The 130,591-nt window shown below is 37.5% G+C and overlaps 5 protein-coding genes across 8 annotated transcripts; 3 read left to right on the forward strand and 2 right to left on the reverse strand.

Annotated features, from left to right (window-relative positions):
* The first annotated feature begins 41,013 nt into the window (after window positions 1-41,013).
* On the forward strand, window positions 41,014-44,730 carry LOC149081543 (uncharacterized). Its single transcript, XM_089238479.1, has 4 exons — window positions 41,014-41,214; window positions 41,868-41,984; window positions 42,095-42,507; window positions 43,398-44,730. Exons 2-4 carry the CDS (start codon window positions 41,900-41,902, stop codon window positions 43,860-43,862), a joined length of 963 nt encoding a protein of 320 aa, XP_089094605.1. The 5' UTR covers window positions 41,014-41,214; window positions 41,868-41,899; the 3' UTR covers window positions 43,863-44,730.
* Window positions 44,731-46,254: 1,524 nt separating this feature from the next.
* On the reverse strand, window positions 46,255-63,546 carry LOC149081544 (uncharacterized). 2 transcript variants are annotated; one of them, XM_089238481.1, is made up of 7 exons: window positions 63,294-63,546; window positions 63,062-63,115; window positions 59,992-60,100; window positions 58,558-58,615; window positions 58,275-58,346; window positions 57,865-58,075; window positions 46,255-53,343 (listed from the first exon to the last, which is right to left on the reverse strand). In XM_089238481.1, the coding sequence occupies exons 1-7, from the start codon at window positions 63,317-63,319 to the stop codon at window positions 53,301-53,303; spliced, it is 573 nt and encodes a 190-aa protein (XP_089094607.1). In that variant the 5' UTR covers window positions 63,320-63,546; the 3' UTR covers window positions 46,255-53,300. The 2 variants fall into 2 exon arrangements, with proteins under 2 accessions (XP_089094607.1, XP_089094606.1); XM_089238480.1 differs by having other exon boundaries at window positions 46,255-53,346.
* Window positions 63,547-63,767: 221 nt separating this feature from the next.
* Mlc-c (Myosin light chain cytoplasmic) lies at window positions 63,768-72,719 on the forward strand. The gene is made up of 6 exons (XM_089238482.1): window positions 63,768-64,571; window positions 64,695-64,722; window positions 65,875-66,015; window positions 66,832-66,996; window positions 68,837-68,914; window positions 72,345-72,719. Exons 1-6 carry the CDS (start codon window positions 64,569-64,571, stop codon window positions 72,371-72,373), a joined length of 444 nt encoding a protein of 147 aa, XP_089094608.1. The 5' UTR covers window positions 63,768-64,568; the 3' UTR covers window positions 72,374-72,719.
* Window positions 72,720-75,443: 2,724 nt separating this feature from the next.
* On the reverse strand, window positions 75,444-102,819 carry LOC149081546 (transmembrane and coiled-coil domains protein 2-like). 3 transcript variants are annotated; one of them, XM_089238483.1, is made up of 13 exons: window positions 102,736-102,819; window positions 95,898-96,144; window positions 91,496-91,691; window positions 89,355-89,565; window positions 86,496-86,540; window positions 85,942-86,007; window positions 85,620-85,702; window positions 81,771-81,834; window positions 81,335-81,593; window positions 79,216-79,281; window positions 77,889-78,044; window positions 77,601-77,785; window positions 75,444-75,994 (listed from the first exon to the last, which is right to left on the reverse strand). In XM_089238483.1, the coding sequence occupies exons 2-13, from the start codon at window positions 96,132-96,134 to the stop codon at window positions 75,871-75,873; spliced, it is 1,692 nt and encodes a 563-aa protein (XP_089094609.1). In that variant the 5' UTR covers window positions 96,135-96,144; window positions 102,736-102,819; the 3' UTR covers window positions 75,444-75,870. The 3 variants fall into 3 exon arrangements, with proteins under 3 accessions (XP_089094609.1, XP_089094611.1, XP_089094612.1); XM_089238485.1 differs by lacking the exon at window positions 85,942-86,007; XM_089238486.1 differs by lacking the exons at window positions 85,942-86,007; window positions 86,496-86,540.
* Window positions 102,820-102,841: 22 nt separating this feature from the next.
* On the forward strand, window positions 102,842-114,921 carry LOC149081547 (tyrosyl-DNA phosphodiesterase 2-like). The gene is made up of 7 exons (XM_089238487.1): window positions 102,842-103,222; window positions 105,372-105,463; window positions 105,587-105,844; window positions 107,091-107,301; window positions 108,640-108,810; window positions 111,257-111,540; window positions 114,744-114,921. Coding segments are annotated over exons 1-7 (1,152 nt in total). The 5' UTR covers window positions 102,842-103,087; the 3' UTR covers window positions 114,745-114,921.
* The last annotated feature ends 15,670 nt before the right edge of the window (window positions 114,922-130,591 follow it).

The following is a 130,591-nucleotide window of genomic DNA, read 5'->3' on the forward strand; positions in this document are numbered from 1 at the left end:
CTTTTATAGTGTAATCCCAGCCTAAGAGACGAATAGATAAGAACCAATGTCGAGTGTTCATAGCGACGGACTGGCGTCGCGAGGTCCCGGGTTCGAACCCCACCGTCGCCACAGCGGTAGTCGACTGAAGTTGGTTTTCTGTGGTTCCCAACTTCAAGGCGCGAATGTGAGCCGATCTCTCCTTTAAAGTGTCTCACCACAGCGAACAACAGACCTACAAACAGTGAAAATGTAATTCAATCATAACGCATCACTCACTTCACTTCTGAATTATAGATGGCAGCACTGAAAAATCAACAACTCAGACTGTTAGGTACACACACACAGTTACACACTTCCGCCACAACTCGCTAGGTAGTAAATCGCCCTTAGATGGTGATAGACCTGATTTGTGCTCGGTTTGAAAGAAAAAAAAGATAAGAACCAAGGGTGCAGGCCCCCCCCCCCTGGTTCTTACCCCTAGAGACAGAAGGCCTCCACATGGGCTGCCAAGTTCATCTGAAACGTCATTAAGACTTGCTAGGAAGTTTGCCGCATTTTGAACCTATTTCGTTTCTTCTTATTTTGATGTAGAATTTTCCGCGTTGGCTCTCAAATACCACACGGTGATTGGATGTGGGGCATAGAAATCGCCCTGAATATTCTGAGGGTAAATGGACTACTATCTCTATCTAAAATGGACTACTTCTATCTCTAGGAGGTGCTGGCAGGGATCGATTGCCCCTAACGCTTTCAGAAAGACGGGTCGTTTGCAGGGCCGTCTTAAGAGCATCATGGGGGCCCCCGGGCCAAATGACTTTTCTGAGGCCCTATCAGGCAAATTCTCGAAAATCTGAACAATATCTCATTTTTGTGAGGTCCCTTTTCCTTTTGAGACTCCCGGGCCGTGCCCGGGTGGGCCCATGACTTAAGACGGCACTGGTCGCGTTTGCTCTCTTCCCAATTTTTAAGAACATTTGAAGCATTCATTTATTCTGAGAGCAATCGACCTCTTGAGAGGGGGTAAAACGTTGGAAGTTCCAACTTTTAGATTTTAAGGGCAATCGGCCGAGTCCCAGGAAGAATATGGCGGCCATGTCACCTGCATTTTCCTGTGATTCATCCTCGGTAGACACAGAAGCAGTGAATCAAGATCGTTGAATACAATACATTATGGCTATTAGATTTTGATGGAAACTTGTCGAAATTATATCGTGGGCCACAGGTGGAATTGGCGCACCGATGCCATGATGTAAGGGCAAGGCCGGTTCCTCATAAGTTCAAGCCCCGGGCAAATACGAATTTTTAGAGCTCCTTGTACACAGGGTGTACTGTAAGTGCTAATGCGGCCTTTATCTAATCAACCGTCCTCCGTAGAGGTATAGTTCCAATTTAAAACATTCTGAAAAAGCGTTGAAAAACAACTATGTACCAGTTTTGAGATTGAAAATGACGTGTATCACAAAACGAAAAATGTAAATGTTTGTACGGTCCACCTGTCCTGTATCTTCTAATTAGAAAGTTTTTGCCCTATCTCTCCTGAGGCCAACACACACAAAAAAAAAATTTCCATGTTTTATGAGTACGATATTCGCTGAAAATATTCGAATTGAAAAAACAGAGAAAAGTTGGGAATAGACAGCATAGATGAGGGAAAAGAGCGTAGTTTTTGCTGTTCTTTCATAACTTTCACTTGGTTTTTTAATTCGAATATCTCGGCGAATATTGCTCTTAGAAACATGGAATTTTTTTCTGTTAAGCCTCAGAAGAGAGACGGGGGAAACAACTTTCTAACTGGAAGTTAGAGGACACGGGGGACCGCATAAATGCAGTCAAACCTCGTTAATGAGTCACCCTTGGGAGAGCAAAAATATGACTTAGTAAGTGGAGTGACTCGCTGAACGGAGTAAGCCATAGCTTTGCGAATTCCTTCCTGAGGACAATTGGGACTTCCAAAAAGTAACCCTGTAAGCGGACGAGTGACGCACTAACGAGGTTTGACTGTACTTGGATTTCTAATTTGTCACACGCGGTATTTTCACTCTCAAAACTGGTACAGGGTAGTTTTAAAACGTCTTTTGAGTTATTTTTTTAAATTGAAATCATACCTGCACGACGAGTGGTTGATGAGATAAAAGCCGCATTGACACTTACAAGACAAGTATGTTGTTGTCGAGGCAGAAGAGAGTACGCGTGGGGGCATGTAGGCTGCACCTAAAATACAAAAGTCAGCTAATTTTGGGGACTCGGGCCTCGCTTGCCCGAGTTAAAAGGGTCTGTCACATCCTCCATGGAAACCTTTGGTAAATTACCATTGGAAAACACTACGCTTCGCATGTTCTCGGAAGAATGTGCATGGCATCCCAAATTAGTGTTGAAAAATGTCGTGATTTCGGTGAGCTACGTTTCAAATAAGTGCTCCTCTAATTTTGTGAATGAATGACTCTGAGCTATAGTGCGGTGGCACCTAGTGCTGTTGAATGAATTTGAGCCCCATCACAATGAAATGCATGGCTTAAGGAGGTTGCTGCCGGCGTGAAAAATGAGATGTGATCTCAGTACTCACCAGCCACAGATACTTGGAGACAGAGTTAAGTGCATGTGTGTTTCTAGAGTCGCTGTTTTACTCATTCACATACTTGCACAAGGGTGTGCCACTCATGTGCTTGGAAACTCCGTTGGTGTGTCACTCTTTTGCTTCCTCGCGGGCTTTCAAACTCTCTAGTCGTCACTCTTTTGCTCACTCACTGGCTTAGTCGGAGTCGGATTTAACAGCGCGCGCCGGGGCCCCGAAAAACCCAAACTTCACGCTTTTTCTAATTTAAGGGGCCCCAATATTTTCTTCTGCTCTCGGGGCGGACCGACTTTAATCCGCCACTGGCCTAGTTTTTTGCTGTCTGGGCAGAGGTGGTGAGGGTCATGCAAATTTTGACGCACTTCTTGCATTCTACTAATTTTTTTTTTTGGCCACTCATTCCTCAAATTTTCCACCCCTCTGAACTTGCCGCCCTGGGCCGTAGCCCACTAGCACCCCCCCCCCGTACATACACCACTGCTTGGAGATGCACCTGAATAGCATTTGCTAACACCTACTGAAACCTGATAACGAAATCCCGTGCGCTTCTCGTGGTAAATCGCACCGTGCTTCGACCGTGCGTGACTAAATCTAAATCCAATTCACGGGGGTTCCGATATAGGTCGGACAAATCTACTTAGAGCCGGGGATTCGCGATGTATGGGTTACAACTCTAACTTGATTCGTATGAGAGCTACCCACGACCCAAACTTTATTCGCATGGAGTTTTCCGAGAAGTGTCACACAAATCCCCTTACAGCCAGGGATTCTTGAGCTATTGGTTACGACCCAAATTTGGTTCGCAAGAGCTTCCGAAACAGTTCGTACAAATATACTTACAGTCATTGATTCTTGAGCTACCCACGACCCAAACTTTATTCGCAGGGAGTTTTCCGAGAAGTGTCACAGAAATCCCCTTACATTACAGCCAGGAAATCTTGGGCAATGCGTCATGGCCAAATTTTGATGCTATGAGCTTCCGAGAAGGGTCATATGAATCCATTTATAGCCAGGGATTCTTGAGTTATGGGTCACGACCAAAACTTGATGCGTTGGAGTTTCCGGGATAAGTCGCACAAATTCCCATACAGTCCTGTTATAATTCTTTTTTCTTTTCTTTTTTTTTTGCGTCATTTATTTCACTAATTTCGAAAAACAAACAGTCCCATGGGTCACACGAAGCTGAACTTGTTGTTGATTTTGGATAGCTGCTGAAATTTTTTGAGAGGTTCCCGATCTAAAAAGGATATGCATTCAATCATTCCAATGGTGGAAATGCCGTCAGGACGACGCATTTGATAAACGTAGGGAGGAACATCATCATTTTATGAATCATTGGGCTGCTCACTAATGAGCGAGTATTCTTTTTGCTTGATCAAACAAAGATAAATATATTCGTTCATTAAATCCGTCAATGTGTAATGTAGAAATTATTTTATCGAATCGGGTGATGTTTGAAAAAAAAAAAAAAATCTGAAAACGAGTGTTTATTTAGGTGACATCACGACAGAAAATAAGGGGCCCATTTAAGTATTACGTAAGGAGATTTTTAGACATTTTTGACCCCCCTCCCCCCGTCAGCAAAAGTCAGAAAAACACTGACCCCCCCCCCCCCGTCAGCAGCTTAGAATATTTCATATCTTCAAAAAGGATGGTTGATGACGTAAGCAACCTTCAAACCTCCCCCCCTCCCCTGTCATCAAAAGTCAGCAAATTTAAACCCCCCTCGTTGCTGACGTAATACTTGAATGACCCCTAAACAAATAATCAACAATCGGATTATGTCTTGGAAATTTTGTGCATAACCCAAATATTGATACCACACTGACCAGTCCGTTTACGAAAAACAAATAAACTCGACGCGTACACGCCGACGATTGACGTCACTTATCCAGGCTCAACAGGACGTCGCAAAAATAGCCACTAGTCTAAAAATAAAATAAGAAATAGTAGAGAGATGGGTGCAGAGCGAATATTAATACAGGTGGTTCGTTTCCAATGTTAGGAACGCAATGGACAGGATTACGCAAGTCACGCTCGGAATCGAGCGGAGAAAATGAAGAAACGCCTCGAGCCATGGCTGCCATAATAATTAATACTCAACGAGGAAAAATAAAGCGCTTGTTATTGACGTCACGTGAGAAAGCGATAACGTAATCGTCAATTAGCTCTCAATACTATCTCATTATCTAGTTTGGATAGTTTATTAGTTTCACTAATCGATTCAAGGTGCCGTTCTATAAATAAATTCATAAATTTTCAGCACAAAAGACATTTTTTTGTGGAAGGATTAAATCAAGAATGAGACAACCATAAGTATTCTTTATGGGCATTGTGTAATGTTTTATCACGTGTATATATTGTTTATTTTTCTCAGCCGCCTCGTTGGGCATTTTGCCTATTGTGGCGTTGTATTTGTATTTGTATAAAATTATTCGAAATCAGGTTTTATGAAGACGTGTCGAACTTTTTGTTCCTGTGGCAATTAACTGAGAAAACCAAATGAACGACACCGTATGGCAAATTATGGAAATTTCAGCTGCACAAACCAGTGAGATCTGATGCTATCGGTCTTGAGTTATAGCCGCTGCCCTGGGCTCTTCCGCTACCCGAAAAGGGCGATGCAGTTCCACAGTGACCACAATATGTTTTTTAGTATTTTTCCATTTTATTCCCAAAGTCAACTTTTGAGAATGATACCGATTTCTATCAAGTTGGTTAAAATCACTGATATGATACAAAATCTGTATTGAAAGAAAATCACAAATTTCACAACCGAAGTGAATAATTTCGAAAAATTTGAGGATGATACATAATTACGTACCGGAGAGCCGTCTATAGGTTATCGTTGCACGAGAGTTATTAATTGCGATGTTTTTTTTTCAAAGTTATAACCAGGGCCCAAATGCTATGACATTTAAATTTTTTTGAATTTTTTTGCATTTTTCAATAATTTTCCCGTTTTAAGGCTTTTTTTTGAATTTTTAGGACTTTTTTTTTGTAACTTTTCACTTTCGAATTTTTTTTTTTTTTAAGTGCATTACTTTTATCACTTAACTTGAATCTTCCTTTATAGATGGCAAACAAAGTTCATATAGAATCAATTCTAGGTAAATTTTGCATTCATTAAAAATTCCAAGACTGACCCGCACTTAACCAATTAAAAGTGAATTCAAAAGAAATTCATATCCTATATGGGATATTTAGAGAGAGGAATTTTCATTATATAAAAGGGGAATATGTATGGTATATATAGCGCTTGCGTGTACTTTAGGGGGAATTCTGAAATCTGCAAATTCGTGTTGAATAATTTGACCCGTAAAAATTGCCGCGTGCAGTAAGATTTCTTGAGCGTTGTTTTATCTTGGGAATATTTAAAGAACTGATGAAGTACATATAAGATCAGTCTTCAGCATTCTGGTATCCATCCTCCGGTCCTTGCTGAAAGTGTGGAGCTTATTGATTCCAACGATATAGTCAGTGTGCTAAAAATAGGCTAGGCAAATTTGCTACCATGAAATTTGAAGAAAAAAAAGTCTGAAATTGAAGAGAGAGATTTACACGGTGAATAGATCAGATCATCAGATCTACAAAGATTTTTAACAACTGGCTGTTGCGAAGATGAATTTTTGGGAAAAAAAAAATTCCGCTGCTTTTTTGCTGGGAATCGAACCCACGTCCTTTCACTTGTTGGGGGGGGGGATCAGACCCCCCCCCCCTAAAATAGCATTGGTTGATGTTGAGAGAAGTTTATCAAGGCCACACGTGGAGCCCAGTGCAGTTACTTGAAATATGATAATGCTAGCTGTTACCCGCGGCCTCACTCACGTGGATTTGGTAATCTGAAAATTACTCCCCATATAATACATTTGAAGGCTTCATGACGCCCCTCCCCCCTCCTCTTCCCTTGAGGGATGAATTTTCAAAATCTCTTAGTGGGTAATAATTAATTATAACATACTGAATAATAATATATTGGTAAGATATAATACTGACTAAATTTCATATTTACAGCTTCAATGATTTCGGCTCTGCGAGAATTGCTCCGTATAATCTTTGAACCCCCCCCCCCTCCCATTAGGGGTTGAATTTTGAAAAATCCCCCCCCCCCCCATGTAGTCTTTACGTCATGAAATAAGACCACTGACCAAATTCCATGTTCATAACTTCAGTGGTTTCGGCCACGACCACCTAGATAACCTAGGTTATATAGGAGGTCGTGTTTCGGCTCGGCGATGATAAATCCGTGAATCGGTCAGGACATGTTATTTTAAGATCCGGTAATGTAATCATTAGTATTTTGTGTAGGGTATACGGCAATAGTTCTCTCACACTTTGGTCACTCGCGGCTCCTTTGCCCTATTCATTTGCGGCTACTTTAGCAGATATTGTGCGATCATTAAAGAACCAAAGTATAAATAAACACATACTCATCAATGTTTCCAATTCGTCAAGACGCGTCCTGCCAAAGGTTGGTGACGTCCCTAAGAGCCGCAACACCCACTTTGGGAAACACTGGTTTACGGGAACCTAACCACTGACGTTTCGTCCCCGGTACATTTCAGACCGATTCGCCTCGACGGCGGGGCCAAGTGAGTGGGTGAGTGACCGATAGAGTGCGGGCATGAAAGACTTGCTCACCAGCTCATTCACTTAGGGTGGTATTCACCGACAGGGTTTAAGATACAGTCGCAATTTTTGGATAGGAGATCGACACGGATTGGTCACAAACGTGAATTTAACCAGTCCGTGTCCTATCGTTTATAGTTTAAACCCTGTCGGTTAATACAGTAAGAACCCTCTTAACGGACACCCCCTCAGATGCGGTCACCCATCTTTTTACGGCCAAATAATAATTTCCCCATTTATAATAAAAGTTTGCATTTCAAACCCCCCCCCCCTCTTTTACGGTGTTCCGCCAGTGACCGCAAAAGAAAGGTTTTACCGTATCACCCAGTCACTTATACTTAGTCGGCTGAAGTTGGTTTCCTGTGGTTCCCAACTTCGAGGCGCAAATGCGAGCCGATCTCCCCATTAAAAAGTCTCGTCACAGAGAGCAACGGGCCTACAACGATTAATTACTCAATCATTATCCTTCCCTCATAGTTAGAAAAACTGGTGGCAGATGGCAGCATTACACATAACAAGCATTACACAGAAACATACTTCACGTCATGTTTTACTGCACGTACACGCACATTCCAACATGTACCAATTCGTTAGAGGTTCCGCAGAGGAATATGGACGAGGTGAATGTGTGGTTTAGTAGTCACTTATACTGTAACTAATGCCTAACTCACCCACTCATTTGGCCCCGTACCCTTCTTCCACTCATTGGGTGAAATAAATATCGGGGCGAGAAATGTGCTAAGGGCTAAACGCCTGAGGAAATATATCGAGTATGAAACGTCCGGGAAAAAAATGTGCTATGAGCGAAACGTTCGGGAGCGAAATGTCGGTGGCGAAACGTTGGGGGCCGAATGTCGAGGGCGAAACGTCCGGGAACGAATTGTGCTAGGAACAAAACGTCAGGGGAACGAAATGCGCTACGGGTGAAACGTCCTGGGGACGAAATATCGGCGGCGAAACTCGCTTCTAGCACATTTCGTTTCTTGACAAAGTCCGGGAACGAAATGTAGGAGCCGAAACGTTCTGGGGACGAAATGTTGGAGGCGAAACATTAGGAGCCAAATGTCGACGAAACGTCAGGGGAACGAAACGCGCTAGGGGTGAAGCGTCCTGGGGACGAAATGTCGGAGCCGAAACGTCTGGGGAACGAAACGCGCTAGGGGTGAAGCGTCCTGGGGACGAAATGTCGGAGCCGAAACGTCTGGGGACGAAATGCCAAGGGGAGAATCTTCCTGAAGGCGAAACATAGTCTAATGTCGAGGACGAAACATAGTCTAATGTCGAGGACGAAACAGTCTAATGTCGAGGACGAAACGTCCGAGAACTAAATGTGCTGAAGCGAAATCATCCGGGAACATAAAACGGGCGAAATGTCCTGGGATCGAAATGTTGGAGGTGAATTTTAAGGCGAGTTTTCCTAGGAGTAGGCTTTTTGCGCCGCGTGAACCGAACTAGATTATTTTGCGTCGGCAGAAACGTGATACGCTACGCGTTTGTGATTTCCTAGCGTGCGCATCAGCTCAGGGCGGCTATATATATACATAGTCTACGTCCCTGGCATCAGCTACTCTGTCGTCTGCATGCTCCGGTTGGAAGGGAAGGGAAAGAAAACACGAGAAAAATATGAAGGGGAGATCGCGGTGAAACGCGCGGCGCAAGACACGTTTGACTCCTCCAGATGCAGCCGGCCAATAACGCTTGACGTAAAGCGCTGTCGTGAGCAGTATTGCGCTCTGCAGGAAAACACACACACGCACAGTCACACTTTTTTTCTTTCAAACCGAGCACAACTCAGGTCTATCACCATCAATGGACGATTTACTACCTAGTGAGTTGTGCAGGAAGTGTATAAGTATATACTAACAGTCTGAGTGTGTATGTAATGTTGTGTTTGATTTTTCAGTGCCGCCATCTATATTTCAGAAGTGAAGTGAGTGATATGTTATGATTGAATTTCATTTGTACTGTTTGTAGAGGTCTGTTGCTTTCCGTGGAGAGAATTTTTTTTAAAAGATTTCTCTCTCTCTCTCACACACACACACACACATAAACAGTCATACGGCTTTTCTGATTGGTGAGTGGACGGCGTGTCGCGCTGGGCGATTCACGCACAGAAAACTTGCTCCTAGGAAAACCCGGCTTTACGGATCCGTGCAACATAAAATGATCAGAATAATCAGAAATCGGGTCGATCCACTCGCATAGATATAACCCTGACCAGTCCTTTGATGAGAGATAACTCTATTCACACACCGAGGATTGACGTCACAATTCAAACGTCATAAGACGTCGCTCACACTCACAAGAATAGCTCTGCATACAGGGTATTTAATAGAAGTTCTTTTTCGAGGTTATGGACGGCTTTTGTACAAGCAAAGGATTTCCCAAGGCGTGCTTAAAATTAAGAACGTACTCGGAGGAGGAGGAGAATACGCGCAGAAAAGCGCCTCGAGCGACGTCTGCTGCTGCTAATCATTAATATTCAGTGGATGCCATTGACGTCACGTGAGAATAAAACGAGAACGCACTGGTCAATGGCGTTTAATACCATCGTAATTGTTTTAAGGGTGGGAAGGGTTTGAGGTGTTTCCCAACGAGGTGTCGCAAGTGCTGTTGGGTAATCACCGAAATTCTTCAGATAAGAAAAGGGGATTCATTCATTTTTCTCGGGACGATTGGATCGAAGATGTCTGGAACCAGTTCTTATAAAGACACGAGAATACGCTGGGAACGTTCCCTGTGTTATAGGGACATTTATAATCAGGAGAATTTTGTGGTGACACTTTCGATTCACAAGGTCATCGTCAGATTCTTCGTTTATGTGAAAGATAATCACTGTTCAATGGCGCCGAATTTGCAATGTGATTCTGAATTCGCGTCATAAATTTTAAGGGGTGACGGAGCTCGCGTTGCCATATTTGTTTCTAGAAATGCATTTTAGTGTGAGCGACACGTTTAGGCTGTGGAAATGCTATTGGGTAATTAAATTAACGGCAAAAACAAACTTCTTCATTTACAGAATTCATTAAAATTTCGATTCGCGATGCGTTTTCTTTCCCCCATATGGGGCGTTGTTTAGCATGATGTATTTAAAAATATGCGAATACCCACAAGTCCATAATGTGTGAAACCTTAGTAAGAAAAACACGTATTTATATAGCAAGACATAATGAATAATGAACAAAAAATTATATAATGAAATACACAAGGAATGCTGGGAGAATTGGAAGTGAAGCACGTGGTTTCGATTTTGAACGAAGAAATAAAAACTAGCGGCGAAATTCATCTATTTTTGTCACGTTTCTTCCAATGTAATGGAGCGATAGGAGAGGGATTGAACTCATATTTCTGCAGTAATTTGAATAAAATTTAGGCAATACGCGGAGTAGATTTAGGACATATATTTAGAGATTATGTACTAGCGCTATCTATTACGTAAATTTGATTCAACAAATTTGTGTACCTTTGCTTTTTTTGTCGAAAATTCACCCTTAAACAAGTGAAAATACAAAAAAAATTTATGATAATAGTTTCAAATGAAATGTCAATTTTAAAGCGTTCGAATATTAAGGTATATTAATATATACATACAAAGTTAATTGTAAGTTTTTAACATAGGTAAATTTGAGTGTTTCGTATTTCCTCCAGCGACTTGGTGGGGGTGGCACAATTCCATAATGTACTTAGGTTTTAACATGGGATACGCTCATTGGTGAAAATCACAATTACGTCATTAAAGATCGGGGGAAATTCCAGCTCCGAACCTATCTCGTGACGTAGTAACCGAAGATCCGAACATTACCGATTCGGAGCTACTGCTGTTACGTTTGGCAACTTATCGCCAAACACCAGGATTCACATTAACGATATCGCTTTTATTTCGTCATGACTGCTCGCGCGATAATATTACAAGCATCTAAAATTTTATAGTAATATAACATAATTATCATAATAATAATGATATAATTTCATAACAATATAATGACACGCAAAAAAACATGTTTCCGATCACTTTATTTACAAATACCCCTGTAGGCCGAACGAATTCTATAGAATATTAAAAGAAAAATTCCTAGAATTGAACAAAATCCAGAATCATCGAAGCAAAGAATTTGAGAATTAGTGAGAAAAATAATTCATAAATGAATGAGAGAAATAATATTTCATAATTTCTCTAATACAAATTATTTTCTCACAAATAATTAAATAATAGCTGCATAATTTTTGACTGAAATAATTTCAAGAGAAATTGGGAAAGAAACAATTTTTCTCTCAGAACTACCGAAATAAATAATTACTAAATCATTCAAAGGGATTTCAGATTGGAATTGATCAGAATTAGTTAAATTAATCAGTCATCAATCAGGAACTTTTCCACCCTACTGCAGGGCAGATAATCGTCCTGGGTTCCCCCCTTCCGGGTTCCTTGGGGGAAGGCAGGCGTGGATCCAGGACGATGTGTCGGGAGAGGTGAGTTATATGTAAGTTCTTTGAATCTCATCCTGTTTTTTTACGGGACCTATAAATTTTCCTATATTATTCGTCTCTTGGAGGGCCGATTGTTCCTACCTCCCCCCCCCCCCCCACTCCACTCCACTGAATCCGCGCCTCAGCAAAGAAGCAGACATCTTCAGCTGTGCATGGAATGAAGGCAGTTACGCCAGGTTTCACCGAACGCCAGGTTTATATTGGCACACCAGAATGGATATCCAACTGTCATGAAAAAAAACCCAAAAAAACATTCTACAATAAATCTGGACGATAGTGTCCGCTGCCCTGAGAAAATATTGTAAGGGTATCCCCAGGCACTTAAATGTTGGGAGGGGGATTGTCGGGGCAGACATCAGTTATCTGTCCGGGGCCGCAACTAGATACTCATTCAGCCGAGCAAGCATGCATTGTGCCTAGTGTAATTTTGAATTATTTCAAAACACGAATTTAGCGCCCCCGCTGATTCAACGTCCGGGCCACTGGATCCACCTGCATCCTTCTCTTGGCTTGGGGAAGGGTGGGGGGGGGTTAGATTCTGCGAAAACTCTAGGAAAGAGGGTTCGACGTCTGGATTTTAGAGGTCTGGAGCAAAATTTCAAGCTGTTTGCTCGGTTAATGTTATCACAAAACGTTACGTCAAACGTTAATAAAACGTCACAATAAGCAAAAGTCAAAATGTAATCAAAGTAGTTTTATACCGTTTTACGGCCCCTAAAAATTTGAGGTCACATCCTTCGTAGCTGCCTATGTCCGGCCCTTCTTATTGTGTAGGTGCGTGCATTGGATCGACACGTATTTTACGGGACAGACAAATTTTGTTGGAGGCTTCAAAAGAAACGATAGGATAATCATTGAGCACGCCAAGTCGAGCCCTGTCAACACCATCTATATCAGAAGACCTCCGCACGAACCTCGTGACGTCACTGAAGAAGGTCGAAGGTCATCTCACCTATTGCCATTTTATATATAGGCCTACTACAAAGAAAAAGGTATAGACGGCGCATGCTTCGGCCTGCTGTATCCAATGGCTCTAGGTAATTTGACCGTCTTCAGCGATGTCACGAGCTTTGCACGGAGGCCTTCTGCTATAGATGATGTTGGTGCTGTCCAAGTGAGAAAAACACATATTTAGCAAGACATACACAGTTGACACAGTTTAAACTACGATCGCAGGGGTTAAAGGATTAGCGATCGACACGGATTGGTTGAAATCCTCAATATAACCAATCCGTTTCGATCTTCAATCCTTTCATTTACGATTGCAGTTTAAACTGTGTTGGTGATTACGGCTGAATTATATAATAAAATACCCAAGGAATGCTGGGAGAATTGGAAGTGGAGCACGTGGTTTCGATTTTGAACTGAAAAATAAAAACTAGCGGCGAAATTCATCTATTTTTGTTACGTTTCTTCCAATGTAATAGAGCGATAGGGCTTGAACTCATATTTCTCCATTAATTTTAATAAAATTTAGGCAATACGCGGAGTAGATTTAGGACATATATTTAGAGATTATGTACTAGCGCCATCTATATATATATTACGTAAATTTGATTCAACAAATTAGAGTGTATCTTTGCTTTTTTTTGTCAAAAACTTGCCTTACACAAGAGAAAATGCAATAAAATTTTATAATAATAGTTTCAAATGAGCTGTCAATTTTAAAGCGTTCGAATATCAAGGTATATTAATATATAAATATACAAAGTTAAATGCGAATCGGACTGCATAATCGATTCTAAAATTGCATGAGCGGGCCACATTTGACCCTCGGAGCTTTTTCTCGGAGTGGCCCACCTATCATTTTCAATGAAAAAGAAACAATTCTAGAGTTAATGAATGTGTGAGATAATTTCGGAATAAATAATTCTAGAATATTGAAAGAAATATTCCTAGAATTGAACAAAATCCAGAATTTTCGAAGCAAAGAATTTGAGAAATAGTGAGAAAAATAATTCATAAATCAATACTGTATGAGGGAAATAATTTCATAATTTCTAATACAAAATTATTTTCTCACAATTAATGAAATAATAGCTGCATAATTTTTGAAAGAAATAATTTCAAGAGAAATTGGGAAAGAAACAATTTCTCAGAACTACCGAAATAAATAATTTACTAAATCTCATTCAAAGGGATTTCAGATTGGAATTGATCAGAATCAGTTAAATTGATCAGTCATCAATCAGGAAATTTTCTAGAATTGGTGAAAAAATTGTTTCAAAAACTCATTGAAATTGATAATTAATAAAATAAGAGATAAAGAATAATTTATGGAAAAAAATATGTCCTCAATATTATTTTTGCCCCTGTTCTACTTCAGAAATAGAATAATTGAAGCGGGCCAAGCGCCTTCTATTAAGATGTGGTTATACATTACATGTGGGAAGTCCTTGTAAATCTCGATTCCACCTTACAATTATGTGAATTCCTCAGTATTAGTTGGTGAACCGCGGGCTCCGTGGGACTGGCTCGAGGTTGAAGATTCCCTGACCCAGGATCATCTTTTCAAATAAGAACGTTGAATATTGATGTAATTATGATCCGTTGGCATTCATAGAGTAAACCAGTGCAGTCTTAACTCATAGGTCTATTAACTCAGACCAATAACACGATACGGACATAACATGAAAATTCAAGCATTTCCATCTTTACTTCAGAAAATGGAAGACAGATGGCAGCATGAACACGAAACAAGCACAACTCTACAACATATACATACGTTAGGGCCACACATTCACTCAGAACACACATTCCGGCATGTGCCGATTCGTTAGAAATTCCGAAGAGGAATGTGTACGAGATGCGTGTACGGTTAAGTAGTAGTGATCTTAACTCATAAGTTAACCCCGGAGCCCCGTGAAGGGTTCATGCAAATTAATAGGCAGGCATTTAACCAGTTAGGGGCCTCAGAAAAATGACTTTGCCCAAGATGCTCTTGAAGCGGCCCTTTTAGAAACCACAGTGAAAGCGGGCTCTAGTGTGGTATAACCACTGTTCAAGAATTATTTGGAGGTTATGCATTAACTGTTATGCAAGTTTGATAGAATATTTTGATATTGTTTTTCGAAATTATAAATTTGTCCTCAACTTTGTGTTATACGGTGACTGGACGCGGGTCGCTCGTCGCATGCTTTAGCGCCAATTGTATCGGGTATTAATAGGATCACAATTTCCCGTATTTTTTTTCAATGAAATATGGTCACCCAAAGTATGAGAATCTGAACCCAAGAGAATATTACTAATATCACTTACAGTAATTGAATAAATTGTTTCAATTAAAAAATTAAATTTACAAGTCTGCCTGTGCGGACCACCAGTACCCAGTGGCGTATTCACAGGTTGCCTTAGCCAACACCATATATAGCAGGAGGCCTTCGCGCCAAGCTCGTGACGTCACTGAAGAAGGGAATCTCACCTATAAAATCATTCGATACAGCAGGCCAACGCATGCGCCATCTTTACCCCTTTGATAGTATATCCAATGGCTATAGGTAAGATGACCTTCTCCGGTGACGTCAGCTTCGCGCGGAGGCCTTCTGCTATAGATGGTGTTGACTTAGTGGGCTATAGCTGAGGGAGGCAAGTTCAAATGGGCAGCAAATTTGAGGAATGAGTGGCCAAGAAAGTTAGTAGAATGGGAAAAGGGCGGCAAAATTTGTATGACCCTCAATAAACCCACCTCTGCCCAGACAGCAAGGGACTAAGTCGTTGAGTGACCAAAAGAGTGACCTAGTAAGTTTGCAAACACGTGAGTGACCAAAATAGTGTACAAGCACGTGAGCGAGCAAAAGAGTGAGTCAGAGCGTGAGCAAGCAAGTGAATGGCTGAACGATACACATACAGAGCGCAAGCGAACATATGAATCACCAAACGAATGGCCTACATAGCTTGAGCCAGTCTGCGAATGATCAAACGAATGACCTACAGAGCGTGAGCAAGCATGTGAATGACCAGACGAATGACTTTACAGCGAGAAGGACCAGTCAGTGAGTGACCTTAAAGCAGAAGTCTTCAACATTTTTCTAGTCGCGAGCAGTGCCTTTATCGATCACCAAAAGAAGAACACCACCCTTACGGAAAATTTGACATACGAATGCATGAAATCAGGATGATTTCAATCTTCGAATGAAATTTGTACAAGGTGTTTAATTGGAACGTTCATCAAGTGCTCTCGAGCCCCAAGTTGGCCACGAGCACTCTGGATGCTTCAGGGGGTGCTCGCGAGCAACGGGTTGAAGACGCCTGCTTTAGAGCTTGTGCGATTATGGGATATATCGCAGGGTGGCAAGTTTGAGGAAAGAGTAGTCAAGAAAATTAAACTAGACTGGGAGAAGGGCGACAAAATTCGTGCAGCCCTCAGGCGGAAAAACCATAAATGGGCCTCCGCCAGTACCATCGTCGCAGCCCATAGGTTGAAAAACGCTGCTCTAGTCACACTCTATAGTCATTTTCATATCCCAAAATATTTTGGTTCTCTCGAACGGAAATTACCCTTTCATTTCATAATAATCCGAACTATAAGGACTATAAGCTTCGGCAGAAAAATTAACGATTTCTCCGAAAAGCCGATGAACACGTCACAAAAGTGAGGTTTTTTTCCCTAAAACACCGGAAACAGTTTTTTTCCTTTTTCTTATACAATCTTAACTTTGTTTTATGGGGTGTATCGTTACGAACAAGAAACAAAGCAAAACAAAATGGCTTCCAAAACAGGTAAAAAAAATAAAAATAACAAGCGACAACGAGATACGCTTGAATTATCATTATTATCATCACCATTATGTCGACGAGAGACAGAGAGTATGAGAGCCATTTTCTTTTCACTCCAGATGACAGCACGCTTCGTTCGATCTCGGATGTATTTGAGATAATTAGCGATCAAGGCCGACGCGATGTCCCTAAAGAAAGATGAAGAAAAACTGCCATTTTCAGTTAATCGTTTATGTACATTCGTGGTATTTTTTGTTTCAACAACAAGAAAGAGTATTTCCTTTATTGTTTCGATGTTTGTTGTGTTGCTTCCTTGTCAAAGACTTTCCCAGAAAGGAAAGCTTTTGATTCACGTTTTCATACACGGTCGAAATATGCAGTATGAAAATGCCTTTATATACGTCCGAAATTTGCAATCTTATGCTGAGAACAAAGTTGCATAAAATTCGGCCCATTCGAGATTTTTATTTGAATTTTCTTTGCGAGAAAATCTATTTAGTGAACTTTGATCGGCGTTGTTCATGCCAGTGTCGGAGAAATGATTTAGGTTTTGATACGGATTTCGAAGTTACCAAGTTTTCATGCCATGTTAGAATAACCAATTCAGCTTTTATGTGAACCTCGAAGAAATTACCAAGCTTTCATGCCATGAAAATTGCTTTCTCGGGTTCGGAGACCGTCGTCCGTTTCAGTTAGTTCTCAACGTTTCCCCAACACTAAATGTTGGCATCATCAGGAGAATTGATAAACTGGATCAAAGTCAAGTTTTCCGGAGTCTCAGGTTGTATTTACGTACATGAGTGGCTTGGCATACACCAGCGTTTCTCAATCTTTCAGTATTTGCGACCCAATTTTCAATCATAATTTTTTTCATCGCGCCCACCCCCCCCCCCCCCCCCATGAAATTTTTGGAACTTTCATATGGAATATTACATTCAAATAATTTGCTGAAAATTACTTTTATCAACTTATTTTAAACGAAAATAAAACAATCTTTCCCCTGAGAATGTCACGAAAATACTGAACAATATGGGATGTATTCTAATTATTAAATACATTGTGCAGTACTGATAAAGTCCTATTTAAAGTGTATTATATCAGTGTAAATGCGAATTTTATTTTTTATTTTCTTATAATGCATTTTGTTTTGCTTTCCTTTCAGAGTAAAATAATCATTTTTTTAAATAATACATATTTCTTTCGATATGCTAGCGCCCCCCTTTCAGCACTATCGCGCCCCCCCCCCCCCCAGGTTGAGAATCGCTGGCATACACTATTGTTTTGCGATTGGTCAGTTGATTCTATGGCTGGTAGCGTTGGGGAACGTTGAGAACAAACTCAAACGGACGACGGTCTTCGAACCCGAAAAAGCAATTTTCATCAAATGATGGCCGCGAAAACCTTATCAACTACTTTCATGCCATGTTAGAATAAACAATTCAGATTTCATGTAGCTCTTGAAGACTAATGCGGCTCTCGTAGACTAATTCAGATTTCATGTAGTTCTTGAAGAAGTTACCAAGCTTTTATGCGGCTCGCGTAGACTAATTCTGCTTTTACGTGGCCCTCGAAAAAGTGGTTAAGCTCTCGTGCGGATTTCGGAGGAATGATTTAGTTTTTATATTATCCTCAAAGAAGTTATTCTTTTTTCATACTGCCCACAGAAAAATTGTTCAGCTTGTATACCACCCTCTAAGAAGATTATCGTCCATTCCACCGCAATTGTAACATTTACTGCATAAAGCTTTCAAAGTCTACTGGCGTTCATTCATTCATGCATTAAGCTTTCATACTGACGTCCAAAACATTGTTCAGCTTTTACACCACCGTCGAAGAAATATTTTGTTCAGCTTTTATACCTTCAAATAAATTGTTCAGCTTTTCACTTCCGTCGAACAACTTATTCAGCTTCCATACCACCCTTGGAGAAGTTGATTAGCTTTCCTACTGCCGAAGAAGTTATCCATCTTTCGTGTGAATTTCAAAAAATTCATTGAGTTAGTTAGTGACTCATGAATAATTAACCTTTTATGCTATCCACAAAAAAAATATTTTACTTTTCGGGTGGCTCATGAAAGTCAGTTGCTGTGTTCAACTATTCAGCTTTCATAAAACCTTTAAAGAAGGTAATCAGCTTCCATACCACCCTCGACAAAATATATCGGATTCCATAAATTTACTTAGCTTTCAGATATACTTCCTCCAAAGAACTTACTCAGTTTTCATACTGGTCTCGAAAAAGGTGTTCAGCTTTCATACCGCTCGCGAAGAAGATACTCAGCTCACATACCACCATCGAAGAATTTATTCGGCTTTCTTACCGAAGAAGTTGATCAGCTTTTCTATTGCCCTCGGAAAAGATATTTGGCTTTCAGGCTGCCATCGAAGAAGTTATTCAGCTCTCGTGTGGCTTTCGAAAAACTAATTAAGTTTTATATAACTCATGAGCAATCAAGCTTTTATGCCACCCTCCAAAATAAATAAATAAATATAAATTAAATAAATATATATTTATTTATATTTTCTTTTCATGAAGCTGTTCAGCTTTCATATTACCTTCTAATGCTTTCTTTTGCTGCCTTCGAAGAATTTTTTCAGGTTCCATACCGTCCTCGAAGAAAGTATTCAGCTTTCATACTACCGGCAAATAATTTACTAAACTTTAAAACCACCCTCGAAGAAGCTGATCAGCTTTCCTACTGCATTCGAAAAATTTATTCAGCTTTTATAACACCCTCAGAGAATCTAATCAGCTTTCATACTATTTTGTGAAGAGCTTTAATAAATTTTCATACTGCCCTCGCGCGAATGTTTTAGCTTTCATGCTACCTTCGGGAAAAGGCTTTCATAATGTATAATGCCCTTCATAGGCGTACGCAAAATTTTCTCGGGGTGGGGGGGGGGGTCAGATTTTTTTCCTTTCTGGAGTGGGGGGGTTACGTTTTTCCCCGTAAAATAAAACTATAATCTGTTCAGATTTTGTATGGTTCCTAGGTGTAACTGTAAATTGAATGTTTGGTAAATATTTGTTAAAACATTTTTTTAATAATAGTTTGAGCAATCATGTTTTATAGATTGTTGTTCTGGATGACAGATGGCGCCAGTAAATACGAAACACTCATAACTCTGACAATATAAATAGATCAGGACCACACTTATACATATATAATTGCCCAGTGCAGCAAAATTTAGAGGGCGGAAAAATTTAGGTGAGAACACACAAAACACCGTTGCAAAATTATCAAATTTTAAAGTGGTGGAGGCGGCAAGACAACATAAAAATCCTATTTCCGGCCCTAGTCAGAACACACATTCCGGTATGTACCAATTCATTAGAAATTACGCAGAGGAATGTGTATAAAGTGCATGTAGGGTTAAGTAGTCAATTATTCTGGAAAAACGAAGACTAACGAGGTCCAAGGGGACTCAAAACGGAATCCTTCTTCCGAAATTACCAATGAGTTACGTGAACACGTCTCAGAGGGATGATGGGAAGTTTTTTAACCAATGAAGTCCCAATGTTCAGTTCAGGTGATCTTGCATCATTCGCCAATATAAAACTCGTGTCGGTTGTGATAACATGTGTAGTATAATAGTACGCTATAATGGAGTCGATAAGTCTGAGGTTTTCAGTTATCTCTGTTATCGGAATCATTTTTGCCTTTCCTCTGCATATTATTCCTTCGTTGTAACAGTGATAACAAACTCACGAATCTCGAGATAAGTATATATATATATATATATATATACATATATATATAAAAGATAACACATAATAACATAACGGTTCACCTTATCGCGCTCGAAAAATTGTAAAGAAACGATCATAACTAATCGGAACGTGACTGAACGTTTTCCGTATTGCTTGTTTCAGGCGCGTGTAATCAAGGCCGTTAAAACAGCCCCATGGGCCCTTGGGTAAAGTGATGTTCTGGGGGGCACCCTATTCCGCTGGACTTATCTGTCAACGGATTTTCATACGTACTCTCAGGCAGGACCGCAACTAGGGTGGAGCAGGTGGATCTCGTGCCCCGGGCGCTGGACCAAAAGGGGGCGCAAATTTCATTCTCAAACCTTACTTTCACCATTACAAGGGGGGCGCCAAAATGCGCACTTGCCCTGGGTGACCAAGCATCTAGTTGCGGCCCTTCTCTCAGGGCCTGGTTTTGAATTGAAGATGACCTGCGTGGAATAGGCATCACTCCCCCCCCCCCCTCAGTGCTTCAGTGACTAGGGTCAATAATGCTTCTGATGGGGTCAATGAGCGAACATATATCGTATAAAAAGATGGTATGGGAGAAAACTGCTGTAGTTATATAAGGGCCGTTCAAGTATTAAGTAAACATTTTTAGCCATTTTTGACCCCCTCCCCCCACTTGTCAGCAGAAGTCAGCAAAACGCTGACCCCCCTCCCCCCTTGTCAGCAAAATTTTGTCATCAGCTCTGCCCCTCTGAATCCTAACTCATATTTTCATAAAGGGTGGTTGATGACGTAACCATTATCCAAACCCCCCTCCCCCCCTTGTCATCAAAAGTCAGCAAATCGGAAACCCCCCCTCCCCCCATCGATGATGACGTAATACTTGAATGACCCCTAAGGGAGGCTGCTGTCTCCACTCAGCGCTTCCCGCTACTAATGCGTGTTATAAGGAATTAGAAAAGTGTTTCTCTGATGTATTGGTTAGCGCACTTGCCCGGTATTCAAGGAGAGCCGGGTTCGATTCCCGCGGGAGACAAATCACTTTTCTTTCCAAATATTAGTTTCGGCATAACATTCAGGGCATAAATTCAATTTCTCCGTATATCTCGTATAAGTTCATGGCCCAAAAAATTATCGGCCACATAATAGAAACCGGGTCCAGCTTAGGAAATTCTCAGTCCTACAGTTTGATCCTACTCTGGAAAATCAAAGTAAAATGAACTGAAAATGTAAAGAAATAAAAATAATTGAAATTAAATAATTATTAATTAAATTATTTAAATGAAATAATTGAAAATGTAAAGTAGACTAGAGTTCCCCCGCCATTTATCTAAATCAGGTTTTCTTAACCTATCGGTCAATACAAATCCTCTTATAGCCAGAGGTTCTTGTGGTCACGACCCAAACTTGGTGAGCAAGAGTTTGCGACATGAATCGTATTAGTCCACTTACAGCTAGAGCAGCGGTTCCCAACCGGGGGTACGCGTAAAAAAAATGGTAATGGCGGCCATCCATCTAAAAAAAAAGGGCAAAATGATTGAAAAACATTAAAAAGAATTTTTAAAAGTAGGTAGAGGTTTTTACTAATATTGTCAGTTGTAATATATTGACGACTTCCCTATCAATAAAATCCTCTATAACAGAGGGGTTGCGTTCGCTGGAAGGTCCGGCCTTCCCTTGTCCCGCCCAACCTATGATCCAGATTCACGCACTCCTTTCTCTCGGCTCACTTTTCTCCGGCGTTTTAGATTTTGATTGTTGACACATTCCGGGCTGTGCATAAAAGCGAAGAATTAATTCGTGTTGTACTTAACTTTTGTTGTGGGCGTTTGTCTCGAGGCGTGTGCGTGTTATTCCCACAATTTTCTACGTCAACTTTTCTACCAAATACCTACTTACCACGTGATTTGCGCTATGAATCAGCGGCTAAAAACTAGATCTTTGCGGAAGCGGACTGAAACACCAAAATGAAATACCGTGCACCTGTAAACGTGAAAACATGTTTTGAATCTTCGAAAAGTGATTCTGCCAAAGTTACCGAAACCTCCTACTACATAAGCTATCGTATTGCGAGACGAGGAAAAATCACACTATTGGTGAAAATATGTTGTCGGATGCATGTCTGGAGAGGAAAGTGCCCTTATAATGAGTTTAATACCTCGGCCAAATAATACGGTGTCTCGAATCATACAGGACATGTCAGACGATGTTGAGAGTACAGTCATAAGCCACGTCAAAGGTTGTGAATTTTTTTTCTGTGCAAGTCGACGAAAGTACCGACTTTTGCGCAATATTCTGTGCTACTTGTAAGTACTTGAAAGAGAATTCGAAGTAAATCTTTTTATTTTTCACCCATTGAAGGGGGCTCGTACGACTGCTAGACTTATTAGAAGAAATTAATCATTATTTCCTTGAAAAAAGAATTTAATGGTAAAAATGCATTGGGCTCACAACAGATGGAGGGAAATCCCCGAAAGGTTGCTACTCAGGCCGTCGTGGCAGAAGTCGCTCACAAAATGAAATGGACTCGCTACTATATTCACAGACAGATCCCTGCATAGAAATCGTTGTCTCCAAATTTGCGAAACGTTCTTGATGAAGCGGTCAAGATTGCAACTTTGTCAAGGTGAAGTCTACCAAATACAGGTTGTTTAAATTGTTGTGTAAAGACATGGACATCCTGCACAACTCTTTGCTTTTGCACACCGAAGTTAGGTGGTTGTCCCGGGGTAAAGTCCTGACGTGGCTGCTTGAACTTCGGCAAGAGGTGGCCTTTTTTTTAGGAAGTGTTTGAAACACTTCACGATTTCTTGTCACAAGCTGGGCTAAATTTAACAGTTGGCCACTTGGAAGGATTAAAATCCTCGTTTGAAAAATATTTTTCAGAGCCAGAAATGGGTGATCGGTGGACATCTAATCCTTTCAAAGTATTTTGAACCGGCTTTATTGGCGATTCCAGAAAGGAAGAAATTGCTAGAGCTCGCATCAGATATCCCTCTGAAGATCCTCTTCAATGACGGACTGGTGAAACTAGTCAGTTTTTGCGCTTGCCGCGGTGATGAATACGTTGAACTTTCTAGAAAAGCCCTAATGTTTTTGTTGCCCTTTGTTAGCACGGAGCTTGTTGAACGGGCGTTTTCTTCGTATATTTACATAAAAAATAAATATAGAAGCAAATTGAACGCATCTCCGGATTTGAGTTTGTATTAATCCTCTTTTGAGCTTAATTTTTCAAAACTTTGTAATTCAATTTCAGTCCCAAACATCACTTTAATTTCTTTCCCAATCTTTGTGTTAAGTTGTTTGCTTACTTAAGTAATGAAAAAATAGACCATTTAATTTAATTCAACATGCACCTTTTTGGAAGTTTTTTGAAAACTGTAATGGGTGAAACAGATTGGAGGGGGGAGTCTGGAGGATTCGGGGTTGGGGGGTACGTGGAAAGGAACCGAGCCAGCTGGGGGTACGCGGACTGAAAAAGGTTGAGAACAACTGAGCTAGAGAATCTTGAGCAATGTGTCACGACCCAAAGTTGATTCACCGAGGCTTCTTAGATCGGTCATTCTAAGTCATCAACAGCCAGGTTGAATTGGGCTTTGAATACCGCGATCAAAACTTGATCTACAGGGTCGTACGAATCCACTTACATCCAGGGATTTTTGAGCTATGGGTCACGACCAAAACTTGATTCGCAGAACATCCGAAATGGGTCGTACAGATTCACTTATATTCCTGTTATAAATGCATTTATTGCGTCACTCATTTCACTAATTTTGAAAAACAAACACCCCCATGGGTTGCGAAGATGATCTTGCTGTTGACTTTGGGTCACGACTGAAAAAGCTTAAGGACCCCTGATCTCGAAATAATCGATGTAAGGTTCAATATCTTATTCCGGTGTTTCCCAACCTGGGGCCATATGGTCCCCTCGCTGTCCCAAAATTCTCAAGGGAGAGCACGGGTGAAAATCGAGTTAGAGGGGAGCCATGACAGGCTACAAAGGGGGCCCAAAAAGCGTTGTGGAAAAAAAATCAGAGATGTTAAAAGAATAAAACTTTAATTGAACCAGGCTAGAAAAAAGATTGCCCGCAGAGCCAGAGATGTCTCAACACACGCGTTCACCCGGGCACAGCCTGTAGCCTCGAGTGCGTAGGAAGACCTCACGATTATGATATTTGATATTGTTTTTTTCGAGAATACGTATGCAAATTTGTATAAAGGTATTCCCAGCCAGGTAGGGGACCCTCCTTGACGCTTCTGAAATGGCTCTGCGTAGAGCCATGGTCATCTTAATACATGGTCCCATCGAGGCATGGCCCTGAGCCCAATGTCAATAGGGGTTCCCACACTGAATGCGTAAGCTGTTGCTGCCATCTAAAGTAAGAGATACCCTGAGAACAAATTTTTTGTCCGAGGGCCCATGGTATTGTGAGTCGGCACGATGAAGAACTCCCCCACGGAAAACCCTCACTGAATCAGGGATGTACCCATGGCCCCCACAACGGTAGGGTTGATAGGGCTCCAGCCCTGGAGGACCAGATCAATTAATATTTTTTTGTTTTCTTCGTGTTATGAATTCTTCTAGAAGTATACTGAGAAATTGAATTTTCTGGATGTTATGCCGAAACTAATATTTGGAAAAAAAAGTGATTCGTCTCCTCTCTCTCCCCCCGGGAATCGAACCTGGATCCCCTTGCATACCGGGCATGTACGCTAACACCAGAGACACACTTTTCAATACCTTATAGTTTCGGCATATAACATCCAAAAAATTTCATTTTCTCAGTATATTTTTGGCCGAAAAAATGCCATCTCTTATAGAAGTGCTGTGAGAAACCGGGTTTGGGGCCTGCTAAAGATTCCAGCCTAAGAGCCCTGCTCCAGGATGTGGGGTAGAGGGAGTGGAGGTTGCATGGGTCTACCTTACTCATAAAATTTTTCTGCAATATTAATTCTCTCAAAAACATAAACTCAATAAGAAGGTCTTCGCTCCTTGATGGAGGGGGTGGGCCTCGGATAAGAGAAGGGGCCACCAGAAAACAATATAGACAAAAGAAAGGCCATGGGTGAAAAAAATGTTGAGCACTGTCCTATATACAACCATGGTGATATCACGTAAACGGAAAAAAAAAATACTTTCCTTCCTCGGAAATGTTCGATGCACTCCGGAAATAAAAGAGTTTGAAGAGGTGCGTGAGGATTTATGTAAGTGTGGTGCTGCCATCTGTCTTTCAAATGAAAAGCGAGTGAATGTTATGAGGGAAAAGTCAGAATGGGATGTTGCGGGTCTGAATCTTTGTCAACGGGATAGCTAGGGCTGACGTTCGCGACTCCAAATCGACAAACTTCGGCCTGATAATGTCGTGCAGGTTGTTTGATGTCCATGATTTGTGTTCTTGGAAAAACTCGCGGACCGGCGGAAATAATTTTGCGGGACGGCAAAAAAATGGATAAAGGGGAAAAATAATTTGTGAGCCCGTAAAAAAGAAATAAAGGAGTGAAAACATTTTCGGGATCTCTCAAAAAAATAAATAAATGGAAGAGAAAAATAATTTACTGGCAGGATAAAAACAGATAAGATGGGGAAATGAATAACAATAAATAAATAAATGGAAGAAAAATAATTAGCGGACTGTTCCTGTTTTTTGTTCAAACCGAGCACAACTCAGGTCTATCGCCATCTATGGGCAATTTACTACCTAGGGATTAATTTGCGGACTGGCAAAAAAAGAAGAGAATAAATAGGAGAAATACCGTATTATATAATGTATTATATAATGTATAAATAAATGTGTATGTTTATAAATTTGAAAGCTTGTCATTTATCAATCGCAACGATCCTGATGCTAATTAAAATCTTAATAAATTAGCTAATTAGTTATTCCAATTCGTAAAAATTAGTAAAATTGCGAATTTTCTGATGTTTATAAATTTGAAAGCTTGTCGTTTATCAAACACAACGATCCTGATGCTAATTAAAATCTTAATTAATTAGCTAATTAGTTATTCCAATTCCTTAAATTTAGTAAAATTGCGAATTTTCTGATATTTATAAATTTGAAAGCTTGTCATTTATCAATCGCAACGATCCTGATGCTAATTAAAATCTTAATTAATTAACTAATTAGTTATTCCAATTCGTAAAAATTAGTAAAATTGCGAATTTTCAGACATTTATAAATTTGAAAGCTTGTCGTTTATCAATCGCAACGATCCTGATGCTAATTAAAATCTTAATAAATTAGCTAATTAGTTATTCCAATTCGTAAAAATTAGTAAAATTGCGAATTTTCTCATGTTTATAAATTTGAAAGCTTGTCGTTTATCAATCGCAACGATCCTGATGCTAATTAAAATCTTAATTAATTAACTAATTAGTTATTCCAATTCGTAAAAATTAGTAAAATTGCGAATTTTCTGATGTTTATAAATTTGAAAGCTTGTCGTTTATCAATCACAACGATCCTGATGCTAATTAAAATCTTAATTAATTAGCTAATTAGTTATTCCAATTCCTTAAATTTAGTAAAATTGCGAATTTTCTGATGTTTATAAATTTGAAAGCTTGTCATTTATCAATCGCAACGATCCTGATGCTAATTAAAATCTTAATTAATTAGCTAATTAGTTATTCCAATTCCTTAAATTTAGTAAAATTGCGAATTTTCTGATGTTTATAAATTTGAAAGCTTGTCGTTTATCAATCGCAACGATCCTGATGCTAATTAAAATCTTAATTAATTAACTAATTAGTTATTCCAATTCGTAAAAATTAGTAAAATTGCGAATTTTCTGATGTTTATAAATTTGAAAGCTTGTCGTTTATCAATCACAACGATCCTGATGCTAATTAAAATCTTAATTAATTAGCTAATTAGTTATTCCAATTCCTTAAATTTAGTAAAATTGCGAATTTTCTGATGTTTATAAATTTGAAAGCTTGTCATTTATCAATCGCAACGATCCTGATGCTAATTAAAATCTTAATTAATTAGCTAATTAGTTATTCCAATTCCTTAAATTTAGTAAAATTGCGAATTTTCTGATGTTTATAAATTTGAAAGCTTGTCGTTTATCAATCACAACGATCCTGATGCTAATTAAAATCTTAATTAATTAGCTAATTAGTTATTCCAATTCCTTAAATTTAGTAAAATTGCGAATTTTCTGATATTTATAAATTTGAAAGCTTGTCATTTATCAATCGCAACTATCCTGATGCTAATTAAAATCTTAATAAATTAACTAATTAGTTATTCCAATTCGTAAAAATTAGTAAAATTGCGAATTTTCAGACATTTATAAATTTGAAAGCTTGTCATTTATCAATCGCAACGATCCTGATGCTAATTAAAATCTTAATTAATTAGCTAATTAGTTATTCCAATTCTTTAAATTTAGTAAAATTGCGAATTTTCTGATGTTTATAAATTTGAAAGCTTGTCATTTATCAATCGCAACGATCCTGATGCTAATTAAAATCTTAATTAATTAGCTAATTAGTTATTCCAATTCCTTAAATTTAGTAAAATTGCGAATTTTCTGATGTTTATAAATTTGAAAGCTTGTCGTTTATCAATCACAACGATCCTGATGCTAATTAAAATCTTAATTAATTAGCTAATTAGTTATTCCAATTCCTTAAATTTAGTAAAATTGCGAATTTTCTGATATTTATAAATTTGAAAGCTTGTCATTTATCAATCGCAACTATCCTGATGCTAATTAAAATCTTAATAAATTAACTAATTAGTTATTCCAATTCGTAAAAATTAGTAAAATTGCGAATTTTCAGACATTTATAAATTTGAAAGCTTGTCATTTATCAATCACAACGATCCTGATGCTAATTAAAATCTTAATAAATTAGCTAATTAGTTATTCCAATTCGTAAAAATTAGTAAAATTGCGAATTTTCTCATGTTTATAAATTTGAAAGCTTGTCGTTTATCAATCACAACGATCCTGATGCTAATTAAAATCTTAATTAATTAACTAATTAGTTATTCCAATTCGTACAAATTAGTAAAATTGCGAATTTTCTGATATTTATAAATTTGAAAGCTTGTCATTTATCAATCGCAACGATCTTGATGCTAATTAAAATCTTAATTAACTAATTAGTTATTCCAATTCGTAACAATTAGTAAAATTTCGAATTTTCTGACATTTATAAATTTGAAAGCTTGTCATTTATCAATCGCAACGATCTTGATGCTAATTAAAATCTTAATAAATTAGCTAATTAGTTATTCCAATTCGTAAAAATTAGTAAAATTGCGAATTTTCTGATTTCTCCCCTTTCCGATTTTTTAAATTTGAAAAACAAGTTTTTTTTTCGTCAAAGATATTTTTTAAGAAAAAGAAATATGTATGTTACTGATAAAGAACGAAGTGTGGCCAATTCGCGACGGAACCGTCCCTTTCACGGAGTGGCCGGAGAACCCTGGCCAAAGCTCGATGTGCTCATGAAAGACATCCCGGTTGGAGATAAAACCATTTTTTTTAATCACCAACGCGTGATGTATGTCTATATACACTGCTGGCCACCGTAAATGCAACACCCTGAAGGAAGCATGCAAATCATATGAAATTTACAACATGCATTAGCGGAGGTGAGATATGCAAATGATTAGAATTTCAGCGCAGACGCACATCACGCGCGCCTGTGGTGCCACTTCAAAGCGCTATTTAAGGCTTGTAGATTTCGACGATTTGAAGTACGGCAATTGTGTTTTTCTTGTGGTTTTTTCAAAAAAACGATCAATTATGCCTCGTAGAAAACAGCGATCATCTTTTGATCAAGTATCCGAGTTCGACAGAGGAAGGATAGTGGCCTACCGAGATTGTGGATTATCTTTCAGGGAAATCGGTAGTCGTGTTGGACGAAACCAAACAACTGTGATGCGGATATGTGATCGTTGGATGCAGGAGGGTACGACGGACCGACGTGTTCGATCGCATCCACCTCAGTGCACCACTTCACGTGATGACAGGCGTATTGTGCGTATGGCAGTGACGGATCGCTAAGCCACATCACGAACCATAGCACAGCACATTCAGTCTGTACCGCATCATCCAGTGTCTGCGCGTACCATTCGACGCCGTTTACAGCAGAGTGGTCTGTCCGCAAGACGTCCATTGTTTCGTCTACCCTTGACGCAGAACCACAGACGTCTCCGCCGCCAATGGTGCGATGAAAGAAGGATGTGGACGGCACAATGGAATGAAATTGTCTTTACTGACGAGTCACGCTTCTGTCTGCAACACCACGATGGTCGGATTCGAGTCTGGAGACACCGTGGAGAGAGGATGCTGAACAGCTGCGTTATGCACCGCCACACTGGTCCTGCTCCGGGTATTATGGTATGGGGCGGTATTGGATATCACTCTCGCACTCCTCTAGTACGCATTGCCGGTACTTTAAAAAGCCAGCGCTACATCTCCGAGGTGTTGGAGCCAGTTGTCCTTCCTTACCTTCAGGGCTTGCCCACAGCCATATTTCAACAGGATAATGCGCGACCACACGTGGCACGCATTGTCCAAAGGTTCTTCGTCAATCGCCAGATTGAATTGCTTCCCTGGCCAGCTCGCTCTCCGGATCTTTCGCCGATAGAAAACATGTGGTCCATGCTTGCTCAACGATTGACCCAGATTTCATCCCCAGCTGCCACACCAGATCAACTTTGGCAACGCGTGGAAGCTGCTTGGTCTGCTGTACCCCAAGAACACATCCAAAGTCTCTTTGAATCAATGCCGAGGCGTGTGGCAGCGGTGATCTCCAACAATGGCGGCTACTCTGGCTACTGATTTTGGCATTAACCACACTTCACAGAAGTCTATAAATTTAATCATTTGATGCTTGGTCAACATGTTATCTACAAAATAAATATTGTTGCGATATCTCTTGTCTTTCTTGGTGTTGCAATTTGGGTGGCCAGCAGTGTAGTAGCTGTATTGGATTAGCTTCATGTGACGAGAGGAAAAGCTGTAAAAATAATTATATGAACAGTTTTTCTGTCAAATTTTGGAGAGAGAAAAATGATTACCGCATCGTGACTATGATGGGTTGCCATAACTAACGGGGACATAATTATCACGAAAATATACGGTGACTTGACGATGATTCCGAATCATGTCTTTTGTTATCGGACTTTGGTCAAGGATCACCGGCCACTTCGTGAACTGGCCGAAATTCGGATATTGACTGGGTCAATATCTAACGGAATTGGACGATTCGCGAAGTGGTCGGGGCCCGTCACGAATCGGCCAATTTTGGGCTTTGGTAGTAACATATGTATATATATATTTTATTCATACGTCATAGAGGGCGCGGTAGCCCAGGTCGATAAGATACTCCCCTAAAGTACCAAAGGATGTTTACAGGTGTCACGAGTTCGATACCCGTTCGTCCTTGTCAGAAAACTTTCCTGGCACAGGGGTACAACAGAAACGGCAACATGACCGCAGAAAAAAATTGCTACCGCAGGGTCTCCCCCACTGAGGGGTTCGCATACCAACCTCCCGATGAATAAAAAACAATCCTGCCATTCGGAATCGGCAATAACTTGTAGGTCCCGGTCTAATTAGCCCTCGTGTGCAGAAAATGACTTTTGAAGACCGGACACACCCCGCTTCCCATCTCATAGAGATATCGAAGCATTCCCGAAGGATGGGTGTATCCGGAAAATGACCGTGGTGCGACAAAAATGATCACAGAAACCATTAAATTCATAACTCTCATCAGATGAATCACGATCAGGCTACATCAACTAATCACTACCATCATCAAAGTCACTCTCGTTGTAAATTGCAAGGAATTGAGTATGTAATTGTTAGTATCTAAAACATTACACACAAAAATTAAATATCAGCAGAATTTTCACGGGTAAGGAGGGAGGTTCAAAAATTTTTTTTCTTCTGAAAAATAACACTATAATCTCGGCTTGGGGTAGGGGATGGGTATAACCCCCCCCCCCTTGCGTACGCCAATGAATATCAATAATTCAATATATACTTTTTTTACTTTAGCATTATTGCATTAACAATTTACAGGGGGCTGGACAAAATAATATGAGCACCTGTGAAATGAGACAAAATCTTTATTAGTTAATAGGCTGTTGGCCCTCCTTTAGCATTAATTACATCTTGTATCCGTCGTTGGATGGGGGATACGTAGCCACTCCTCCTGCTAAAAGGTCACTAATTCAGATTTTTACTACCTAGTGAGTTGTGACGGAAGTGTAACTGTGTGTGTACCAACTCACTAGGTAGTAAATCGCCCATAGATGGTGATTGACCTGAGTTGTGCTCGGTTTGAAAGAAAGAAAGCAAGTTCACAGGGGGCCAATTTCATTTGTAGAGTGAAATAAGGGCGGTGAAATTTGTGTAATTCCTTCTCTGCCCCGACATCAAGGGACTAGGTCAGTGAATGATCAAAAGAATGACCTAGAACAACTTGCTGTGAACTTGCTGCCCTGGGCTAAAGCCCGCTAAACCCCCCCCCCCATAAATACGCCACTAGACATGAGGGAAAAAATGGGGTTTAAAAGTGGCCCACAGGGGTTTAAGGAAAATTCACCGACAACAGTTCCACACGAGTCAGTGAGCGAGGAATGACCGAGTGAGTGACAGGGTTAGTGTTGGTACAAGGTTTGTTCACAGTGAGCGAGTGACCTAGAGATAGAGTAAGTGAAATAGTGAGTGAGTGTGATGATCAGGAACCTAATGGTAGACAGAGGTATCTAGTGAGTGAACGAGTGAGCTAGTGAATGACCTAATCAGTAAGAGAACGACAAGGTGATTGAGTGCGTATGAAAGAATGAGCGACCTTGCATGTGAGTGGCGTAGTGAGCGATTGATATAATGAGCAACCTAGGATGGAATGAGCTACCTAGTGACTGACCAAGTGATCTTGTGTGTTGGTCAGCGAGAGCGAGCTAGCTCTATGGTGACTGGCCGATTTCGCTCATTCACTGTTCACTTAATCATGCATTCGATCATTCACTTATGTCGAACTGATGTCGGTGAGTTGCTGGTGGTGAATTTCCCGGTCACGCCCACCGTTGGGGGGGGGGGGGGAGAAAGATTAAGAAACACAGACGACATTCCAATATTTGTGGGATTCGCTATCCATCAACTCCCGTTGAAATGTAAGTTCCACTCGAAATGTCTTGATCGCATCCAACCGGGACATTTTCTTAGAAATACGGGACATCTGAAAACGCACTACTGACCTTCTATAAACCAAATAAAAAGCTGTAAGAAAACGATCGCCCGTGAACCTTTACACACGCACGGCAATTATCCTGCGCATAGTATTGATTTGTTTATTTGTTGCTCGAAGGTTTAGCTTTTTCCGCCATAATTGCCAAATGGAGGAAAGAAAACAAAAAGGGCAATGACTTCCTTCGTTTCGCATTTTACAACGAATCCACACGGGACTGACTCCACATAAAAAGAAAGTAAGAGTTGTCCATGAACCGTTCTGTGTTTTCCCAAATTGCGAAACACTTCAGTGTTGTGTTGTGTTGTGCGGTGCTCACCCTTTCTCTGCCATTCTTCAATAAATGTAAAGGTTAATATACGATGGGAAAAAGAAAGGGAAGGCACCTGTCGAGTCTCAATGTCAAAGCTCGACGTTTCTACTAGTAAAAAAAGATGGTGTCCTTGTCCTCGAATCCATTGGCTACAGAGACCGTTCATTAAGGTGGTTTCTCAAGAAAAAAAAAACGGGACGGGGAACCTTGTAAAGGTTCATCGACTCACGGAAAAATTGTAGTTTTTAGTGTTATTATTATCGTTGCTGTTATTAAGGTGTAGGTATCCGTGAGGGGCTCCCGTTTGGGAGGACGTCAAGGGTTTTTGGGAAGAAGAGATGATTTATTTAATTGTGAAAAGTGAGGGCCGTTCTTTTGTATCTTCGTATCTGGGTCAATCGGATGTCGGTGAACGGGTTGCAAAAGGGGCTTTTGGCCTTTGGGTCGTGTGAGAGCGACTTTCGAATTTGTAGATTACTCTAGAGCATTGTTTCCCAATCTTTTTTCGCACATTGCTTGCTCTCTTTGGGCAATATTTTCTACTCGCGTGCACACTCCCCCCCCCCCACCCCCATCCCAGAGCAGAGGTTCTTAACCCGTCATGTTCCAACGGACCCCCTCTTGCTAATGAAATGGGCATCACGCGCTCTTTATCGAATAATATTGGGTATATAATAATGTAAAGACAATGTTTAATTGTTTCGGACCATCTAAAGACTCTTTTATGACCACCAGAGGCTCCGTGGACCATTGATTAAGAATCAATATCCAAGAGCGAGACCTTTCCCTGCATATTTAATCGATTATTTCAATAAATCCAGCCAAAACTTTTGCAAATAAGGTCGATTCCGAACACTGGTCTTTGTTCCATCGAGTCTTGTGAAGGTTCATTTCAGCATTATGGGCCCCTGGGTAAAGTGTTGTTCTGGGGCCCCCATATTTGGCTGGAAGAACATCTTATGTATTTATTCTGGAGAAAATCCCTGTTCTAGATCTAACCATGCAGGTTCCCATGGACATGAAGCTTTCGTTGACCATGCTCGGATGGCCTTGGTTCCAGCGACAGTTCTGTCAACTGCTTATATCTCTTCGTTGAGACAGAGCGGTGGATCATGTTCTGGTTAGGAGGAGGGAATGTTCTGTCGGATTCTTAACGTAGTCACACTTTTCTATATATCACCATATTTCTCTCGAGAACATTTTCTTTACATCTATATTTTTTATCACAGCTCCCTGTGTACTCCGTAATGGCTCCCTTTCATTTATATATTCCATATAATATTTATATCCCATTTATATATTCGTGTTCCCTCCCCTCATCGTTTAGAACAGCGGTTCTTAACCTTTTTTGACTCGCGGAGCCCCTATCCAGTACATAATTTTTATGGCGGAGCCCTGTTTGACTCGAGGAGCCCATTTTGTTCATGATTTTTACGGCAAAGAACCTGTAGGACTCTTTTATTTATTTATCTATCAAATTTACTGATTTATATTAGTTTCCTCGAGTCACCGCGGAGCCCCCGGGGGGTGCACACGGAGCCATTGGGGCTCCGCGGAGCACCGGTTGAGAACCAATGGTTAAGAATATCCTAGGACCACAACGTTGAGAACCACTGCTGCATAAAAGAGCGTGGATGCACAAACTTCGGTCCATTCGAGGTTCTTATCTTAGCCTAGAAGCAATTTTTTAACAATAAAAATATTCCCGAATAAGTAATAAAGTTTTTAAAGTGACCTTCTCTATATCAGTGTTTCCCAAAGTGGGTGATGGAATGGTCCAAGGGAGCGATAAAACTTACTGATTCAACGTAGGATCCTATGGGTTTTCTTGAGTTGGGGGGCGATGAGAGGAAAAAATTTCTGATGAGGGGGACGATGGAACAAAAAGTTTGGGAGACTATGCTCTATATGAAATAATTCAGGTTCTACACGGCTATTCTCGTGAATTAATTTACCTTCTGTACAGCCAGCAAGGAATTATTCAGTCAGCTCTCCGAAGACCTAATTTAGTTTTCATGTGGCTGTTAATTAAGTTATGGCGTTTTGAGCAGTTCAAGTATTACGTGAGCAAATTTTTAGCCATTTTTGACCCCCCTTGTCAGCAAAATTTCGTCATCAGCTCTGCCCCCTGAATACTAACGCATATTGGTGGGATCAGAGACGTACACGGGGGGGGCATAGGGATTCTCACTCTCGTGCCCCTCTCCCACGATCAAAAATTTTTCTTTAAAGCAAAAAAATATTTTTTAAATTGAAATTTCGGAAGAAAATACCATTATATGTGTTATTATAATCAATTTCTGTTAATTTCAATGTTATTTGAAGGCTATGAACGCAAAATTTATCTTTAATAAATTCATTGCGACCCACCTTCTAAGCCATACAATGATAAATCGCATAAAGGCCCTTGGACCAAATATGGCCCTGGGGCGGGGGTTATCTAATGCTGCCTGCCCTCCTCAAACCTAATTTTGTAAAAAAAAATGAACAAAGCGGCACATTTACAGATCGCTTAAATGTCCCGTGGTACAATTCCAGAACATTTAAGCGGCCCGTGGCACATTTTCAGATCACTTAAATGACCCGGGACACAGTTCCAGAACAGTTAAGCGATCCGTGACATATTTAAAGATCCCTTGAGTGACATGTGACGTAGTTTTAGAACACTTAAGTGCCCCCCCCCCCAGTGCGGTTCTACATCACTCAAGTTACCCGCGGCACATTCTCAGATTATTTAAGTGTGTGATCCGCGGCATATAATTACGGATCACTTGAGTGATGCGTGGCACAGTTCCAAAGCACTTAAGCGGCCCGGACACATTTCCGGCGCGAAACATTTAGAGATCACTAAAGTGGTGTTGTAGGGCACTTATCAATAGGGGGGATATTACTTCAAGAGAGTGCCCATGAACTATTGAAAGGTTTTTCTCGTTTTTTGCGCGCCGAGTAAAATGCTATTAAAAATATTTCATATTTTCATAAAGGGTGGTTGATGACGTAAGCATTATCCAAACCCCCCCCCCTTTGTCATCAAAAGTCAGCAAATCGGAAACCCCCAATCGATGATGACGTAATACTTGAACAGGCCCTTTCACACGGCCCGAAAGCCATTTATTGTAGTCCGTGCCCATACTTACACGGGACCATTCGAGCTCCTGTACAGCCTGCAAGAAATTACTAGCCTCTCCAAGAAGTCCGCGATCCACATACAAATACAAATACAACGCCACAACAGGCAAATTGCCCAACGAGGTGGCTGACTTAAGAACATCATGGATCACCGAGCCATTTTTTGGAGGCCCTACCTACTACTTCTACACCACACATGCACTCCCCCCCCCCCCCCGCGGAACCCCCAACGAATCGGTACATGCGGGAATGTGCGTGTACGTGTAGTGAAACCTGACGTGAAGTTTTATTGTTTCTCTGTAATGCTTGTTATGTGTAGTGCTGCCATCTGCCACCAGTTTTTCTAACTATGAGTGAAGTGTTATGGTTGAATGATTTTATCGTTGTAGGACTGTTGCTCTCTGTGACGAGACTTTTTAACGGGTAGATCGGCTCGCATTTGCGCCTTGATGTTGGGAACCACAGAAAACCAACTTCAGCCGACCACCACTGTGGGGTTCGAACCCGGATCCTCGCATCGCGAGTCCGTCACTATAACCACTCGACCACCACAGCGGCCGTCCTACACGAGGAGCGGCAAGGATACCATGACCTCAAGTCATCCGCCAGTTCCACCTCCCAATGAAGCTGGGTTACACGAATCAGCCACGACTCGCATCCACATGCTACGAAGCATGCCACTTCTGAGCATGCATTAATTAAGTTTTAAATGAAGTAAAATTATAGTTTAGGTTTAAATAAAACAATATTTTAAATTATCATTTACGGCTTTAAAAATTAATTTTTAAAATTTTACTTTCTTTGTTTATAAAAAATGAAGTCAAAATGGATATTAAATGGAAATTGTTGCCATTAAAAACCAGTTGAAATTCTGTGGAAAACATTGCCTTAGTGGCGCTACTCAGATATATTCTAAACACTATGTGTTGGATATCATTTATACGCAAGCTATGTGCATATTCAACCGGTGGGAAGCGTACTCCGCGTCCTACCGGTAGGGGAGTCTTATAATATTAATGGGCCCCTCCCCGGCCAAGTGCGCTTTCTGAGGCCCTACCTGGTGGAAAAATGATTGCCAACAAATTTCAATCAGATTTCATTTTTGTGAGGCTCTCTCTTGTCTTGAAGTCGGCCGTGTTCGGGTACGATACTGGCCCCAAGAGCATCTCCCATTTATTGCTAAGGGGTAAGCAAGCCCCCTACGCATATCTGTGGTAAGCACGTTTTCTACACATATAATCGGGACACGTTCCCATCTTACTTCCAGGGGTTTCCTTGAAGCAGGAAGGTTTGGGACCTAAAAGTCTGGGGTTCCGGGAATCGATTTTGCATTTTTTTTTTCATTACTTACAATATGACTGGCGACCCAAGATAGGGCCTTGTATGTGTGAGGAGGGGGTCATAAAGAATCCTGGTCTTAAGGTTCCAGTCAGTGCCGTCTTAACGCATGGGCCCACCGGGGGCCTCACAAAATATAGATTTGGTTGAAATTTTCTAGAATTTACCTGGTAGGGCCTCAGAAAAAACATTTGGCCCGGGGGCCCATGATGCTCTTAAGACGGCCCTAGTTCCAGTTGAAAGGATAGCGCCCGAGTGGCTAAGATGCTCGTCTACCACAGTGAAGGGTGCTGCCACGGTCCTGGGTTCGACGCCGAGAGAGGATATAGATAAGATATTTTCCCTAACGAACTTGAGGCGACCACCAATAGACAACGCCATCATTTCCAACTCATCTCATTAATGGCAGTAAATTACAATATAGCGATCTGGCCAAGAGTTGGTATTTCGTTAAATAGTTCAAAGAAGGATGGGGGGCACCGAGAACCATGGTGAGCTCTGCTGTGATCTGGTATCTAGCACCACACATCTTTTGCAGTCATGGTCCCCACACGGAGGGTGACTGACGGTGCTCTCGCCAGGCCCTCCTCAACACATGGCCTACGCGGGTTGCGCGAGGAGGGGGTGGGGGGGGGGCATCAAATGCACAGAGAGGGCCTTGTGGTAACGAGAATTGATGCTGTGATTTATTTACTCGGGCACATCATTTTGCCCGGTTGCCCATGGTCCTGTTAAGACGGCCCTAGCTCTCACTCGTGATCAAGTGTTTTCCAAAGAGGACAATATCGCCTTTTAGGGTGGAGATAGCTGGAATAACCGATGGGGGAGGGGGGCGATAAAAGCTACGACACAATGGGATGGTTTAAGAACGGGGTGCAAAGAAAAAACCATTCCAAGCAGGGACCGATTAGGTGAATAATTTGAAAGACAGATTTATTAAAATTTATTAGAAAGGGGCCAGTAAAAAAAATCTTGATCTGAGTCTAGACCATGGGTTTCTATCTGGTGTTCTGCAGCACCCCAGGGTTACGTAAGGGCTTTTCTATGGTTCCGCAGTACCATAAGCAGTGGAATTTTGCAACCGAAATAACTAGGTTAGAGAAATATTCGCGTTAATCTGGGAACTGGCGTTTTAATCGGTGGGCCCAACGAGGCCCAGGGCTCCGTCCGAATCAAACAGGAGACTTTTGGAATTTTATTTATTATGAGATTACTTTTTCATAAAAAAACGGATTTTCATTAATTCTGAGAAATTATTAATCAAATATGAGTTTTCATTATTTCTGGAACTATTTTCTCTATCAAATACGAAGTTTCGTTCATTCTGAAATTATATTTCAATGAAATATTAATTTCCAGTAGTTCTGAGAAATTATTTTTTTCCATTAAATAGGAAAATTTTCAATTATTCTGAAAATATTTTTCATTACTTATGAATTTTCATGAATTTCGAAAATATCAAATAATTGTTTCCTCCAATTCTGAAATTATTTCTCTTATTTTTGAAATGTTTTATTAAAGTAATTTTGAATTCATTTCTATAAATTCATTCATTGATTTTTAAGCATTTCTATCAGTTCTGTAACTCTTAAGCGTTTTCGTCGGCGGGTCAGGCCAGGCCACTGCAAAAAGTTTGGAGGGCCACGTGTGGTCCGCAGGCTATGTGTTGAAGACAGAGCCGTCTTATGAGCATTATAGCCCACCCGCCCTCAGCAAAGAGGTTTTTGAAGGCTTTCTTTTACCAGGCTTGAAATACCTACTTACCAATTAACACACTTACTCTTGAAAATTGTAACCAGATCTCATTATCACGAGGCCCCTTATGTACTAGAGGCTCCCGTAGAGCTGCCCTTCAACTGATTTCATTCTGGTATTTTCATCATTTCTGAAATTCGAAGGTTTTTTAACAACTGGCTGTTGCGAAGATGAATTTTTTGGAAAGAAAAAATTCAACTGTTTTGCGGGGAATCGAACCCACGTCCTTTCACTATCTGGGTGAACGCCCTAGACTACAAAGACAACGAATCTCAATCTTGGAGCTCGTGTACGCTGAAGGGGGTCGTACATGGACGGCCGGACCTGACTCAGGCCAAGATCACAACTGCTGATGCTGCCGAAGAGCTCCAAGGAAAGATTGAGAGATCCGTTGCCTTTGTAGTCTAGTACGTTCACCCGGAAAGTGAAAGGATGTGGGTTCGATTCCCCGCAAAGGCAGTTGAATTTTCCCTTTCCAAAAATTCATCTTCACAACAGCCAGTTGTTAAAAAACCTTCGTATGATTGCGTAGAGTGACATCATCCTTGTATATTTGTGAAATTACTTCTTTCATAAATTCTTAATTTCAATCCATTCTTGGAATTCAACTCAGAAAAAGTTTTTAAATCAATTTCTATTTGAATTTTCACAACTATATTTAGCATATGCAAAAAGTGAAACACCCCCTTAAATGAATTTTTTTTCCCTTAAATCACTGTAATCGAAAATTTTTGAACCATTATTTTAAACTCTCCGGTGGGCCGGATAGGACCTCCAAGCGGGCCGCAGTTTGCCCATCACTATACTGAGGTGCATTTATGGTTTATGCGCCCATTCTAGTCTCATTTTCTTACTACTCTTTCCTCGAATTCGCCGCCACCCTGTGCTATAACCCGCTTAGCTTCACATCACCCCCCCCCCCCGCAAGTACATCTGTGTGAGTCATTCTTTTGAACACTTCCATGCTCACACACTAAGTCTTTCTAAGTGACTCTTTTGATCACTCACGTGCTTGCACACTGTTTTGGTCACTCAGATGGTTGCACACTGTTTTGGTCACTCAGATGGGTGCACACAGTTTTGGTCACTTGCACGCGCTCTAGGTCACTCTTTTGGTCGCTCACCGAAATAACTCTTTTCTTTATGGGTCACTCTTTTGATCATTTGCATGTTTACACACGCTCTAGGTCACTCTTTTGATCATTCACAAGCTTGATCACGCGCTCTCTATATATACATATATATAACTCTTTTGCTCACTCACTCCCGTGCTTGCAAACTCTCTATGCCACTCTATTAGAACTCGCTAACATAGTCCCTTGCTGTCTGAGCAGAGGCGGATTTATTGAGATTTACACAAATTTTTCCGCCCTTCTCCCATTCTACAAACTTTCTTGGCCACCAATTCCTCAAATTCGAAACCTCGGGCTGTAGCCAGCTGAGCCGCCCCCTCCCCCCTATAAATACCTACTGACTATACTGAACTGAACAATAAGGTAGTTACCAAGTTTCCGTCGCGTAATTCGCCGCTCGAAAAGGCGTTTTTCCACGAGCACGTGCCGGGACTATCATAAAACTTCGCGTGGGTGTTTTCACAAACAAGTGAAGAAAATAATAATAATAAAAAAAAACCGCAAATAATATTTATTCCCGGCCTTTTATCACATAATATACAGATTATATACGGAGGATGATTCCCAGACTATTTCCGCTGAACCCTTTCGCTTTATCGCGGCATTTTCTAGATCCTGTTCGTAGAGATAAGATTCAAAAATGGGGAAAAAAGAAGAGAATATTCTCTTCTTTTTTTTTTTCTTAATTTTCATACACATCCAAAAGGAATAACAATAACACATACATATACAAGTCTAGCAAAACGCCCTCGACTCGAAAGAACTCAACAAATGGGTGCCAAACTTCCTTCTTTATGTGTTTTGTGTGGATCAGATTCCAACTTCCTAAGAAAAAAAACACAAAAACAATTTTAAAAAAACACATTAGGTTCATGAATAAATGACGTCATTTGAAGGAACAAACGTTCCTGGAAGCCGATTGGAGGATAGTGACATCACTCCAAAGCTCGGCTCTCATTGGTCGATCACAGTGACGCAAGGGCTAAAAATAGCCTAAACACCGATAATAACTAAGCACGGCTGCTGACGAGCGCTTTTGTTGGTTGGTGCTCGTGACCGCAGCATCTAAGTTTCAGTTTCGCTCCTCTTCGGTATATTTACTGTTATAACCGGTGGATAATAATTTTAGGGGGTTTTACAGTTCATAAAAAATCGTAAACATTATATTGTTTGTGTTGTTGGACATTGTACGTTCGTGAATTTATTGGATTACCCAGAAAATATCTTATAAAGGTAAATCAATTATCATTTAATCGACTTGATTGATTCCTCTATTGAAGTGGAGCAATTCCAATTAACTTCAAAAAACTTAATATATAAATGAAAATGACTTGTAAATTCATCGATCAATAAATTATTTGATCGATAGTGTTTAAATTTTGTCGAGTTTGTTTTAAAATTAATTAATTTATAATTATTTGATATTGACAAGAAGCCTGGAGCATATTTTGAAATAATCAGGGATGGCAAGGGTTTTTTTCCTGCAAGGGTAGAAGTTGTCAACATGATCTATCATTGCTCTTAACACTCATATTTATTTTAAAATATATATATCTGTAAGGAGGCAAAGAGATCACTACATCCATTTTCGCCAGTATTGAGGTTACAATATTAATTTGTGGTTCTTCTGTTACACACTACACATAGGTGTAAGTCCTGTTCTTATAAATAGCAGAGATGTTCACTTCATAAAAAACAAACGAACGCATAGAAAGCCATACTAAAAAAACCTTTTAAATGGTTTTCCTATCTACAAATTTTTCCAATTTTTATATAATACTTAAATTAAAATGACTTATAAAGTCATTAATTGATAAATTATTTGATTGTGTTCTACAATTTATGTAAAAAAAATTAATTTAGTTATTATCATTCAATATTGACAGGAAGTCTGGAGCATATTTTGAAATAATCAACGATGACTCAGGTTCTACCTGCAACGATAGAAGCTCTCAACATGCAGCAAACGTTGGATTCACCAACGACGTTGTTGAAGAAAATTGGTAAGTTCATGATAATTAATGTCGAAATTAGTAGCAGTCTACTAATTAGTTTATTTAATTATTATTTTACATTATTTAATGATCAATTGCATTGTTCTTCTTTGTTCCAGCTTTTCCTAACATACCGATAGAGAAGAGATTCAATAGGGAAGTCAGCTTACCAAATGGGGTCGAGAACTGGAACATCAGTAACTTGGAGTCATACCTGGACTTTGACGACAACAATGTGATAGGCAACACATTCGACGTCCTGGCATCGCCTGATGACCGGATGGTCCCTGAAACAGAGCAGCGAGACAGGTGCAGCTCGATCTCGTCTGTGTCCTCATCATCGTTCCTGGACGAAAAGCCTCCTGTTTTCCATAACTTCGGTGTCAAGACGATGAGCATCAAGCACATGGGATCAGGATCGACGTGCATCTCGTCCGATCATTCCTACTTCAACTCTACAACAATATTGCAGAAAACCCTGGACCCAGAGGAGACGTACCAGAACCTGGACATGTTTCTCCATGCTCAGGAGGTCAGTAAAATAGATTTGTATCCTTATCAAACATAATACATAGCATGTAGCTGATAAGGTTTTCACGGACATCATTTGATGAAAATTGACTATTAAGGCTTTGGTCCAGCGACACCATTTCTCCTGAAGATGCTAACCACTAGTATTAGAAAAATGTTGAAGTTAAACTCAAACAAACAACAGACTTCAAGCCAGAATAGTCAATTTTCATAAAATCTGTAATAGTTATAATTATTATTACTAAAGATAATTGATATACCAGCATTTCTCAACCTATGGTCTAAGACGAAAAATACGGGAAATAGCTATCCTTAATGCAGAATACACAGCTGATTGAACCCAAAACATTCAATTTTTGACTAGTTTGCTAATTATTGCTGAAAGGTGGAGAATAAAGAAGATAATGCAAATCGCAATTAAAAAACTATATTTTGCACGTAGAGAAAAAAAATCGTGTTCATGCGATCATGTTTCATTGAGAAAAATATGGGAAAGTGGGATCTTAAATATGACAAAATACATCTCCAATTGTCACCAAAAGCTTTGCCATAAGTGAGCTAAGTCACCAATTGTTGCTAAAATTGCTGGAAAATCACCAATGAATGGGAAATAGACTGCTAGAAAATCAAGGTTAATTGAGATGTAGTTCACCAAAGAAATATTAAATGTAACAAATGTGTGGAACAAAATTTTTTATCATTTAAATATTCATAACTATCACAATACAATGTAAATGTTCTGAAATTTTTCATTCATTATTTCGGTAAAGATTGTCAAATTCTTTCATAAATTTTACTGGTTCTTTGGTTCAGAAAGGTGAAGAGATGCTGAGATGACATAAAGATATATAAATATCTTGATATCTAATTTTGTTTTTGTTTCAATTCTAGGTCCCAGAAATGACTGACACGTTGTCATCCTCGCCACCACCTTCATTCTCACCCATGCCATCAACAAGTTCTAATGATAGCAGTTTCGACATCCTATCCAACGAGACGAGCACGTCTTTCAGCAGTGCCTTGCTCGGATCAGCTCTCAAGAGGCCATTGGACAGTATCTCTGAAGACGATGTCTTCATGGTCAAACAGACTAAGACTGAATTCATAGAAGTCGGGGAAAGTACGAGTTCTTCCATCAGTTACCAGCAGGACACTCGCAAGAAAGGCAATAACAGTGCTGCTGCCTCCAAGTCTTCCTGTAGGAAGACCCGCAAAGAAAAACAGAAGGAGATGGAGCAAAGGGTGACGGAACTTGAACAGGAGAAAGAAAATCTTAGGGTCCAAGTTCAAGTCCTTGAAGAACTTATTCAGGCCCACAAACAGTGTCTACTTAATGCTATCGCACAGAAACGATAGACATGCTAAAAACACATACACAATAGAGACTTAATGATGATTTGAAAGTGAGATTTTGAACTTCGCGCGACCGATATTTCTTTTAATATTCCCCCTTTTTGTAGCTATAATACTGATGTGAATAACTATAAGTGATGGATTATACTGCCAGCTCATGTTTCCATTCAAAAATCCATTGCATTTCTATCGTTTCGAATGGATATTTTCAGATTATGTAGAAATGTAAGCATGTGATGAAGGGAAATGTAAAACCTTTCCATGGGAACCACCGTCCATTCTCACAATAACAGCTCTTAGAAACATCTAATTTATATATAACATTAGACCACACACATATTAAAATTGGCTCTATTGAGAAGTGGAGTCTCTAGGAGAGGTCTTACTATAGTCTGAAATTACTTCTGCATGCTTCAAAATCATTTCAACATTTAACACAACTTATCAATTTTAAGATAGAAAGCATTCAACATGGTTATATTACAATTTTTACAATATTGCATTTCTCTGATTTATGTTGCTCAAATTACACGTTAACGGCAGCTGTAGCTTAAATTCTATATCGCTGCTGTTCTTGATATTTAAAAAAAAATAAGAAAAAGCTCTATGTATGTGATAAAATGTCATGTCTGTTATACTGTTAATCATGTTGTGAAATTATTTTTGACAGACTATATCCCTTACTGCTTGTATACTTATATATTTTATTTTTTAAATCTTGGAATGTTGCTCTGTTGGAAATATTCGTGCTGCACGCACAATTTTGTTTTCTCTGTGGGAAAGAGATTATGCAGCCGTTGGGGGGGGGTCGGTCATTATTGTACAAAGAATAATGTTTTATGTAAATAAAGTCTTGTTAGTATGTTATAAACCTCTCTTGGTATTTTTGTTATTATTGACTCATAGTTATATATGGCTTAAATTAGTAATTCCCAACGTGGGCATTAATGCCCCTGGGTGATGAAATGTTCTAGGAGGTGGTAGAAGCTACGGGTATAACATAGGATCCTATGGGTTAGATTGTGTTGGGGGCGATGGGGCAAAAACGGTTGGGAAACTATGGCTTAAACCAATGTTCTTCAACCTTTTTATAACAGAACAAATAAAAATAGTTAAACTATTTTAACGACCAGCAATGAATGCATAGGAGAAATAATTTGAGGACTGACAAAAAATACATAAAGAATAATTTGTGGACCAGCGATGAATGCATAGGAGAAATCATTTGACTGAAAAAAATACATAAATAAGAGAATAGTTTGCAGATCAGCAAAATAAAAAGTATCAGAAATAAGTTGAGGACCAGCAAGAAGTACATGAACAAGAGAAATGAATTGGGGATTGACAAAAAGTACATTGGAGAAATAATGTGATGGTGTGCAAAAAGTACATAAGTAGAACAGTTTGTGGACTGGTGTAAAATGCACAGGAGAGATAGTTTGAGGACTGACAAAAAAAATCATAAACAAGAGAAATAATCTGAACTGGCAAAAAAGTACATGGGAGAGAAAATTTGTAGAATTTGCAAAAAAAATATAAAACAGAAGAAATAACTTGCGGATCGGCAATAAATGCATATGAGAAAGGTGACAAAAAATACACAAGCAAAAAGAAATAATTTGTGGGTCAGCAAAAAATAAATAAACAAGGGAAATAATTTGAGGAATGACAAAAAAAATTACATAAATGGGAAATATATAACTTGCAAACTGTCAAAAAATATATAAACAAAAGAAATAATTTGTAGACTGGGAGGAGAGTACATAAATAATTTAAGGACTGACAAAAAATGCATAAACAGTTTTTGGATAGCACAAAACGCATGGGAGAAATAATTTGAGGAAAACATAAACAAGAGAAATAACTAGACTGGCAATGTATAAGAAATAATTTGTGAACTAGCAAAAAATACATAAACAAGACATTATTTCACTGACAAAAAATACATAAATAATAGAATAGTTTGCTGACCAGCAAAAAGTGCATAAACAAGAGAAATGATTTGGGGATTGACAAAAAATGCATAGGAGAGATAATGTGAAGATTTGTAAAAAAACATAAACAGAAGAAACAATTTGTGGAATGGCAAAAAGTACATAAATAGAAATAATTTGAGGATCAACAAAAAAATACATAATTGGGAAAATAACTTGTGAACCAGAAAAAAAACATAAATATGAGAATGAAAGAAAATCAGCTGTGGTTTATAAACCAACGGTTGAAGGACATTGTATAGACATTGATTTACCGGAAATTGAGATAAATTCCTGATGTTGCTAACTACTAACATTGAAAATGAACTTGCATTAATGATTATCAATATAAAAAAAAAACACTATTGATGATGTCCATCATTTACATGACATACCAAAAAAACACCAACATTCAATCGAGATTAATTTTCAAAATTTTTAATTTTGTCACACAACCATTAACATTACAGTGCATTATAAATATCACATCCAAATCGTAACTTTTGCATTTCTTCTCTATATCAGTTACTGAATCACATCAAACTTTGAAGTGGGAAAAAAAATAGATAGCGTTTTTCAAAGTTCACACTTTATAGATAGTTTACTGAGACGGAATCTGATTGTGCTGCCCTCTTTTGGAGGGTAATTACAAATTTGTCGATTTCTTACCTCTTTTGGATGGATTTACATTCTGAGACACATACATATAAGACACATTTCTTTTAAAATAGGTATCCATGACAAATTATGAATCAGTGTTTGAGATTCGATTGCATCCGATATGCAAATATTAGTTGCATCCACATAGATTACTATTTATTTGTAGAACGGTAGAGCCTCTCTCCCATGACAGATGTCCCCCATTAGTGGTCACTTTTGAAGCCTGTGAAACAGGACTTCAAAAGTATTTTGCTGTGAATACTATCAAGCACTTTCAGTTAACAAACAAAAATGATGTCTGCTATTTAGAGATTACACTGTAATTAATTTAATTTCACCAACTTAAAAAATATATTGATTATACATGAACTGATGTGATTCATACATGTGTATAGCATTTTATTTGCTCTCCGCTCCTGATTTTTTTTCTTATGAAAATCAAACCATCTCCAGCAGTGTTCTAGGTGGTCACCACCAGCATCATTACATACATGCATACACCTGCCCATGTCATGGAACGGAGCCACAGCCAAACTAAGGGTCTACCTCTCTCTCACACGGCATCAATTTCCTACTATTACTTAACCATACATGCACCTTGTAAACACTCCCCCGAGGAATGTCTTACGATTCTGTGCATGCCAGACCGTGTTGCACGTCCTAAAGTATTTACATTGCCAGAATTATGTGTGTTTTGTGTTCTAGTCGTACTGCCATCTGTCTTCAGTATTAGAAATGAAAGTGACAGACGTCTAATTTTTACAATGACAAATTCATGTTATGAGGAGAGCCAATTTTCTGACTGGAACCATAGCAATGGATTAGCCATGGATTGTTGTGATGAACTTGATGAAAATCCTTCACTATCAGCAGTTCTGGCACAAAGGGGGGAGGGGTTGCCAGACATCCTGCATGTACAGTATAATTTTCCAAACTTTCTGTTCTATCACCCCCTTCTTGAGAAACTTTTTTCTCTCATCAGCCCCCCCCCCCAACTCAAGCACACCCACAGGACCTTATTTTATATACTCATAGCTTCTATTGCCCACTTTGAGAAGCACTGATGTACAGGATTGAATGACTGCCATTGTGAAAAGAGAGGGGTGAGAAATTCATTGGGGTGTATATTATGAATTACTGGGGAATGGCTCAGTCACCCCTCCCCTTGGAATTCTGTTAGAAGAAGACTTAAATGAGTTGAGCCACTAGGTCCTGATGCTTATGTTGACAATGCTGTGGTTTTAAGACAATGTGTTGAATTTAAGAGGCAAGGATCTGTCCAGATTTTTGAGAAAAAATCTTCCTAATTTTTGCAAAAATTATAATTAATTTTGTGCAAAGAAAAATAATCTAGTTAGTTCATCACAAAAGAGATTAAATGCCAAATTTTGTTGTTCATTAATTCATGTTTTGTGAAGGGTCGGTTTTTCTGATCCAGAATTTTTTGGAGGGTCTACAAAATGGACTCAAACTTCGGCTGGACAGACCTTAATAACTGGCTTTGGACTATTTAAAATTTTAATACTGAATATGAAACACCTCTGCGACAGAAAATAAAAGCTAAGTACACACTTTATCAAGGCAAAGCATTATTGACACCCCAAGAGAAAATCAAAATTTGCACCTCTCAAGAGTTCAATGACAATGGTTGTACTGGTTGTTTTCAGCAGAATGGCACTGTGCCTTCCCATTATTGACACCACAAGAGAAAATAAAAATTTGCACCTCTCAAGAGTTCGATGACAATGGTTGTACTGGTTGTTTTCAGCAGAATGGCACTGTGCTTTCCCAGACTCTCAATTGTTCTCAGAGAGTCTCCTCAGTGCCATTTCCAAAGAACTTTAGCCAACGAGACCAGGCCTCACCTAACTTGATTTCTCATGGCATATGCTGAAAAGGTATAGTCTATCGCAACATGGTTTAGACTGTTATGGAACAACGAAATAGCATTCTGCAAAAAATAGACCCTGTGACTCCTGATGTATAGTTGGCTATTTTCTGTAAACATTAGGGCATGCACTGATGCACCATGCCTCTTGTATATACACAAAGGTATGCCTGCAGAAAGTTTCATTGCATTATGGCCAACAGTTTGATTTTCATCAGTAAAAATCAGGGATCAAGGATAAGCGAAACACCCCATACATGCATTGTAAAATTCCAAAACTGCGTCCACTGAGAAAAATTTTGTGCAATTGGGATAGATCTAACCAATTTTTATGACAGCTTATCATCTCTATGTCCTTTCAAGTTTCTAAAATATGAAACATTGCATCCAGGCCACTGAATTCAAAAATATTGTGATGATAATGATAAAAGATTTTTAAATGTGATGGCGTGATGTATATCAAAGACTTGCATATAAAGATTTAGTGTTTTTCAGTGATGATTTGGATCAGTTAAACGAGTGCCTGAAGTCTTCCGAAAAAATTGTACAGTAACAATATGAATTCCATATAAAAATTGGTTTTAAATATACAGTCAAACTGGGTTAACAACAATTATAGCTGGGATATAACGTCAAGAGAAATGGTGTCCTATAGAGAATAATGTTAATTAACCTCAGTATCAAGGTCAGCAAAATACATCAACTAAAGATATAACAACATATTCTTCAATTTTTCACACATTTTTCCCATGAAATTCCCAGAATTAGCTGTTAGAGAAAGCTGTTAGAGACAAAATATGTAACAAATTGCATCTTGCACTTGATAAAAAAAATTAATGAAAATTTGGTTATTGCAGTAACGCCATCTGTTGAATAACTTTGATGGCGAATAATAATTAGACAAAAGATTTGTAATAGGAATGAATAATTTGCTGTATTTTTATTAACAAATTAGTAAAATTCTGAACTTCACTGGGGAAAAAATTGTTAGAAATTTTGAAGATATAGGCTGTTAAGGTCTGAAAGAACTGAACTACAATATATTCAATACACTCACAAAAATTCACATACCTCCTCAAATTATCTCTACTCACACAAATCTCTTCAAAAGCATGCTCCGAATCAACTATTTTACTAGCATCTGGAAGCTGTCTATTATAAAACCAATTCATAAAATGGGAACTGATCCTCTCATTGCAAAAAACTTTAGGCCCATCAGCCTCTTCTCTAGCATCTCAAATTGTTTGAGCGTATGTATATAACTAGACTTGATAACTATCTCAATCAACATAACATTATCTGACCTGAGCAACATGGCTTCTGCAGAGGGCACTTCTGTGTAACCCAACTGCACAGAGTGGCGGAATTGATAACTAGCTTATTTAACTACAACGATTACGTCTGTGCAGCATGTCATGACATAAGTAAGGCATTCGACAAGACTAGACATGATACACTACTGGTCAAACTTATCGACATGGGCTTCCCGGATAATTTTATATTATTCTTCTACTGCTATATCTTTCAGAAAAAACTTTCAGAGTCAAAAATGGGAAAAAAATTATCAAATGTGCACCCAGTGAGAGACCCAGTTCCCCAAGGATCCTGTTTAGGCCAGCGTAGCTCTTTATACTTTATATTAATGACATTCCTATTCTTAAGGTAGGAATAATAGCACTTTTTGCGGACGATGCCATCATACTCAGCAACCATAAGGCTTTTAAAAAATGCAGTGAAAATCTTCAAGAAATTATAGAGTATATTGAGGATTGGTGTAGCATCCACACCCTTGCACTGTACCACAAGTGCCAATTCATTTGGTTCACGAGAGAAATGGTCCCAGGAAACGCTCCCATCTACATTGGTGGTGCGGCCATTGAACCAGTAAGAAAAGTGAAATACTTAGGCTGTATTCTGGACAGGCCAATGACTTTTGGTCCGCAGACTGACTATGTCAGGAACAAGGCCACCCAAGCCCTAGGCATGCTCTCTAAAATGACATTTCCTCCAGCTCGTCTCCCCTTAAAAAGTAAAGTCATACTATATAAATCTATACTTTGACCAATCATGACATATGTAACCTCGGTCGGGGCCTACACAAGTCATAGCAACGTGCAAAAACTGCAATCTCATCAAAACAAGATCTTAAGGTCTCTTGTGAAGGCACCTAAATTTACACATGGAGCTGACATCAGGAAAGACCTGGGTATACCCCTTATACTGGACTTCATCAAGGAGCCATCTACAACCCACTATGACAAACTAGAGAATTCTGAATATGGCCATCTCAAGAAGATAGTGGATTACGACCCATTACAGAGAACAATATACCATAGGCCAAAAAGGGTATTACATACTGATTGCACACTCTACTGCTCTTATAAAGAGAATTATGTATTCTATTAATATTGTTTTTGTTAGATATGTTTTCGAGAAAATGAAAAAAAAGGAATATGACAAAAAAAAGAACATTCTGTTCTGTTTTTAAATTCACATATAACTGCACCACATGTCATCTAACATCTAATGACTTAAAGGCAACTATTAATTCAATAAATAGTCATTCATTAAATTGTTCATTTCTTGATTGCTTCTTCAATATCTGTAACCGGGGCACATCATCACAGCAGAATCATGAGCCCTTGGGCAGGGAAATGCACTGAGGGTGCCCTACAGACTCTCAAAATCTGAGCCCAGCATTAAAACGGTCCTGTTTATACCAATTTCATTATATCGCTCCAGGGGTCAGAGTTCTTGATTACTCAATGGAGAACCTCCAAAATTCCCAAAAGCATAAAACAAGGAATATGTTAGGGTCCAAAAACTCATGCTTGTCATTGTTATGGTCATTTTAGATTTGCAGGTGTGTTCTCTCTATGTCTCTGTATACAAAGATCATTTACAAGAGCGGTATACGTTTGTAGTCCTTTGAATGTTGTTACAACCGAGTTTGACTGTATATATACATAGTTATCTTCTTTTTTTTAATGTGCAAATTTCTTTCACTGGGATGTTCATAGAGGGGGGGGGGGAATGTGACACAAGTTATGAAAAGAAAAATGAGTGTGAGTAAACAGTATGCATTTGAAAATATCTGCACATTCGGACAAGTGATGGCATGAATGAAGGATGGAATGCTGAAGTACAATACAATACAAAAACACACACACATACATTTCGGACAATACACTAAACATTGATTATTAGGCACGGGTAGCGATTGTGCTGGTTGTCAAAAAATAAATAAATCTAAAAATGCAACAATAAAAAATAAATCGCAAAATAATTATTTCATGGACTGGACTGGACATTTTTCTTTCCTAAGTTCAAAATATTTGAATAATATCAGAAACACTAGAACAATGCCCACACACTACATACTAATGATTTTGAGCACCTACGCGTATCAGGGGTAGAAATTTTTTTGGTCTGGGTCGTTTTCTGGTGATACAAACCTTTTGTTGTTGTTCCTACTACTATGAGTCAACATACTGTGAAAGAATGACAATGTTCTAGACACTCTTGTCACTTTAAACAGTTTTCAGTACTTGAGAATTGATGTTGACTTTATCAGAATGGCAATACATTTCACTGCAGATATCTAGCTGTCATAAAGTGTGAAGCAAGGCCCAAATGTTGACATTAAGGGGGAGATCAAGGGAGAAGCAAGAATTGGAGGGGGGGGGGGCTATGAGTGGAATAAGCGATCTGTGGTTAGAGAGAGTAAATATATACATTTTTAAAATTTTGGGGCCCCAAAAATAAGGGGCACAGGGCAAATGCTCGACTTGCCCATGTAGAAATCACCCTGGTGCAAAATGAATATTGTAATCAGTTTGAGAGAATCTTAAGCTCAATATAATTGAGCAGATGACGGATGGGATGAAGTCCTAACCAATAAATACAAGTTCAGCAGCTGAAAGTTCTTTTGCTATACCCCCTTCCCCCTCATATCCAGTATAATTTTTTGAATTAAGAACGAAAATCAGTTTGATAGCAATGTCAGTGAAAATTATTTCAGACCCAGCGATGTCTCAAGAACAAGTGATGTGCAGGGGCCCAGTTCTTAAAACCTATAAGCAACAAAAACGGAAAATTAAAGTTTCAAATCTTCACATACATTTTGGCACACAATGAGTGCTGCCTTTTCCAAGGAAATGAAATTATTGGCAATTGACCCTATGATTTCACTGACTCTCTAGTGTTTTTTTTCCGTCTGTCCACAACAATGAGACGAGACAAAATGGCATTGTTCACGGAAGGAGGTGAGAAACTGTGTTGTTATAGTGAGTGTAAGATTGGTTGTGGCTGCTTCTGTCAAGTAGTGGGGTTGCTGCTTTACTCATTATTTCTAGCACAATGGAGTCAAAAGTTATCTATTCCGAACAACAATACTTGAAACACACAATTCTCTTGTATCATTATTATCTTACTTGATAGTTGGTCACTGAATAAAAAAGTTTCATAGGTTTTTATGATCATATTATCAGTCTAGGCACGTTTAGTTTGCGTATTTTAGTTATCCTTGTGGAAACAATTTAGATGGCATATAATGTGCATGATATGTCCAGACACAGTCCATGATAACTAAATATATGAGAGCAATAAAATATCACATAATATAATCAAACACACAACTCGAATAATTAACAAAAACATAATGAAAAGAACAAATAATTAAATAAAAAACAAAGAAAATGAGAATAATTATGAGTGCATAGTTTTTTCGAAAATCATTCAAAACAATCACGGACACAAACACATTACATAGATAATGATTGGACTAGATACCGAAAATGAGTAAGTACATCATACTGATTCTTTGAGCAGGAGATTACTATTGGTGCCCTCATGAATTTGAGAGATCTATGGAAGCATCATAAGCATAGGTAGCTTGAAAAAAGCAGCATTAATTCCTAATTAATCTTGCTCTTTCTCGTCATTTGCCGTCTCGTTTTCTGAACTACTGCAAGGAAATTTTGATATATATATCAAAATCAGAACTGAAGTAGGCTACATTAATACTGAAATATATCAGTGAAAACCAAAAATAATAATAATCCAATTCAGAATAGAGGAAACATAACAATGTTCACCGCCGGGGCAAATTCAAGTTGTAAGTGATTTTATTGTGCCTACTGTGCAAGCCTACACACAGTATTCCCATGAATAATCCGGCATACTGCAAAAATTGAGGGGTCACCAGTTTTTTCATCTGGAAGGGTTGGTGAATTCCAGCATGCCGGATACACAAGGTTTTGATATTATAATGAGTTTCAATATCATTTAATTTAATAAATTTATATCAATTTAATTTAATTTACCTTATCAACCACTTTCTAGTGAGTTTTAAAGTTGTGTTTTGTTTCCATTTCTAAATGTGGTATTTCTTGCACTGCAAAGTTTGTTTCATTAACATGATAATACAGTCAAACCTTGTTAGCAAGTCACCCAAATAATGCATCACTCTGCTCACCAGGTCTCTTTTGAAAATCCTGATTGTCTCTTTTGAAAATCCTGATTGTCTCTTTTGAAAATCCTGATTGTCTCTTTTGAAAATCCTGATTGTCTCTTTTGAAAATCTTGATTGGCCTGTACAGCGTTTACGTTACTAACTTCTGATGATTCACCTCTCACACCCTCAAAATCCTGATTGTCCTGCATAGTGTTTTTATGTTAATGAACTCCTGATAATGCATCTCCTACACTCTGCTTAACCCTTTAAGTGTCAATGATGAGATATCTTGTCTCCATAAAAGCCTCTTACTTTAGCACTGATAAGCCCAGATATTTTGTAGAGTTGAAATTTCAATGGGAAACTTTTCCCTACACCACTTTGCGGTTGCTGAAAACTAGAAGAAAGCCTAGATCTACTTTATTAAAAAAGGTATGGAATTTTGAAGGAGGTTTGGTGATTTCTAATTGCCACTTAAAGGGTTAAAGAGTCATTTTCGGTGAGAATGCTTTTAAGAAAATAATTACAAATAATCATAATAATTTTTTTTAGAAAAAAACCCTAAATTTTTATAGAAGTTGGAAACTCTTCATACAATATACATGATAAGCTCAACAAGACTAGATTGAAAGTTTATTTCTCTGTCATTTAAGCATTTGCTTACTGATCTTTCTGTTTCGACAAATCTTGAACATGTGCCCACAGTACACTCAAGTATTTAGACATGCTACTAATATTTTCATTGAATGAGCATTTAATATGAACTCTATCCATTCATGCATCCAATTAAATTTTTGTTTCGGTTATAGAAGACTGAGATACCTAAATTCATTACTATTTCTGATCACCTTAAAAAAAACATGTTTTGAAATTGGTGAAGGTTTCAAAGAACAATGGATATTCTTATTTATGAACCAATCATTTTGCTATTTCATTCATTGCAAATGTTATTCCACGAAAATCTATCAAGGTCAAGTTTTATCAAATAGCTGTATGAAGAAACGCTGAATTTCAAATTATGAATCACAGATGATTATTAAACAACACATTGAAACACTTTTACGGGAAAGAGGCGAAAACTACTCTGGACTGAAGAGAGTCCAATTATGAAGAAATTGTTTGATTTTTCAGGCATGCCAGAAAATGCGGAGTTTTCCAGTGTGCCGCTCAACCTTGGGATTTTGCCACATGCCAGAAAATGAGCAGGAATGCAGTAAGGAACAGTATTGCAATCTAGAATCATTTCCGTTGTAATGGTCTAGGTCACACTTTTATCTACATGCAGTCGAACCTTGTTAATAAGTCACTCTTGGGAGACTGAAAATATGACCTTGTAAGTGGAGCGGCTTATTAAACAGAGTAAGCCATGGTTGCACCGATGTGTTCCTGTCTCCCGATTCATGCAGAGAAAAACAAATTTTAGTCATTCAAACGAGTTCAGTAATGAAAATTTATTGCATGAGTTTTTCTTAATCAATTTATTTTTGTTTGCTACATAATTAATTCTTTTTGGAACATCATAAATGAAAATAAAATATTCTTTATGGATTCAAAAAAAAAATTATTTTTCTCTGAAAAAAACACTGGCGAATTTTGTTTGTGAGCAATTTGTAGATGAAGAAGCGATCCTTTTCTCTGAAGAAGACAGAAACTGGAAGCCTGTGTCTGTTGTGCTTTCTGTTCTGATACAAGTTTTCTTAATAGGTTGATTTTTCATATTCCTCCACCATGATGCTGCTTTTTCTTCAAAGGTGAACAAACTTTTTTTAAATTTGGAGAACATTCTGACATTAGGGTCAACACAGGGTTATAGATGCTTCACAATCATCCAGCATCTTTTTTTGATTTGCTTAAAACATCAAAAAGCTGACAAAAATATTGAGCAGCTTAAACTAAATGGTTTTTTCTCTCTAAAAAAAAAGGTTGGTTTCTGCCATGACACCTTTTTACAAAAGCTGACCAAGAACCACAACTTGCTAAGAAAAAAATAATCCCATCTGAACCGTTCCCAGATAAGAAATAGCCCAATGTTGAAAGAATCTGTCAACAAGCCCGCAGTGAAAAACTGGGGGGGGGGGATGGAGGCTTCAGTGGCTTCTGTTTGAAATGCCAGGTAGATCTTTGACGTGGTAAGAGTGAACGTGGAACTCATTGTGCATATTGTATGAAGAGTTTTCGATTTAAATGGTAATTTTCGAAAGAGTGCTTCCACAAAAAAATGACTCCTTAAGCAGAGTGGGGTGTTATCAGGAGTTTAATAACATTAGAACCCCATAGAAGACAACTGGGATTTCCAAAAAGTGACTCTGTAAGCAGAGTGACGAGTTACCCGGATGTTGCACTAACACAAGAGGTTTCACTATATATATATAATAACATGTCCTGACTGATTCATCATCACCGAGCCAAAACCACTGGAGCCATTAATATCAAATTTGGTCAATAGTTTTGTTTCATGCTGTAAAGACTCACTAAGAAGGGTTTTTTCAAAATTTGATCCCTAAGGGGGTCAAAAAGGGGTTCAAAGGTAACCTATAGAAATCATGTTGAGCCGAAACCAATAAAGCTATAGTCATGAAATTCGGTCAGAAGTTTTCTTTTATGATGTAGACGCACTAAGAAGGTTTTTTTTTAATTAAACCCCTAAGGGGGGGGGGGTCACAAGGTGGTTCAAAGGTTACATAGAGAAATCACACCAAGCCGAAACCGCTGAAGCTACATTCATGAAATTTATGTGAAGTTTTATTTCATGACATAGAAAGTAAGAAGGGGTTCTTCAAATTTGGACCACTAGGGCGGGGGGGGGGGGGGATTATAAGAGGGTTCAGAGGTAGCATACATGAAATTTCATCAGAAGTTTTATTTCATGACGTAAAGACCAACTAAAAAGTGTTTTTTTTTTAAATTTGACACCTAACAACGTCATAAGAGGGTTCAAAGGTAACATAGAGAAATCACAATGAGCCGAAACCGCTGAAGCTATATTCATGAAATTTGGTGAGTAGTTTTATTTCATGACATAAAAACTAACTAAGAAGGGGTTTATCGAAATTCGACCCCTAAGGGGGTCATAAAGGAGTTCAATGGGGGGCGAGTTGAAATGGAGAAATTACACTGAACCGAAACTGCTCTGAAGCTACCTACTCATGAAATTTGGTATTTAATATTTTTGTAATGTACAGCCTCACTGAGGAGGAGTTTTTCAAAATTCAACTTAGTGATGGGTGGGGGACGGAAAGGTTTCAAAAGTTATATTGAACAATCACCACTGAGCCGAAATCACTAAAGCCATAAATATGAAATGTAGTCAATATTATTTTTTATAATATAAATATTCACTAAAACAGTATTTCTGAAAATTAATCCCCCAAGGGGTAAAATGTTATATGAGGAAATCATCGCTGAGTAATTTTCAGATTACTTAATTCACAAAAGCAACGACACGGGTAACAGCTAGCACAATAATATCATTTTTGTATTCATTGACAGTAGCACGAACCAAATGGATAATGAAAAAATAAATTTGTCTTTAACTTTGAAGAAGTTGTTTAAAGAACATGACTAAGCATTTAGACACGAATTTCACCCACAAATCCCTCCATGAATCCGATCAAAAGACTATCACAGGGATGCATCTAACACTGATGCAAATCTATCCAAGTGTGAGTGTCAAGATATTGCATGACCTTAAAATTAATGCCACAAGGAATATATGTAAGATTTTTGCTAATATAAAAAAAATATAATAATGTGATATTTCCAGTGGTGTTGGGGCCAAGGGTGCTGTGGGTGCTCGAGCACCCACAGAAATTTATAGAACGGGTCCGAGCACCCCTAAAATTGATTTAGGTATCAAAGTTTCCAACATGAAACTCAAGACGAGCACCCACAGGTTCAAAACACTTCCAATATCCCTGGATGTTGCCCAACTTTTCCCAAAATGAAAAACAACAATATGTAATTTCCCCATACCTCTCACCTTTAAAAACATCACCACAATTGAAAATTATGATATGAACTACTAATTACCTTACAGAAAGAAGACTGTCTGAGGCATTTTCATTCACAATACATGTATCACATTCATCTCCTTTATCCTCTTCTTCCTCCTCTTCGTCTTCTTCGTTACCATTGCTGCTACTGGAATTTACACTACTGACGCTGGAGTAATAGTCTGTCGATTCTCTACTGTTTTCAGAACTTCCAGCAGACTCTTCTGTGGTAGTGGACGACTCAGACTCTAGAAATAAGACCACAAAACATGCAAAACTCTTGATTTGGTAGAGAAGTTTAAACATGAAACATCAGAAGATATTGCCAAGCATGTGAAAAGAAGCGGCATCAAATTGATGGAATAATGCATGACATGAATATAGGAGCTATAGCAATTATGAAATAAATAGAGAAAAAAGCCCGTTCATAATGACAATTTAACTGACCACGTCTTATTTTTTCTTCGATGAGAGGCTGAAACTCAAGAACAGTTACATTGTCCGGCTCAAACTGAAGAACTGAAACAAAAATGAGAAAAATACATTCAAATGATGAATTATGAGCAATAGCAAATGAAAGTAAACATCGGAAAAATATAATATTTATAAAAGTTTCAAGGGAAGCGTCTGAAATATATGGAATCAAAAATTTGCTTCATTATCACATAAATTATGCCATTTGAACACATTTAGTTTCAATATTCAACCTTACAATGAAAACAAAACTCACTCAGTTCACTGTAATGCAGAGCAGATGGGTAATCCCTGGCCATTAATGCAGATAAAAACTGAAAAATGAATACAAATATGCCGATCAAATCGTCTAAAAACTTCAGAAAGAAGAAAAAATCACATTAATTAAAAATATTGGTAATGTGAAATCTTAAGTTGTCACTGCTTTTTTGTTCAAAGCATTGGGTTTACAAAGTGAAACACCTACACAGGGTGTCTTGTAAATGCTAATGTGGCCTATATCTCATCAACCATCCATCATAGAGTTATAGTTTCGATTTAAAAAAATGCTTAAAATTCATTCAAAAATTACCCTGCACCAATTTTGAGGGTTAAAATATAGTGTGTGTCACAAAATAAGAACTCCAAATTTTTATGCAGCCCCCCCCCCCCCCCAACTTCCAATTAGAATGATGTTGCCCTGCCTTTCCTAAGGAAAACAAAAAAAAAACCTTTTTTTTTGTTTTGCACTTAGAAACAAAAAGTTTCTAAGTGAAATGAGATGTTTCAGTTCAAAAATCAGAGAAAAGTTGCGAAAGGAGCGTCACCCCCATTAGTTTTTTGTGTTCTTTCATAACTTTTCTTCTTGCTGTGGCCCTGTTGTCATTGCATTAACATCAATGACACTCCAAACCATTATACAGTCGATGCTCGATATAACCAACCACTTCATCCTGTCAGAAGCAGACATTGTATTAGGAGGGTAATTATATCAAAAGTATAAGTAAAGGACTTGTCATACTGGTCATTGTAATGGAATGATCTTTATAACAAGCGTCGACTGTGTATTATAAATTTCTGTATGTAACATGATATTCAATATTTATTCGAGATATAGTTTGGCATTAGTCATTTTTTACAATTGTTATATGCTAAGTCAAGAAAATCATGGCAGTCTATTGGGAATACCTACATACGGTTCTGTACCTAGTCTAAAACACAGTTTTCTTAAGAGAGGGAGAGATGGATTTTCCTCAGTCCAAAATGCATCAAGGAAAGAAAGACATTCTGGATATTATTGGTGAGGTGAACTCAAAGGTGCTGAAAAGTGAAAAGTCCCTACATCAGCCTGTCACGCTATTGTGTGAGAAGTAAAGAAAGTTGTCTGTAGTGTATTGGTTGGAGGACTACAAGGGGACTTTGGATTGGGGGGGGGGGGGCAAATCACACAGGGTTTGTATAGAATCTTCTCTGTATCCATCTACGACTCGGGTTCTGGCAAAGAGCAGCAAAAACTTTTCTTTCCAAGTTCATCTCGGCAATAGTAATCAGAAAGTCCCTTTTTTTCCTGATTGTTGTTTTCTTTTTATATGGCATCTTTTCTTTTCTTTTTTTTCGTCTTTGTTGATTTATCATAATCATTATTTTACTCCACAAAAAATAATTGTACTATAGTTTTCTATTGCTACAATTAATAAGAATGAAATAAAACCTCTGCCAGGATCTCAAAAGGTGCACTGAACGGATCATCATCATCCCAATCATCACTATTCAAGTTGACGTTGCTGCTTTTCAATGTGATGTCCTCATCAAGATCATACCTAAGATAACGGAAAAGTTGAATATACAGTCACACTTGGTTATAACAACTTTGGTTGTAGTGACACACAACATCAATAATTGGCAGTCCAAACTGATTCCCATAGAGAATAATATTAATTAATTAACTTTGCTCATAACACTGATGAAAATCAACCACCTTGAACATAGTGGCAAATTTTTCATCACTTTTGCTTCCATTTCAATGACATTTTTCCTAAAAAATTCTTACAATTAGAGCTAATCACATTCAGGGGAACGTTCATCTGGGGTTTTTTTCATGCATAACACATTTGATAAAAATTTATCACATGTCTGAGGCTCCAACTTGCTCATAGACATGATCACTATATCGAAACATTTCTGTATTTTCCCTCATCAACTTTCTCTTACAAAATGTCCTGTTCGTTCAACAAAGCTTGCTTCAATTCCTAATTTTACAATAATCTGGAATGACTACCCCAAAGCAGAATACGCCAAAATCTGCATCGAACATCACAGAACAATCAGTGCTACTTCAGAGCAATCTGGAAGAATTTTAAGAAAAATGTAGAAAACACTAGTGAGGGAATTTTTACTGCAGAACATTTCCAGTCAGCCGTGGGCTCGTTGCAGAACAATGCAAAACATTCCGCATTGGGGAAATAACTGTAATTAGAATAATTTATAAATCACCTTACAATGAACATTCAGCTCACATATTTGTCACGTTCATTCTTTTCCCCATGAAATGCATTTTAGCAGACTTGCTGCATTCACTACATCTCTTGCCAAAGACTATTTATAAGCAATACTTGGCAATTTTGCCAACATGTGGGTACATCTGAAGATGATGTCACTCTCCCCTATCCGTGCAAAGGTTTTCAACAGCTGGCTGATGCAAAGATATATTTTGGAAAAAGAGAAAATTTAGTCTAGTGGTCTAGGGCGTTCACCCGGAAAGTGAAAGGATGTGGGTTCGATTTCCCGCAGGGCAGTTGAATTTTCTCTCTTTCTAAAATATATCTTCTCATCAGCCAGCTGTTAGAAACCTTTATTTGGCTACATGTTTGGTGAGAATCACTATGTCCTTTATAAATTAACCGAATGTCCTGCACTTTCCTTGATCAAATATGGTCACACTAATCATGAAGAAATAAAAACTTAAAGCACAGTATTCGATTTAAACCGATTATATATTTTGTCAAAAAAAGGCGTTAAAAATGTCAACCTCGCTTGTAAAAACACCTTGGTTATAACAAAAAATTTTTGTGGAATCTTCGATGTAGTTATAACCAAGTTTGACTGTACTAAGTTAAAAGCTCTATTTTGTCAGTTCTTTCAACTAAAGTGAAAATCACATATATACCAATACCTCATAATCTATAACTACACTATAACTATATTAGTCTTTTAACCAAGCCACTGTGGTGGTTAAGTGGTCATAGTGATGAACTCGCATCACAAGGTCCTGGGTTTGAACCCCATTGGCACCACAGTGGTGGTCAGCTGAAGTTAGTTTCCTGTGGATTCCAACTTTGAGGCACGAATGCGAGCTGATCTTCTCCTTAAAAAAGTCTCACCACAGAGAGCAACAGGCCTAAAAATGGTGCAAATATTCAATCATTACAATTCACTTCTGAAAACATAGATGGCAGCCATTTCCAAGTGACTGAAAAAACTTGTGCTAAAAAAACTTCCTGATTAGCGGCAAAATGCTGACGAGCCCGTATAGCCACTGAAGTAAGCAGTGATATAATAGTCGAGGCTTTTAATTGTTCAGTTGGTAGACTAAATCGCTTTAACAATACTAAATTATACGTAAAAATATCTTGGAGAATCATTGTTATATTATATATTATATATAAATACAGGGATTTCCTAACCTTTCGTATTCCCCCAGACTCGCCTGTGCCACTGAGATGACAGTCCCTTTACAAAAATAATATACGGCAAGGGTTCTCAAACTGTGCGTGACAATGCCCTGGTGTGCCACGAACCTTTGTCAGTGTCCTTGTCGTGCCTTTGGGACACAAACATGTAGCTGAGATGTATAGTAAAATTAAATGACTAAATTTCACTACACAATAAACAAGATGACAATTGTGTTATGTTAACAGACAAAGTTTCACTATTGAACTATTGTTTTGGCTCACCCTGTTAAAGAAATCACCTACATTAATAATATAAAAACGGTGGTCATGCGTCATATTTTCCTAGATGTTAAATCCAATTCACATAGGGACTCGCACAGTATGACACTAAGTGAAAGATCTCTTAAATGCTGTCAACTATAACTTCAATAGCTCATACTTTTTGAGTGAGTGTATTTTCTCTCTTCCAAATGGTAAAAAAGTAAAACAGGCTTTACTTCTGGTTTCTTTGTTCTGAGCCCAACTCTTCCAATTGATTGAGGTGGGCACCTGATAGGAATTTGATTCTACAATTGGTCTAAGAATTAAGAACTAAAAATCAAAAGTACGTTTTGGATTCGAATGTGAGAGCATCTCGATTTCGACAAAGGTTCAATAAACTGTAAATGGCTTTTGACGCCAGAGATACCATGAAAAATGAAGCATGTTATGGCGTGGTGATTTTATGTGATGCAAGCTATGATCGAGACTTGACTGTGCCATGGAGTTCATAGTGTGAGAAAGAAAATGTGTAGTTGAAGTGACTACATGATCACAGAGTATTTTACTTTTAATCAACTACTTAATATTTTAAAGTGAGAATCGTGATAATTACAGCCTTTAGAAAGTAATTCTTTGTTTAGACTGTTTAGGAAAGCATGGATAAACGTTGATTAGGGAAAGAGGTGCCGCGGATGACAAAGTTTGAGAGCCCATGATATACAGCATAAATAATATAAAATAAATAGGTTAATAGTTTTATCATTTAAGCTCAGAGAACTCTGACATCTCCCCAAGAATCCTCCAAGGATATAACATGAAGATACTCTTCGAATCACTCTCACAACTTACTGCAAAGAATTTGAGTTCCCATTCACCTCTTCCTCGTGCAATTCCTCTGGTAACCTTGAATTAGAAACGGAAAAAAAGAATAAATGCATAACAAATGTCTCGAATCAAATCAAAAGAAATTTTTAAGCACCCATTATATACAATAACGATTTATATTATCAAAATCTAATATTTTTCGAAGTAAAAACAAGATAAATTTGAGTTTTATAAATATTAATAAGGAGAAGCTCACTTCATAACTTGATTTGTTGGATCCATAACTCACAAAACATTATAACGTTAGTAATTAACCTTCAAAAGAAGGGGGTAAGGGAAATAAACATTTCCGCTGCGCAAAAAACTACGGTTTTCTTTTCGTTTATGAGCAGCTGGTTAAAGAAAAACACAGCTACGTGACGCGAATAAACACAGCAGTGAAATCACTCATTTTTAAAACCCTCTTTTGAACGATCAATGAAATTTTTAGGCGGTCGATGGAGTGGAAGTGTAAATAAGAACGGCTTTGACCGTGTGCCTCCAGGAAATATGTTCAGTTCATCTGGTCCATTTATAAATACCACAGTTGCTGCTGCCATCTATCCAAAAATTTGAGAACTTCATTGATGAATCGCAAACAGGAGAAAATAAGACATAGATGACAGCAGAATCCTGATTTTTTTCTTTCACTTCTGGTCAAAGCCGTCTTTATTTTTGTATCTCAACAAACATGGTGGTCTGCGTGTTGGATCCTCAGTGGGGCGCTTGGTGAAATGTTCATGGTGGTGTCACTGATACAGACTACCATCGGTGTAACGAACTCTCTACGAAAAGCACCAGTTGAAGAAAAAACGTGCCGATAGTTTTCCGGATGCCCGAAAGATATAAAATAATATGGCATGTTTCGATGTAAATAAGGTCGGTCGTGACTGTAGTTTATCCAGAAAGTCGTACGGCTCTGACTCAAATAACATCAAGGTGTAGGAAAATATTTTCGAGATGGTTTACTGCCATCTTGTTTTCAAAAATGACACTCGATGTGAGTTTTATTTTCTTTTTGTCAGATAGCAGCCTCTGTCCCATAAGCCTTTACATTTTCTTCGATGAAGTTTTCCAGTCTGTCGATAGATGACACTAAAGATCTCATTGTTCAGATGTTAAATTAATATTAAAAATGTGCTGAAAAGAAATTAGTGCAGTGCCCCATAATCTATTGACCTCAAATTATTGTTCATTTCTGGACCTTCAAGTTCATTTTTTCCCTCATTTGAGATCTTTATATCCGAAATTCTTTTCCTTGATAAAAGTGCGGTCAGCAGAACTGTAGCAAAGAATTCTCATAAAATCTGAAAAATATCGTATATTTACGATGGAATTGCATCGAGATAGGAAAATAATATGACGTCAGGAGAAATTACGACATTATACTGTATATTTGAGAGAAATCTTATTAAATTCTTCAGTGCTTACGTTAATATTCAAAGTGTCAGGTTGGGTGTTGTCACAGCTCTCATAACTGAGATATTGAATCATGGTGAGTTCGTTATAATTTACATTTTAATAACATAAAATATGCTTTTATTTGAAATGAAATATTGGGTTTTTTTTTGTTGAAAATGCATTTTTTGTACATTTTTATTTCTTCCATTTGTCATAGGCTGGTTTCACTGAGGATCAATTGTCCGGTAAGAAATGTTCATTAATATTATTTTGATCCGTTTTATTTAGTCGTTTCATTGAATTAAATAGGTTTTAAGTTAAATATTTGATAGAAATACTTTAATTGGTTCCGTCGAAGTCGATATGTTTATTGGCTCCGTTTCCATCGCTGATGAAAGAGGTCATTGTTCATGACCATAAAAGGCTATTATTTGATGACCATTACCAATTATGGCTATGTTGAATGCAATGCTGATTAACCCGTAACTGGCATCATTTTGACCCCAGCAAGTATTAATACATTTTAAAAATCAACAAAAGAAATTTTCATAAAAGCAATGAGTTTTTTTACATGCCTTCATTCATTCGCAAATTAGTTCACTAAATAATTTTTCATATTTTCTAATTATTTTCCCAAAAATTTTCTTTTATTTCACTGCCTTTGATTTCATTTTTTGAAATAAAACTCCTTAAGGGGCAGTGCAAATTTTCAGGGGGGGGGGCAGAGGAACAAAAATAACAAGTTTTCCCTTAGAAATAGTTTGGTAGATGGATTCACGATTGGTTGGTGTTGGTAGAAGAAGGAAAAAAACCAGGGATTGTCTTGCGGTTGCCTGCTGAACCATTTTGCGGTTTGTGTCAAAGACAGTTTATTACTCCCGTGATGATGCTGAAAGAGTAAAACGTCCCCTTTAGAGTTAAAGTAGGATGAGTGAAGCAGACAAGTTTGGTAGTGTGCGAAGGACTGTGTATGTGTGTTTGTATGCTATATATCTTGCCTTGCGAGCACATAAGGTTTTTGTTATAGGCCATGAGGGCGCTGGTATTCTCTATGTTAGAGTATATACTCTCTATGTATGATTTATACTCATCTCGTAGTACATGATGTACTGTTTATATACTTTGTGTATTTTATGATTTTATATTTATATGTATGCATTATAAGAAAATCCCTCATCGTATCTATAGAAGTTGTTTAGCTTATCATATAGTTTATCGCTATAAGAGTTGCAAATTCTATATGCAAGTTTCACTTCTGTCACCCAAGATTCTCACAAAATTTTAAAACTTTTTTAAAGAATTGTGGAATGAAATTTCACAATGAGAAACTATGATGAATTCTCATTTTCATGAAAAGAAATAGGAGGATCGCTATTTTAAAATCTTGTGAATTTCAGATTTCCAAGATGCTTTCCTGCTTTTTGACAGCAGAGGAGATGGAAAGATCAGTATATCTCAGCTCGGGGATGTTCTCAGGGCTCTAGGGCAGAATCCTACAGAAGCTGAAGTGAAGAAGTGTTGCCACCAACTTAAACCAGGTAAGGATAATGTGCTTTAGTGAAATAGGAGTTAAAATAACCTTTAAATGCCTTATTTCCATGATTTCATTATAGTAATAGTTCCCAACCTTCATAGGATCTTAAGGCACATAAGTTTGATGCAAAATCGGTAAAGGGAAATGTGTAGATAAACTATAAAAAATGCAATGTGACTTCCCTGGGTCATTGGATCCAATGTTATTGAAATATGGGTTTTTTTTAATTAAGTGAGAGTATGCTGCAGAATCAAATTTTTTGTTTACACTTTTCCAGAATTTTGGGTATTGATATGCTATAGTACAGCACTTCTCTCAATCTTTTCGACTCACAGAGCTCTTTTAGTATATAATTTTTGTGGCGGAGTCTTGTCTGCCTCTTTTTTTAAATATTTATTTATCGAATTTACTGATTTATTTAATTTTCCTGGAGCAGCCGCAAAGTCCCTAGGAAGTGCACACGTAGCCCTTAGAGCTCCAAAAACCACAGGCTGAGAGCTGCGGCTATAGTGTAGTGTCTGTACTGACTTTTACAAAATGGCTACTACAGTAATCGTAACATAGTTATGATTTTTGGCATAAGGAATGGCTGCATATTTTCTTGGACATTTTGTAAGGCTTGTCTTTGTCTATCCTATGTTGAATGCGAGCTGTGATTCATGCCAGACATCTAACTTACTAATGAAGATTTTGTGTTGTCACAAATGTTCATGTTTATTCTTGTTGCTATTTGTGTTTCTAGAAAGCATTAGATTACTTATACACTGTTGTACTTACTTATACATATGTTGTATCTGTATTTCTTTTTCCTATCATGTAGACGAACGAATCGGTTTCGACGTATTCCTGCCTATCCTCCAGACCATCAGCAAGAATCGTAGCACAGACACAGCAGAGGATTTCATTGAAGGGCTGAGGCATTTCGATAAGGACGGTAATGGTTTCATCAGCTCTGCAGAGTTGCGCCACTTGTTGACCACTCTTGGTATGATCTATTCTTTTTTTTTCTTCATCTGTGTTTGGGTCATTCTCGCAAAATAGAACAAAAAAAAAGTCAACCAAAAAAGTTCTTGGTGTCACTTTTTTACCTGCTAATAAATGAAATAGTCAGCAATGAAGTTTGTTAAAAATTCATGATGGAAAAAAATTAATTTACATTTAACTATGTTAAGAGATAGACAATTCTGATGAAGCATTTTGCCTGTTTAGCACTTGATATTTATGCTTGACACTCGCAATATGTTCCGTATATTTTGGTGTTTTATTTTTTCAAATTGGACAAGTACTGATACTCTATTTTTTTTTTATCAGTTGCATTTTCCTTTTTTGTTTCTCACACTTTTTTTTGTCAATTTTTGGGGACCACAGATTTCTAATTCGCTTCCCTTTTGCTGGAGCATGAGTTACATTCTCAAAATGAAGTCTTTAGACAAAAACTTGACGTTACAACCAGGAAATTTGGATTTTTTTACTTTTTTTCTTTTAACTTGTGATCAAACCATTCTTCTGCTTACCTAATGCCAGGAGAAAGATAGTTTTTAAATGTTTTGCAACCCTTATAAAAAGCTAAGCATGTTGGAAACGTGCTTTTAAGAAAAAATAGAACATAAAATAAAACAAACATGTGGTAAAGTACAAAAAAAAAAAATCTCACAGAAAAAAAAAATAACCAGGAAAAGGATATTTAATAAAGACACTTGCCTGTTTTTTCCCTGAATAAACGTAATTTGTGAACTAATTTAAAATTTTAATTGTAGCCACCACTTGAATCTTCTTTTTAAATCATTTTTCTTAACTCTTTTCAACAATTTTTCAAATTTGATAGGTTGCAACTCGTGTTCTAGGATTTGAACCAATGTTTTCCGAATGTCACAAATGAGGAAAAAAAAGCTAGGGGAAATTTTCATTTGGTTATAAACTATTGATGAAAAATATTTAAAATTGTAAAAAAATATTAAAGTGTACTGGCAATAAAAAATATATTTTATTGAAAAAATATATGTATATTTTTGTTTTAAGATAGAAAATTGTCATTTTAAAATTTGAAAAAATGCACTGGGAACATACAGCCAGGAGAATGACATTTCCTTAACAAATGTCTTTTGATACATCTAAATATGTTAGTGCATCAATCATATATATATAATTCAGGTGAATTTAATCAAAGTAATCTGTGTTTACAGATTTTCAATTACCAATGAAATCTGTCATATTACCATTATCATATTGACAAATAACAAGAGAATATAGGTACAAGAAAAAATTTAGGAGCCATTTTTTTTAAGAAACATGAAAAAAATATTTCAACTTTTCCAAAACATAGCGACCCCCCCCCCCCCTTCCATGTTGTATGTAGGTATGAATTACAAGAATGCTTTGTTGTTGAGTAACTTAGCAATCACATATAGAAAATTTTAGACGTAAATCCCAATTTTTTTAATTGCTATGGCGCCTTAAATTTGTCATTTCCTTCCATAGATGGGGGGGAGGGGGCTTTTGCTTTCCTGCGATAAACTCTGCTCACTTGTCACGCCTTTTTTACTTTGTCTCGCTCTCTACGGGCATGATGAGTGACAAGTGAAAGCATTTGTTCAGAGTGACATTTGTTCAGAGCTAAACAGCATGATGAGGAAGTGAAATTTGGATCAGGGATGATGTTTATATCTCAGACATTTTCAACAGTAAAAAAAAATACCCCAATTATTTACTCTATAGTCATAATTGTTGTAGGATAATAATTATGAAAATAATTATTTTCATTGTTATACATAGTACTCTACATGTTCTATTGTATGTAAAAAAAATGCTGTTTTGTGATTTTTCAGGGGAAAAGTTAACTGATGATGAAGTCGAACAGTTGCTTGCAGGTCAGGAAGATTCCCAAGGAAATGTCCATTATGAAGGTATTGATTCTTATCAATACTATCCTGCAGTGAAACAATTTATTGCCTTTTTCCTTCATTGTCCGAGGGCAGACCAAGTATGAATGGCATCGAGAGAACTACTGTACCTCAGTTAAGATTCCAAGATATTTATTTTTTTTTTTATAAACTCCCATATTGGCATATGAGAGTACATAAAGAGATTCTCATACGTACATATGATTCCTTCTTTTTGCACCTTTTATCCTGCAGTGATAAAATTAAGCTGGGCTGTATAAGGAGGAGCCAATCTAAAAGTGCTCTTCTTCATTAGCTGTTGCCTCGTAACTCTGCTCTCAAGTGGGTGGTACAGTAGTCCTGATAATCTTAGAAGGATGGACTGAGGCCAGGGTTGTCAAATTTGCTCCCCGGGTAGATACCCATTTCCTCCCCCCCCCCCCCAGGCTGGGTTTTTTAGCCTAAAAAACCCGGATTTTTTTGGGGAAAATGGGTTTTTTGTAGGGAATATTGTTTATTTTCGAAGAAAATGTGTTACTTTCAGGTTAAAATTTTAGTTTGAGCTTAGTTTATGTATTCCAAAAATTGCTGCATAGTGCAGTGTTTAGAATATGTATATTTTGAAATAATTTTTAATGATTTTTTAGGAACAAAAATGTGATAATAAATAATTTCTTGGAATCACAAACACCCTTTTTTATAATTCTTCTACCTTTTTTATGTAAGCATTTAGGTATGAGATCCACATATTAAAATATTTTACCAGAAATCGCAAACACAAAATTGTAACCATAGACCTTAGTTTAAAAAATATACCTGATATATGTGATAAGCATACCTACAGAAATTTATTTATAATACACAATAATTTTTCACACAAACACACAAATCCTTGTATAAATAAATTGAAGCATCTGTGAAGAAGTAAACCAAACTATAGTCGTCCTACCACGAGATGAGATTTGGCTACGGCACGTCATGCCACATCAAACGATTCTATTTTATCCTAGAAGGACATGCCAATCATGAAAGCTCAGTCACTGATGAACTTTTCTCGATGTGCAATCGTTTTACCAAAAAAAAATTGAATAAAATCATCCGACGTGACGTGACATGATGCAGCGAAAATTCATCTCGTGGTCAGACTGAATTTTCATTCAAAAAATATTTACATGTTTTTGCAATACTTTTTTATAAGTTTTATACAGGTACATCAGGTACATCGAATGACTTATCTCCTCTTAGCCAGATCATCTTTTAATTATCACTGTTCCTTTAAAAATATTTCAAAATTTAATTTAATGAAGTAGAGATATTCTTTAACAGTGAGGAATTTAAGAAAAAGAGAAGCATGAGACTTTAGCTCCTGAAAGTTTGGGTTCAATTATAAAAAAAAACCTGGTTCTGGTTACATAGCTGAAAGGTTTTATTTTTGACTTATCAGGACACTTTTGTTTACATTTTTTGGAGGGGTCTGAAAAATTTGGAGAAAAAAAAAATTCAGGCACCATTCTGATTTCTCAGAATTTTCATTATCTCCAAATTCATTTATTTTACCACACGCAATTTTCTTGCTGCAGTTCTGCATACAACTCAAGGTTCAGATATAATTACACAGAAGTGTGTGTTTTTTGTGTGTGAACAATTATTCCCTTACTTATAATCATGGTCAATTTTATTGATCAAATACATAGTTTAGCATTCACCAAAAATGTATATTTTGACATAATAATATAAGATGTAGGCTTACACATAAAGGATGTGCATTAGGGTCGGTTGAAAAAAAAAATATTTTATTTGCAAATCGCTATAGTGTGGAAAAGTAGCCTCCTTTAACAAAAAGAAAAATGACGTAAAAAAATTTAAAATCTATTGACATCTTTCGGTCATGCATCGTACTTGAAGTTTATGAAAATTGACAAAATTGAACATTTTTTTAAAATTCTTTTAATATTACTTAAAATTTGATGATTGATGTGCAAAAGTTTCTTATGCTTATTTTATGGTTCAATAAAGTAAAATAAATTAAAACATCATTGATATTTCAATGTTAATCGGTCGCACAATGTGTTCGAAAAACTGAAATTGACCAAATTTTTGTAAGTTTCGTTGTACAGCTCTTCGCATGCTTTGTCAGAACAAAATGACCCAGAATTAACCATGAAGAGGTGGCTGCACATTGAGTTCCACCTACACTCTATCCAATCAACCATCCAAAGTAGGAGAGTGTATGTACTTTACATTATAGTTACCAAAATTGACTAGGATTTACTGGTTTACAGTTTCTTCTATTGTTTCTTTTCCAAGTGTTCGCGTTTAAAGTCGAACTTTTGCGCAATGAAACTTGCAAAAATTTGGTCAATTCCAGTTTTTCGAACACATTGCACGACTGATAAACATTGAAATATCAATGATGCTTTAATTTATTTTACTTTATTGAACCATAAAATAAGCATAACAAACTTTTGCATGTCGATCGTCAAATTTTAAGTAATATTAAAAAATTAAGAAAAATGTTCAATTTTGTCAATTTTCATAATCTTCAAGTAGTATGCGCGACCGGAAGATATTAACTGATTTTAAAATTTTTTATGTTGTTTTTCTTCTTATTAAAAGAGGCAACTTTTCCGCACTATAGCAATTTGAAAATGAAACTTCATTTTTTTTTCAACCCATCCTGTTGTACATACATGTTTAAGTTACATATTTTGAAGTTGTGGAAAAAGAAAATTCAATTTCCTCCCATTTTGCCCAAAAATCCCACCTGGGCTGTAAGTGAACAATTATTCTCTTATTTTATTATTCCCAATTTTATTAATCAAATACATAGTTCAACATGCACTAAAAATATATATTTAGGCATAATGTAAGATGTGCACGTTTAAATTAGATATTTTGTGGTTGTGGAAAAAAAAAAATTCAATTTTCCCCATTTTGCCCAAAAAAAACCCGGGTTTTTTACAACCCTGACTGAGGCCACCCCTGAGATTATTGAAAAATTTGAGTTATCCAAAAAATAATAAAAACAGTCTGCGTGTAACATAAAAACCATATGCGTGTACGATCGGACCCTGATTTTACAAATCAGATAAACTTGATATTTTTATTTGTTAAATTGAGGAAACATTGTTATATCAGGATTGAGATGATACAAATATATGTCTAAGAACTTCTGAAAGAAATTGTTTAATCAATGTTTTTTTATATCTCGGTCTGACTGTGTGACAAGTTTGTATGTTGAGGCTGAACTGCATTCAGGAAGATTGTAAGCTATTGAAGTAGCTTGCAGGTACAATGGTTGTATGAGCAGGTTGCAGATAGCCTATAGTATTGCACACAGCTTTATAGCATCTTCCTTTGCTCTGTTTTGTATTACTCTGTAATGTATTAAGTGTGCTGAGATTGCATTGTGTCAATGATTTTCAATATAAAATCAACATTTTTTTGTTTACAGATTTTGTTCGAATGGTCATGAGCGGTTGATGCCAATCTTTTTCCCCGTTGCTTCCCTGAAGATCTTTCCGAGATGTATCTTTTTTTTTTTTACCCCTGTTTTACAAAAAAAAAGTGAAGCCTGTTATGTAATTTCTTTTTCTATTATATATTTTCATTACACTTTATATGAACTGTGTTATTATAATTTTGGTGAAATTGTCCAAGTTATTTAATAACGCTACAGTTTTGCATTTGTATCTCTTTTTTTTGTAAAACTTGCCTCTATGTGTGAAATCTGTTTCAGTGCTTATGTTTGTATTAGAAGAAAAGTTTTTTTTCACTGAAAATTTTGTATTTAAAAATGTTATTCATATTAAAAGTTTTTAGAATTTAATTCACTTTCGAGTATTTGTGTTGAGAATCTTTTCTTTTTGTTGGGAGATTTTTTCCTTTCATTTGAATAAGATTCTGTGCCGTCTCATATTAACTTATTGTGATGATCGTGAGTAATGGTTCTAAAGCTATCTTGGACAGGCTGAATGACCCCTGGGATGAATGTTATTCTCATTTTTTGCATTGTAGAGTGGTACAATCAATATTCCACAGAAACTTATGGGAAATTGTGTTTCAACAAACAAAAGTGATTCTGGAGCAAATTTCTTCATGCAGTACTGTATCCTCATTCAGAGCCTCAACTAGAAACTTTGTCACGCAGGCAAGCCGGAATTTTGGCACCCCTTGCATGTAGAGGAAGCAGTTAAAGAGTGAATTTGGCGCCCCTTCTGGTTCAGCACCCTGGGCACCAGACCCAACTGTCTCCCCCCAGTTGCAGCCCTGTCCTCATTTCCAACCAAATCTAATACAGTATCTCATACTACTAAAGACATAATTATCAAAAATTTCCTGTTAATTGAGCATTCATCGCACTGATATAGATTTTTAATAGAATCATTTTTCATCCTTTTAATCAAAGCATTGATTTGTGATTTGGAAAATGATGCATCAGTACTTGGACCAGATTTTGACCACATTTGACATTTTAATGGAATGAAACTCTCAGGGAACTTAGATATGCTACACATATTAGTAAACAGCTCAGCAAACCATGCATTGAAGATTATTGTATAGACCAAAGGGGTTTTGAAACCAACTTGATCGATGCTCTTCTGGACATTCAAAATGTACGTGCACTATTAAGGAATCAAAAAGTTATTTTTTTAGTTTTGCTGGCAAGATGTCAGTAAAATATTATAAAGCACAATGGCAATCGATGGTGGTTTTGTTGATTCGTAGAGGTGCTCACCTCAGCAGTGCAATGTCCTGAAATCCCGATCTATTCTACTAGGTTGCTTCAGATCAACAAGAGAAGTAAAGAGGGGAGGGGGGGGGGGGCTTACACAGGACCTACCTTTAAAGGGGGGGGGGGTAAAATATTTCCACTCATCACAAGCTTTCAAAAAACATTTTAAATTTACAGAAATTAATGAAAACAGTACAGATATTTTTATACAATATTTCATTAAAATTATTTGAATTTAAATTTTTAAATTCAATTTTTATCTCTTGGAGGTCACGAGGGGAGAATCATACAATATATTATTATATCCCCCACCCGCGTATCTCTCGAGAATGGGGAGGGCAGCCGAAGTCCCCTTGGTTAATAACTGTACTAATCTAGAAGGTTTTGGTTCAGTTTACTTGAATTTGCTGACAAGTGGGGTTGGGGAGGGGTAAAAACCCATAAAATTTTGCTTAAGTAATACTTGAACGGTCTATGGTTACGGCCCAACCACTAACCTTCTGAAACTATTTTAACTTTTCTCCAGCTAGGAAGGTTTCAATCTGTTGTTTAGATTTCGTTACAGTGTTTACGCCGCTAAATTTACGGTTCGAGAGTAACTCATTCCCGCTCATCTGTGATTGGTCGAGTTCACTAGGGAATGTCTGATTTTTAGCCGCTATTGTAACCGTAACTGTTAGAGTGACATTGTTGTTTTCCTTATCATTCTTGAGCGCATACCTCAAAATACTTTATGCCAAAATTTCATTCAGTTTCTGTGAATGGTATGATAGTTTTTTTATAATCACCCTGTATATATATAATGCTGTTTTTTCCCCCAATTTCCCTCCATTTTTCAAATTTAAATATTTAAGCGGACATTGCACTTAGAAATGTGAAACTTTTTTTGCTGGCATCAGGAGCGACAAAGCAACTTTTTAATTGGATGTTAGTAATGAGTTCTTAAACACACACACAGGGTGTTCATATATAAAAAGTTAACATTTTTATTTTGATAGCTATAGAACTCCTTGCCACATAAATGATATATCTGAGTACTGCACGTTATTTAGATACGTTCTCTAATTGAAAATTTGCCTCTAGAGAATCAACGGTTTGCCAGTACAATACTGTGTGCCCTGTTGTTTATGCACCCTGTATATTATAATCATGACCATAAATATCAATATTAGATTTTAGGGATATTTCATTTTTAGGTCTCAAAAATCGGAGACAATCACATATATTTGTCATATTCTGTAAAATGCATTTAAATTCACTGCAATATGCATTAGTGCTTCATTCTCCGTGATTGGTGATTTTTCAGTGATTAACTCAATAATCTGCAACTTTATTTGTCTTTGGCATCATTTTTGGCAAGAATTTGTGAATTCTTGTATTTAGGATTCTATATTTTTGAAGAAATATGATCCGCTTACTTGAACATCATCACTGCATGTAATGACACAGTATAATAATACTGTTCATGATTTCGAAATTAGATGGCAGTATATATATATATAGATCATGCCGCTGAATCTCCCTCTTCACCTGTCATCTGCTTCTTTCCTATGTTCTTTTTGCGAGACTACTTGTGTGTTGAAAGAACTGAACTTCTGATCATGTTTTAGCTTTGCTCATAGGGAACTAAACTTGAACATTTTTCAAGGTAGCTAGATTTTTCAATCCAAAATACATTAACTTTCAAAGCTTAAGTTTTTCTATAAAATGTATATGAAAATTGAAATACATTAATAACATTTTCCTGTAGAGTATCTTCATGTAACGATTCCCGATCTTTTGTGTATTCGTAAACTTACCAAAGAAAGACCAGCAAAATTCACACACACTCAATCTTTTGCTCTTTAATAAAATCCATTTCATTATACATACAAACTATACACAAACATTCACAAAAATTGCACAGATTAATATATCATACTTTTGCACATAATTTTTTTTGCGAAACAAATGTTATGAACCATAAGTAGAGTATATATCACACAATTCATTGATTGCACTTGGAAAAAATGTCTATCGGAACAAACATTGATTGAAAGCTAATAATAGCTTCGGAAGAAAAAAATATTTTATGTACAAATAGTGTGGAAAAGATGTTTAAAAAAAGTAACAATCATGCAAATCGAAAAACAATACTATGGATTTTACCAATCCACACGATATACACTTAGGGTAGGGTAGGATTTTAAACAGGTAAATTATCTTACACATGTGATCACAGAATAATAAAAAAAGAAGTGATGTTTCATTTCTGGAACGACGAAAAGTATTCGATACCTTTATTCTGACAGTATTCTAATAGTCCTGGCCACTGGTGGCATATGCACATTATTATGAGCACGAATAAACCGGTGGTAAGTGTTCTGACCCTGAAAATGAAATAAAACATAAATATGTCATGATAGAGTAAAAAAGGGGTGTTTTATATGATTTATGGAAATTTCATCCCCAACATTTCACCTCACAAGTTTCGCCCCTGACATTTTGTCTGCCCTAACCATATGAGTGACCAATTGAAGGGTCAAGTGAACAAGTAAGTGGGTTGGTGACCGTATGAGAGACCAAGTCACACTCACTTGGTCAGTCAGATACTCATATGGATAGTCACTCATTCATAAACACTCACTCATACAGATTAGTAATACGACTTGGTAACTCATACAGTCACTCATATACTCATATGGCCACTTGCACATTTACATGCTCACTCATAAGGTCAAACGCACTAATATGGTCATCCTTATGGTCACTCACTTGGTCAGGGCAGGCAAAATTTTCAGATCCAGTTTTACATAAATGCCCACAAGGAGCACAAACACACTCTGCGCTTGATTCTAATACATGGAAAAAATTGATAAAGGAATAGAAGCTCATCTATTCCTAGTTATAATTCCTAGTTATATTCCTAATTATTTAGTAAAATAATTTGAGAATGAAAACTAGAACAATAAGTAGAAATTTTTTATACGGCCCTCTACTAGAAAAATTCAATTAAAATTTTATGCTTTTCTTCAATAGCACCGATGAAAAAAAATCTACATTGTGACATGTATGAAACTGATGTCACTGCCTGCTATTCATACAAAGGTTCAGACAATTGGCCAATATGAAAATGAATTCAGCAAAGAAAATTCAGTTGCCTCCCTGTGTAATCAAACTAACATCCTCTTTGAGGCTTTCGCTGATTTCTTTTTTTGTAAGCGGATGGCCTGGTCATACAACATGACTAATGGATAACAAATGAGGAAAAGTTTAACTGCAAATCATTCATGGGCCAGAAACAGGCTGCAGCCCATCAGTTGAGAAACACTGCTCTAGACCACTAAGAACACAAACATCTTTCCTTAGAGCATATATATAAGCTGAGCAGGACCATACGTGGACAGTCAGACCTAACTCAGCTATTAGCTGATATATACTGACATTTATCACCAGATGTGAAATTATAATGGCGTAGCAGGTTGAATTTTATCTCCTGAATCATCAATGCATCAGCCAGTTGTCTAAACATTTGCACGAATAGCCAAAGGTGATATCATCTTCATATAAGCTGTCATCTGATGGCAAATGTGAGTGTACATGAGCTATTAGTTGAATTAGGTCTTCATGTCAAACCTTTGACATGTATTGCAGAGATCAGTGGTACCCCAGGGTCGTATGAGATCAGTGGTACCCCAGGGTCGTATGAGATCAGTGGTACCCCAGGGTCGTATGAGATCAGTGATGAGTTGCCGCAAGATATCTTAGAGCTGAAATCACATTGAACCTAGTAATAGTACTGTGACTTTGAACTAGTTTTCACAGCAATTTGAGATGCTGTTACAGTGCTATAGGATTGGACAAGGGCAAAATGAGTTATTAAAAATCCCAAAAGGGTGCCACAAACGTAAAATGTTTGGGAATCTCTTTGCATTAATTTCAAGTCAATCTTCTTCTGATTTAGAAAGATTTATAATTCAAAATAATGTGCTATACCTGGTCCGCAAGAATGGCATCACAATATTGGAAACGGTTGCAACCAGAAGCAGCACGACCTGTAAAACTGTCAGAACGACGTTCACAAGTTTCAATAACAGCGCTCTCGCTTGAGAATTTTCAAAGTTATCCAAAGTGACCAACTGTTGCAGGTGCTGATGTTGCTGATGCTCCATACGAGATATCTAAATGAGGTGATGCAAATACATTATAGACATGCAAGAAAATAATATATAATTACGGAATCATTTTTCATTTTTAGTTTAATTGGCTCAGAGTGCAAGTTACCCTGGTCTGGCAACTATCTAAGATATCGTGCACATCTCTGAGACGTTCTTCACTCTGGTATTGAACTTTCTCTTCCATGTCAGCGATGCCTTGCTTTAGGTTCTCGATTTCATTCTGGTGGAGCTCTATCAAATCATTCATTTGCTCTTCGAGCCTCTAAAAAAAGAAAAAAAATTCTGTTAAAATAACAAAGATTTTGCAGAACATTTCTAAATAAATTATTTAATCCTTTCAAATATAATTTTTCTTCTACCCATATATTTTCCAGCTCTGATCCAATTTCAGTAGAAAAGATCTGGCTAATTATATGTGATCATCTCAACTTTTTAAGAGAGACATACCGTATATAAGCCGACCCCTAAAAGTCAGTGCATTTTAGAGGGCAAAAAAATCTTATATTTTCATACACTAAAAGTTGCAATGAAAAATTATTAACATTTCCTCTGATTCGCCAAGCCTTTACATCGAAAAGCTAAATCATGATATGCGCGCGCGGTGTGGCATCTTCGTTTTCATCTTCAACTACGTTGTTATTGTCTTTCAAAGAGGATGAAGTGTTCGGTTCCATCCATTGCGCTGCTGATACAACAACTTTTAAAGGATTTGATGATGATTTTGGAGGAAACAAAATGCCACGCCTCACAAGAACCTACTGACACACTAGGCCAATGTCGGGTTTCTTATTGCACCACTTTTTGTAATTTTTTTATCTTCAGAACTTATCCATTCAGTCTATACACTCCTTAAAAAATCATTAAAATGCTTGTTGATGCTCACATCTAAAGGGTGTAAAATCAATGTTAGTCTACCAGGTTATCAAAGCCAGTGACGTTTTTGATTTTTTTGCTTTGCCTTTAACATCATCAGTTACAGGTTGGAACATAGCTACAAAAATCACTCCACTGATTAGTACCATCATCTAAAGTAGTCCAATGATGTCACAAATCTTCAAGCTAGCTGTGTGGAGACTATGTGGCTATACCATTTGGTGAAGTGGGTGTCAATTTTTTTCCTCAAAGACTAATCTGTGAATAAGCCGGATCCCCCCCCCCCCCCACCACACACAAATTCAGGAACAAATTTTTCAACAAAAAACTTGGCTTATACATGAGCATATATGGTACATAAATATGCTAACAATTGATTAAATCACTTACTTTGGGTCTTTACCTCTGCATCAGTAAAGATTCTGATAAGGACCATTTGTGTACCAAGCTTACAACACCTCCGAACAGTCTACGGTGCTGTAGACTAATATTTGTACTACCGAAACAAAGAAGCAGATTGACAACATTGAATTAACCTAAATCATGAAATGATTGCTTACCTCACAGCGGTAACGCTCTTCTTGAAGAGCCTGGCTGAAAAATGAACATTCATGCTGGATTTGGTTCTGCAATGATTTAAAAAAAAAACCAGTTATAAAAATGTGAACAAAACAAGATCTCAAGATATTATAAGGACTGAATACAATAAAATTTGCCTTATCCCTTTCAAACCCTGGCGCCACAAATGTGTGTGTTGCTTTCTCACTGTATAATTTTTTTTCTTTTGACCTCGGGGAGTTAAGCCCTGGCTTAAAGGATTGTTAAAGTTTTGAGTAAGAAATATGGTGAATATTAACTTTGGGAGCTTTCATCAGAGGGCAGCACTTAAAGTTGAATTTTCAGGGTTTTTTTAATAGAGATGGGATGAATAATCGACTGCTATTTAGCCCTTTTGCCAAATGTTCAGTTAGGCCAAATAATGTTTAGATATTTGGCCGAATATCTGGGTAAATCTAAACACGACAAACTAATTAAAAAATATATATCAATTGGAATTATTCATGGATATCAATACTTCAAGTCGTAACTTTTCAGGAACTGTTTCACCTTCAGCGGGTGAATTTCTTAACCCCACCCCCCTCCCCAGCAGAATAAATTAAAAAACTCTGATTTTGAAGCAAATGCTTGATATGTTATTTTTTTAAATTCTAATTAGCAAACAACAGAACAGTTTCGGTTAAAAATGCGAAATCTCAAAATAAAAAATCAAATTAATAAAAAAAGACGATATAATACATGTTTTACGATCTGTGGTCCGTGGACCCCAGTGGTCCATGAGTAGCCTACTTTGTAAGGGGTCCGCGGGTTCATTTTCATTCACTACCATTGCACAAATTACCTATTTTATGCGGTGAAATAGCAATATATTCATTTTTTATATGAAAATTAAAGAGATTTATAGGCAAACTAAAAAAACACAATAGATATTAGATTGCATGGGGGGGGGGTCAAAATTGCACAATACTACTATTCAATACAATTACATTTCAATACTCTCAGTAATGAGGTTTTTTGAATAGACGTCATAATCATCATCAGCATCGCTTTGAGGGTCAGGAAAAGGGTGAGACGCATAGAAATCACTGTTAAAATTGCCGATTTTACTGTAGAAATGCTGAAATTTGGTGGGGTTTTCCGCCACATCAATAATTTTAAAAATTGTATAGAATTCTCGATTTCTGAAATATTGTGTTTGCTTAGAGATATACGAAGCCCATGAGATTGGATATGAAGTAATTAGCCAGACCTACTTTTGAGTTGGGTATTCATGTAATAACATTGATTTCAACTTTTTATTTATATCTTCTCAAGCATGAAAAATTAATGTCTCCGTATTATCTTTTGATATTCAACTGCATCAATTCATACAGTTTAGGTTGTTTTAAAATTAATTATGGGCCCATAAAAAGTACATCACAAAAATTCCACAGCTTTAATTAAGCATTTTTGAAAGCTGAAACAGGCAGATAATTAACTTGAAGTTTGGGGGGGGGGGAATAGAAATACATAGCGCCCCTTAAAAAAGGAAAGAAAAGTATATATTCATTTCTATGTTTCTTTAAATCTAGATTTGTTTATTTTATGAGTCGCACAGGAAGTCGCCATATTGGTTTACTTAGACACGGTTTGCATGTCCCTCAAAGAAAGAGGGAGATATCACGTGTTTCTAACAGCCTCATTGAAGAAAACCCGGGCAGCGCTGGGTATTATAGCTAGTTATAAAATAAAGTTCCTTCAAGAAAGGTGAGTTTTCTCACCAAGTCGTTCCTGTTGTGTTTTACCTCATCACTGCAAGCCTAATGGGATGCTAAAAGAGCACTGTAGATCGATTAAAAGGGCCACAACTAGATGCTCGGTCAGCCGGGAAAAACACACATATTTTGGCGCACCCATAATACAATTATCGTAATCAATTACAGAATAGATAACCATTTTACATATTATATAGACTGTAAATTTTAATTTTTTTCCCTAAGAAATAAAATGGCCATTCCCAATAGTGGCCGCATTTTCACGGTCCTGTTAGTGGCCGTTGTTGGGAGGTTTCACTGTATATTACGATAGAGAATTTCAAAAACCAAAATTTCAATCACAAACGTAACACAACAAATTCAATACCTTCAGAGAATCTATCTCTTCGACGAGGTGTTGATACTCTTCCCGTTGAGATCTAAGTTCTTGTAAAATAGGCTCCAAATCAAGGGTCGTTGGTCCGAGCGTGCTAGTTTCTGCACCAGAGAAGAAACCATGTTGGTTGGAGTGAGGATGTGGACTTGCTGGAGGTACTGGTGGTGGGGCTGTTGAATTCAGAGGCACAGCCAGTTGTCCGGTCTCTGAGGTAGCGCTTGAACTTTCTTCGTCTGACGTGTACCTAGTGCTTCACACAAAAAAATCATAACTGAATGTCAGGGAATAACATATAATAAAAACAGAAACTGCTTTGTAAATTATATTTGCTATAATGGATAACATCAAGTTTTTTATCGAAAAAAATCTTTTTACATGTATGCAGAAAAGCAATGATTCAAATTGTGTAACACAGAATGTGTTTTACCTATGGGTAGACAAAGCACTGCCATGGATATTAACATCAGCGTCTTCATGAACTTCCTCACCTTCTGAACATGGAATGAAAGCGAAATAAGTTTCACGAGAAAAGTAACTAAGAAATGTTTAATAATCTTGCTATATTAATACAGTAAAACCTCTTTTAACGGTCACCCCACAGATTTGGTGGTACAAAGCCTATTTAAATAATGCATTTCAAAACCCTGCTTAACGGTCACCCTCAAGTACAGTCACAGACACCATTTTCATCATTCGTTCCATCAGACTTAACTCCATTTTTCAACTAAAGGATTGTATATAACATGAAGCCTGTGTTTCTCTTTCAATTAAAAAAACTGATAATCTGGTTGCAATTACAGATAAAATTAGTGCCATTCCCAAGATTTAGATGTAAAAAATACAAATATGATTTCTAGTATCATTTTACATGTATAGCCTAAATATGTAAATTTTGATAGTTCTCCAAAATTAAGTGCCATAAAACAAAAAAACTAGACATGATGGACATTTTCTAAGGTCAGATCTGTAATAAGCACCCAAAAATTAATTAAGAACAGCTAAAATTTACTATGTTACGGAAACCTTGTAGACTAGCGTAATCCTCGCTCTCCAAGAAAAGATATTCCGCAGAGAAAAAATTGATGTCTTCCAATAACAGAGTGAAAAACGTAAAATGGGAGTTCATATCATTGTTCCATTTCAAAGCAAATGGAGCATTAGCAAGAAGAACAGCTGAAAAACGAAAATCAAGCTCGAAAAAAATAAATTTCCAAAGACATGCCATAGATGCAATTATGTATGATTGGTTTGTTTCAACAGGAAGCAAGAATTTACCTGTTTCTGGCCCAATTCTACAAAAAAAGGCTCCAGAAGCTGTAAAAGAACTCATCAACTTCAAAGCTTTGAATGGTTCGTTGGATTATTTTCGCGTGCATCACAGAATTGTATTTAAGAAACAAAGTGAATCTGCTGACATCAACGATGTGGTGTGGAAAGAATGGGGTAAAAAATTTCTAAGAATTATTTAGATATATTCAGTATTCAGACAATGATATATACTAGGGGTGACCAGAAAAGCAGAAAGCAGAGGAACCCGGGCACAAAAGAAAACATTGGGCCCCATAATTAGAAAAAGTGTAAAGTTTTTGTTTTTGGGCACTTCAGAAGTCTGGGTGCCCGGTGCACATGTCATTAAATCTGCCTCTGCATGGCCAACAGCTTAAAGGCATTTTATATCGTCAGAATTTCATTCATTTGGAACCAAAGAACCATTTCAGTTATTGTCAACACTGTACTTTTTTACAGTTTTGACAAGATTTTCCTCTGATGCGGTCACTCCTGTTTTACGGAGGAATTTTTTTTGTCCTGTGAGTGTCCCCAAAAGAGGGGTTAATCTCATTAACTGTTCAAGAGGAAACAATGAGAGCTGAAATCTTGGTATAAAATAAGACAAAAAAATGTTGAGACTTTGAGGGAATGCTTCTCTATCAGAAGTAATAACAAAATGGAATAATTAATATTTTTATCATAAAGTGGTAACTTGACCTAAAGACAGATAAGACCAAACTTCGCTTAGATTGTGAGAAATCATTTGCACTAATTGAAATATGGATTTAGGAGATAAACTTCCAGCATCCAGCCCACAAAAGCCATTCAGTGGTGCCTCTTGAAAACGACTATCTCCTCTGGGATTTGACCTCTGTCCCTGCCAAGGTCATCTCAACAGCACCATGACGCCCCTGGGAAGAGAACCTATGTCAGTGTTTCTTAACTTTTTTTTTTGCCCATGGCCCTCTTTAGACCTTTCTATTCGTATCTCTCCCTCTTATCCAGGGGGCTTCCACTCATCCACTAGCAAACCCTTTTTACCTATTGAATTTCTTTCCGAGAATGTGTATATATATATATAGTGAAGAGTTTTATTTTTCTTAAGGTCGGTATCCAGAATTTATCTGAAAATCAATGAGCTTCCCTCTTCTCCTAGTTCCATTCAGGGCGGTCTCAAACCATCATGGGCCCCAGGGCAAATTGATGTTCTGAGGACCCCGTACCTGGCTGGAAATAACAGCTTTCACATATGTGCATGCTGATTCTTGGAAATAATTTTACTAGAAAATTTCTTCTACTGGTTTCATTCAGGACCGTCTCAAATATCATGGGTTCCTGGGCAAAGTAATGTTATAAGGATCCTGTTCCCACCTGAAAATAGTATCTTTCATATTTGCATACTTATTCTTGAAAATCACAGCACCAGAGCTCATCATGTACACCCAAGGTCATCACCTAGTGAACATGAAGCATCCGGGTAATGTCTGGTTGGGCCCCATGTGTTAAGACAGCCCAGGTTCTATCGGTGGTTCGGCTGTATTCAGAAAGTAGTCACTTCCCCCTCCCCCACCCCCCGTTTCACTGAAAACCTTCATTTTCTCACATCTGAATCTTTTTCACAACTCTGTGGCCTCTTGGACCTGCTGTGGTTCCTTTCTGATTCATTTTCACCGGTGCCCTTACCCCCTTAGAATATCCTGAAACTGGGCGATATGGACCTGGTTGAGAGCCACTGCTCTATGCACATGAAGCCCTTGGGTAGCTGCCAATACATCAAGATTACTTGGGTTCCAGCCAATGTCTTAAGAATACCAAAGGATCAAGGGAAAACAAAAACAATGGATGACAATTGAACTATGAGTATAGAAGAAAACACTCAACACCCCAAAACCACTGAATTACCATTACATGAGCATACTTTTTACAGACAGAATCAGTTACTTGTCAACCTCGCTCCACAATCACAGAGAATTAGTTAATCACCCCCTTGACCCATGCAAGTGTTCCCTGTTGTGAATATCCAAAGCTGTGACAGAGAATACACCTTGCAAGCAAACTGAATATGAAACATTCGAGCAATAAACATAAAACTGTGAGCTGTATTCACTTTATGAGCAAACCCACTTCTTCATAAAACACAGAAAAGGTGAATCAACTGTATTTATTTTACACAGGAAGAGTTTGATGGTCAAAAATATAATTAATGAAAAAGAACAAACAGTTAGGCTTAAAAACCATCGCAAAATAATTTGACATAATTGAATAAGCAACCTATTCAAAACCAATCTAATGCCATCAAAATCATATCTAATTAGCTGTGCTGTGAAAAAATGACAGTGGTGCAACAAACATTATTGCCGTACTGTATATAGGATACAGTAGAACCTTGATTATCCATGTGCAGATTGTACCGTGCTACAAAAACTTCAATTTCATGTTCAGCTCTTCCTTATCCATGTTGTTGGTTCTTTTCATTGCTTGAGTAAGATTTTGTGAAGGTTGTGATGAAAACAAACATTTCAATTGGATTTCTTCATTTGTTTTCAGAACCGCACCCACTTCTCCCCTATTCTCAGAGCTAAACTCCCATGTCAATGCACTGAAATGGCAGCCCCCAAATGCTCACATAAGAACCCAACATTGTCCCAGGGTGATCAGCACTTGAAGATTTAGTCAATCACAGGATATGCCGAGAAGTTAGGTGAAATGTATTGCTTTTTTTTGCAACTGAAAGATAAGGCACAAGAATGGTGCAACTTCAGATGCAGTCAAGTGACAGCATAGCTCATCAACTGAGCCAATGCTATTCTTTATTTGTGTCATTTTCGTAGCACATTTTATAACTGTGCAGAATGGCTAACAGAGAATGGATAACTGTGTTTTTCGGTCATCCGTGATCACCTTCCCCACCATTAGCCCTAATAATCGAGGTTCTACTGTACTTAGTTTGGCTAACGATGGCATAACGACTTATCGAATATATATCAAGTTGATTGATCAAACTTACTGCTGATAGAGTTGATATTATCCGCACTTCCAAACTTATTCTTTATCAAGTGGGCTAATTCTCGAGGTTTGGACATTACGGTCCTAGACACGAAAAAGAAAAAATCTCAGTTACGTTATTCAATGTAAAAAAAAAAATATGTATGAAGACCATAAAATATCTTATTCAATGATTATTTTTTTTGCTCCTGTCAGCTTTGAGACAGGTTCTACTGTCTATGATTGTATGAGTTGAGACTGTGAAACAAGATAAAGGGCTGCAAAATAGAAAAAAAGGAAGAAAAAAAAGACAGCAAACGGGTAGGTAGGTATACAACACTTACTCAGCAGCGGTGTGAGTCACAGCAGACAGACCAGATAATCCACCTTTGATATTGCCAACCATACCACTGTAGGGAAAGAAAGCGAGGGAAGGGCAACAACATAGAAGAAGCTTTTTTAAAAGTCCATGCAGAATAGAAAAAAAAGAAAGAAACATATAGGAAGATCTCAATGTATCACAAAGCAAAGCAGTAGAAACAATCATAAGCCACCAGAGAAAAATCTTAATCAGAGAGATAAATAATATTTATATCACCGATATCACATCTGACTAGGCGCGGATCCAGGATGCTGTGTTGAAAGGGGCAACATATTGTATAGGTTCGTTAAACCATCCCGTATTCTGATGGACAGACAGAATTTCCCTTTCATAATTCCACTCTTGGAAGTGGCGATTATCCCCTCAACCCCCTCCACGCCCCTTCTGGATCCGCTCCTGCACATGATACTCTACTTAAGGAGTTAACCCTTTATATATACAGAGTCTTATAGTTTACTGAAAACCAAGTGCACTAGGTAATTTCGATGTTATTTTATGATAAATGTCTGTATTTACCCTGACAGGCCAGATATTCCACCCTTGATATTGGCTCCAACATCTCTGAAATATTGGAAAAACAAACAAAACATGAGCAATCTGTGTCTGAACCATATATTTCCACAAGTTCCATGTAATGAAGAGGATTGTGTTTCAAGAACATCATGGGGCCCCTGGGCAAGTAATGTTCAGAGGGCCCCCTATCTGACTGGAACCACAAACCTGCCAGTTTACATATTTACTATAGAAAATCATACTAGTACTAGTTAACCGTATATGCACCTCGTACATATTCTTCAGCAGAATTTCTAATGAATCCATACATGCTAGAATGTGTGTTTGGAGTGTATGTGTGAGCCCTAACATACTTATGTTGTTATAGTTGTGCTTGTTTAATTTTCTTGCTGGTGCTGCTATCTCTCTTTTATATTTGTAAGTGAAGACAGTAAATATTTGAATTCTCATGTTACATAAGTATCATGTGGTAGGTTTACCTGCTCTCTGCAGAGACACTTTTTCAAATAGTAGATCATCTCATGGAAATCATAGTACCAAATCACACAATAACAAGGCCCTCCTCAGCACCTAAATCCTGTCTTGTCCAGATGAGCCCATGATGAATAGACAGCTCTGGTAATGAAAAAGTGATTCTCACGAAACAGGAAAGGATTTTGTCCTTGGTCAATTTGATGTAATTAAAGCAGAACATATTGGGTTTGGTTTTGAATGTTTGCTTTTGTTCTTTCCTAAACATCACCAAAACAAAAATAAAAAAAAATTGAGTGATTCTTCAAATGGAGTTTTAATTCATCTTCAACTTAAAAAAAAAAATTAAACATACAGTGAAAATCTTAGGGAAACAATATCCTCTATAATGATAACTGCTTGTACAATGATATTACTCTTTTTCCCAGTACATTTCCCCATATTCTATATAACAATACTTTTCTCCAGTTTCTCAAGCATTACCCCCCAAAGCAGAATGTTTTGCATTGTTCTGCAATAAGCCTTCAGTTGACTCGAAATGTTCTGCAATAAAAATTCCCATAACAGTGTTTTCTCTACCCTTTTCTTAAAATTCTTCTCCATTAAATGCATATATGGAAGACTGTGGAGACCAATCAGTGCAAGTCAATAAACATTAAAAATAAGATGAAAGGATCTTTTTATTCTGTCGTCAATACAAGTGGAGCTACCTGCAATAGCAAAAGATAGCAACTTAATGCTTTGGCAACTGAAAGTTATAACAATGAAGAGCCACTTGCAATACCAAAGCCATTTCAAAAAACTGACTTACACCGGTTGGCTTCTGAGTCCCCCATATAAGAGCATAACAAATGAAATGAAAATGCAGGGATTCATTAAGACAGATGAAAAGGTATAACTGATGGCATGGCAGAATCAAGCAAAGCAATATACTGGATGTCTGAGCTAAAGGCATAAAAAAAGAGTAATGTTTGAGAGAACCATACATGCTTAGTTACGAAAGTGCTGCACTGCCGATAGAGGATGGCTTCAATTTTTTCATCTAAGTTTTCTACCAAAGGTTGCACACGTGCACCATCGACAGCTGCTTTGAGATGCTTTTCACAGCAGACAGCATGTGGAGAGAGTGCAGAGAGCAGACAGACCTTCAACATGATACTTACATAACATGAAAATTCAAAAGCAGTTACTATCTTCACTTCAAAATATGGAAGTTGATGGCAACACCAGCAAAAGCACGAAACAAACCCAACTCTGATAACATGAATATGTTAAGACTACGAATATATACCCATATAACAAGTTCCTGCTTTCACTAATTTGTTAGAAATTCTGCAGAGGAATGTGTACGAGATATAAGTTCGGTTAAGCAGTAGTAACAACCATGCAAGGTTCAGTGTTAAATGTAGTGTATTAACTAAGTGGAATGTAGAGCCTCCCACATCTGTGTCAACAGCATATATCTGTTGCTCTGTTGCAGTATTTGCTAATAATACCTCAAAGGCTACTAAAAACACTTGGCAAGATAGAAGGAACCACTCACCACCCCGGACTGATGCAATAGCAACTTGGCAATTTACATTACTTGAAATGAGGCTGGGTTGTGTTGGAAAATTCCAATAACAGTAACCCCCTCCTCCCCCCCCCCCCCGCTTTTAAGCATCATATCTTTTGTCTTGTTCTTTCCAGTGGGGACAACTATCAAGTTGAGGTGAAAATGAAGATCTGTTTGACTAAAAAGTAGAGAGATAGCCACATCCAATGCTTAAAGAAAAATACTTGCATGTGCACCCAGTGGCATATAAGGGCCAGAAATCACTGTCTGTGAATTTGAAAGTGAAGCAGTGTGGGGAAGACTTGTTGGGGGGGGGGGGGTTTAGAAGAAGTTGTTGGCATATGTCGAAGTCGGTGAGTCACTTACCAAAAAATTTAAAATACACCATTCAGATATCTGCAGAGAAACTAATTAGTGCTAACATTTAATTTTAATAACTTTGGGAGAGGATGAGGTTGCCTTTTTCAATGCAACTATAAAATTTATAACTAATCCTGGATGATTCTGCCGCTATAAGCTATTACTTTTTGATACCTTTACTTTCAGCACCTTGTATAAGAAAGTCAGAAAAAAGTTTTGTTTCACAGAAGTTCCCATAGTCTTCAAACACAAATTTCTTGAAGAGATGGGAAGATTTGATTCATAAATAAGGACTTTGGTCCACTGCAATAGCACATTGGGCAAATGGCATGATGTCATCGGGACTAGCAGCAACCCAACATGCACATTATGTGATTCAGTGTTTTAATGTCTGTCCTCGTTTATGTCTCTTTATAGCTTTTTTCAGGTCAGAATGAAAGTCACATAGAAAGCAGATTAAACCGTAGTATATTTACTTGAGACCTTGCCCGACATCTCGAAAAACACCTCTCGGTAAGCCATGCGTTTCCAAATCTCGTATACGTTTGTTGTAGTTTTCCAGTTTCTTCTGCAACTGCACAATGGTCTGGGCCGATTTCTGGTTTTTTTTCTCGAACACACTTTTTATCCTCTGCAACTGCTGCTTGTCTGCATTTGTAGCGAGCTTCAAATACTCGTTGACGTTTTCTGTTGATGGATCAAACAAAAGGTCACTAGTTACAAAAATGGAGATTATCATTGATAGAGATTTTGAATAAAGTCTTTATATTGATACAAAATAACCTCAGCCAGAGAGGCGCATGAATAAATTTTGAACATACTAAAACAATAACATAATGTTACTTAAGAAAGTTATTCTGCCTACGGCATACAGCAAAGCCCTATTATAACATGCCTCAATAATTGGATATAATGCTTTGGCTGCAACGTCTCCTGCTATTTAATGAAATTTGCTTTTGTTTACTCTGTAACACTACCGCATCTGCTGCAGACATTTTTAGAGGTTCAATTTCATTTGCAGGTCCCAGTGAAAAGTGGAATTGTGTGCAGAAGGAACGTATTGGCTGGTTTGGCTAGGTATGTTGGGCTCTGATTTGCTGCCAGTAATGCCTGATACTAATTGGTTGTAAAGGCTCAATTACATTTGATGAGTTTGCTACCTAATCATTTGGCATTTTACTTGTGGCTACTAAAATTGCTCTGCATAATAACATTGTCTATTATTTATTTCTTGATTGTACATGCACATGCAATCATTGAATTCAGGAATAAAAATTAACTGCCTCTACAAGGAATCAAACCCAATCGACTGTCCATGCACTATCTCATTCAAAGCACACAAACTCTAAAGGAAGAAGTTCATTGCTTTTGTAGCCTAGTGATCCAGTGCACTCGCCTTGCATGCAAGAGAAGATGTGGATTTGATTCCCCAAAAAGGCAGTTCAATTTCAATTTTCTTTTCTGAATCATAATCATATTTCAGCCACTTGTTAAGAACTTTTTATGAATAGCAAAGAGTGGCACCATCTTCAGAAAAAAGACAGAGGCCTAAACTTTTTGTTACGTTAATAAAAAACTGTCTAGTAAACTCACTGCTCGCTCTCTACTAATGGAAGTAAAATTGAAGGGTTAGCTCGTTACTGGCTGGTGCAATGTATGGGTGTGGCATACTTTTCTTTCTAATGGTTTTGGTTCAAAACAAAACAAAGAGATGCTTGCCAATCTCAATGATTTCACTAGCAGTGTGTAATTGAAATTTTCAGTCCTGGGATAGATGAAACAGGTTTGCTCGCCATAGAATAGCTAATAAACTCACCAGACGTAACTGAGCCTTTAGGGCCATTTCGCCTCTGGCTCTTGTCAGAGTCATGTCACCTGGGCTGTTGGCTTCGTTAGAGTAATGGAATCCAAGTAGGATTCTCTTTCATCTCTTGTTTTTGATTTATGCTCTTACTATGTTTAAAGATTTAGATTACTTCTCTATGAAGGTGGGCATGGTAATGCAGTTCTGACAAGATGACTTTGATGTTTGAAAATTTTATTTTGTACCCCAGTTTCATACACGAGATGGTTACTTTATCCCACACCAACTTTGGTCATATCGTCATACAGCAATTTACTACCTATCTAGTTGGGTTGGAAATCTTTCTAAAGAAAGTCATAATATACTTCCATACTCATCTTCAGCATGGAGACCACTTTACAAGGACATATTGAGAAGGCGCTACCTATTATTGGTTGCCCTAGGTGGGGGGGGACATCTCTATGTCCTTCCCAGGGTTCAAATCCGTGGACCTTAGTTATGGTAGCCTTCATTTGGTGGTAGACGAGCATCTTACCCCTGCACCACTCCCACCCTGTACATAATGGCTGAATTTTCTTGTTTCTTTGGGAGGCAACTTCTTTGATGTTTTTTGATTCTTGTTGCTATGGTTTTTTTTTTCACTGTTTCCATATACACTTTTACACATGACCATGGAATACTGTACACCACTGCTCTTCAAGGTCTTTGCGAGAAAAACAATTTAAGGATTTTACTCGTATGTATCTGTCAGTTTAAGGCATTGCAACACAGTGTTGAATGATGAATCTGATCGATTACAAGAAGACAACTCACCATCGCGATTGGTCTGTTCAACTTTTATTAGCTCTTTAGTTCGTAAAATTTTCAGTTGTATGTGTTCAATAGCAGCTCTTGTTCGAGCAAAGTCCATGGCGTTTGAAGATGGTCCATCAGCTTCATCAAGTCCAGCCAAATGTAAACCTTCATTGCTGCCCAGTGATGGCAGGCTACCGCTCGAGTGATGACCATCCTGAAGGAAATCGATTTCATGTTAACAAAAGATGCAAGTATAAAATTATTTCCATCCCCAAAGCAGAATGTTTTGCATTGTTCTGCAACAAGCCCCTCGACTGACTGGAAATGTTTTGCAGTAAATTTCCCATAATAGTGTTTTCTAAATTTTTCTTAAAATTGTTTCAGATTGTTCTGTGACGTACGTCGGTTCTCAACCGGTGCTCCATGTGCACTTCCCAGGGGCTCCGCTGCCACTTGAGAATAATAAAATAAATCAATAAATTTGATAAACAAAAAAAAAAGGCCTAAAGAGTACCACCATATAAATAATGTACTAAAAAGAGCTCCTCGAGTTAAACAGGGCTTCGCCATAGAAATTATTCACTTAAAAGGGCTCCGCGAGTCAGAAAAGGTTGAGAACCGCTGCTTTAATTCTTATGCTATTTTTCTCATTAACCCTGAAATTATTTCTTTGAAAAAAATGATTTAGAGAGATGTGTTGAATCATTCCGAAATTATGTCTGTGAGTAATTCTGAAATTATTTCTTTGAAAAAAATGATTTAGAGAGATGTGTTGAATCATTCCGAAATTATGTCTGTGAGTAATTCTGAAATTATTTCTTTGAAAAAAATGATTTAGAGAGATGTGTTGAATCATTCCGAAATTATGTCTGTGAGTAATTCTGAAATTATTTCTGTGAGTAATTCTGAAATTATTTCTGTTATTAATTCTGAAATTATTTCTGTTATTAATTCTGAAATTATTTCTGTTATTAATTCTGAAATTATTTCTGTTATTAATTCTGAAGTTATTTCTGTTATTAATTCTGAAATTATTTCTGTTATTAATTCTGAGAAATTATTTATGTCACTTACTTTTTACTTTATATTTTCATCAAAAACTACCTATTTTGAAATTATTTTTGTCATTAATTCTGAAATTATTTGTTTCAGTAATTCTGAAATTATTTGTTTCAGTAATTTTGAAATTATTTGATTCAGTAATTTTGAAGTTATTTGATTTAGTAATTTTGAAGTTATTTGATTTAGTAATTTTGAAATCATTTGAATTAAATAATTCCGAAATCATTTGAATTAAATAATTCCGAAATCATTTGAATTAAATAATTCCGAAATCATTTGAATTAAATAATTCCGAAATCATTTGAATTAAATAATTCCGAAATCATTTGAATTAAATAATTCCGAAATCATTTCTGACATTAATTCTGAAATTATTGCAGAATTTAAGACACAGAATTGCTTTCAATAATTTTTCAATTATTTCTTTCAGTAATTCCTAAACTATTTCCTTCAATAATTCTGAAAGTGTTTGGGTCACTAACTCTGAAATTATTACTTTCAAAAGTTCTGAAATTATTTCTGTGACTGACGACACAGGTAACGTAGCCAATGCACAGCGTTAATGGTAGTTGAATGCAAGTCTCATCAATTTTTTTTATATTTTAATCAACTCTTTCAATTTTTTTTTTATTTTAATCAACTCTTTCAATTTTTTTTTTGTTGTTTCCTAAAACTAATTGACAGGCCACTTTGAAAAGCTCCAAGGACCATATTTCGCCCGCAGGCTATGTGTTGAAGACCCCTGTAATACACTATACAGACATCAAAAATCACTGATTTGATTCCTCAGGTAATTACTAGATCAGGGATTCAAGGCTTGACAAATCTCAGACACCAAGTCATAATTACAACTAAAAAATCATTGGCACTTACACCTTTCTACACATAATAGCTAAGTGAAAAATAATGATGAATAACACAAAATATTCTGATTTCATGATGACACACTTTTCAACGGGTGGGGTCATCAAGTCCCTGAAAAAGTGGCGAAACATTAATTTTCTCAAGAGGACAATTACGCTCCTAAAAAAACTTTGGCTGGCAGCAATTTTTTTTTTCAATTTGTCAAATCCTCACCAGACGTTACCCTCTGACACAGTCACACACAAACCTAGATATACTACACAGCCATGAGTCAGTGGACACTTTGGAGTTCAAAAATTTTTCAAATTTCTACAAAAATGCTTAATGAATTGTTCTGAAATTTCAGTCTCATAAATTTTTTTTGTGTCACTCACAATTTTCAGTCAAATTCAGTCACATGTTCTATATTGCAAAAAACAGCTTGCACGCATGTTTGGTTGGGCCAAAACGAATGCCTTTTAGCTATTTATGTCAAGTCACTATGCTAGAGCAGGATCTCAGTAAACAGAAAAAAGAAACTTTGAACCTTTCTCCTAAAATATAGTGAATTGTGTTGGTATCAATATATGGCAGCAGAGGTACAGCAAAATAAAATGGCATCAAACATGAATATGTGTATGAGACAAAAATTATGTACAATTCCTTTGGTGTGCAAACCATTCAACTGATCATTAGTCATTGTCTATTGCTGAACATTTAACAGGAATCAACAGTTATTTTCCAATATCTTAAGAAAGTGAGTTTTTTGTTTTCAGAGTTGCAATAGCGATGTAAATGCTGAAGTACATTCGGAAAAGCCAAGCACAATGGGTGCTCATACAGAAGGGATATGCAGACTCTCATTCAATGAGTTCTAAAATGCATAGAGATTAGGGGATTGCATAGAAAAATATTGCATTAAAGTCAAAAGTGAGCTAATTTTAATCTCTGAGCATTTGTATGTGAATAAATAAGAGGTATAGTCTAAAGAACCATGACATCACATAAAAGAGGGTTTTCCTCAATAAGGACAAACAATGGAGGGATGTTCTCTAATCACTGGTAGGGCTTCACGAATTGAGTGAAAATCTAGGTGCTAACAGGATATTTAAGGAGTCAGATAAAAGTTGCAGATAAAAATATTTCGTATGGATTTATAGATGATACTATAGGCCTATGTAGAATTTTTCCAGCTTTTAAAAACACCTTCAGGTAATCACCTTTAAAATCACCTTCAGGTGAGCAGGGGCAGCGTAAGTGGGTGTGCGGTGCATCCAGCTGACAGGTTGTAAAGAGTGGCAGCCTAACCTTTTGTTCAGAAACATAAATTTTAAAATTTTGGAACAATAAAAAGCCACGACACAACAGGCTGTCACTCTTTCTTAAGCCATACCTTGACAACAAAAATGTTGAGAAAACTACAGGGAACAGGCATGGGCTGGGGTCGTAATACCAGAAACTGGAACAGATTTTGTCAAGCAGGGAGTGTGCATTTTGGTTTTCCCCTCTCACAGGCAGATTTAAAATTTTGCTGCCCTTCTAGTCTGATGAAAAAAATGTCTAATTTTTATGCCTACTCGCTCATCCAATAATCTGCCTTGCACTATACCCTGAACCCCCCTCCCCCGTAAATATGACTTTCTCTCTAAATTACTATTTTTGTCACTTGCATGCTTCCGTACTGTTTTAGTCAGTCCCATACTTACAGACTATCTAGGTCTCTATTTTTGTCACTCACTGACCTAGTCCTCTTACTCTCTGCAGAGGGGGTTTGTAGTTTTGCAACCTGTGGGCTGTAAAAATTTTTCCACACTTTCCCATTCTACTAATTTTCTTGACCATTCATTCCTTCAATTTGCTGCCCTGGGCTACAAAAAAGAGGCATACCTGGGGGGGGCAGCTAAGATCCTCATGCAAATATATGCCACTGATCCCACTCAGTAATTTTGCGGGAACGTTCAAATAAAGATTTTGGGTTCTCACTTGGCCAGGGCCTGGAGCACCCTTTGCACTCCCCTAGGTTCGACCTTGGAAGCTTTGGAATTCCATCCCAAAAGGAAATATGATGGCTCATCTGTAAGAGCTGCAATATGGGAAAAATTGTTTGACATAATTAAGAATGGTAAAATAATCGAGTCAAAAATGGAACAGTTTTTTTAAAAGCAGAACGTATGATCATGCACATTTTGTAGGCTGAAAAATGTTGTGTGGTTTCGGACAGGTAAAAAAAATCAGGTTTATCTCAGATTTCCCTTGGCTAAAGCCCTTTTAGCCTCCCACCAGGGTCATCTTTAGGGGTGGCACATGAGATTTTGCAGCTGGACGGCAGGTGGGATTTTGCCGCCCCTGAGAGAGAAGTTGAGATGAAATAAAACCCCACTACCTGGACACCTGCTTAAGTTGATTCTCTTTGTTTCTCAATCCTCTTGGGGAGTTGAGTTATCGAGATTCTGCTGAAATTACAAAGAAAAAACCAATAATAATGTAGACATATTTCAAGATTTTTAAACTTTACATTGTCGATAATGTCTTCCAACACTCTGAGATCATCATTGGAGCTGTGTATCGTAATATGAGGAGAGACATTCAGCGTTGCAGCAGATGAAGGTAGTATATTCGGTGTGTGGTGATGGCTTGCTGTATGCGGTGTTGATGATGCACCACCACCCGGGGTCCCACTCGTTCTTTGTGTATCAGAACTTTCACAGCTAGAACCCTTGTGGTGTAGTACTGGACTTTTTTTCCGCTTCATTGTTGCAAACCTTATAAAAAAAAATTATGATGAAATCAAAATTTTGCAGTCGTATAAAATTTTAAAAGATGTAATTGAATGACATGATATTTGCAAAACCGTTCAACAATTGTTCCCTCCACTGTTCATCACTGTCAACGATTAACACAAGGAAAATCAAGCTAGAGTAAGATTTATAGAAAACGAAAAATTTACCCTAATAGCAGTTTGTTATCATCATGCATGGCCTGATTTTGGCATGGTCAGGTCGGGCATTTGCCCTCTGACACACATCTTCAACCAATGAGATTTCAAGGAGTCTTCTGATTCCTGCTTTACCCAAGGCACATTCATGTCATAGTTTAAGGCGCCATCATGACAAGTTTTCCTGAGTGAGGGACTGACTGAAAGAACATCAAGTGACTCACTCAATCTCCCTGTCACTAGCTCCCTCCAGTTTTGAACCAGAGCTCATTGTAATGATGTTGGGTAATCAAACAATTCTTGTTCAACCAATGAATCATATCAAAACAGTGCAAGCCAATACTTTCATCCATAGAAAGCAACGATATCACTGCCTTACTATGGAGGAAAACCAGGGATGGGTTTTTGACGCTTCTCATGTCAAAAACTACTTTACTGCACACCAACTCTGGTCATATATCGCCATACAACAATTTCCAGCCAGTAGAGTTGGGTGGGAAATGGAGGCTCCATCCATTGGTGGTCTCCCCAGGTTCAGTAGGCAAAGAACTTCTGAAGCGTCTGAAGTTCTATGCCCGGGTTCGAACCCATGGATCTTGATAGTAAGCTTCATAGTGGAAGACGAGCATCTTACACTTCCTTACACTTCTTCACGCATCTTCATAGACTTGGTTTTTGACATGACAAGCATCAAAAACTGGTTTTTAAACCATAAAACTGTCGAAATCTGTCAAAAACCTAAATGAATGCTTTTGGATAATGTTTTTAAAAATTATTTTATTACAGTAATTGAAACAAAATATTAATTATAATTTGCAATTTTGTATTTTTGTAGCATAAAGAATCTAGCACATATAAAATATCGTTTTGTGGTTAATTTTATCTAAGCTACTGATTACCCGTGTTCAATTTGCTAAGCCGAATAGAGCTGCTTATTCAATATATGTATGACAGGGGCATCACAGAGTTAGGTTTTAGACTTCAGAAACTATAAAACAATAAAAAACTTATTGTCAATGTTGCCAAATAGTTTTTTTAACCTAATAGATATGCTAAATAAAAAAAAACACTTACTTTTATGTAGATTAAAGGGTTTTATATTCGGAACTATAATTACTGAGAATCTATTTTGATATTTTAAATTTTCTGATCTGCCCAAAATTTTATTCCATGTAAACATTCTGATGCAGAATCTGTTAATACACTAATTAAACTCATTTATTTTCATCTAAAAATTTCTTAGCTCAGTGTGTATGAATTCACAGAGTTTTACAGAGTATTTTCAACCAAAGCAGACCTGATAGGATTTGATTGCATTTATTTTGCACGTTTAAACACAGCTTCAATTGAAAAACAATTGCATTATAAATGCTAGTAAATATACCATATCATAGTGGAAAAGTAAGAATAACTAAGTTTGACTAAGGGTAAGTTACAGGAGTTTCTTAAGCATCATATACAAGCTAGCATTGTCAAATTAAATTACATTTTAGTCCTACAATTTAGTACTTTGATCGCTAGATATATTTCAATGTTATGCATAATAAGAGAATAGTTTTAAGTATCAGTGATTATCTAGACAATTTGATAATAACAGAAATCAACATTACATATCTGATGTGATAAACTTTTTTAAATACTTATCTGTTGTAAAAAGAGTACAGCAGATGGTTTACATCAATGCACATATATAAGCAGTTGAAGAAATTTTGGAAGGTCAAGAATCATCTTCAATCAAAGAATGTCAAATCATTCCATAGTTTTCCCTTCAGTGTTTATGCTATGCTTTATTCAAATTGTATATTTTATAAGAAAAAAAACATATATATTGTCCAAAATAATTCTGTAGAGAGTAGAAAATTATTTTACAATCATATTAAATATTTATTCTTTGTATAACATAACATACATGCAATTAGCGTGTTTATTTCCAATGGGAATTTTTATATTGAAATAAATATTTGAGGTTTTTGATGTGACAAAAACTGTCAAAACTGTCATGCATCAAAAACCTGCCAACCCTGCTGAAAACAATTTGTGAATGTAAAGCAGGACCACAACTAGGATTTTTGCCACCCGGGGCAAACATGATTTTGCAACCTCCATAACTTGATAATTTTATAATGGTTTTCTGGTTTAAATATCATAATTTTATAATGGTAATTTGCTAAGTGGAATAGAGCTGCTTATTCAAAATATGTATGATAGGGGCATCACACAGTTAGGTTTTAGACCTCAGAACATAGGCGGAGATAGACTTGGAAGTCTGGGGAGGGCACGATGATGATGTCAATTCATATATACATTAGGACAGTTGACTCCACCTTCGACACTGGGGGGGGGGGGCAATGTCTCCTCCCGTATCTCTGCCCATGCTTCAGAAACTATAAATCAGTGTTAAAACAGTAAAAAACTTATTGCCAATGTTCTCAAATAGTTTTTTAACCTGATAGATGTGCTAAATAAAAAACACTCACTTTTATGTAGGTTAAAGGGTTTTATATTCAGAATTATAATTACTGAGAATCTATTTTGATACTTCAAATTTTCTGATCTGCCCAAAATTTTATTCCATGTAAAAATTCTCTCACAGAATCTGTTAATACACTAATTAAACACATTTTCATCTAAAATTTTCTTAGAGCTCAGTGTGTATTAATTCACAGTTTTAAAGAGTATTTTCAACCAAAGAAGAGCTGATAGGACTTGATACCCAAAACATTTTTTTTTTGCACATTTAAAATTAAATACAGCTTCAACTGGAAAACCATTGCATTATAAATGCTATTAAATATACCATATCATAGTGCAGAAGTAAGAATAACTAGGTTTGACTAAGGATAAGTTACAGGAGTTTCTTAAGCTTCATGTACAAGCTAGCATTGCCAAATTAAATGGCATTTCAGTTCTACAATTTATTATTTTGATTGCTAGATATATTTCAATGTTATGCACAATAAAAGTATCTCAGTGATTATCTAGACAATTTATTAATAACAGAAATCATCATTACATATATGATGTAATAAACTTTTTTAAATACTTATCTGTTGTAAAAAGAGTACAGCAGATGGTTTATATCAAAGCACATATATAAGCAGTTCAAGAAATTTTGGAATGTCAAATCATTCCATAGTTTTTCTTTCAGTGTTTATGCTATGGTTTATTCAAATTATATATTTTATAAGAAAAAAAACATATATATTGTCCAAAATAATTCTGTAGAGAGTAGAAAATTATTTTACAATCATATTAAATATTTATTCTTTGTATAACATAGTCACTTTAAACATTACATGCAATTAGCGTGTTTATTTCCAATGGGAATTTTTATATTGAAAAACAATATTTGAGGTTTTTGATGTGACAGTTTAAACCGTCAAAAACTGCCATGCATCTAAAACCTGCCAACCCTGGTTCTCACCTAAAAATTGCCACCCACTTAAATTTCGCTAAATGAACAGTTGTCGTTGTCCCCTCCCTGAATAATAAAGAAACATTTATAAATGACTCCTGAAAACTATTGAGGGAAAAAAACAACAAATACATTAAAGCCCATGTTTTGGGAGCACCGACTGGACAAAAAATTTTGTCTGCACAAGAGGAGTGACAGGGATGTGAAAAATACATACTTTAGTTGTACAAGAGAAATTTTTATTCGGCCGTACAAGAGGGGGTGACTGTTAAGAGAAGAGTGGAACAGTTACAGTATAACCCAGTGTCTCTCAACGTTTCTGAAAACAACCACCAGTAAAATGTCTGAAAAAATTTGATGGACCATTTATATCCCGTATGACGAGAACATTTCTGTAATTTTTGTTTTGTTCTAATTTTTCGTATACAATTTTTCCCATTTTTTTTAACAACACTAATTTAAATAAGTGATATTTTACTAAAGTCATGAATATACAGTGTTCTCATAATATAAATTACATTATAGTAATTATGGCAAAAATTATAAGTATTCATCTCACATATATTTGTCAGGTTTCATGTTTTGTTCTCAATTATTTTAGAATTTTAATTACGATTGATGATTTTGCCTAATTCTGACAAGGTTTTGGATGGCGACTGGTGATGTCCCGTATTTTATGGATTATCATTTAAGAGATCCCAGTTTACTGAATTTTATTTTCTCAATGAAATATGGTCAACAGATCATTTGAATATTTTTTTTTCCCATTGCCTGTGATTTGTAGCAGCCCTTTATTTCCACACCTTCAGGAATTTTAGCAGTAATTAGCAAATTGCATTTAAAGCAATAAATCACAATTTTTGGCAAAATTTAGTGATATGCCATATTTAATATTGTAATTTCCAGCATTCTCCTCGATGATTTATGGTTAACCAAAGTATGAAGGTATAAGTTTACTTGAACCCATATGAGTATTACTAATATCAATTACAAAGGGTGAACAAATTTATCAAATATATCTGCGGACCACCTATACCAGCATCATGGACAATAGGTGGAGAAATGCTGGTATAACCTGTCAACACTTTTCTTCCATTAGTGTTTTTGGCTGTCAGCTATTAGTATTGTTTCCTTCGGGTTTGCCATTGAAGTAATAATAGGCTTTTTTGTTGAATAATGTTGCATTTGAACCCCAGAATTTGAAGCTTAATTTCTTTGGCTCGCACCATTTTTATGTTAGCTTCAGCGCTTCTTGTCAGAATATCTCGTTATCTCTCAGGTCGTACATTCACATTTTCACTTTTATAATTTTTTTCCATACTAGCTGTTATACCATGACACTGTTTTTCACCGATCCCAAAAAGCCTTTTTGCCCTGACCATTGTATTATTTGAAAGAGAGTGCTGGTTTTATTTATATTCCAGAGCATATTTATTTATATACATCAGGAGAGATAACTACTACTCAACCTTCCTTTCTTTCAAACTGAGCACAACTCTGGTCTATCACCATGGGCAATTTATTACCATGTGATTTGTGCCAGAAGAGTGTGAGTACTTAACAATCTAAGTGAGCACATAGTGTTGTGTCATATTTTTCAGTGCTGCCATCTATATTTCAGAAGTATAATAGTTGAATATTTGTAACTACTACTCAACCGTATATACACCTTGTCACACTCCTGTGTTTTCTCTAATAAATTGGTACATGCCAGTAAATGTTGTGTGAGTATGTATATATGCATGGCCCTAATTTATTTCTATTGTTAGTTGTGCTTGTTTTGTGTCCTGTCTTTCATATTTTGAAGTGAAGATGGTAAATGCTTGAATTTCATGTTATGAAAGTATCATGCTGAAGGTCTGCCTGCTCTCAGCTAAGTGACTTTTTCAAATGGAAGACAGGCTGGCATTTGCACCAGGAATTTTTTATCATTTTTTCGTTTTGACGGCCATAGTGTAATCCATTATGCCGATGTGTTGATTTTTATCTTTGGCAAGAAATACCTCTGAAAGCATGAACCTGCTTTACTCTTGGCAACTTCTTGTCATGCTTTCAGATGTTTCTCTCAACAAAAAAAATAATTGCCAAAAGGGGGATTATGTACCCTTTTAATATCAATTTATCTAATGGATAATGAAATAACACAAAAGTCGCCTCAAGGGCTTGCTTCCATTGGTTAAAATCACTTCCAAAATAGCATTGATACTATCAGCATTCAATATAATAATCAACATAATATTAAAAGCTTGTTATTATCTAACTATAATGCTTGAGTCATTCAAACAATAAAAAAAAAAGCATAACATTCATTTTGTACGTATAATTACACAGTAAAAATCATATGCAATGTAACATTGAAACCTCACTACAGAACGATACTCGATATAATGATAAGCCCCTTTCAAGCGAAATTTAAAAGTCTTTTTTGGAAATGTCTATAGTCTATTTCAGTGTTTCCCAAAGTGGGCAATATCGCCCCCTGGGAGCAATGGAATGATCCATGGGGCGGTAGAAGCTTTGGGTTTTGTATAGGATCCTATGCGTTGGCTTGAGTTGGGGGTGATGGGAAGAGTAATATTTTGAGGGGGGGGGCGATGGAACAAACAGTTTGGGATACTATGGGCTATTGTTAAACTGTTCCGCTTATTATAACAATAATTGTCCCTTTGCAACGATATTTTTCTCTTGGTCCGCAGAGTATCGTTATATCGAGATTTCACTATTACTCTCTGGTACTAATGCATGTTTCGCAGTGTTGATATATTACGTATATAACGATAAATAGTTTATAAAGATACATTTCTTTGGTGCATTGAGTTTCGTTATATAGGAGTTGGGTGTTTTAGATCAATATTGGGATGAGCCAAATAATAAATAAACACACTTAAAAGCATTTTATTATAAGAATTTAAATTTTAAAATTAATTATAATTTTATAGAGCTCATTAAAATTGAAATAAATGGATAATTTGGGTAATTTAAGCTCAAATTTCTCTTTCATACCTAAGTCAAATCAACGTCAAACCCCAAAAATAAAAGTAAATAAACAAATGAAACAGATAGGTAGTTGTTTTTACTTCCTACTTTAGTTCCGTTGAACTTATATAATATTCTGGCTTTTTTAGCTTTATCCTGCGTGGTATTTGTTGCAATTGAGAGCATGGAGGAAAGAATAACTTCTTAATAATTATTCTTTCCTCCATGAATTGAGAGTGAATACGGAATCGTTGCATGTGTGATTATTTTCGTCCTTGTCAGAACTTTTTAAAACTTTCGCGCGCTGTCATATGTTTACGTATTTTCGTTCGTCTGGATTTTGATAGAAGTTATTGATTCAATTTGAAGGAGCTCGAAGATGAGCGACAGCGACGATGAAAACTTGCCGAGTGCAGACGAGTGTCAGAAACGCTGCGAGAGTTTCGCCGAGATCACGGGCACCGACACCGCCTGTGCGCAGTTTTATTTACAAGATAGGAATTGGGAGCTCCAGGTTTGTATATAAAGCGAAAAATATACTATTATTGTCAAGGCAAAGGGCGGATTTAAGGTTTTGTCATCATGGGCTATACAAATTTCACTGCCTTTTACCCATGCTAGTCTTTTTTTTCACCACACATTCATTCCTCAAATTCGCCTCCCTGGACAACAGTCCGCTTAGCCGCCCCACCCATAAATATTCCCATCTCTAAATCACTCTCAAGGTCTCTTTTGATCATTCACAGAGATAATTCCTTGTTCTATAGGTCACTCGCTGACCTCACTTTTTACCCATTAGTTCCCTGTGTCAATCAGTCATGCCTTTGTTACTCTATAGATCTTTCCTATGCTTATACACTCTCTAGGTCACTCCCATATGCCTACTTACTCACTCTCTAGGTCACTCTTTGATCTGGCACCATGCTTTTTAGGTCACGCATCGGCAAGTTACTCTATAGTTATTTTTGTGCTTAGGTAGTCTCCAGAGTGCCATAGTGGTTGTTGGCTGAAGCTGGTTTTCTCTGGATCCCAATTTCGAGATGCTAATGCTGGTCGATTTCCCTGTTAAAAAGTCGACACAGAGAGCAACAAGCCTATAATAATAAAATCTTCAATCATTACACTTCTCTCATGGTTAGAAAAGTTGATGGCAGTACCACACATAACAAGCATTATGCAGGAACGAACTTCGTGTTTGGTTCACAACACGGACATGCGCATTCGAGCATGTGCCAATTCGTTAGAAGTTAGTTCTGCAGAGGAATATGAACGGTAATATGGTTTCATAGTAGTTTCCAGAGCACTCACTGACATAATTCCTCACTCTCTAGGTCACTCCCATATTTGCACACTCTCTAGGTCACTCCCATATTTGCACACTCTCTAGGTCACTCCCATATTTGCACACTCTCTAGGTCACTCCCATATTTGCACACTCTCTAGGTCACTCCCATATTTGCACACTCTCTAGGTCACTCCCATATTTGCACACTCTCTAGGTCAATCACTGGCCTGGTTTTATCTCTCACTTTTTTGTCTCACTCTTTTTATCACTCACTGACCTGGTCTCACTCTCTAGGTTACTCTTTGATGTGAAATCTTGCTATTTAGGTTTCTCTTTTGATCACTCAACATGCTTGCACACTGTTTTGGTCAACCATATGTTTTCCCTCTAACTAAAGCTGTGCTCATAGTGGGCCGAATAGGTATGTGTTACAAGAATTGCAACTAGGAAGTAGAAATTTCATAGGGGTAGAGAAAGAGATGTCCGCACATAATAAAGAAGAGGAGAAGGAGGATAGAGAAAATGACTGAAGAGGTTCGGAAATGTATGGGTGTGATGATGATCCCTCCATAGAGGCTTCTTTTTTTTTTTAAAGAGGGAAAAAACAAAAAAGGATGGAAATGAACCAATCAGCAGATTGAGGTGAAAACAAACATGTTTGTTCAAGTCGTTCACCTAGTTGAATGGCCTCTCCCTCCATCTCGCTTCTCGAGTATGTGCAGTGTAGAACAAATCAATACAATTATTTTCGTTGCTAGTCTTGATTTTACACTCTTGTACCTCTTGGTCACCTCATTGTGCGTGCGGCGTAAGTTGCTCTTTTGGTCGCTCACATGCTTCCACACTCACCAAATCATTTTTGTTCTTGCTTACGTGTTTGCACACTCTCTCGTCTTTGGATAGAGACATTTTTATGGGTTTTATCATATACTTCTTCTTTTCCCCTTCAATTTTCTTGACCATTCATCCCTCAAATTTTCTTGCCCTCCTGGGCTATATAGCCTGTTTAAGCCCATGTATAAATATGCCTCTTGAAGGTATACTGGGTGTGAAATAATTTCCTAGTTCCCGCAATTTTTTTTAGTACACTGCAGTGGTTCTCAACCAAGGGTCTTCGGTGAGATTTCAGAGGGGTCCGTGATCTTGGATGAGAGAATAATAAACATGATGCATTTTAACATTGCTTTAGACCTATAGCCTGCCAGATATTATTTTGTAATGGGGGTCTGTGCTCTTCAGAGGGCATTAACCAAGGGTCTGTGAACTACACTACTGCACAGCAGCACTGCATATTATCTGCAGTTTTATTTATTTAATAGGTTGTTTGCATTCTTACTCACTTTTTTTTCTGATTGTAATATGTTTCGTCTTATTTCAGACTTCTGTTAATGCCTTTTTTGAAGATCATTCCAATAGGGGAGCTCTTAGAGTGAATGATAGAAATGAATCTGAGGTGGTTGTGATATTAGAGTGAGTTTCTCCTCTTTGATTATATTGATTTACAGTGAAAAAAAAACTGTTAAAATCTGTAATTGAGACTACTACCAATTCGTTAATTTAATTTTGATGCTAATTTTACTTCCAAATTTTCAGCGGAAGTACCCAAGGCTTAGCGGCGGCAGCAACAGCAGTTTTAGCAGAGACTGCCCTGAGCAGGCGGCAGTCAAGAGTGTTAGAAAGCTCAGTGAAACCGGAAAAATCGAGCGATGGAAGCGAAGCCAGTACGACGGCTTCAGAAAATTCCTCACAAGAACCGTATAAAGAGCTCAAGTTCATCACTTGGAACATTGATGGATTGAATGAGAAAAACTTGACGTTAAGGACAAAAGCGGTGTATAAACGAATACTGAAGTAATTTTTTCTTTCATTCGCTCAGTTGTATTTGCCAATATCATACTGTTATTAGCTAAAAGAATAATTGGAACCATGGCGTCTGTAGAGTTTTATAGTTTACTAGCATTTTGGCTAATTGTACAAAACTAAAAAAATCGAATTTTGGTGGCATCTGTAAATATGCACTTGTTATGCAAATTTGATATTTTATATGTTTGCAAAATGCTATGCCATGTGTCTGTAAATTTTCAGACTGTGGAAACCTTGGTCCCAACCTGAATAAAGTTCCAAAAATATCCAACCATAACTTTCTATTGCGTAAACCAATTAAGATGGGGAGGTGCATATATTTGGTGTACATATGTAGGCGATCCTAGTGCGCTCATGCTTGAATTTTTTCCTACCTACAGAAGCTGTCAGTTGCCGGCAGACCACCAATCAGTGAGGAACTTTCAGTGATCTCCATCGCATTTCATTGTGAAAAAATTGCAGGAAAGATTTGAGTAATGCTACTGCATTCAATTTTGTGTGAAGCTTGGTGATTCCCAAGTGCAAATAATCTGCAAGATTCAACAGACCTTCGGAGATGAAATTTTCACCACACCAATAAAAAAGTGGTGCAACCACTTCAAAGATGGTTGCACATCAATGTAGAATGAAGCACGTTCTCTGGTAGGCCCTCAACATCCAGAAATAAGATAGTTACTGACCAAGTGAGTGCTCTGGTGATGCAGGATCGTTGAATCATAATCAAGGAATTTGTAGACGAGGCAAGCATTAGCGTTGAATCAGTTCATTCTATTTTCACTGAGATGCAATTTCAAAGTCATGCTGACCGTCTTCTTTGACTCCAATTGCACATGGGTTCATCATGAGTACTTACTGCACAGCACAACTGTCACCAACAAGTACTACCAAGAGGTTCTGCATCACAATTTCAGCTCCATTATAATTAATGCTGTTCCATTCAAGTTTTTTCCTGTCATTTTGTCAAATCTGACTCGATCACTTGCTCTTCCTCACTCGTCTGTGGTTTTCATGTCACTGGCAGCTTCTGCAGGCAGGAAAACAACTCAAGCATGCATGTTACGACTGTCTACACACATCCACGAAACTACGCCTCCTTAGCTTCATTTGTTAAAAATTATGGTAGGATACTTTTGAACTTTTTGAACAAACCTTGTATATTTTCACTCCACTCACATGTGCAAAAATCAAGACTCGTCACATTTTTCTCTAATTAGTTATTGTTTGATTTATTTAGCGAGCACGCTGACATAGTGTTCGTGCAAGAAGTTGTGCCTGAGTCTGCAGCCTATTTCCTGAAACGTCTCGTTGATTACACGTGCATATTTGGGAATGAGGAGGGGTATTTTGTTGGGACCTTTTTGAAGAAGACAACTGTGAAGTTTGAATCGTCAGAAATCATTCAGTTCCCGTCTACACGGATGATGAGGAATGTTTTGAAGGTCAATGTAAGTTTGCCAATGTTTTGATGCTTTTTGTGCGTGTGTGTGTGTATCATTATTTCCAAGTAGAAATTTTTTAAATACATTTAGGTGAAGGGTTTTCCCTCATCCTTTGAAAAGCTTAAATAGTGCTTGATTCGTGAAGATGTCTTGACTGTCGAGCTCTGAATGTAATATATATGTAGTTTTCGTTGTACTCATCGCTAGAGTCAACGTGGATTTCCTTCTTTCCAGAGCTCAGGTACAGATCCAGGGTGATGTGTCGGGAGAGGGTGACTTATTGTGTGAGTTTTTAGGATTGTTCTGTATTAAGCACAAGAGACTAATTTTTCCCAAAAAATCTAGGGACAATTTCCCCACTCTAGATCTGCACCTGACCCAGGACAGTAATTTGGAATTTTGTGAGAAGGCAGGGGCAACATGATTTTGCCTTTTCACTGTAAAAAGATCAATAATTTAATAAGTGTTTTTTTGTTCAGCTAAAAGTTTCCATCCCAAAAAGTATGCAGCCTGGGTAGTTGTCTCACTTTGCCCTCCCCTCTATTTCTAGTTCCCATAGGCATAAAATTATTTGAAATTCTGGGAGTGCTCAACCTTTGTATATATATTACAGTGATGGTGGTAAATATTTGGAGGGGGGGGGGGGCTTGGGCCTATATGGACCTGTGCCCATTTTATGTGGTTCCCAACTTCAAGGTTGAATGCAACCCAATCTCCCCATTAAATAGCTTTGCCACAGCGAGCAATAGTACAAATATTCATTCATTATGCTTCACTCATAGTTTCAAAAATAGATGGCAGCAGTAACAATTTACGCATGGCACTAGAAACACACTCAAAGTGTTAGGTACACATGCACAACTCATTTGGTAGCCTGTGGCAATATGGACTGGAGTTGTGCTTGGTTTAGAAGAAAGGCATGTGCCCAAGCTTAAATTTATGTAATAGTTGTTCGCTGACCAACTTAAACATTTTTGTCCGTAGTCATGGGCAGGCATGGATCCAGGGGAATGTGTCGGGTGGGACTAGTAATTGTGTATGTTCACAGGTACATCCTGTATTTTATGGGAGACGCTAATTTTTTTTTTTCAATATCATCTAACTTTTCGAAGGGGTGATCACCATCTTCAGACCTGGGCCTACTAGAGCTCAACAGTCAAGGGGTCAACCAATCAATTAACTCGTGCTCAATTCCCATAGAGTGATGCAAGTAAAGCAAGGAAAATTCTTTACTTTACAAGCTCAGTTCTTGCCAGACATGATCCTGAGCATGCTTAAACTTTCGACCATATTAGCCTAATATTGTTCTTTCGTGCTAATGATATCAAAATTTTGAATTAACAGGCTGTTCGTGGTTCAGTTCCTTTGTGCCTATTCAACTCTCACTTGGAGAGCACCGTTGAGGGAGCCTTGGAGAGGAAGCTTCAACTCAGGTCAGTTTTCAAAGATATGCTGTCTGCCCCAGATGATCGAACTGTGATATTTGCTGGAGACATGAACTTGCGGGATAAAGAGGTGAGTGAACGAATAGTGCTGGGCTTATTTTTAAAGCTCATTACATTATGAAACAATGAAATAATTATCATGTAATTTTTCTGGTAGGTCATTCAGTTCTACCAATAGCCTAAAAACAAAATCTTTTCAAAAAATTATTTAGTACACACAACAAATTAGTTAACCTGTGTAACGAATTGCCACTTGTCACTACAGAGATCAAGAATGAGCACCACAAGCAAACACAACAAGAGTCCAAGAGTCGAAAATATGAACTGAAATAATTTACTTTTAACTAACAGAATTTATTATTTAAATTTACAGTTTAGAAATTAACTAAACAAATTTTATCACCACATATCTCGCCGAATTACGATCTGTCAATCCACACATCCAACCTATAGAAAGTACTGTTCTTGGCCATGCTTCGGATGTCCTCTCTGAACCGAGCCAATTGTTCCTTTACTTCCTAGTTGACCTTGCATCAAGAAGGGGCACTCAGGGATTCAGGAACAATATCAACGGGAGAACTAATCCATAGCTCGGATGCACAAACTTCTCAGGTGGAGCCGGTATTTGACTAAACAATCAACTAATAGCTGAAGCAATCAGGAAAAGTAAGCATTGTGAAGATCTCATTGCTACATTATATTGTGGTAGCTACAGAGGTGGCAGCCAGTTGGCACCAATCGATCCAGATTTACATATCTTACAAATTCCCTTTCTTCATTTCGAAAAAGATGACATGGCAACAGTAACGGCAACACCACAGTGATTTAGTATGAGCAATAAGGTGGGTGTTTCCGGTATACGATAAGGCATCACTGTCAACGAAATCGGATAGATACTGGATAATTGTGATATTATGGTGAGAAAAATAATTATTTATAAAAATATATATTTATCCATAAGCGCCTACTTTGAATGAGATAGTCATTTTCCACCCATCGTGGATTCGTACTATTACACCTGGTGTTTGAAAGTACCGTCTCAGCACTATACACTTACAGTTAAAAATGAAAAATACTAATTCATATGTGTTGAATAATGCAATTTCATTAATACACTGGTTTGCAAAAAAAATGTACCAAGAAGAAAACTTCGGATATGAACGAAACTTGGCATGTGTAATTGTCATAGCAAAATGTGTAAATTGTCACAATTTCAGAATGAAATGATCATTTATAGTGGAGAACAACACAGTGGCACGAAGAAGAATAGTAACTTGTGTAGCTGCCTCCAGAGTTAACACAAGAAAAAAGATGCTGTCTGGCATACATGCATACAGGTTACATATGTTATTTTCAGATAGATTTGTCCATATTTGTTGCAACTGGCCTACATATCCTACTTGAGTAAATTTCTGGCATCAAATATGCAGAACTTATATGCGCCTTAGTTGTGGTAGCCAAGCATGCTTTCACTACACTACTCAAACCCCGATCTCAAGAAGTTCCTAAGGTGTCAGCAGGATGTATTTGAGAGCGAAGAAGAAACCTGAATAAAAATATTATGAGCAGCTATTTCCTTACCAAAGGAATCCTCTTAGTAAGTTCCTGCAAGTTGAAGTTATCCTCCCAGTTGGTTCAGTATCTACTCATTTGTGATAACTCGGGTAAGTAAGCTGGCAAAAAAAAGGGGTTTCAACTTGACACAGACTTTCTAGAGAAACTCTTGACATATGTCGGCAAGCATTACCATGCTAAAAAAATTCTTGCTGGAAGCCCTACCATAAGCGGTGAAACTTGTGACTGCAAAATTTTCTAGACACATTGTTGAGCAGGTATAGCTCCCTGTATCACGACTACAGATGATTGTCTTTCATAAGCAATGATTCCCCAGGCCATTACACCCCAACATGTACCAATTCGTTAAAAGTTCCGCAAAGGAATATGGACAAGGTACATGTGTTAGTAGTAGGCCATTACACCTATAGTTCAGGCCGTATGCCATTTTAAAGAATGAGCACTAGTCACCTGCTCACCTGGTGATAAAATTTTTTTTGAAAAATTGAAAATTCGACAATATTAAAAGTTATTTGTTAATGAGTGTAGTTGTTTGTCAAGACAAGTTTGTCAGCAAATTTTAAATTCAGTACAAACGGGGCAGTGCAATATAGATTTTTGCATGTGGTAATATATTGTGAAGGGCAAACCTATCAATAGCAACCCTAGGTTCAGTAGAGAAGCATTTCCTACTTCAGTCAATTTCTGGCATCAAACATGCAGAGCTCAAACTTGCCTTCTATGGGGTAGCCGAACCTGTTTCCTCTGCACCACTGTAGCTCCTGTAGCAAGAAGTTGCTAAGGTGTCCTAAGTTGCTAAATTTATAAATATTTGCTATGACTCACTAAAATATCTTGTGCTTTAGAACAATGTCTTACGATTTCAAATTATTATTTTTGCTTAACTGTTCTATTCGAAATTCAGGCCTGCTTTTTTGACTTCTTTTTCATTTAATTATCAGGTCACTGAAATTGGAGATTTGCCTGCTGGTATTGAAGATGTCTGGAAAATGTGCGGCAGCCGGAAAGAATGTGCTTACACTTGGGACCTGACCAGAAATGATAACTGCATGTTCAATGGGCGTTTCCGACCAAGGTGTAGATTTGACCGTGTCTATTTGAGAGGATCGTCTCCAGCGAAGCTTTTTCCTAAATTCTTCGGCTTGATCGGTCTAGAAAGGCTGTTGCCTCACAGGTGCTTCCCATCAGATCATTGGGGTATCCTTTGTTACTTTGGGACTGAATGGTGAGAAATTTAGTTTTCATAATTTTATAGTCATGTAATATGAATTGAACTATTTACTAGCACATTTGTAAAAATATGACATTGTAGAAGCCTGAAAAGTTCTCTTTGGGTAGAGTGACCAGATTTAAATTACACAAAATGTGACATCAAGCTGGTTTTTGCTAAACATAAAGGATTTTAGCCAATTGCTTATTTATGATGAACTATATGGTTATATTGTAATATATTCCTTTGAAACAACAAAATCAGCAAAATTGGTAGAAATTAGATAGAAAATTTTTGAAGCCATTCGTTAAAAAAATTCTATCATCCACCAAACCTATATTTTCTGTGTGATGCCGCAAAACATGAAACAGTTCTTTGGCAGCTACTTCTTTACACACGTCTCACTTCTGGCACGTATTAGACCAGGGTGTGCTAGATCATCAAAATTGCTAAATTACTGGAAGTTAGTGCAAAAAAAAAAAAACCCATTTGAATATTACAGTGGGTGCTGCTTATTAGAATCACAAAAAGTATTATCATTAAAAGTTTGTTATGACTTTTGGAAAGTAGAGAACAGACTAGTATCATAACATTGGAAAATCTGATTATAGTTATCAGGATTACGGCTAATGTTATCTATTTTTTTTCATTAATTTTTTTTTCACATACTTTAATGCTGAGGTTGAACCAGAATTTCTTTCTCAATAATTTATCATTATTAATTTGCAATGTAAGAGGTTAGAAGGCGTAGCTTTTCTTTGTCTACAAACATTTCCATACTTGGATCGCAATGCCCTATTGGGGCAGTAGTAGAAGCTATAATCCATGTACGCATAAAGTTACTTTTGCAATTGCTTACCTAGAGCGGAGACAGATGTAATGTAAAAACAAAAGCACCCCCCTCGCCCTTCCTCCGGTTCTAGGTCAGTTTCCTTGAGTAGACCAGATTCACAATTACTCGGCAGAAAGACTTTCTCATGTTATTTATGGAGCGTACCATGCATCAAAAAAATTATAGTTATTTTTAAAAAATATTAAATTATTTCATTCAAACTTCTCATAATAGCTGAATAAATGTGCGATTTCAGCTTAAAGCAAAAATATATTTTTCTATAACAAATAGAAAAAGAAAACGGCACAATTGAACATTTTGCAACCAGTTGTGTGAAAAAATCTTTTATTCTATTCATTCTATTAAACTGTAGGTATGGTCATCATATTTGCTTTTGGATTTATTTCAGATACAGTTATGAATCAGTTATTGTTATCCAAAACATAGAATCCTGATGTAATCACATTAAGCAGCATGCACTGTATAAACTTTTGCACAGACATGTAGAGGCATTTTTTTTTTGCTCTTCTGTGCTTGAAGAAAAACCCCGGATTATACTGGACAGGCCGGAGTCCACTGTACATACACAGAAATTTCTAAAAAAATATCTTAAATCTAGGACTTTGTTGAATCAAAGTTTGTTATATCATAGTCCAACTGTGAATGAACATTTCATAACACTTTCCTCTTAACTTTCTTAGCATTTCTTGCGGCTTTTTTTAATCTTCTTTTCATTTATTATTATTTTTTAATTTTCTTTTGCAAATTTGTGCAAATTCACAAGTCTTTCAGCTTTTGTCATTATCATTGATGAATTACCATATTGTTTTGCTTATTATCTATCATGTATTCTTATGTAGCAATCAATAAATAACAGGATCACTCCATGTTTCGTCAGTATCATGCGGGGGAAATAAGTTCTCATTTATATTGCTTCACATGGTTTGGCTTTTATTTTATTCAAACTCACAAAAAGAATATTATGTTAATCCATTCTGACCTTTTCGTTGGGCCATAATGTGTTTTTCCACCTTAATAACGGCAATCATGAGTCGGTGTGTTATAAATTGTCATTTGTCCTCATCACATGAATATTTTCTATAGAATATTATGTCTTTTATAGTTCTGTTTATTTGAATTCTTTTGACTGCAAATGCATAATAGCTTTTATTTATCATTTCATTCCACTTCAGAATTACAACATGAATAAGTACTTTTATCCTGTGGATAAAAATTCATGAAATTAATTATTGCAAAAAATAAATGAATAATGATAATTTAGTGGGGGTTTTTTTGCCCTTATTCTAGAGCAGTATTTCTCAATCTTTTTGCCTGAAACGATTTGACAAACCTCTTCTGCCCTGTATTACAAGACCTTCCTATATTTTTAGGTGTTCCGAATTGTTTTACACGTATGTTCCATTTTTTTTAAACAATGCTTATTTGAATTTTTAATGTTTATTAAAATTGTGAATTAACAGCATTTTCATAATTTATTCTAATAATTATAGCTACAAATACAAATAAATTGAAATTTTGCTGCAATGATATAACAATAAATCCCTCTGCAACGATATTTTTCAAGTCTTGTTTGGAAATGTCTATGCTCTAATCTTAAACTGCTGCCTCTCGATATAGTGATAATCCCTCTACAACAATGTTTTCGTGGTTCGCAGAGTATCGTTGTATTGAGGTTTCTCTGTACATATTCACCTTATTTATTTGTCATGTTCAACGTTTTTTTCCTAAATTTATAAGATTTTAATTGCAATTTTCCCAATTATGGCAACACTTTTTATGACAATTGTTGATGTCCGGTATTATACAGTAATTCAGATTCTAATTCCCTTTATTTTTGGCAATGAAATATAGTCATCTAGTTGTTTGAATGGTTTTTTTTTGTCAAATACCTTTTTATTTACTACGATTTTTAGCAAGCCTTTATTTCCCTACCGTTCGCCTATTTTTGCAGTATTGAGCAAATTTGTTGTACTACGTTTTTGGACGGTAATTGATGATCGTTGATTGATGATGTCCGTAATTGTAGTTCAATTACGGACATCCCATATTTTAGGAACACAATTTCTGGCATTTTCCTTGATGAGGGATAGTGAGCATAAGTATAAGGGTATTGTTTTTAACAGTTGAGCAATTTTTCATTTAGTTAGAATCCAATTATCAAGTCTGCCTGCGGACCACCTATGACATCGTCACAGACCATCTCTGGTCTGCGAACCATAGGTTGAAAAATGCTGTTTTAGAGGATTTAATAGGAAGAGAATGAGCAGAATCCTTACATTCAGGAAATAGTATATCTCGAATTGCATAATTCAACCATGTTTTTGACTAAGTATATGTCCATTAACACTTATTTTTTTTCTTGCAGATTTTCATCGCTGTAGGCCATGTTTCAAAGGTGTTTTTTTTTCTGTCATTATAAACTGTTTTCAAGGCATTTTCTCTCAAGAAGCATTTATTTGTACAAATTGTTCAAACTTTGTGTTAGATTGTGTTCAGTTTAAACGTCTTTCATAAATCTTAAGTATTAAATATATGTTACCATCAAAATTGAATTTTGACCTCTAATTGCTTCCGGTTTGTTTTCTCTATTGCTGGAATTGTAGTCAAACATAGAAGATCACAAATTAATAGAAGATTAATAGAAGATCACAAATGATATGAGTCTTTCCAAGACTTATTTTGGTTGGCTGTTTGATTGCATTAAGAATTTCATGCTCTTTGTGAAAGTTTAAAAGAAAACATTTTTTTTTTGTTTTTGCAATATTTGATATGCCGAAAGAGCAGTTCAAAACCAAGGATTATTTTCAGAGGTTTTTAGTTTATTAATGAGTAACCTCTCTGTGGGTCTGTACAGGCTTTTTTACATGGGGTTCTATTTGGTGAGAATTTTCTTCATTTTTAGGAAAATGATTCATAATTCTGTGAAAAGTAAGTAATTTTGTGTGAAGTGAAACAATCTATTTTGTGGAAGGCCTTTTCTAAAATTTCAGAATTTTGTGAAAGGTCTGAAAAATAGACCGGAATATTGGGTGTCCCTGCTATATCAAGGCTTGATATATTCCAATTGCAATTAAGGGTATATGCTGAATTGAATACATCAATTCAGCATATACCCTGGGGGAGGGGGAGTAGAAGGAATCTTGTCCAGAGAAAAATTGTGAGTTTCAATCATCTTCATAAAGCATTTTAAATTAACAGAAATTGGTTTAGATTGCATAAAAGTTATTTTCTTTTGATATTTTGATTTTTCACTAAAAGTATTTTCAATTTTTTATTTTCTGGGGTGGGGACGCAAGTTCCCTATTCTTCTTCCTGCATACACCTCTGGTTGCAAGGGCCATGCACCTGGACTTATCTGTCTATTTATTCCAAGGCTTGAAAATCCCAGGTGCCAGATTGCCATGGTAGCTAGAAGATCAGTGTTGGGGCCTAAAATTTTCTATGGATGATTGCTAAATAGGTATCTAAAGATAACACATAAGGAACTTTCTAATTTCATTACAGTTTGTTTGTTTTTTTTAACATGGAAGGAGTTATTAAGTCCTCTGAAAATAGGAAATAAAAATGATTAAGGACTATTTTTGTTCATTGTGTGCAACCCTTTCCCCGGTTTTATAAATTTCACAGATTATAATTGGTAAAATGGAAATAACCAATCCCCATGTAAAATGTCACATCTTTCTTAAGCTCAGTAGGGGTGGGGTGAAAACATATGGAAGCAAAGTTACAAAGTATCTCGCCATTGCCAAAATAAAAGGGTTTTAAGGAGGCCAAAGGTCTCGCCATTGCCAAAATAAAAGGGTTTTAAGGAGGTGAGATATCTTGTAATTGTGAAAATACAAACCCTCAAGTTAAGCAAGATATCTCGTAAATGCCACTGAAAGGATTGACTATGCAATCTGTAAGCTGTCCAAGTAAAATTATTATTTTTTCGTTTTTGTTAGTAGATAATGCCAGATATGCACCCTTTGCAAATCTGTTTTTCTTGAAGCGTCTAAAATTGAGCTATATAGGTGTAATATTGATTTGATGAAATGGCAACCGAAACTGCAAAAAAAACAGAGACAAGCATATTAAGGTTATCACAAAAAGTCTTTCAAGTCGGGTCCAAGGTCAGAAAGTCACTACATACTTAAAAAGATGTGAAATTATCATGTGAAGACTTTTGGTATTATATGTCTACCTTTTGAGTTTTCACATGAAATTCCAACTAGCCCTGTATAACTACTTGTCCATAATTATATTATTCCTATACCGGTTCACAAATATATACTTAACTGAGGCAAGCATGTATTTTTTTTTTTTTTTTTTTTTGGCACACCCTTACAATGCTTATCCAGCAGTTAAACAGTTTGATTCAATAATTCCTCTCATCCAGGTCTGGATAAGAACCCGCTTGCTTCTTCCTAGTTTTGGTTCTGTACCTACGTAGAAGAAAATACAGACAGGGAGATCATTAGTTTATAAACATAAGGAGATGTTGGTTTGGAGGTTTTCAGTTCTTCAATCGCTTTGGAAGTGAATATAGTCAAACGATAATGCAGAGGTTCTCTTCCTCCTAACCAGATCATGGTCTGCGGCTGTGTCTCAAAGAAGATATTTTAACAGGAGGTCAAAGATGACCTGTTCCATTCTGGAAGCTGTGCATGTATGTGTTGTGAACCTAATTTGAAGTCTGTTTCTGTGTAATGCGTAATGATTGAATAATAGTACCTTTGTAGGGGGGCCTGTTGTTTTCTGTGGTGAGACTTTTTAACTGGGAGAACAGCTCGCATTCGCGCCTCAAAATGGGGAACCACAGAAAATGGTTCCCTAAACCAGAAGTTCTCAGAAATATTTTAATGGTTGATGTCGAAGAAAACAATCCTCCCATTACTTGTATACTTAATATAATTCACACAAGGAGGAACACAAACGGTTAAAAACACTTGCAATAAATGGTATATTCTGTAATGAAGGGTGTCCATTAATGATTTTCTTTCAAACAACTCTGGTCTATCGCCATGGCCAAGCAAATTACTACCGAGTGAGCTATGCCAGAAGTGTGAATGCGTGTGTACCTAACAGTCTGAGTCCATATATAGTTTGTCATTTCAGTGAGTGAAGTATAATTTATTGAATATTTATACCATTGTAGGCCTGTTGCGCTCAGTGGCGAGACTTTTAAACGGGGAGATCGTCTCGCATTCGACCACTAACGACTAAAGGGGTTTCGACATTTTACTCTAGGCATATTATAGTCGACGCTCGTTATAACGACCATTCCATTGTAACGACCGGTAGGATAAGTCCCAGATTTTTTCATAGAACGACTGCCATATATGTTTTACTTTCGATAGAACGACCCTCCCAATATAACGTCCGTTTTTTAAGAGACGAAGGGGTCGTTATATCAAGTGACGACTGCATTTTCAGTATGATACTTTGCAACCAGAAATTCAAATAAAATATCCCACAGATTTCATGATCATGGAATTTTCTTACTGAGTTATGTATTAGTTTAATTTTGATCGGGGTCGCGAGGGGGAGGGTGTAGTGCTTTGGGTGCAGACCAAAAGGGGCGCCGAATTCACCTTTTAACTGCTGCTTCTACATGACATGGAGGCGCCAAAATGTGTGTGCTTGGTCTGCTGACAAAGTATGTAGTTATGGACCGTGGTTGCTATTCTTGTTCGTAATGGCGCTGCCACCTATTGATTGTTGATCCAGGTAACTGAATCTCGTTCAAGAAATATTTCTTTTCAATTCTACTATTGCTGGGGCGGTGTCGTATCTTTTAATTAACTCCAAACATGCGCGGATCTATGGCGATGCATCGGGAGGCGTGACAAATTTGTGCATGTACGTGAGATCATTCCGTACGTTAAAGACCGTTTTTCAATTGTTATTCAGCTCTTGGCAGCAGCGATAACCCCACCTCCCTGAAATGCCCTTGACTCCAAAGGACGGCTCTGGTTCCTAAACGGTGCGCCGCGAGAAATTTTGTGAATACAATATTCAAAAGTAATGGCAAATACTGTGATTCTCGATCAGTGCTTTGTGGCTCCCAAGGGTGCCACTAAAGACCCCCAAAGATTAAAAACTTCAAATTTTTAATCTTACTACTCGGTTACGGCGAGTGTAAATAATTCCAAAATTGATGAGACCGATCATCCTGACTCTCTAAATTGGTGTAAAAAATCGATATATTTCTTAATTACCATTCCCATAAAGAAAAAAGGCATATATTTTTCTCAGCATGGGTTCTCTGACCTATATCCGTCATCCTCTTGTCAGATTTCTGACCTCTCTCTCTGCATGTCAGACGGCACCTTTGGACGAGAACCTGCGTAAGATAGAATTCGATATTATCTGTAATTGATTTCCATTGATTCTTTCAAGTCTCTTTTTAATTTCTCATTGTTATTTTTTTTTCCTCCCGAATCGAAGGAATTAAATTTGTTTGACGTTTGACCTCGAATCATTTTTAGAGTCGGATTTAGGCCAACGTTTACTTGACTCTAAACACGCTTAGGCCGGCCGATATCTTCTTACACACGTTTCCTTGTTTTTTTTGTCAGCTTCTAAAGTTTCTGTATTTTTTATTATGCTTGTTGAGTAGAAAAAAAAACTTTACTTCCTTGAGCGAAGGATGACTGAATGACCACTGTCCATTACCGTAAAATACCATCTGTTTCGAGTCGGTGACCTCTGCCGAAAGGCTGAGTGTTCTGGAGAATTTCATTAGAGATGGGACGAATATTCAGTTACTATTCGGCCGAATATCTGTGTAAATCTAAGTACATCAAACTAATTTGAAAAAATAACAATTGGAATTTTTCGCGTAAATCTAAAATTTGCTGATTATATTGCACTGTGTGTATCTCCTTTGTGAGGTTAAGTCAGGGTGAATTTCTGAGATAGGGAAAATATGAAACTAAAAATAGAATCCTACAGTAATAAGGTGAAAGTGAGCATGAATTTCACAAGCCAAGTTCACTACTGAAGGATGTATTTAGACAAGATACTCTGATACCTCGGCTAATCAACGTCTCAGCTTACGAATTTCTTGGATAACAATACTTTTTTCAACGTTTCTCTGCTTCGACTAACGAGCATTTTAGTTGATATGGATGCATCAGCTATCATAAAACAGCTGAGTCGTGAGCTAAATTTTCGTGCAATCATAATGAATCCAATCAGTAACTGTCACTTGAGCCAGATTAATGTTTTTCCACCTCAGAATAGCTTTCTAGATACCCTTCTCTTCCAGAGAGATTTTGAACCACTTTTGATGAATGATTAAGGTAAGGGAAAATGCATTTTTTTTAAAAAAGCTTTAGACGCGAATGGTTTCAGTATATACGGCAATTTTCAATACAAAACTGAACAATCTGGACATGTTAAGAACTTATTTTTTCCATCTGCATGCGTGTGAGAGAGAGAAACGAACTGACTGTGGTATTACAAGTGTGGCCAACCTGCGGCACGGTGCCACAATTAGCACGCTATGGTATCAGGAATGGCACGCGAACACTTTTCAAAAATTAATGAAATTCTATTCCATTTTTCAAAGAAATAGTCTCTCCAACTTTCAGGCAAGCCTTTGCTTATGAATAATAGTCTCGTAGGCTGCCAAGCCTATATTTAGTATTGTAGACCCTCTTAAAATAAGAATTATGTGATGACTTTCTATTCAATGCATTTCTTGATAAATCGCCCAGTCGCGAGTGTCTTTCGCACTGATGCACATCAAGAGAGATCGTTCGAACAGAATGCTTTTAAAAACTGAATAATTATAAAAGTATATTAATAGATCAATGGCTTCACCCCCACTAATTCCTTCTGTTATAACTTTATTCTATTGCAAATACACTGCTGGCCACCGTAAATGCAACACCCTGAACGAAGCATGCAAATAATATGAAATTTACAACATGCATTAGCGGAGGTGAGATATGCAAATGATTAGAATTTCAGCGCAGACGCACATCACGCGCGCCTGTGGCGCCACTTCAAAGCGCTATTTAAGGCTTGGAGATTTCGACGATTTGAAGTACGGCAATTGTGTTTTTCTTGTGTTTTTTTCAAAAAAACGATCATCTTTTGATCAAGTATCCGAGTTCGACAGAGGAAGGATAGTGGCCTACCGAGATTGTGGATTATCTTTCAGGGAAATCGGTAGTCGTGTTGGACGAAACCAAACAACTGTAATGCGGATATGTGATCGTTGGATGCAGGAGGGTACGACGGACCGACGTGTTCGATCGCATCCACCTCAGTGCACCACTTCACGTGATGACAGGCGTATTGTGCGTATGGCAGTGACGGATCGCTCAGCCACATCACGAACCATAGCACAGCACATTCAGTCTGTACCGCATCATCCAGTGTCTGCGCGTACCATTCAACGCCGTTTACAGCAGAGTGGTCTGTCCGCAAGACGTCCATTGCTTCGTCTACCCTTGACGCAGAACCACAGACGTCTCCGTCGCCAATGGTGCGATGAAAGAAGGATGTGGACGGCACAATGGAATGAAATTGTCTTTACTGACGAGTCACGCTTCTGTCTGCAACACCACGATGGTCGGATTCGAGTCTGGAGACACCGTGGAGAGAGGATGCTGAACAGCTGCGTTATGCACCGCCACACTGGTCCTTCACCGGGTATTATGGTATGGGGCGGTATTAGATATCACTCTCGCACTCCTCTAGTACGCATTGCCGGTACTTTAAAAAGCCAGCGCTACATCTCCGAGGTGTTGGAGCCAGTTGTCCTTCCTTACCTTCAGGGCTTGTCCACAGCCATATTTCAACAGGATAATGTGCGACCACACGTGGCACGCATTGTCCAAAGGTTCTTCGTCAATCGCCAGATTGAATTGCTTCCCTGGCCAGCTCGCTCTCCGGATCTTTCGCCGATAGAAAACATGTGGTCCATGGTTGCTCAACGATTGACCCAGATTACATCACCAGCTGCCACACCAGATCAACTTTGGCAACGCGTGGAAGCTGCTTGGTCTGCTGTACCCCAAGAACACATCCAAAGTCTCTTTGAATCAATGCCGAGGCGTGTGGCAGCGGTGATCTCCAACAATGGCAGCTACTCTGGCTACTGATTTTGGCAGGAACCACACTTCACAGAAGTCTATAAATTTAATCATTTGATGCTTGGTCAACATGTTATCTACAAAATAAATATTGTTGCGATATCTCTTGTCTTTCTTGGTGTTGCAATTTGGGTGGCCAGCAGTGTATATTGTACCATGCTTTAAAATACTAAAATGCGTAAAAGTTCCCGGAAAAAGCTGTTGGGTCACAATGACCCCTGCCTGTCTTTCTAGTGTTAAGCATTGTCTTACACACATCAATATTCTATCCGATTGCTCGCAAAATTCACTTTTTTAAAACGAGGATCTTAACCTTTTCTATAAGAGGCATAGCCTTTCGCCTCGTTCCATTTTTATGAATCGATTTTCGTGGAAAACAACCCCACCGAATTATTTAAGAGGCTCCCCGAAATGATGTATGACCAAAAGGATATGCGAATTAGGTAAGGGGAACGGGAAAATGGGATATTCCCCCCGCCCTATTTTCATGGTAATGACAAAAGAAAAAAATCACTGAAAAATATTGAGAATTATTGAATGAGTTTTTTTTTTCCCCAAGATATCATTTCTCATCGTATTCATCTCCAGGGTCGTCTTAACCACATTATTGGCTCTCAGGCCAAGTATTTTTTTTTTTTTGAGGTCCTACCCGGAAAATTTACGTCTTCCCTGGAAAAATTCGATCCAGATCTCATTTTTATGAGTCCCCCCCCCACTCCTTCCCGTCATGCCCGGTTGGGTCCATGCGTTAAGATGGCAATGGTAATCTCTGATTAAAAGTTTCGAAAAATTCTGTTACTTTTTTTAATCCCATTTTCCACCCCGTTCTATCATTTTTCTCCACTGTATAATGCGCCATCTATTGACGAAGTTCAACGAAACCTATTAACAACGGCTACTGACGGATTCTTCACACGTTTCTTTGAAAAAAATTGCATTAATATTTTTGATTGCATGTGAAATCATAATCCACTCTCCCATTAATTGAAATTAAAGGTTTGTGTTATATATGTATTATCTTACTTATTTGTCATTTAAGGAACTGTCCCGGGTTGTCCTTGGTCGTCTTCGTGGGGTTCAACTACGGTATTCGGGTGTGTCCAGCTTCTACCGTCGCTTCAATGGTGTTCGTAACGGTTTTTTCAACGGCTTTCTGTGCAAGTCAAGATGGATTCTTGCAATATCGCTGGTTCTAATACCAGTGATACGTTGTGTGTGCTGTGATCGACCAGTGTTTCTTCCCCCTCCCCAGTGCATACGTCTGCCCCATATTTTCCCTTTTTATAGGTTTCTGAATGCACTTGGATAGCGTGGATTTACAGCTGAAAGTGAAACAACGACACGCATTGACAGTGTGAATCCAGGAGAGGCTTCGACTATCATCGACTTTTTGTTCGAGTTGTGGTCATCAGTGGACAAAAGAACCCTCAACCTGTTTTGTATTTCAGTGTCGCGGATCGATCTGTGTTTTTCCGCTATCTACGGTTGTTTCTTTTGGGTGAGATATGTATGTTGTGAAGTGAAACCCGGTCCAGACCAGAGACGTGGCTCATCAGGGGTAAGTCTTTGCTTTTTGAGTGCTCACTTAAAATGCCCCTTCGTTGTCCCTATGCCGATCCGGCGGCAATCGCTGAAATTGTGGCTTTTCGCCGGATGGCAGAGAGTTTCGTTTTCGAGGGGAATCATAATTTTGAGACACTGACAGAGAAATTTCTGCCTTGGATTGAAAACATGTATGATTTGAGTAACGATGGCATTAGTGATGAATGTTCTGTGGTTGATCAATTGCAAAATCTGATAACATATTTTGTTGAGTTCAAAATGTCACATAACAATGATACTGTACTCAAAAAACTAATTAGTACAGGTTGTTTATTTTTTGGAGATCTTGAGGGTATTGATTGTGTTCATAAGCTGTCTAACAGCTTTAAGAAAACGCCTGTAAACTTGGTAACTGATCCTGGTCCCAAGTGTGCTAAATCAATTCGTAAGAGTAAGAAGGTAATGGCTGATAATTTATGTGTTAAAAACTCTGCTACAGGTAAAGAATTTGTGAATGGAAATGTTTCAAAGATAAATGATAAGGTAATCAGCCCAAATAATATTTATGATTGTGTCAAATCAATCGATAATTCTGTATATTTATGTGATAAAAATGACTTTAATTTTGAAAAGAGTGTCAATGATATGAAACCATGTGATAATGTTAAGATGGTATTAATTCATGATGCATGTATCAACAAATCGAACGAAAATGTTATCAAATCAGTTAATGGTTCCATGTATGTATCAAACAGAGTTATTCATGATAATGATCATGACAAGTGTGGTGTAAATGAAAAGCTAGCATTTGATAATGATAATAGTAACCCAAAAGTCAATGTTAACAATACAGATGTTGTTGATGCTATAATTCTGGGTAATGTGGTCTGTAATGATGAACATGGTATCAATGATGTCAATGTAACCGATTGTTTGGTAAAAGAACTTGTCATGAATAATAATGTCACACTACTACCTAATTCTGATGTTGAGAAATTGGGTAAATTTGTTACTATCAGTGAAGGTTGTGATGATGATGATGCCAACATATCTGATAATTTGGTGAAGGCCTCACTCAATGGTTTCAGTAAAAAGCGTCATATTTCAAGTAAATGTAAATCACGTAAGCATAATGAAGCCCTTAAAAAGAAGTTGAAAAGATGTGTGTTATCCAAACTTGTGTCATCTCAATGCCCAGTGCCGAATGAGTGTGATAAGCCTCAGCAAAAACGATCGGACTCTGACACTGATACTGATCATGATGATCCGGCACTAGTAAATGGGATCACCAACGAACTTTCCGACTGTGTTAAGTTATCTAATTCAACGGCTAATCCAGTTTTGCCATCTGTAACTGGAAATTCAGTGATCCCTGACGAAGGCAATGGCAACGAAAAAAGCAGATTCAACGTGGGAAAATTGAAAACCAAGAACTCTAAAAGTGACAAGCATGCTAACAAAAATATCACTGTTGCCAAGGCCCCTCCATCTAATGCATGTATGGCAAAAACTTCAGATCGTTATCTGCCGTCTCTTCAATCCAGGATCTCGAAAGAGAAACCGGATCCAGCACTTGGTTCCATGGTCACAACTGACGAGCCAGATAGTCAGCCAAAATTGACGAAGTCACAGAGATCAAAAGCTAGAAAAAAGGCAAAAAAGATGTCTACAAGAGCAAATGAGGTGATGCTCTCCACGGGAAATAACAACTCCACTGGAGCTACTGCTACCCCCATATTTGAAGATAAATCAACAAATGAGTTTGCAATCGCTTCAACAAGTCATCGAAGTCCAGTGAGAGACTCAGGTGGGGTTGGAGAGTGCAATGCAGAGTCGGATTCAGTGGAACCGAGTAGGGTAGAATCTAGAATTGACAATGATTATCCTAATGGTGACAACGATGAATTCACTCAAGTCAACAGAAGACGAAAAAAAGTTAATGTACCCCAAATTGTCTTATCCTCTTGGGGATCCAACTGGCTTGCAACCTTTCGAGATATAAAAAACAATTGTGAATTTACTCCAGTGTCTAAAACGACAGAGAAGAACATTCTGTTAAACTTATTTAGTGAAAATGATCACAGGAACGTCACAAGGTTCTTGGACGATAACAGGTTCGAGTATCATACGTACCAAATGAATAGTGAAAGGTCCTTAAAATTTGTAATACGTGGTCTACCAGCAAATGTTAACCACTCTGACATCACTAATGACTTATCAAAACAAGGATTCGATGTGATAAAAGTATGCAATCTCAAAAACTATACTTCAGGAAGAGTACTCCCGCTCTTCTTGGTGGAAGTTCCGATCAACTCTAAAGAAATTGCCAACTTGGTCGACATCGACGGGGTTCCAATAGAGATTGAAAGATACAGAGGAAATCGTTTTCCCTTGCAATGCAGGAACTGCATGAAATTCGGACATACAAGTTATTTTTGCCATAATCAAGCCATATGCGCATTTTGTTCAGAAGGACACAGTACTAGAAGCTGCTTGGTTAAGGGAGATCTGAACAAGATAAAGTGTTACTTCTGTGGAGGCCCTCATACAGGAACGTATTCTAAGTGCCCTGCCAGACCTGCTTCCACAGGTGAATCTGGAAGAACCTTCATCTCCAAGCTTCCACCTTCGCTTCGAGATTTCCCCCTTCTAGGCAGCGTAGGAAATAACGTAGTTTTAGAACGAGGAAGAGACAGAAATGGGGAAAACAACTTTTCTGAAAATGAGTTGTCTACTAAAACGGAGTCAAATCCTTGGGTCAAGGCTAGTACAATCCCGTTGGTATTACAACGTTCTGTAGACGAAGTCTTAAAGGGACCACATATTCTTGGAATAGGCAAAGTGCATCTCACGGAAGCCGAACTGGTCGAGGAGCTGAACAGAAAGTATAACGAAGCCGAGCAAGTGAAAATATTAGATTACAAAAATAATCAATTTGGAATTAATTTCACAGATGTAATTCATGAATTCAACAAACATCTTAATAATCGTGATGATTCTTTCGGCGATCACATAGTTAAGCCGTCTGAACTTTCCAAATCTTATAATAATTCTGTAAACAGGCAAATGCCAGTACCTTACCTTGTCATTGATGAAACTGATGTCACTGATGCGTCTGTACATTCAGTTTGTATGTCTTCAACTACTAATGAAACAGTGGAGAATTCACAGAAGAACAACATCGAGAACTTTTCCAATGTTGTGCGAGAACTTTTGGTCAATATGGGCATTTCTGAAGATAAGGCTCATAACCTTATTCAAATTCTGATTGGTTTTATTTCAGCGCTCGAAAATTAATACACCAGTGTCAACTATCAGCAAACCGCTGAAAATTCTGGCATGGAATGCCACTGGGCTTAAACAGGAACTACAAGAATTCAAACAATTACTCTATGACCTACAAATTGATGTAGCACTGGTTTGTGAAAGTTTTTTAAAACCTTCTCATACTTCCAATATCTCTAATTTTGTCTGTTTACGTGAAGACCGTCTACATGGAAGGGGTGGTGGAATTGCGGTGTTCGTTAAAAAGGACATTCCTCACCAAAAACTTTCGATTCCTTCTTCAACTGAAATGGAAGCTTTGGCAGTAAACATCTTCATCAACAGATCACCAATAACCATTTGTGCAATTTACAAACCACCTAATAACCATGTTGATATCAATCTCCTAAACTATCTCGTTAATATCAACAATCCGGTACTAATTGCTGGCGACTGGAACTGTAAAAGCCCTACATTCTTCAGCCATTCCACAAATAGACAAGGTAGAGTTCTAGAAAGATTTTGTAGGAATAATTGCTTGTGCATTCATTCATCGAACATTCCAACCAATTATCCTACTAGTCGATTTTATCGACCCGATGTTCTGGACTATGGAATCTCCAAAAACTTCAGGCACAACATCTTTTTCGAAACAACTGCCAAACTTAATTCAACTCACAACCCTATTATTTTCACCATCGATATAACTAGACCAAAGGATATTCCATATCAACTGGTTACCAACTGGGAAATCTTCCGCTCTACGCTGGAAACATTACCAGTGTGGAACTCAGCGGAATTGACGACGAACTGTATTGAAAATGCAGTAGTTGATGTGACTGAACAAATTAAAACAGCTATTCAAGCCTCTACCAGGAAGATTAAGGCAAAAGAAAACAGATTTGGCATTTCGGAAGAATTACGGGACAAAATCAGACTAAAAAACCGGGTCCGAAAACTCTGGCAAAGATTTAGAAGACGGTCTGACAAAACCACTCTAAACAGACTAGAAAAGGAAATAAGACAAGAAACAACTGAATATGTCAATGAGAGATTCACCCACTTCATTGAGGAGGCCACAGCATCCGATGGCTCACTTTGGAAGGCGTGGAAAATCTGTAAACGAAAATCTCCAGCGGTGGACAAAATTACAAACGAACAAGGTCAACTGTTGTATACAAATGAAGAGATTGTTGAAACGTTTGCTGATAACTATGAAAAGCAATTCATGCCAAACAGTCTGCAATCTCGAAGTATTGCTTCAGCTCATCATGGAAAAGTTCAGGAATTCCTGGATAGAGTTCGCTCGGATGCCTTGCGCGGAATGGGTGCTGCCGGTTTGACCAATGTTGACGAAATCAGGGGCATGATTAACAAACTCAAAACTAAAAAAGCTTCTGGTCATGATGAAATTTCAAATCTCGCTCTTAAAAATCTTCCTCTTTCTATCCTCAAATCATTCACTAATATATTTAATAGCATGCTTCAGACAAGCTATTTTCCTAATGTCTGGAAACTTTCTATTGTCAAACCTCTTCATAAATCTGGAACTGACCCACTTTTCTCTCAAAACTTCAGACCTATCAGCTTACTCAGTAACATTTCTAAAGTCTTTGAACGTATCTATATTTCACGTCTTGACGCTTTCCTGTCCTTCAACGGCATTCTTCGAAGTGAGCAGCACGGATTCAGGCGGGGGCATTCTTGCGTCACTCAGCTGCACAGAGTTACCGAGTTCGTGATGACTGCGTTCAACTACAAGGAACATGTCTGTGCTCTCTGTCTGGATATATGTAAGGCCTTCGACAAAACGAATCACACGACCTTATTATCCAAACTAATTGACCTGGGTTTGCCTGACTATTTCATCATCTTTTTAAACAGTTACCTTTCCAATCGAAGATTCCAAGTCAAAAATGGCAACTGTCTCTCAACTGTTAGACCAATAAGAGCGTCTGTCCCGCAGGGTTCTTGTTTGGGACCACTGCTCTTTGCGCTATACATCAATGACTTCCCAGCTCCTCAGCGCGGAATGCTTGGTCTATTTGCTGACGATGCCATCCTGTTGACCAATCACAAAAATGGGAAAAAATGTATTGAAAATTTACAAGAATCAACTGAAGACGTTGAGGACTGGTGCCAAGACAACGATATAAAGTTGAATCATCAAAAATGTCAATATATTCTCTTCACAAGACGGTACAAGTTTCCAAGAACTCCCATATACATCGGCAATACGGTGTTGACAAGAAAACTCCAAGTCAAGTATCTAGGTTGTATACTAGATAAGTCGCTCTCATTTTCTCCTCAGGTGATGTACGTAAGAAATAAGGCCTCACAAGCAGTTGGGATGCTATCCAGAATCACATTCCCACAGGCCAGGCTAACGTTGAGGAATAAAGTAATTCTTTTTAAAACTATTATTCGTCCTATTCTGACATATGCTGCCCCAGTGTGGGCTCATGCCAGTCTTGCAAATATGAAACGTTTACAGACACAGCAGAACATCATTCTTCGTCAGTTTACCAGAGCCCCCTGGTATGTGAGAGGAAAAAACATCCGTAAAGATCTTGACTTACCACTAATCTTGGACTATATCAAGGAGCTTGCCAATGCTCATTTTGACAGGCTACGATCTTCTGAACACCCGCATCTTAGAGAAATTGTCTATTATGACCCTAGAATACCCACAGTACACTCTAGGCCAATGGACTTGCTGAGCGTGGATTGGGTGACGAATTGATGTAATTTGCAGAACATTTTCATGATTTTGATTTTTTTTTTTTTTTTCAAAACAATTTATCAATCTAATGTCAGTTTTGTTTGATATTGCGGATGCTGTGATCGCAATTCAGAGGCATTTATATGTTGTTGTTTTTTTTTTCGCAATTAATAATTTTTCTCATTTATTCATAATTTGCGCTTGCATAAAATGGTGCATTGGGTTCGTGTCGTGTTGAAACTGATGTTATTACAATACAGAGATGGTATGTGTCATGTCTTCATTATAACTTTTTCTTTGACGTTCTTGATTATGGTTATATGACTGATGACGGTTCAACAGTACCTCAAACATCTCTGGTTAGTGTCTCTCGATTATGTAAATATTTATAATGTTGGGGTTTTTGGGTAGCATATCATCAGCTGCTTCCCTTAAGGCATTTCCCCCTTGTTCTTCGATTGTGTTGTGTTTTATCTCGATGAGCATTCATTTCGCGAAGATTTGTAAACAATACTCTCCTGGCTCATTCATTCTCTACACACACACATACACTACATACCTTACACACATGCACAAACTTGTCTTTTTCCTTCTCATACCACCCCTGGTGATCTGTAAGTCGCCAGACAGCCTGCAAAGGCTGGGCAGCGACGGAAACGTTCAATTCTGGTCTGGTCTGGATCAAAGAGCAACATGTACAAGCTACAACGATTCCAGATTCGCGTCCTCAGGCGCTTCACTCTCTTTGGAGCACCAAAATTTTTCCGCCTCAACCAATCTGCACAAAGATTTGAAGGTGTCGTCTATGTATTCCCACATCAATAAACTATCTCGATACTACTTTGAAAAACAAGAAAGTTCGTGTCACCAACATCTGAGAGAGCTGAACCGCCTGCGGGGTACATGAACGTTGTCGCCCTTCTCCCATCCTAATTAGTCTAATTTTCTTGACTACTCTTTCCTCGAATTCGACACCCTGTGCTTTAACCCCCACTTGGCTTCTCCCCTCCCTCCAGCAAGTACACCTGTCCAGAGGCGGAACGGCGGGCGCCCCGAAAAACCAAAACTCCACACTTTTTTCTAATTTAAGGGGGCCCAATATTTTCTTTTGCGCCCGGGGCTTTGGCCGACTTTAATCCACCACTGCGCCTGTCTCTCTAAAGTTACTCTTTTAGTCACTCAACATACTTGCACACGCTGTTTGATTATTCCCGTCGCAGTGGAGGCTCTGTGTGTGTACATTGCATATTCCGTAAAAGTAAAGGGAAACAAAACTGCCCAGCACTGTGGACGGGGATTTTGTTCCTTTGTTTCCCGTCACAGTGGAGGCACTGTATATATATTTTGTATACATTGTGTATTTAGACCATTCTCAAATCTTCCATGTCAACTTCATCTTCTTACTTGCACCGCAAGTCTTTTCAAATCCCACGCTGCGGTCTCCGGCCCTTATGTGCCACTGGGCGCACGTGCAATTTTTCTCCCTCGTAATTGGGTTCAGCTATCAAAAATAGCTTGTATGTTGCATCGAGTTGGTGGCTGTTTTCATGGGGAGAACGACGCGAGTGATTCGATACTTGCGAGCACGGGGCAAGG

Source organism: Pholcus phalangioides, unplaced genomic scaffold, assembly GCF_987345545.1.
Source record: "Pholcus phalangioides strain wild (caught in Gottingen) unplaced genomic scaffold, Ppha-v1.0 ptg000010l_1, whole genome shotgun sequence".
Taxonomy (NCBI): domain Eukaryota; kingdom Metazoa; phylum Arthropoda; class Arachnida; order Araneae; family Pholcidae; genus Pholcus; species Pholcus phalangioides.

Excerpts from the sequence above, each read along its gene's own strand:
- LOC149081543 (XM_089238479.1), top strand. The coding sequence starts at position 41,900 with ATGACTCAGGTTCTACCTGCAACGATAGAAGCTCTCAACATGCAGCAA. Across the intron at positions 41,985-42,094 it reads GACGTTGTTGAAGAAAATTG|CTTTTCCTAACATACCGATA; the intron begins GTAAGTTCATGA and ends TCTTTGTTCCAG. Across the intron at positions 42,508-43,397 it reads TGTTTCTCCATGCTCAGGAG|GTCCCAGAAATGACTGACAC; the intron begins GTCAGTAAAATA and ends TTTCAATTCTAG.
- LOC149081544 (XM_089238480.1), bottom strand. The coding sequence starts at position 63,319 with ATGGATCCAACAAATCAAGTTATGAA. Across the intron at positions 63,116-63,293 it reads CCAACAAATCAAGTTATGAA|GTTACCAGAGGAATTGCACG; the intron begins GTGAGCTTCTCC and ends TTCTAATTCAAG. Across the intron at positions 58,616-59,991 it reads CTTTTGAGATCCTGGCAGAG|TTTTTATCTGCATTAATGGC; the intron begins GTTTTATTTCAT and ends TTCATTTTTCAG.
- Mlc-c (XM_089238482.1), top strand. Across the intron at positions 66,997-68,836 it reads CCACTTGTTGACCACTCTTG|GGGAAAAGTTAACTGATGAT; the intron begins GTATGATCTATT and ends GTGATTTTTCAG. Across the intron at positions 68,915-72,344 it reads AGGAAATGTCCATTATGAAG|ATTTTGTTCGAATGGTCATG; the intron begins GTATTGATTCTT and ends TTTTGTTTACAG.
- LOC149081546 (XM_089238483.1), bottom strand. The coding sequence starts at position 96,134 with ATGAAGCGGAAAAAAAGTCCAGTACTACACCACAAGGGTTCTAGCTGT. Across the intron at positions 86,008-86,495 it reads GGAATATCTGGCCTGTCAGG|TGGTATGGTTGGCAATATCA; the intron begins GTAAATACAGAC and ends CTTTCCCTACAG. Across the intron at positions 85,703-85,941 it reads GTGACTCACACCGCTGCTGA|GACCGTAATGTCCAAACCTC; the intron begins GTAAGTGTTGTA and ends TTTCGTGTCTAG.
- LOC149081547 (XM_089238487.1), top strand. The coding sequence starts at position 103,088 with ATGAGCGACAGCGACGATGAAAACTTGCCGAGTGCAGACGAGTGTCAG. Across the intron at positions 105,464-105,586 it reads GAGGTGGTTGTGATATTAGA|CGGAAGTACCCAAGGCTTAG; the intron begins GTGAGTTTCTCC and ends CCAAATTTTCAG. Across the intron at positions 108,811-111,256 it reads TGAACTTGCGGGATAAAGAG|GTCACTGAAATTGGAGATTT; the intron begins GTGAGTGAACGA and ends TTTAATTATCAG.